Below are 104,426 nucleotides of genomic sequence, written 5' to 3'. Positions count from 1 at the left end.
ATTTGTAAAGGTTCAAGACTGCTGATGGTCTGACTTGTCCTCTGCTTTTAAGGACAAAGAGAAGCATAAAGAAAAGAGGTCAGAGGAGAAAGCTGAAAGATAAAGTGTTGGTGATGTGTATACTGCACAAATGTGTCACCCACGGTGTAAGACAGCAGCCAGAGTGAAAAAAAAAACAGGTGTCATATAGTTTGATTGTTTCTTTCTGCAACATTATCTGGATCATATGATCATCATAGAAGAGATTTGACTTTCTGTGTCCATTCGGAATTCCTTCCAGTCTGCATTGTGAAGTACTCCATAAGACATGATCCATATCTACCAACCTGTACTACAGGTCTTTGGGTTAGATGTTACATCGACTTCATCCCTCAGGTTTCCCAGGTGAGTAATAGCTCTCCCCCAGGACCTAATCAGTACATCCACAATGTTCCTGCTGATGTTTAACACAACACTGGGGAGCCAATCAACAACAACGTTCAATTACCCTGACATGCAGCGAGACAAAGGCACGAGGGACGTTACAGTTAGGTGGCATGTGCGGTAGGCTGCCAGTGCCACTCCTGTTTGCGTTGTATCACCTTTGAAATATTGCGTGTGTTGATATTGGGTGATATGTGGTTATTAAAAGAACTGATGCAGAGGAGGTGAGGTACTGTATTTTAAGGACAGTCGGTGCTCTCTCAGATGCTTCAGAGTGACTTGACAGACATCTTTGACATTTCACTAGTGGCACTGATACCAATACAACCAACAACAGCCTAATTTAATCCAGTGTATCAGCCCGAATAATGTGAAGTCTAAAACTATGGTCTTTACACTAAATGACAGCCCACTGCTGGGTGGATGTTCCCAAACCCAGCTTCCTCACACCTCTGGCATTTTTGGCAGCTTCATCTCCTTTTTTCATCAACAAATTCTGGACACTGGTTTTAGACTTGCTTTTACCTTAAAATGCTGTTTAAACCTGAAGCCATGTCACTAAAAAAATGCACTGTCAATGAAAAAAAAAAAACACCTGTGAAAAGGCCCAACAGGACACCTGTCCTCACCTGGTCTCCGTGTCCTAACTCGGAACCCAGCTGCACCAGGTGTTCTCGCTGGATGAAACCGTCTGAGTCCTCGTCACAAATGTCAAACACCTCCTTCAGTTTCCTCACGAACGTCAACAGATGCTCATGTTCAGGAATCAACTCTTCATCCATCTCCTTGTTGCTTTCTTCTTTTTCTTTATTGGGGGGTGTTTTACCCCGACGTGACCCACGACGGTTCCATGTTGTCGCGCTCCGAGCTGCGTAACGTGAGTGATGACGTTGATGGACAGATGAAAAAAAAAAAACACCTGGAGGAAAACGTCAACTCGTGCATCGGTGTAGCTCTCGTTAGCTCTCATCTCCTGCTGCACAGTTTGTCATCACTAGTTCGGCTCCTGTGGACTGTTTGGGGAATTGTCATAGCAACCGGTGATGCACACCAGTGATGTTCAGGGTGGATGAAACTCTGCACTGTCCTACTTACTGCACCATGCAATGCAAACACAACAAGCTCTTTTTTATAATAATGAGTAGAAATAGTCAGCAAACACATTTTAGGATGTTATGATCACGACAGTCCTCACTCACAGGTGCAGGAGGAGTTGGAGACATTGGGAAGACGGAGACGGAGAACACCTAGACCCCATAATGTCACCTACTTTTTTACCTACAGAGAGACTGAAAGAAACAAAAAACTACAAATGAGGCTGCCATGTTGTTTGTAGTCATTTGTGGTTAAATGTTTGTGGTCATCTTATGTCTCTTTTGGTGTTATTTTGCCATTTTATGGTCATCATGTGTCTGATTTTGTGTCTGTCTGGTTATTTTCTGTCCCTTTGCGCACACTGTGTGACTTTCAAACAACAAAATATTAATCGTGTCTTCATGCTAAGGCTCTGATCCAGAGGCCCCCCAACCTCTTGAGTCCAAGGGTTTGTGCCGACTCGTTCAGTAATCCCTCCATGGCCACACTCGTTAACACCAAACATGAAGTGATAGTTTTTTTCTCACAGCTTTTCATTTTGAGTGCATTAAATGAAAAGACCAATTACAGAGGGTTAACATGTTCCTATCTCCTATTATCAGTGCCATCCTTTTTTCATGCTGCATCTATGACAGTAGTTCACTTTCTGGGCCCATGACACTTTTAATTTTAGCAGAGACAGTTTTACACCCAGAAATTCAAGTGAAAACTGTTAATTAGCAGGTGAAAAAAATAAACCAGGACCGTCTGGATCATGTGCATGGAGCTTACGTAAAAACCCTGATGTGTGAGAAGATGCTGTGCTGCTGTTGTACTGTGGGTGTGAAGTGTTAATCTTTTGTCTCTTTTGATGACTTCACACAAACAGTTTTCTCCAAACAGAAAAAGTAGCAAATGCTTTTTGAAAGGCGGTACAAACTCTAAAATGTAGATGCTGTGATAGCAAATAACTGGGAAATGACTCCTGAAAAAAACAAACTGATTGGCAAGAAAAATCTGCTGTCAACAAAATTTCTATTATTAGACTCACGATTGGTCTTTAACTGACTGCGCTGTCAATGAAAAAAACAGCCGTAGTATCTTCCCTTTGATGAATTGACTGATAAATAAATCTGACTCGTCACTATGTTGGGTTCTAGGGAGAAGGATTTAAATCTGTATCATCTATAGGACCATTTACCAAATTGGCATAAATTCAATTTATGACGTGCATTTTCATTTTCCTTTCAGATTGAGTTATGGTTCCTCTCATACAGACTAAACTCTATTTCACAACGATCCATGACTGAAAACTGCTGACACAGTTTATGTCAGGTTCTGTCTAACAGTAACCCAGTTCTTCGTCACTGTGATCACTTTTCCCTCCATCATCTGCAACTTTCCCACACTTTTAACTCTGATACCTTTGGCATAAAACAAAAAAAGGCTTTTGTTTAAACTCTAAACGCCTTTTTTAAAAGAACACATTGCATCTGTACGACTCTGTACGATGTCTGTGCGTGGACTGGCGACACACAAGCCTGCTGTTTGGTGTTTATTATTCAAACCGTGCAGCTCGCCAACCGGCTCCACAAAAGGAAATGTGTTTACAGGTTGACTTCCCCTCTCATTCTGTCTTTAGGAGGATGTCAGATGTATTAAGAAAACGAGAGAGAGAGAGAGAGAGAGAGAGAGAGAGAGAGAGAGAGGAGAGAGGAGAGAGAGAGAGAAGAGAGAGAGAGAGAGAGAGAGAGAGAGAGAGAGAGAGAGAGAGAGGGGGGGAGAGAGAGGAGAGAGAGGGAGAGAGAGAGAGAGAGCAGTAGTCTGTGTGTCAGTATTTTCACCTCCTCATTGAGTTTTACTCCTTCTTGTGTCAAAGATGCAGGTTGTCAGTGGAGGACGATCACTGTGGATTTACACTCTGTTATTTACTTCTCTACAACTCTGGAGTAAGTATCACAGTGTTTCTAAAAACAATCAAACCTCTGTACTTTGTCTAACAACTTAAATATATATGAATTATTTTCATATTTTAATATTTACACATTAATTCCTTGTTTTGGTGCTATTTAAAAGAACATGTGACATCGCCATTGACAATTCTGTTCATTGTACTTCAGGTACTTTAACAACAGGATACACCACGTACATGTTTAATGTTCTGTTCTAATTAAGTCACCAACTGCAATACTAAGTTTGGTACTAAGTGGCGTCACCACATGTAGTAATCACAGCAGTGTTTTTACACACCTGCTTCCCAACTGCACTGTTGCTCAAAGACATTTGTGAAACTGAGTTGATCCCTGCTGTAAGTTATACTTTTCTCTCTCCTCCTATCTAGGAGGCCTTTCTGCTTCCGAATCCTGTACAACTCTTCCTAAGCCTATGTTGCACATCTATTTGAAGTCAAAGGATTCAGTGGTCCTGGTCTGCCGGACCCCAGAGGGCCATCGTGGGGTAGTGTTCAGGTTGTACAGGCTCAGAGAGGAGGTAATTAATTTGAGAATGTGTGGATGTTTTCTGGCGTGTGTTGGACAAAAGTACCTCTGGGCTCCGGTGATTTACGATTTCCTGTATGTGTTTTCATTCACTAAGGTGGACTCAAAGGAACTGCAGTCCAGCGTGGACGAGGTTCAGTTCACCGTCAGTGTAAATAACGGAGATTCGGGTGAAGATGAACTGTTCTGCTGCCTGTACAAGGACCGGCAAGGATGTTACAGCGCGTTCAGTCCCTACTTAACGTTGAAGCACCAAAGAGGTGTGTGTGTGTGTGTGTGTGTGTTTGTCCATACACTGCATGTTTTAATAAAAATCTTGGCAGATGTTGAAAAGACAAAAACAAATCCTGATCATTATAAATAGCAAAAAGATGTTTGAAGAGGCTTCAGCTTTCCATTTAATGTAAAAAGCCAGAAAAGACGTGATACTGCACGTGCGGTATAGAATAATAAACACTCCCATCCGCTTCTGTCTAACCCCCAAAACACACTGCTGCTTGCAGGTGTCTCTGTGGTCTCTTATTGTCTTCTGCTCTGTGGGTGTGTGCAGTTATAAGGACATCCTGCACTTCATATGGAAACCACACACCCATACACTTAAAACACAGTGTGTGCTGGCTTGCAGTGGTGACGGTTACAGAGGCAGGTTTAGCTAGTGGTAAACCAAAGTTGACAGCATTAACATGAAATCTGTGCTGAAGTATCACCTGTAAAACTGAGGATAGTCATTTTCTTCTTCTCTCCTTATTTGTATCCGTCCAGATGCTGCCCCTTCTCCCTCCACACCCTCTTTGCCTCCTCCACTTTTGTCCGTGGAGCCCTCTTCAGGTGTCGTAAAACGCGGGGACATGCTGTCCTTTAGCTGCTCCGTCCCTGACCTTCCGTCTCAGTCACAGTCCAAGTCTGGCTCCAACAACCTACCTACCTACCTTCTGCTGAAGGCTGCCGAGCGAACAGGAACGACATCTGTTATCCAGCAGCCTCGGGCCAGCCAGGTATCAAGCCCCGAACCCCGGCCGGGGGTCTTCACTGTGGGGCCAGTGAGCGGAGGAGAGCAGGGCGAGTACACCTGCCTCTACCAGGTCACCAACAGAAGGAGACTGGTTAATTCAACTGTTAGCAACGTGGTTCAAGTCACCATCACAGGTGAGGTTGTCCCAGGTAACTGTTTTAATATCTGGAGGCTTCTCTTGATACACTGGTTTTCTCTAAATCTTTACTGACTGTATTTTTTATTTAAAACTTACTTTGTGCTTTAAAAGAATTCAGTGATATCAACCTCAGTCTGAATTTACATAGAAAAACAAGGTTAAGGAAAAAAACAAAACATTTCTTTGGGGTCTCATGTTAATTATGGACCGCCTTATGGCTCAAACATCTATTTTATGTTTTCTGTGACCATATTTTCTATGTAAATCTATCTTCACGTGGATATTTTTATAACTTAAACTTAGAAAATATCCCAGATAATTGGATTAATCACCGTGCACTGTGAATCTATCCTCTATCTCTCTCCAGACATGCTGCCACTGCCCATGCTTGTTCTCCAGCAGCAGACAGATGTGTGGCATTTGGTCTGCACAGGGTCTCCTGCCTACCCTGGTGCTGTGTTTTCCCTCTATCTGGTGGATGATGACCTTCCTGTTGCTACTCAACATAGCAACGCGTTCAACCATCAGGCCACTTTCGCAGTACCTGTCCAGGACACTCCAGTGGTTTTGTACCAATGCCAGTACAGTGTCCTCCTGGGAAGTAGCTGGCACCACTCTGAGCGCAGCCGCCACTTGGCTGTAAACAGAGGTACGTGTTCACACCTGCACTGTGTGTTTTTAGTACAGCTAAAGTGTCATTTCATGCAGAAAAGTGACTGTTTCTTTTTCATCTTTCAGGTATTTTCCCTCCTTCAAAATCAGGTATATGGTTTGCTCTATTGTGAATTCTTAGTGCCAGGAAGTTAAAGACAAAAGGCTGACTCAGAATTACTGGTTTAGTTAAAATACATCACAGCTGCCTGTGGAGTTTACGAAGTTAGAGCCACCAAGAATCATATTTTTCCTTCCAGTGTCCTGAATAAAAATACCATCACATCTCACCTTCCCTTTTTTCATCTCTTTCATCATAATGTGTGCATGATGTTTGCAGATATGCCAGGTCTGTACTGGCCTCTTGTGCTGGGCTCGTGCTCCGCTGTGGTTTTGTTCCTGTGTTCTGTGGCACTCGTGGTTGTGGTGGTTCATAGAAAAGGTACGAAGCTGACACGTTCACGCTGCCATGATTGTCTACCTTTGTGAAACTTACTAACCCCGTTTTCTACTCTTTTCTTCTTCTTCTTTACAGTTAAAGCAGTAGCTGAGAAAAAGAAGAAAAGGTATCGTGTTTTTGGTGCTCGTTATAGTCGCCATGTAGAATTTTTTTTCTGTTAATATTATCGTAAGGATGATTTTTATAGGCTGCACTGACGCTGCTGTGATAAATGAGAACCCCCCCTTAAAGGCAGTAAATACAAATATGATATTGTGAAGTCCCAAAATATCACTAAAACATACAACATTTATCTGTCAACAAGATCATATATCATATGTGTAGATTGGCCTGTACAGTATTTCTTTAGAAATCCCACTCCTTTCATATAATAATTCAAATTATCATTATAAGCTTTCCACGATCATTTCAGTTTGTTTTATATGCAACTTGACACATGAAATGACTGCACTGATTCTGTGGTATTTAATTATGCTGTATTTCAGGCAGGAAGCACAGTTCTGGTCTCAAGTCCACGCTAAGGATCATGTCGTCGGTGGGTTTTTCACACTTCCTCCTCTGGAGGAGGAAGTGTGCTCTTTTTTCAGTTTCCTCCCAGCAGAGTATTTTAACAGCTCTGCAACATATTGCATGGATATTCCAGATAAAGCGAAAGAGACAAACTCTCATGGTTATCTGTTGATTTTGCAGACCTTACACTCCACCGTTCAAGCTTCCTCTCTCAGGTAAATATGAATCACAACCAGGCTCACTGGATGATTCAATGAAGCTTGAAGTAGCTTCCCTCTCCTAACGTTTTGTATTACAGCATTTTGAGGTATCCATCTTCTCTGCTTTCTTTCGGTATTTCTGGTATTTCTGTGGTCTCTATGTTTTTCCTGCAGACTAACTAAGAGGGACAACTGTAAACTTTCCCGATCCCCTTTCTGTAAACAAACACACACCCAAACACATGTATCGCATACTAAACCCGTCAGCAAACACCCCATATCCCAAACACATTGTCAACTCAAACCCACACATATTCCTCATTAGTGCTGCTGTGCAGGGTTCGGGTCGTCCTCTCATTAGTTGTAATCACTTTCATTAATGAGCTCCATAAAGGGGTCTCATTAGACTCTGTGCGCTGTCACAGAACAGCCGTCACCACCAGCTGACGCAAAAGACTAACCAGCCTTCACGAAACTTTTTAGATTAGCCCTGAAAATTATATTTTACAACAACAGCATCCTGGGACTGATTGGCTGGAGGAAATATTGACTCAGATACTGTTTGTTTTGTACCAACTTGGAAATCCCAACATTGTGAAGAAGCAGAAGTGATAATATGAGGTTAATATGAGACATGTAGCCACAGGGGAACAACAGCAGGATGTTGGAGACTTTTCTTAAAGCTTATCTAAATAATAATTAATAGGTTGCTAATTACTCAAAATACTAAAAGTAGATTTTCACTTTTATAAGAAAATAACGTTTTGGGATGATGTAATGGTGATGATGAAAGTGATTCTAGGCCAAGAGTATGTGTTGGCCTATATTTAGTGATGGTTCTGTACATGAAGTATGTCATCTGTGTGTGTTTGCTTGTGTACAGGAACGGGCCACTGGGGACAATGAGACGAGCTTCAGATCTCCAGTATGGAGCTCCCTCTCCACGTTCACAACTACGACACAGCATTAAAAATGTCTCTCTCTCTCTCCCTCTCTCTCTCTCTTTCTCTCTCTCCTACACAGGACAGGAAGGGCTATTTCTGAATTTCCTGTGTCATGTACAGCAGTGTGCTTGTAAAAAGATATGTTTGTTTAAGAATGTTACATGAAATTCAGTACAGATGTTGTTATTATTTTTATCTTTACATACAGAAAATGTGCTTCGGAAATAACAAAACTTCACAGACCTTCATCTGTGACGTGTCCCCAAATCTCAAACGTCAAAGAATTCGACGTGTCCACCGAGTGGACTAAATGGAAATCAAATTGTTTTGCAGCATGTGCCAGAAAATGCAAAATATAAAATAAAGTCTATTATGTATTTATACTGTAAAGTTGAAAAATACCAATAATGATAATGTTTGTGTGTTTATAGTAATTATTTATATGTAGAGTAGCAAAATCTGAGTTAAAATAAAAGGTTCACAAGGAAAAACAAGGTTAGTCAAATAAATATACTGCGATAATAGTAAAAGTAGTGAAGTACTTCACTATTGGTCTGCTGTAGTTTTACTAAGCAGTCTGCAGAGGGCATCGTTTATATAGACTTTGGAATTTCTGATCATTTGGAAAACACAACTGCAGCACCGACTAACACACTGTGAGTTCACACACACACACACACAATCAGACGGATCGCATTAACAATGACAGATATCCCTGTGTTCACAGTGTGACTGTGACATGCATGAAACCAAACAACCCTGACGTATCCACAACAATTCAACATCCACAGAACAAATATAGTTATACTCCATAAATACTGAACAATCCTTTTTTCGTGATGGTACAAGTATCAACTATAAGAACATTATGTTATGTTTGAGCACCCACATCTATATTAATCCTTTTGTACGGTGTAACTAAGGGTGTTGTAACTTCAGTCTTTTGTGAAAGTAACAATGTATGAAACTCAGGAGGGAGAGACACCTCCCACGTATTTATGTGGTTTTTATGGTGGACAATAACTCAGAGAACGTCTGTCATTGCACTTACACAGGAAACAGCAGGAAGCCAAATCTGTACATCCGCACAGAGTTTGATCATATTTTACTTCCATAGCAGCACAGAGCTTTATATCAGGGGCACACATGCACACAGGCACTGGATTTTTTTCTGTCACAGACAACACAGATGATATGTGAGGATATGATGTGTTTAGGTGTTGCTGTTTGGTTTGTCTAGCTCATATTTGTGTCTGAGTCACAGTTTGTTCGTCCTGTGTGGTCACATGCGAGCGCACGCAGAGAAAGAGCAGATATTCAGATCCAGATAATGGCATTAGGCAAATCTGTTTGAATAAGAGGCAGCATAACGATAAGAGGCATGAGCAATGTGAGCTCTGTGCTGATGAATTTAAGTGGCACCTTAATTTGCACCCACAGCACACTGGCGTGTACCAGCCTCACCCCGTGTGTTTTTGCGCGTGTGCGTATGTGACACACTAAATTATGAGTCAGGCAGATATCAAATGACAGTCACAATCTTGAAACTCATAATTGCCCTTTTAATGCCACCACATGCTGCGTCTCCAATGAATTCGCTAACGGCGCAAAAGGCAGAATCTCAAGATGAAGGTGTGTGCTGAAATCTGAGACCGTGTGTGGGGTGAGCAAGTTTGGGTTCATCATTTAATTTAGTGAGTAAAGTGAGGATTTAGGGCGTGTAGCAGAGCTTCACATGTGATTATCTTCACTAGATGAAAGAAAGAAAAATGCTGTTTCTTTGTCCATTTTTCTGATCACTTCAGATACATGAGTTCAAAGGCCTTTTGATTGTTCATCCCTGTCTGTCAGCGTCTTCATCACTACCCTAAATCAATAAATAAACCAGACAGCCCTGTAAAATAATTCATATTACAAGGGCAAGTATGTAAATAATTCAATTGGACAGTTTTGAGTATGAAATTGCTCAGGAGAAGACACAAAGCATGATAAAATGAGCACAAACTTAAGAAGCCAAGTGTTATTCAGTTTAATTTATATTGTGAAAATGAGTAAATATGAAACTACAACTGTTCTAACTGTGTCAACATGAAACATGGTTAAGTAATGAAACTCTTGAAGCAGCTCCAACTGTTGTCAGTGACCGTTGTAGAGCAGCAAAGACCAGATTACTGTTTGCTGTCGCACACGTACATCTGTAATGAATGCTCCATTTAAAGGCGACAAATCTGTTTTTAGTCCTTTTGTGCAGTATATTAATTTTAAGAAAAAAAAAAGCAGCTTATTGTTTTTTTTTTTTTTTGTCTGAACTGATTCGGTTTTAAGGACTGGTAACATTTCAATGAATCATAAAAGCAAGATGAGACGTGCACATTCAAAATACTTTTTTTTTTCATGAATATTTGCAAATCTCATGTAAACAGCTTCTGAAAAGACCTGTTGGAGGACAGATGGGTATCTGGGCTGTTCCTGTGGGAAACATGGATTTAGAGAAATCTAAACAACTATTGGTGAATAAAATCACACACACAGTAAATTTTCATTCCAGCACCTTAAAGATACTGGCAGTGATTTCTAGACAGGTGATTTTCTCCACACCCATTTTAACGCTATTTCTTTTAGAATAAAAAACAATAATTAAACAAATCGAGAAAATCTTCTATCGCAGAATGACAGCGTCTTCTCCTCCTGAACTTTTACAATAAAACACAGACTGCATGGATTTGACTGCCGTGAGTTAATGTTGATACTCTGTGACTCAGCTCTGCCATTTTACATCCCCTTCTCTGGAACATCAAAGCAACAGAACACACACACCCACAGCAAGTGAAAGGCACATGCGTATGTGAGGAAACCAAAAGAATAATCTCTGGATCTCTTTTGTTGTCTGCTGACAATACATGCAGACACCAAATGACACACACTGACTGGTGACTGGAGGCCTTTGGACTTCAAATGGTGGCTGCATAAGCAACGACTGTATAGAGAAAAGAGTTTGGTTTGAACATACAGTACGAGTGTGTTTTCTCCACAGTAACAGGGCAAGTATTACATACTTTTAAAGTACTAAAATACTGCCAAGTATGACAAATCCTGCCTTGATGTGGCTAGTACGTATGGAGCTAATATTAACTACTTTATATAATGCTGTTTAATTTATGTCAAAGTATGGTATTTTGTAAAATGTCCTCCTCTTCTCATACAATAAGCAACACACGCTCCTTTGAGAGCACAAAGAACATTTCTTGCATTCACATATTAAAATCTAAAAACTGCACTAACGCACACACCAGACACTCATCCCCTCCACTTCCTCTCATATTTTTGTTCTCTCGACAAACAGAGCGGCGGTTAATCCCCTAAACGCCGACTGTCTCTCACGTGGTGCCGCTTCGATGACTTTCGTGCCAGCAGGACTCGAGAAGATGGTGATAATGAAATATCATGGAAATGAGGCTGGAGCTGTGCAGGTGATAGACAGGTGTGCAGGTTTGTTGCAGGGTCACCACCACATCTGAAAAGCAGCCAGATTAGACACCACAGTGAGAGGTAACTTGGAAAGCACAGTTTCCCGGGCCAGCTTGTTTAGATTGCCGTATTCATGGTGAGCACAAAAAATAATCTCTGATCTTCACCTGTGACATTTTCCTCCTGTAGGTAGAAAAACAGAAACAACTTTGTTTTACCGTCTGTATCCTCAGTGCTGAGCTGTGGGAGCTCGCATCACTTGCTGTATTTCATTTCCATGTGTTTAATTTTCATGTTGACAGACCATGTCAGTACAATATCAAGACTTTGGATTATGTGCAACTTGGCAATACGAGCGACGTTGCCTAGGGAGGAATTAAACTTATTAATAATTTTGATCACTTAAGGTGCTGCAGCTCAACCATAATAATATACTGGCAATGTCACTGGGCTGCGTCCAGTCAGAATGAGGCGATGAATTATTCACAGGAGACTGGGAGGTCACTAAAGCGTGATCTTACCTAGACACACACACACAAATGTCCACAGGGGCATTTATGCTGCTTACATTCAAGCATCAAGCAGCTTCCAAAGCTTCTAAGGACCCAAATGAACACAGGACATAAAGCAGACAATTCAGAAGACACATTACTTGTTAAAGCATCACCCGCCCTATAGTATTAAATATCACAGTTAGTAAGCAAACATAATATACTGTTTTAAAACTAATGTGTATTTGGTCATGAGCAGCTATATTAAACATGACTATTTTCCTTATGCTTTATGGTTATTGTTCTGTCACCTTTGTCAAATGTGTAGTTTCAGTTTGTGGCAAAGTGAAGGGAGGTGAGCATTAGATTTTAAAAAGCTCTACAAATATCTGAGGACAATAGTTTAATAACAATAGTTTACTTGTGAAATTTAATTGTGTTAAAAGTAACTGGGGAGCCTGGGCCTTCAGCCTATTTACAACAACTTTAATGTTTTGTGTAACTCTTTTTTAATTGTTGTGTTAGTAGAATAACACTGAATGCGTAAAAGGAAACAAATTCAATTCATTAATTTGAAAGTACAATAGTTGCTGTGCCATTTGAGAAACGTTACAATTCTAACAAGAGAGCAGCTCCTCGGATCAGCTTTGCTCTTTTTTATGAAGGTGCTTTATTGCACTGTAATCCAGCTTTCAGTAGCTCCACCATGTGATCAAATACAATAACCCCGTCTTTGTGAAACTGCATAATCAGGGCTGTAGTTAATGATGATGTTGCTACACTCGCCATTACTTTAGGATTAGTTGTATTCTGTCTCTTACTGCATGTAAACACACTGGGGAAAAGAGCTAGTTAATGCCATCAGGTATTACCCCACCAGTAAATATAAAAATAAATAAACTAACCACTAAAATGGACACAGGCTAAATGAACAACTCTCTGCTACGTACAAGTCAATAAACACTAGACACACTGAGCTATGCAAAGATAGGATTTATTGCATGGCTATTGTATTGGATTGCATTATATTGTACAGGTGTAATAAACTAGTAACTCTGCGTAAGACATTATTAAGAGCATAGAACAGGTGATGACACACTTTTTAAAGCTTTGTTTTCAGTATCAGATGCTGTACTACTGTCTAACTTAGCATTATAAAATTACTAATTACTAAATTCCTTATTTTCTCCAAAGCAGTATTATTATTATTTTGCCTTTTTACATCTGTTAGTATCAGAGTTACAGCACAAGAAGCAGGCCAAGAGCTTATCCATTAATAGGTGGCCCTCCTCCTCCTGCTTCTTTCCTCCTCGCTGAAGGACTGTTCAGGGTTTTCAGTTCACCGCCAATCCTTTTCCTTGCTCCCAATTCTCCTGACCCCCTTTCTAGCCTCAATCCCTGACCTCTATCTAACATCATCATTCTCCTGCCTTTCTTCTTCTTCATCTCTGCTCTTTTCCCAAAGTCTGTTCCCACTTTTCATACACTGCTCGCAGTGTTTCAGAACATATAGGCGTCTGCAACCCGCACTCCCTCCGCTCAGTTTGATCTGTCATTGCCTCATCAGTAGTCCTGCTTGTTGTGTCCATTGACAAGGCCTGACTCCCAGCGGTGTACAAGAGGGGTCTTCTTCCTGGGTGTTCGAGGACTCTGGAGGACCTGCATGTACATGTAGTAAAAGACAGCAGGAGTAAGATGGGATTGCAAGTTAAATAAGGCAGGAGAAAGAAAGTCTTATGTGAAAGTGGGAGAAGAAAATTAAAGAGTAGAAACATCAGATGGGACACAGCCAGCAGAAACATAAAAAGAGATGGATGAATGGATCTCCTCTGGAATACATCTCTTAGGATGAGCATCATAAGCTCTATAAGTTAGAGGGAGGATAATGTGACATTGATCCAAGGCCATGCTCAGTATGACAAAGTCAACAACTGAGACCTCCATTTATTCCTGAACTGTAATCAGGAACCAGGTCTGTGCAGAAGGCAGATAACCAACCAGCTGAGAGACACAGACGGGGGGAGAGAGGGAAGAAAGAGAGCATCATTCCTGATGCTAATGGCAAACCATGTAGCTAAAAGTGACATCAATGCCAAACTGAATTAAACAGCTACAGCCAAAGAGCAGCACTCTAGTCTAATCAGAAACCCACAAGGCAGGTAAGGGAAATCAGCGGGATTGTCAACTGACTGCAAACACACACACACGCACACTCCTCCCCACATGCAAACCCGGCCTACAGACGCCATCGCTCCCTCTCCCTCTCTCTCTCTCTCAGTCTCAGAGCTGTTTGCCTTCTTCCCTTATCTATGAAGATAAGCTCCTTACTGTGTGTTCAGGATATTATCAGATCTTTGTGGCCCATATTTGGTGCAAAATAGATGCTGACATCCTCCCATGAGCCTTTCTTCATGGGACTCTTTACAATCCGGTGCGGTTTTAAACATCTGCTCATATTCAAGCTGCTGAGAGGCTGATTGAACCACCAGAGTTGCACTGCAACTCATTTACTGTATTTAAACACAGTTAAAGAAGTCCAATGATGGTGGAACCTGATTTCTGATATTCAAGGGAGACTCACAAAGGTGATTTGCCTACATTTTCATGTGATGTACCAATTGTGCCTCATAGGTAGGGCTGATGTGTTTAATCATAGAGCAGAAAATACTTATCAGATGTCACTGTGGAGCCTGGTGTTTTTTTAATGAGGCACATTTTTCATTATGTCATAGCAAATAATTATATAATAGAAACTGTAATGTATGAGCTTCTTTGCAAAGAAAAGAAGAGCTTAACTAAGTCACCTCTGGCCGTGTAGTATCTTCCTCTTCAGCCTGGGCGGGAGGCCACATGCCAAGCTTGCCGACTGACTGGCGTGCTGCAAAGGAGAGAAAGAATTTAAAAAAAGGCAGGATAAGCAAGATAATGTCAGCAGTAAGGCAAAGGTGTTCATGTTATTGTGCTCAGCGTTGCAAAGCTGTCTTCAATCAAATGTAGTATTAATATGGTGAAGCAGCAGAGAGAGATGGATGGATTAGGATGCATCAAACGTCAACATGGTTAAAATGGAAACAAAAAGCAGGAACCAGAAACGAAGGATTGTAAAAAGGTTATAACTCATCTAGTTTTATCATCTAGTTTTATCTCCTCTATAAAACTATTAGCTATCGTTCCTTTTCCCAGCACTGACCCACGGTCGTTCACGTCCGATATTGGCACACCCAGGTTAGTGTGTCACACAGTTCAGACAGGTTCATTCATATGCAGTCACAAAGAAAGCCGACTGGCAACCGTTCCTGGCAACAAAACACAAATACTCAAACATACGATGGGTTCTTGGCATTTTGTGTTTGATGTACTCTGACAGCCCTGTCATATAAGCACAAGGACTTCATGTTCCAAATGTGTACAATTAATAGACCTAAAGTTGGCCATTGGTTATGAGTAACCTTTAACTCTTTAGCCACTAACCTCATTTTAACCTTGCAGTTACTTTTACTTTCACTCTTCTAGATCAACCAGTTTGACTTTGATCTGACTTCTTATCTTCTTGATAATTAGTTTTCTCACACTTTCAGTTAAAGAATACGACAGTGTTCAGATTTTACAATTAAAACCTTAAATGTGTGAATCTATCTATCTATCTATCTATCTATCTATCTATCTATCTATCTATCTATCTATCTATAGCAGCAGTCTGCAGAGGCAACACTACATGTTGTACTTGCGGTTGTTGTCAAAAGTCTTTATATTAAGTGTGTATCACCATAAGAACTAAAAAAAAAAACAACCTGTATGCACTTTATGAATTCTGGATTTAGACTTCCTAAATTTGGACTCTTTAATTTGCACCTTTCTTGCTGACACAAGATGTATGACCCAGGAGTTTTCCTCACCTCAGCTGCTGCAATTAATGTGACAGACTTGATTCTACACTTGTTGTGGAGGTACGAAATTGTATTTTCTCTTCAGTTTATGGTCTCTTGTGCAAAATTATTGCTTGTAACAGCTAACACCGGCTTTAAGGTTTTCCACCGACAATGAGAAAAATGAAATGATTTGCTTGCTGGGCTGTTTCAGGGGGTTTTCATCATCTCAGCTGCAGCTATAAAAACGACACACACACCCCCCACACACACACAAGCATCCACTCATACAAACACATTGTCTGTGGCGCAAACAGAATGTGTTGTGCGCCACATGAACACACTTTTAACCCTAAGTCAATACTCAGCGCTGCCCTCACCTGCTGGGGGCCCTGTTCCCCCCCTGGATGAAGAGCCAGAAGAGTCAGGAACAGACAGGCCATTCAATGAAGAAGGAGACAATGTGGCAGTGTTTCCTTCCATGTTGGTTGACCTTCCTCCTCCTCCTTCATCTTTTGCGCCCTCCGTGCCCCCATATAGACTGATCCTCTGTTTGCGAAGTTCCTTCTCCCTCTCTTGAGCCTCCCGGATATCCTGCTCCACGTTGACTAAATTTGTAGTGGGGCGCAGCTTGAAGAAGGGGTTCTCTTTGGGTGCCACTTCTTCCTCCTCGTCCTTCTCCTCCTTTTCCTGCTTTCTCCCTGTTATCTTATTGTTTCTTCCTGTCCGGGATGATGAGAGGTGAGGATTTCCTGAATCGACAGCAGTAACATCCTCTGCCTCTTGATGAGCGTGGCAGAGCTTCAGTGCCGGGACACTCAGGTTATTCTCTAGGATGATAACCTGGCCACCCCTTGCCTCAGAGAAACCTGGTCCTCGGGGTGTCAAATTAGTCGAACCTCCTTCTTTGATTAAGTTGTGGCTTTGAGTGGGACTTAAGAGGTCTATGCTCTGTCTCCCCTCCCCACAGGAGCCTTCTATGGTGGATACCTGTGAGGTGTCCTCCTTATATTCTAACGCTGAAATGTCCCCAGCTGAGGACCAGGATGTGACTTTACTCCTGGCTGAGACAGGCACGGTTGAATCGTTTGGTTTCTGAAAGACCTCAAAAATCTGTTTTCTGTCTTTTAGCTGACGAACTGTACCTTTATCATAGAAACCTGGAACCTTCCCAAGCTTGACCAGATCCTGTTCCCTCTGTGTCTCCCTGTGGATGTCATGCTGCATTTTCTTACCAGCAAGCTGCCTGTCTTTCCCATGATACTTGTCAGACTTTGCAGTGACTGACTGGCAAAGAACAGTTTTCCTTAAAGGGATATCTACATACTCCGGGGACGTGGGTGGATTAGGAAGCCCTCTGGACCGTCTCAGACTGTGTTCACGCTCTATAGCGCGTCTGATCTCCCTCTCAATCGGAGTCTCTCTGGGTGCAGATGTGGGAGTGCCTGTGGAGATGGTGGTGTTGCCCTCCAAAGTGCTGCATGGGGAGAAGTCTGCAGATACTCCACTGTCACTCTGGCTATCATCACACGAGTCACTCTCCATCCTGCTGTGTCTGCTGTGAGTAGAGGACACACCACCGGTATATTTTTCTGCCGTTAACTCTCCTCTGTTTTGTTGCTGCTCAGCTTTGTTCCTTTCAACTACACTCTTTTTCTGACCTTCACCTGTTTGCTCGCTTTGTCCTTTCTGCCTTTCCTCCGCCCTGTTGTGCCTTTCTCTCGCAGCAACAACACAACCACAGGCTTGAGAAGCCGCCCCGCCTTGATTGGACACCTCTATGGAAACGGCTGACAAAGGTGGAGAGCTCTGGCCATGCACCTGTTGTGCAGCTTCCTGGTTTCCTCCCATGGGGGCAAGTTTACTTTGGCTTTGAGTTAACAGCTCCTCCTGCTGTTCGGTTGAGGGAACTGCAGGCAGGGCTGATGTGTCTTGCTCACTTTGAACTAAAACACTGGGAAAATATGAGGTTTGGAAAAATTTGCTTCTGACATCTGCCTCTTCTTCCTCACTTTCATCTGCGAAAGGGGGCGAGCCCTCATCACCTGAGCTGTTGCTGTGAGCAGCAGGATGATGAGCAACCCCTGGTGTATTATTTTCAGGTTCACTGATGCTAAAGCCATCTGGTAAGAAATTCAGCTGTGTGTCATTCTCCTCTGCTGTCATTTTATCCTCCACCACCTCCTCAGATGGTGAATAAGGTGACTTAAAGTCTTCAGCTGGGTCTGAGATGATCTCAGCATCACTTAGCTCCAGGCTGGAGAAGCCTTCTTTCTCAAAGCAATCTAAGAAGGGAGGAGGAGGTGGGAAAACATCCTCACATTGAACAAATGACTCTTGTTCTAATTCTGTCACATTTTCTTGTGCCTCACTTGGGATGCACACACTAATTTTTGTTGATTCCTCATTCTCCAGTTTGCTTCCATCAGATATTTCATTTTGTGCAAATGTTTGGTTGTCCTGCACAGTTTCATCCGGAGCTTCAGGTTCCGCGACGTCTATGTCCTCTTCAGGTTCTGCCCTGGGAGCCTTTTTGTCTTGCAGAAAGGAGTTGTGGCTTATGGCTGCACCCACTTCACCCTGGGTCCAGGACTCATTGTTCAGTGAGTTGACAGGACCTCGTTCCTGCCAGGCCTCGGGCTTTGTTGCCATGGTGACAAGTCTGCTGATGTAAAACAGTCAGGATGTTCGGCCTCCAGCCAGGCAGTCTGAGTGAAAGGAGAGGAACGCAGAGGGCAGAGGGGAACAACAGGGTGATTAACAGAGTTCAGCAATAATCATGGCCATCCATTTCACATCCCATAATTTCTATAAACATGAAATGACTTGCTACAGCAGCACCAAGGGAATGAATCATCATCTGTATTTACTGTGAAGTAGTTTGGAAATGTTAAGTGCTATGCTGACATGTTTTTATTTCTGAAAACATTCAACCTGTATGGCTGCAGTTAGTAGAAAACAACTTATAATTTAAAATAAATCCCAAAAGACAGATTAGATACAAACATGTTTTCTCATCTGATCTACACAACTGGCGCTCTCAGTCGTGTAAAGATGGGTAACACATAAAAAAAATGCAGCACAAAAGGTCACTACAGTACTACTGATGAGCATAAACATGAATACTATTCAGCAGCAGCTGCCTCCGTATTCCTCAGATCTCAACTCCATCACACACCTCGGAGGAATCAGCACAACAATATTTTTTAGAAGAATGGTGTTAATAACTCGGGTAGAGTTGAGAGACTTGGAGAATCTAAGCCAAGGAAAACCAAAGCTGTTCAGCAGACTCGTGGTGGCCAAATTCCTCATCATGACACTGTTTTTTTTCCTCTTATAATTAGTCACCCATTTTTGTGGTTATGCAAAGAGTTGTGAATGAAAGTTGGTGCAGTATTAGAGCAGCAGAAGGAGGCTGGTTAGTGTGTACTGCCTTCAGTCTTTTTAATGGCACACTGAGTGCTCCTGCTACAGTACGACAGAGAGTCTGTTAACAATGATGTACTTGACTTCGGCTGTAAGATAGTAGCTACTCTACCCCACTGTGCAACATATAAAGTTTTCTGCTGAACACACTTTCCTTTAATCAGCTTACAAACTGGGGAATAACTCCACACACACACATACACATTACACCATACACACAATCTGGATTGTCCAAAGGGTATACTGAAGTCCAGTTTCTCCAATATCAGTTTTTCCTTAACACATAAGTTTCTATTTCTGTCTTAATCTGTATCAATATTATTCCCCTGGACACCTCTCATACAGTGCACACACACACACACACACACACACACACACACACACACACACACACACACACACACACACACACACACACGCACACACACACATCGTCTTCTGTTCAGCCTGCATCCTCACTAACTCCCCTCCACTCTGATTGTTGCCAAGCCCTTCTGACTAGGCTGGACTCCAACACTGTGACTGATCATTAAGGGGGGGATGTAGATCACAGCACTGGGGATGACAAGTCTGTGATAAACTGGGACACATGCACAGATCGGACAGATAGAGAAATAGACAGTTACAACACATCTCGGCCTTCATGTGGAGATAACAAGGACTGACAATGTGACATGGCAGGAAGAATGGGGAGCGCTGTGATTATAACAATGGCAGAGGATGTAGATACTACAGTAGAACAATGTGGGTAAATTAGCATGGGAAGAGTTTGGAACAGTGAACCACGAGAGCTATGGCAGACCCCGTTTACAATCAACAATGGCGAGTTTAGGGACCCACTCACCAGCTGCATGACGACACTGCATTTGAACTGTTACTGGTAAAATGTGTGCTCCACATTTGATGATAAAAACATAATCAGCCTATTTCAGCTCGGAAGCTTATATCCTGTCCCAGGCACAGAAAACAGGAGGAGAGGTTCAGATGTCCTCTGGATAAACTACCACCAGGCTCATTCACAGAACTCATAAAGGTAGCATAATATGTAACTTACTGACTGAGAGGCCACGTCATGAAGTGCCTTTTGTGAAATGGAGCATGAAGAGGAGTGAGAAGGTTATTGCTGTAATAGTTTAAGCTATGGTAAGAAACCCAAATGCAAATTTCTGCTCTAACAGTTGTATTCGGCCACATGTGCTGATTCTGCAGAAACTCCTTCTGAAAACAAATGAGCATGAATCAATTATGATCCTGCAGCCGTACAGTAGAGAGACAAACTCACATTTATATTGTAGAATGGTAATGTAATCTGAACACTTTGTGTGTAAACTCGGACATTCCCCAATGAGGCATTTCCCTCACGAGCAGTGCTTAAACAAACTAATGGCATCATTTATCTAATATGACATGCTGTTTAGCTTTATTTTCTAAGGTGGACAGGGGAAATTGGCCGAATTCAACCAGACATTCTCCATCTCTCTCTCACTTGGTTAGGTAAGGTTGCAGGAGACTGTGGATTTAAACTGCATTACGTAACAGGCTTATGTTTTGCTCATTATCTACAAAGGGGCTCACATTATCAAAAGAACAGCAATATTAAAATCATCATTAAAAATACATCTCCGACAGGCCTTACAAATAAACTTGCCCTCCTTTTTGGGGTCAGCTGTGTCCTGAGGTAGTTTGGGATCTGAGGGCATTTGACAAAAATGCTAATGAATTTAAATAAATGCAGCTAACTTCATATCCAATTAAAATGAATTCTGTTGCTATCTAACGGTTGCTGACATAGTTCTTTGCACATTTTACAGTCATTACTTTGATATGCTTTAATCACTGTGGCAAAAAGTAATAGAAGTAAAAGCTGGTCTCAAGAGACCTGGCTGTTTGAAATCATTTGTGCAACATTGCTTTCCATCCTTCTGATATTTCACTTGAACGTTTTATGTACGTGAACAAGAAGTTAAACAAGGCAGAGTCACTAACAGACTACTTGAAACAGATGGCTGCACGTACCTGTTAACAAAAAGCTTTGAAGATGCCCTCTGAATGACAGACACACATTTCTGAGAAACCGTCTTTCTCGTTTCAGGTCACTGATGTTTAATCAACACAAAAAGAGCCTCTATGCTTCGAGCTCTGGTCCCTCGCTGCCCGGACCTCCTCCCTGGTGCACACTAACACCCTCAGTACACCGTTTGTGCACGCCCACATTTGCATGCCATGCTTACACTAAATCATTAATACATACAGAAGAATGAGCATGTGTGCATGCACAAACACGTGTGCTTAAGGCTTACCCCATTGTTGGGGATTTGATAGCACTAATCCAATTAGTGAGCAACACATGTTAATTGTTACACCGTGCAAGTGAACGAACTAGTGTACCAGAGGATAAGGACGAGATGTGATTATTACAGCTGAACATGGGTTTAACATGTTCCATTACATTTACAGTAGGTATAGCTACAAATGTGTGATCAATGAACGCGTTCAGTTCTAGTCCAAGACGCAATCTGCTTGGTAGAACGCAATGGAATAAATAAATGTACTTTGAAGTTCAATTTGGTCACATAATCCCAAAATCACAATTCACAAATTTCTTTCCCCATGAGCACAGAAGCTGAGTGGCTCACACACACAGCAAACACGTCTTATTAATATTATACTAATATTTTAAAAACTCTTGCATTAATCTTACATCTGTACATTTTACAAACTTGTAATTTACATAAATCGTTACAGATACTTAAATAAAACAATATTTTGTTAACACTTATACGTAATCCATGAAATGTTTTTAGTTCAAATTTAAGATGCAGTTTGCAAAAGTTAGCATGGTCACATTAATCCTTGTTAAAAAGCGTTGCTGAATGACTCACACACATCAAACACAACAGAGTGACACACACCGCCAACATGTGTCATGTGGAAGAATCGTATTGCCAAGTTTGAACTGTGATGTGGTAATGAAAATTATGCTGCCAGACGTTTGTCCGGGTTTATAGATAACCTCCACTTTCATAACACTGAAAACACCACAGGTCAGAGTTCTTATTTCTTATTTGTGAAATAAAAACCTGGTGACTCTTTATTTGCTGACATATTTCTACATTTTATTTAAATTCATTAAATTCACATACTTTTTAGAAAAAGTGTTCAAGTGTTTTTATTTTTTTTATGTACACTTGCCATGTTCTGTTGGCAGAGTCTAAAGGCTGAGTTAAAGAATACTTTCCATGTCACCTAAAGCACTGTCTTTGAAGAAAACAATTATTAAGAAACAGCACAATTTAGCATTTGCACAAAGTAATAAAAATATATTGACCACGTATGAGGAGCTCGTGGTCCTGGACAAAACTCATTGGTAGGATCCATCATTACAGGTGGCAAGATATTCAGACACTCTCTTAGCACAGCAAGTAGTTTTATTAAGACTGTGCTCTTATAATAGAGCAAGCTCCAGAGCTGTTGTACAAGCGATTCAAACCATGACAGTTGCAAAAGTCAGTGCTGCTAAGACTTAAGGGAAAACTAGGCTCAACAGAGCTGTGACTCTTGGTCAGCCTGGGTACAGTGCTGAAAAGAAACCAGTGGTCGTTCTTATTTCCCTCTATTAATGATGGATAACGTGGTTTTAGCACTACACTGTCTTTTTTTAAAGTATTATTAAACTGTCTTTCCAGGCTAAACCAGATTGATATATTTTGGTAGATTTGTGACTTGTACCAATGGAGTGTACCTCTTCTGAGGAGCAACAGCGTAAAAATTATCATAGGCAGTTGATGGGGGATGGTAATAAGGTTGAGTGGATAAAGCGATGACACAAAAAAAATGTTAATTAAAATATATTTAAGAAAAAAGTATGCCTTGTAAAGGTCTTCAGTATGATTTATTAATGCTAAAAATACAAAGTATTACGATGAACAAGTTTGATTCAACACAAGCCTCTCTTGGCTGATTGCGAGATACATTAGTGAAGACTTGGACAAATCATTATCTCAGTGTTTTTCAGTCATTGTCTCTGATTTCTCATCGGTTTGTGTTGCTGGATTACTGGTAGTCTCCTCTGGACAAAGCTCCTTGGTAGGATCCAACACGACAGGCGGAGGCATGTTCAGACACTCCACCTGAGCTCTGAACTCCTCCATCTCTTTCTCCTCCAGCTGCCTCCTCCTGCTGAACAGGTAGAAATGGAGCCGCTTCCCTGATTCCACATCAAAGCTCATCAGTATGCAGTCGTGACAGGACGTGTGGATGAAGGTTGTGGTGATGTTGCCGTTATAAAAGGTGAATCTGTTGCCCTCCAAGGAGACGTTGTAGGACGAGTAGTAGCACTTGTTTTCTAAATGCTTGCTGCGACTGAAGACGATGACGGATTCAGCAGTTATATTGGAGAAGTTTGCAGAGGCGCTGTCTCTACGTTTGAATTGCTCTATTAATGGTGGGTAGCTCAGGCTGCCTGCAACCATAGCCCATCTTCCCTCTAAACGATGAGGATCCAGTTGATCCAAAGGCCGGACCAGGTTTTCACAAGCCAGAGGAGCTGAATGGCTCACAGACGTCAAGCAGAGCAGAACAATGGAGCACGCTGCCAACACGGCTCTGTATACTGAAATCATGACCTGCTGTTGATTTCTGGCTGTTGACAGAGGAACGATCAGACCTTATTTAGCCTGAAGTATCTAAATAACATGGTTGGTTGTTCTGGTTTTATAGTCGTTTCAGAAACCTGCAGTTTCACAACATTGAAAATAATCAAACTTTTCATCTGTGGTTTCTGTGATTGTGAAATTACTGAATGTTTAGTCGACGGTGACTTTTGATTGTTTACACTGGAGGTTTACTTTTTGACTCTGTCTTACTTGTTGATATGTTGTTGGTTCACTCTGTGATCAAATCAAATAGAACAGGTGTAAGGGTGTTAAAGCCAATTATGTATTAACTTCAAAATGAACACACCAGGCTGGTGGTTTTATATGATCTAAATAGTCTCTGTTTCTGCTATGAAGGCAATAAGCGTTGCACAACTATCCCTGTGCACTTTGTTATGGATGGAGTCAAATGAAAGTCAAAATAAGGTCAAATGTACTGGAAAAAATACTTTCAAGAAGTAGAATCTTAAAAACGAATTTATTTCTTATGTATTTCTTTAAAAGTGAAACAGAGTTGCTCAGCAGAAATGGAGTCCTTCCCATCTCTATCTCTCTGTCTGGCTAGCCTGTACAAGTCCTTCTCTACATCCTTTGTGTCTAACTTGTCATACAGCTCATCGTAAGCTTTCTGTTTGGCCTTTGCCACCTCCCTCTTCATTCTACGCTCCACTTCCTTTTAGTCAACCTCTTCCACTGGACACATTCCTGTACTTCCTCATTCCACCACCAAGTGTCTTTCCTCCTTCCAGATGACACACCTAGCACCTTCCTACCTGTTTCCCTGATAACCTCTGCTGTAGTTTTCCCAGACATCTGGGAGCTCTTCCTGACCACCTAGAACCTGTCTCAACCTCTGCCTGAATTCCTCACAAGTTTCTTCATTCTTTAGATTCCAATTTATCTGTTATTATTATTATTATTATTATTATTATTATTATTATTATTATTATTATTATTATTATTATTATTATTGTTATTATTATTATTGCAGTACACTCACATAAATAAAGGTTTACTCAATAGCAGCTAAGAAAGTTTTGTTGTAGAGTCAGGAACATGAAGCGTATTAATATGCTGAAGAATTAAAATAAAGCTCAGCTGATGGAAACTGTAAGTAGGTGGACCTGTCACTGTTTTAATGCACTTTCACTACACTAACATCTTACCTGGTCTAGTAACATACAGTTTCCAATAGCAACAGGCATGTCATCCAGTACAGGATCTCTATTATGATGTGAGGTCACAGGTCATGTTAAGGATGGAAACAGCCAGTGTTCCTCCAAAGGCTATGAGAGCTTAGTGTAGCCAAAACATTCATGGTCAAATTAGTACAAACACATCAGATCTCAACAGGGAAAAAACACATTATACACACGTCTATACTAATGTGGGTCAGGATAATGTGTCAGGAATGAAAGGATGCCATGTTGTTTAATGGAAACAAAAATCACCAACCTACAGAGAGCTAAATTCAAAAACACTCTGATAATCAAAGTGAAACCATGATGTGACAGATTAGTCCAGTTTGATAGAATTTCATTTTAACTCCGATTGATACTCAGTAGTTTGTTTGGCCCCCACGTGCTTGTATGCCTATTTCATTTTGTAGAATTATAGCAGTGCTCATCCTGTTCCTGCTCCTACCTGTGACTGTGCTGGGAGACACATCAAACCTTCTGGCAATGCTACATATTGATGTGCCATCCTGGAGGACACGGACTGCCTGTTCAACCTCTGTAGGGTCCAGGCATCGCCTCATGCTACCAGTAGTGACACCGACCCAAGCCAAATGCAAAACCAGTGAAGAAACTGTCTGAAAAGATGTTTGGAAAAAAATACTAGTGGCCTCCATCTGTAAAACCATCCTGCTTTAGAAGTCGTCTCATTGTTGCTCGTCTAGTGTTTTTACACCAAACTGTATTTGCTGTATTTATGTTCGACAAGCAGTTTTTGTTTCTGTGGTTTATTATGTTTTTTTGTTGCCAGCTTTATTTGGACAGTCAGTGCAGGGATGCGCGGGACCTCTGGAGTCCAGCGGGATGCTGAACTGTGGACATTGAAGTTTTTTTGAAGTGAACATTTTCTACTTGCTAAAAAGCAGTTTCTAAAATGTGCTGCCATAGTTGCTGGATATTATATCATTTAAGGTGATGTCAAAATAAAAAAAGTGTCTGATTTAAACTGCAGCTTTCTGGTTGGCATATTCCTTCACCTGCGGTAAGCGTTGCACAATTTGAAGCTGTTTCTTGCCAAAAAGCACCTTGGAAGTTACAGTAAAGCCAAAATATTTAAGTGCATATGATCTTTAGCATAAGAAAGATTCTAACTGAACTGAAATGAACTCAACAGATTAACAAATTTGATGTCAAAGTGACAATTAAACAAGCCAGAAAATAATCTCTGCATCTCTATTATTTTGTGTCACTTAAATATAAGATACATCTTATCTGCCGAATAAATATCATAAGTGAGTGAAAATCTGATTTATTATCATAGGTCTTTGAAGTACTTTTCAAAACAACTTTATTTCCAGACACAGATTAGCTGAAGAGTAAGAGATACAGTACATAGGCTCTCCTGCATTACACTTACAGTAGGGACGTGTCTTTCATGTTTTATGGTGGCATGTTGCTATTGTACGTGAACATTTAGAGAAGACAAAAGAAAGTCTGCACTGATGTTGACGTTATATCAACACAATAATTGTCATTTCAGTGTCTCTCAGTTTCTCTGTTCCTCTGTTTTCTCTTCAGGTTGAACTGCTGGATCATCAGCCGTCTCCTCTGGACAAAGCTCCTTGGTAGGATCCAGCACCACAGGCGGAGGCATGTTCAGACACTCCACCTGAGCTCTGAACTCCTCCATCTCTTTCTCCTCCAGCTGCCTCCTCCTGCTGAACAGGTAGAAATGGAGCCGCTTCCCTGATTCCACATCAAAGCTCATCAGTATGCAGTCGTGACAGGACGTGTGGATGAAGGTTGTGGTGATGTTGCCGTTATAAAAGGTGAATCTGTTGCCCTCCAAGGAGACGTTGTAGGACGAGTAGTAGCACTTGTTTTCTAAATGCTTGCTGCGACTGAAGACGATGACGGATTCAGCAGTTATATTGGAGAAGTTTACAGAGGCGCTGACTCTACGTCTTAATCGCTCTATGAATGGTGGGTAGCTCAGGCTGCCTGCAATCATAGCCCATCTTCCCTCTAAACGATGAGGATCCAGTTGATCCAAAGGCCGGACCAGGTTTTCACAAGCCAGAGGAGCTGAATGGCTCACAGACGTCAAGCAGAGCAGAACAATGGAGCACGCTGCCAACACAGCTCTGTATACTGAAATCATGACCTGCTGTTGATTTCTGGCTGTTGACAGAGGAACGATCAGACCTTATTTAGCCTGAAGTATCTAAATAACATGGTTGGTTGTTCTGGTTTTATAGTCGTTTCAGAAACCTGCAGTTTCACAACATTGAAAATAATCAAACTTTTCATCTGTGGTTTCTGTGATTGTGAAATTACTGAATGTTTAGTCGACGGTGACTTTTGATTGTTTACACTGGAGGTTTACTTTTTGACTCTGTCTTGCTTGTTGATATGTTGTTGGTTCACTCTGCTGATCAAATAGAACAAAACCTCTGTCTTAGCGGTTTTACTCAGCCCGTGTTGAAATTTGAACAAACAAATAGATTTTAACAGTAATCTACTTTGAAATAGAGCCACCACCCCTGAAATAGAGAGGCTGAGCCAGTCTGCAGGAACCAGGCCACCTCATGGGTGTGACTGGACCCATGAGGCCTGGTTGGTCTCAGGCTGAATGTGTGGCATGGGGCTGCTTCCTTTTGTGCCAGCCACAAGGACAGATGTAAGATATGACTGTGTCCCACAGGGTATCATTTGGCAGGAAACGTAGGAGTGTGGGGTACTGGGATCATTACTATGAGCCATTCATCTCTTGTATTACCAGAGTGAGATCTGCGCCTGCATTCTTGCCAGGATGTTTAACACTTTTTCAGTGGGCTCTGTCAGGGTTTTACCTTGCCAACAATTCAGATTCTGACTTTAATGGAGGGAAATCTCTAGGCACAGCCAAGATTGGACAAGTCTCTATTTTTTTACTGATGACTTGCCTCTGCTGTTTTGTTCAGACTCTGGCCCCCAGTGCACGCTCCAGTGATTTGTGGCAGAGTGTGAAATGATGGGTCTCAGTGTCTCATGGTCTGGTAAAAGCATCCCCTCTGATTTCAGGAGAAAACTTGAAATGAGACCAATAGGACAGAATACACTGTAGAGATTATATTTCCCATCTGTCCTGAAAAAGCCTTAGGATCCTTCAGGCAGAACTGGACTGGAAAAAAAAAGGGAAGAAATGAATGAATGTGGGGTTTTATCCAGTAAATGTGTGGATTTTTCTACACTGATTATTTGTCTGACAACAAAAGAATTGCAGCGAAATAACGACAAACGTTGTTGTAATGCTCAACGCATTTACATGACCACTAGCTACATTAACATTAATAATTATGCAACTTGTAACTTTAATTTATTAATTCCACATGTTTCTCAAATGCTCACGTGTTGCATGAGAGGGTTGGGACCGATGACCTACAGGTTTAAAGGCGTTAAAGTCAATTATGTATTAACTTCAGAATGAACACACCAGGCTGGTGGTTTTATATGACCTAAATAGTCTCTGTTTCTGCTATGAAGGCAATAAGCGTTGCTCAACTACCCCCGTGCACTTTGTTATGGATGGAGTCAAATGAAAGTCAAGCACAAGAAGTAGAATCTTAAAGACTAATTTATTTCTCATGGATTTCTTTAAAAGTGAAACACAGTTGTGATAGTTCCAGTATCCTACATAGTATCTACTGCTTTACATTTGCATCACAGTAATGTTCTGAGTATGAGATTTAAGACATTGAAATCAAAAGAAATACAACATCTCCACCAAACCACACACCTGACATACAGTATAATCAAGTGGTCATTTCAGTGTCGCTCAGTTTTTCTGTCCCTCTGTTTCCTCTTCAGGCTGAGCTCCTGGATCATCAGCCGTCTCCTCTGGACAAAGCTCCTTGGTAGGATCCAACACGACAGGTGGAGGCATGTTCAGACACTCCACCTGAGCTCTGAACTCCTCCATCTCCTTCTCTTCCAGCTGCCTCCTCCTGCTCAACAGATAAAAGTGCCTCCTCTTCCCTGACTCGACATTGCAGCTCACTAGTATGCAGTCGGGACAGGATGTGTAGAAGAAGGTTGTGTGGACGCTGTTGTTGTCATGGGTGAAGCTGTTTCCTTCCAGGGTGATGTTGTGGGATGAGTGGTAGCACTTGTTGTCTACACGCGCGCTGCGACTGAAGACGATGACCGAGTCACTGGTGTTGCTGGAGAAGGTCAGAGAGGCGCTGTCTCTACGTCTCAATCGCTCTATGAATGGTGGGTAGCTCAGGCTGCCTGCAACCATAGCCCATCTTCCCTCTAAACGATGAGGATCCAGTTGATCCAAAGGCCGGACCAGGTTTTCACAAGCCAGAGGAGCTGAATGGCTCACAGACGTCAAGCAGAGCAGAGCAATGGAGCACGCTGCCAACACGGCTCTGTATACTGAAATCATGACCTGCTGCTTTCTGATAATAACTTCTGCCTCTTGTTGGAGTGATTATATTAAATGTCAGTTGAACTGAACTATCTCAATAATGTGGTTGGTTTTCTGGTTTTATAGTTCTTATCTTCATGGTTGTGTTTCCCAACACTTAAAATAACACAGAGTAGAGTCAATCTTTCATCTGTGGTTTCTGTGATTGTGAAATGAATTAATGTTGTCAGTACACAGTGTTGTACTGTGACTTTTGAACTTTTATTGTAGATTTGCTGTGTTAATCAAATGCAACATATGATTTGTGGTGGTTTTACTTTTTCAAACATTTATTGCAATTATTATTATTATTATTATTATTATTATTATTATTATTATTATTATTATTATTTATTTATTTATTTTTTTTGTAGAGTCAGGAACATGATGGAAACTGTAAGTAGGTGGACCTGTCACTGTTTTAATGCACTTTCACTACACTAACATCTTACCTGGTCTAGTAACATACAGTTTCCAATAGCAACAGGCATGTCATCCAGTTCAGGATCTCTATTATGATGTGAGGTCACAGGTCATGTTAAGGATGGAAACAGCCAGTGTTCCTCCAAAGGCTATGAGAGCTTAGTGTAGCCAAAACATTCATGGTCAAACTAGTACAATTTGACCAATTTGACATTGCCTACAACTAAATAATACATGAACGATGCTGCTCATTTTCATTTTTTTCAGTTGAGCCTGACAACCTGAAGCACTCAGCTGCAATTGTTATGCAAACAGTTTCTATCACAGAGGCAGAATTTTGTGTTTCGACTATTTGAAAACACATCAGTTCTTAACAGGGAAAAAACACTTTATACACACATCTATGCTAATGTGGGTCAGGATAATGTGTCAGGAATGGAAGGATGCCATGTTTTTTGATGGAAATAAAACCTACCAACCTACAGAGAGCTAAATTCAAAGACACTCCGATAATCAAAGTGAATACATGATGCGGCAGATTAGACCAGTTTGATAGAATTTCATTTTAACTCAGATTGATACTCAGTAGTTTGTTTGGCCCCCACGTGCTTGTATGTATGCCTATTCCATTTTGTAGAATTATAGCGGTGCTCATTCTGCTCCTGCTCCTGCCTGTGACTGTGCTACCAATAGTGACACCGAGCCAAGCCAAATGCAAAACCAGTGAAGAAACTGTCAGAAAAGATGCTTGGAAAAAAATGTTAGTGGCCTCCACCTGTAAAAACATCCTGCTTTGGAAGTGGTCTTATTGTTGCCCATCTATTACCATTGTTTGGTGTGTAATTAATTAATTAATTCAATTGTCTTGTCATTTATTTTATAAATTCTTGTGTATTTAATATTGATGCTGTCCACTCTATACTGCCTTTTTATACTCCTTTTCTATACTGTCCTATTTAATGTCACCTTGCTGCTGTAGAGAAAATAATTTCCTCATCGTGGGATGAATAAAGTCTATCTTCTCTCAACTTAGTTTTTTTTTCGCCAAAGCAGCTGAAACTGATCAACAACCCCCTCTGCTACTTAACTGACTAGATTAATATCCCAGAAGTTGAGCTGATGCTTCACCTTTATTTCATATGTTTCTTTTATGTTTTTTTGAACAGTGTATTTTCTGTATTTATGTTCGACAAGCAGTTTTTGTTTCTGTGGTTCATTATGTTTTTTGTTGCCAGCTTTATTTGGACAGTCAGTGCAGAGATGCGTGGGACCTCTGGAGTCCAGCGGGATGCTGAACTGTGGACATTGAAGTTTTTTTGAAGTGAACATTTTCTACTTGCTAAAAAGCAGTTTCTTAAATGTGTTGCCATAGTTGCTGGATATTATATTATGTCAAGTTGACTGCAGCTTTCTGGTTTGCATTTTCCTTCACCTGCAGCATTTTGTGTCACTTAAATATTACATCTTACCCGCAGAAATACAGAAATCATAATTCATTGAATGAAAATCAGATTTATTATCATAGGTGCTTGAAGTACTTTTCAAAACAACTTTATTTCCAGACACAGATTAGCTGAAGAGTAAGAGATACAGTACATAGGTTCTCCTGCATTACACTTACAGTAGGGTTGTGCGTGAACATTTAGAGAAGAAAAAAAAGAAAGTTTACATTGATGCTGATGTTATATCAACACAGTAACTGTCATTTCAGTGTCTCTCAGTTTCTCTGTTCCTCTATTTTCTCTTCAGGTTGAGCTGCTGGACCATCAGCCGTCTCCTCTGGACAAAGCTCCTTGGTAGGATCCAGCACAGCAGGTGGAGGCATGTTCAGACACTCCACCTGAGCTCTGAACTCCTCCATCTCCTTCTCCTCCAGCTGCCTCCTCCTGCTGAACAGGTAGAAGTGCTGTTGCTTCTTTGAGACCAATTTGATGTGCATGACGATGCAGTCGCGACAGGATGTGTGGGCGAAGTTTGAGGAGACGTTGCTTTTATCTGTCCCATCGTAGGTGAAGCTGCTGCCCTCCAGGGAGATGTTGTAGGAATGATATTGGCACTTGTTGTCTAAACGGATGCTGCGAGAGTAGGAAATGGAGGTGTCACTCGTGTTGCTGAGGAAGTTTACAGTGGCACTGTCTCTTTGTTTGAATCGCTCCAGGTTTGGCAGGTAGCTCAGGCCGCCTGCAACCATAGCCCATCTTCCCTCCAGCTGACGAAGATCCAGCTGGTCCACGGGTCGGACCAAGTCCTCACAGGCTAGAGGAGCTGAATGGCTTGCAGAAACCATGAAGAGGAGAGCGGTGGCACAAACAGCAAAAAACATACTGAGCTGTGTGAATGAAGACACTGCACTGTGTTAAAAGTGTCCTGAATATGGCCAGTGAAGAGGTCGGTCGATAGCTTTATAGCAGTTTTAGGAAGTTCCAGTTTCATAAGAGAGTGGAGTCCCCCTTTGCACCTGTGGACTCTGTGATTGTGAAACTGAGTAATGTTTTGAGTTTTGGACTATTGGACTGTTTACAGTGGGGTCTTGTTTGCTGAAACCTTCTCACACGTGTGTGTGTTGCTAACTTTGTCTTTATTTCATTGACGCTCTATTTGTGATGCAGATTCTACCAGTGGGTCATCTATTAATTAAAGGTACAAACAAAGATGTCCTTGTGGTGTGGTATGAATACTAATTTGATCATGATAGGAGAACAGAAAGAAAAAAACTGTTCATCATATTGCAACTAATCCCCTTCATCTAATTCATTCATCAAAACAACATGGATATTAAAGTCTAGAGTGGAAAGTTTCGGTTATATATTTCTATATTATTGGCTTGGTGTCTCACTCTGGAGACAGAAGAGTTTAGAGATGTCAAAGAGTCACTAAAATATGAACCCAGTGTTATTTTCTGTGTGTTGGTTTCAGACAAAGCAGGAGTTAAACCAGTCTCTTTTCCACGTTGTAGAGGATTCCTTTCATCTGTAAACCTAATGCAGAATACTGTGAGATAAACACGCGTCTATTGTTGTACTGATGCCAGTGAAATCCCAGCAACTTTTGCCACTCTAGATTATAAAAATAATACACAGATGATTCAGTACTGCTCCAATTTCAACTTTATTTTGGTACTTTTTTATTGTTATTTTGATGACTAGCCACAGCGGGGAAAACTGAATCTAAACATTTTCAACTTTTTCTCCAGTCATTATTCATCTGCACAAGAGCCACCACCTGACACTGTATAAAACAACCTTTTTATTCAAACTATAAATAGACAAACCATGTACCACAGGCAAAATCTCAGTCTTCTCATCAGTCGTAGCTGCTGCTAATGTCTGGTCTAGACAAACCCCTTGTGGGTCCATCACAAAACATTTTAGCATGCCCAGACACCAGAGTGAAGAAACCCCTCCACTTCCATTTGCTGAATAGGTTTAACTTGACAGACGTATGATTTGGTGGTCATTGATCTGTAGAAACCAATACTTTCTGCACTGCTGCTTGACTTTCAGTGATTTTCAGGCTGCCTCGTGCAGCTCATTGTCCAGTTGATCCCAAGTGTTGACAGCCCAGAAGATCTACAGTAAGTGGGTAACTGACATGTGAAGTTTTACACTTGAACCAGAAAGGTTCAATTTGAGAGAGGGATCATAAAATAACTAATCTGAATATATATATAAATCCTGATTATTTTCTTAGATTAAGAAGCAATGAAAAGCTTTAAATGCTTTTGATTCAAACCTTAGAGCTGTTCGGTGAAATCAATTTAAACTCGATTGTACTCTAGTATAATAATTAAAGACATTTCTTCCTAGTCTCACTGAGAGCAGCCTCAGTCTTTGTGAAATAAGTAAATCTGGGATCTAAACTTTAGCTTTTGCCAACAGCAAGTAAAGTAGCATTAACAACATGCACATAGGCGTTTTAACAAAGTATTCAGTTACTGACAAGTGAAACCTAAAATAATGAATGTTAACACAAATCTGTCATTTGAAAATGCCGTAGAACCTGCTACATCTGTCAAGTGTTCTCATTGTTCATTAGAATATACTATTACAGTATGAAATGTTTTTGTCTTCCCACGTTTTCACTAATGTTGAGCTTTGATCAAGAGAAGTATCAGAGAGCAGAACCTGCTCTTAATAATAAAAAAAGCTACTGAACTCACGTTTTTTAATAAGATCACCTGCACACCAGGGAACTGACTTTTTGAGAGATAGCTGATGTTGAAAGACACAGACATAAAAGACTGCTGTCTTTTATAGAGGCACTGCCTCCAAATGAGATGGTTCTCTGAAATGCTGTTTTTGTTGGACAGGTCTCTGAGTTCAGTAGGGCTTATTTTCTGAGTTACAGGACTCAGTGCTCCATCCCTTTCCTTATGGGGCTCAGGCTTTGGTCTGCCCCTGAAGAGGATCCTGCAGTTAACTGTGATACTGTCACCTGAGCCGGCAGAGGAAACGCCGGGATATCAGGCAGCTTTGTAAAGCTCCACACATTTTAGAAATGGATGATTTTTGAGACATGTTGCAGGATAAATCAGGTACATCCTCTCGTAGGCTCCGCTCAGTCTCTGTGATCCTGCTCTTCCTGCAGAATGGCTTATAGATCCGTGTTAGTTTCCTTCTTCCCTTCAGGGAAAAATGTACCATAATTAAAACTGAAAGTGTTTAAACCCACACAACACTGCAGTAATATGTACACATCATCCTTTAGCCACAACCTTTTTCAAGTAGCTCGTGCTGGTAACCAATAAGGCTTAGACGCAGATGCTAAACATTTAAAATTATTTTTAAGTAAGTTGGGGGAAAAGTCAGTCCCACTACTGTGCAGAATATTATGAAACAAATTATCAAGTGTGCTTCTGCTACATGAAACTGTTGTGTTGTGGTTTTGGGACAAATCCGCTGTTTTTTGAACAGAAAGACGAATGGATGAACATCTAGTATGTCAAGCAATGTATCACAAATGTCAGTTTAATCATTAAACCTTGTAGCAATCATTTCAAAGGTGACATCTCAGACACTGAATGCCACACACTTAGTATACAGTATGTACATGCATAAGTGGGGCCAGGAACTCTAGACACCCCTTTCAAAATTGCATTTGATAAAAATACAAAATTCATACTTTTGGGTATTTTAAAATAATTTCTCTCTCATGCTAAAAATATAACCACTTTGTGTTATTAGTGTGCATCTATATATTCAAAATCTGTACTACAGAGTGAATACAATTCTTATGTCTTAGAATAAAATATGTCTAAAAGACCAAAATCAATAAAATAATTCAGCTCTAAAGTCATTACATCAGACCGGTATATTTTATCATTGCCCAAATGTTTAGACTCTTCCAGTTACATCCTCTCATATTTAAAATAAGAATGACACAAAAGATGCAACAATTTAAAATAATACATTTTCTGTTTTTTACTAGCTGCATTTGAAATGTGGGTGATCAGGTGTAGGCTGACTGGCTTGTCAGCTAGCCAAGAAAATTAAATCCATCTCCTTATGTTTTGGTCCACGTTGTGTGATGAGAATTCAAAATCGTATTCCTGTGTAGTGAGCTTCTCAAGGCACTTAAAATGGTAACAAGTCCCATCCAGACCTCCCTTCCCTTTGTGTCGAAGAGAGCTTACTGTATATCTTTTTGGAGAATCAAAGCTCACGAGTGGGATGAGGACGTTTCAAGATGAATATAAAGAATGCCAGCAGGGAATAGTGAAGGGAAGTGATTTAAAAAAAGCATGGGTGCAAAAAAAAAAAAAAAAAAAACTGATGTGAGTGAAGGAGTGAGTTATGACTTGTACAGCAGAAAGACAGAGTGAACAATGCTGGCAGAGTGACAGGAGAGAGAGCAAATTAATATACAGAGAGGGCTATTACATGATGGAGCAGCACTGGCAGGTTTTGCGACTGGGCGTCTTAGTCTCCTCTTCCTGCGTTGTCCCGGGTGGATTGTGGGTCTCTGTGCTGGCTGGGCTGTTACTAGCTGCTGGTGCAGCTTGAGTGTTGTGGGCTTTTGATTGTGACAGAAGGGGTTCCTGCTCTCCCACACCCGCTTCTGTCCTCTGGTTCTCTTGGGCATCAGTTAAGGGCACCTCCTGGAACTGGTCAGGCATTGTGGCAGGGTCTTGGACTTTAATTGCTGCCTCTGCTCCCTCTGGTGACACTGCAGCTTCCACCTCCCCCTCAGCCTCAGGGGAGAGACTGGAGGGTTGTGGCTCAGAGTAGACTGGCACTGAGGCCACTGTAGCATCCTGTGAGGAACTGGCTGTGGTCTGCAGTTGTAGAGAGGCTGAATCTTCCGATTGTTCGTCCTGTCCAGCAGCTTTTGTATCTCCATTTTCAATTACGTTTAGGTCACCCTTCATGTCTCCATCTCCAGTTAGCGGTTGTGCCTCTGTAGTGGGTTCAGTTGCCTCACTCTTCTCTGGCTGTGTGAACATTTCCAGAGTTTCTTCTGCTTTCAGTTCCCCCTCAACAGCCACCTCTTCCTGTTCGTTTTCCGCTTTTAGAAGAGGGTTTTCTTCTGACTGTGTGGTCTCTGGCTGGCCTTCCTGTGGTGTAAGATTCTCAGATACATCATCCCCTTCATCAGTGATGATCACACGTTCTGCTCTCATCACCAATGTCCCTTCTTCTTCTTCCTGATTAATGTTGACATTTAGAACCTGACCTGGTTCTGCCTCAGAAGCACTCAAGCTTAACCCTGGTTCCAACATCATGCTAATGACACCCGGAGGAGTGCAGATTGGTCCGTTGGTGGTGGACTGAGTACTTGGCTTTGAAGCATTGTCATTAGTGTTTACTCCTAAGTCTCCACTACCATTGGTAATGACATCAGCAGTTTCATTTAATGGTGGGTTTTGAATTGTCTTCACTTGATCTTCACTTGTTTCTAAAGAAAAAAAAAAAACAACTCTCAGTAAGGGAAGAAATGTCTGTGCTAATGCATTAATTTGGAGAATTTGAACTGTTTACACATTTAAAAAAGGCTGATTAAAATTGTAATCCATATGCCACACTCTCATTAACAGTGATTATAAGGTGGTGGTATTGTGGTAGTGTAGATGCATCTTGATTGCAGTTTGCTTTGCCAATACATCAGTGCTCAATGTAGCTAATGTGTGTATTATAGTTTATGTATGGAATAATCTTACTGCAGATCATGGAAAAGTGATTCATCAGAAGCTACTAAAGGATAATACTGTATTAACCACAGGTCATAAACTATATACTAACAAGGTACTACAGCACTATTACCTACCAACCTAGGTTGGACAACAAAGCTTTATACTCTGGGTGATTTGAATACAAATAGATGGTTCAGTTTCTACATCAGCAACTTGAGTAACATCTTCACTGAGATGTCCATGTTCATGCTGCCCGATAAAAATGCAAAGAATGCACCTGAGTGCCTATTAGCATAATATATACAGTATATACAAAGGCCTATTCAACGTATGTAAATATTCAGTACAGCATGTATGAAGTTCTGTGAAGTATAGCTATGTCAGAACTGCTCCTTCCTTTATAATGTAAATTAAGATTAATATACACAGTGCATATAGACAAGTACATCTATAGATCCCATGGTCTTGTTGATTCAGTGTAATAGTTTTTAGATAGGAGTTAACAAGAAGAAGACTGTAGAGAAATTTCAGATCCAAAGATGAAATCACGAGACTACAGATGTGATTTAACATGTGCACAATTTGTTTGTGGATGACTGGAGCACTCACTGAGGTCTATCTCAGTATGACATGATTCAGCTCTATACCCACCTGATCCTGCTGCACTGTTTTCTCCATTCTGCACAACATCATCCTGGGCTGTTTCTGAGGCAGAAATAATATTAATTTATAGTGACATTTACAGCATTTTTAAGAAAAAAAAAAAATACACAAATTGGTACACAATGTAGTACACACCATCAAGTATACTACAATCAACAATCAACATGTGCACATCTTAGAATAATTTAGGTTATAATAATATTGATGCACCAGTACGACATCTAAAGACAATGAAACTGGAAAGCATCTAACAAGCTACTTAAAACCACTGCAAGAGCAAGGATAAAAATGTGAAGGAGCTTAAACATTAAACAACTGTAATTAAACTAAACTGATGTAATTAAGTAACCATATCATTGGAAGTGTGCTGTAGTTGCTGACTGACAGGTGGTGGAAGCCAGAACCGAAGTGGTCTGGCGTGGTTTTACTGTGTGAATATTGAACGTCTTCTACACGGTATGGTAAAAGGCACTTTTCTAAAATGTCCACTGTAATTTTAAAATTTTTGTACGAAAAGGTTTGTCTGATCTCCCTTACCTTCTCCAGCCTCTCCGGCCTCTGCCAATTTCACTACCTTCTGTTAGATAAGAGGGACAGGGGAGGAATTAATTTACTGTGACTCAAACTGTGGAACTGTTTGTGCTGTGCTGTCTGAACATCTGGTTTGTTTCAAAAAGGATATTAAAGACAACAAATGAAATGCAAATAATGGAACATCACACAAACTTTAGGAATAGAGATATAATGTTATTACTATGACATATTTTCCCTCATGGTTTCAGCAGGTTTCTATTCTATGTGGACTTTGAATAACTCAGACAAGCACAGACTGAAGTTAGTTGGTTAATGTGTCCACCATGGATGGATGATGAATATGACTGAGAAAGGGTCAAGACTTCTGCCTGGTCACAAGGGGGAGTGGTTGAGCTGAAAACCCCTATCTGACCTATGAAAAGTTGACCCCTTTTAACACAGCTGTGCCAAATCTACTTAACTAAATATGCAATAATAAAAAAAAATGGACAGTGATCAAGTGTGCAGTATGTGAATGTCTGTACTGTTGTTAAAATAAAATGCCCACTTTCAAAAAACCTCGACACACATGCATTTTCACACAAACAAGAAGTAATAAAAAAAAAAAAAACTCTATCTGCATATTTAATTTGCCAGATATTCGCTGTCACTCACTCTCGGTCGAGCCTGTCTAAAGTGCTGTATTTTCACATAGAGGACAAGGTCAAACTTTCAAAGTCTCCACCATCACAGCCAGCATGACTAATCAACAGTAATAGCTATTAAACATGGATTCATCTGTTTGTCTCTAGTTCATTTTAGCTGAAAAAACAAAAACAAAAATATAATATAATGAATATAAGATAGCTATGAAAAACCTTACTAAAAAGAGCCCGGAGGACACAAAAGAACGGGAGGGACTCCTTTGTTCTACAGTAAAGACTTTCAGCGAGGTGAAGTAAACATACTTGTACTTTGGCTGAGGTGAAACAATAATTTCAGAGTGGATCAAGTGCTGATATGTTTATGTAACTGGGCTGCTTACATTCATAAAGTTCCTGCTTTTGAACAAGAGGTGCTACATCAAAGGTACATTAAGAGAGGAAATGCATTATTCATGGCAAAAAGCCACAGACAGAAGTTGTGGGAATTTTTCTGCCTAATGGAAGATGATGGAACTAGCTTGTTTAACACATATTCCAGACCCCTTTTTGTCTACAGAGTAAGTGGGTGTATTTGTGTGTGAGAGTGTATATGTGTATAAAAGTTCCTCACAGTTTGGGCAGCCTCCATCTGGTCCTTTAACTTCTCTTTTTCCTCTGCCAACTGGTGACTCTCTGCCTGCAACCTGAGGCAAACATAGTGTAAATGCACACAACACAAAACAAACTAATATAATCTACACTAAGAACGCCCTGCAAAGCAAGTGCTTTAAAATTTAAAATGTAATGCTTAAATGTTATTATAGTACTATTTTATGAACCCAATCTAAGTAACTCTACTGTATGCACATTTTTTCCCAGAAACGCTATGTTCAAATTTCCCCAGAGGCCATGTACAGTTAGTGTGAGGAGTGTTGTTGGAAAACGAAGCAGAGCTGTGGACCCTGGCAATAATAAGATTGGGATCTTGGACTGTAGTCTTCAGGGAGTTGACAACACTGTCCATTCTGATAAAGAAACGTCTAATCCAGTGTGCAGTGTGTATTGCCCTCTCACTCTCTGTCTCTAAATGTAATACTGGCAGAATAAAAACTAACTTTTCCAAAACATACATGATGTACAACAGCAGCAGAAATTAGAAGAAAACTAAAATATGAAAAGAATGCTGCAACTACACTGCCCTTCTAAAAAAAACAAACAAACAAACAAAAAAAATTCACACACTAATATTATTTGGATCGCCTTTAGCTTTGATTACAGCACTCATTTGCCGTGGCGTCGGTTTGATACGCTCCTGCAATGTCACAACATTTATTCCCGTCCAAAATTTGCTTTAATTTTTCGCCAAGATCTTGCCTCTCTTCTTACCCTGATGCACCCATCACTCTGGAACAGGGTAAAACTGGACTCATCAGACCACTTGACTTTTCTCCATTGGACAGTTCTTACGCCAATTTTAGCAGTTTCAGCAATCTCATTAGATGTTTTCTTTGCTTGATGCATGAATAATTTGACCCTTCTGAAACAGATCTTTTCCACTTCGGCAAAATGTGTCTTCCAACATGGTGGTTTAAGTAATGAGAAGCTACTCACTGCGATCAGTTAGGGTTAAATAACATGTTGCCAGATGAAACATAATTATCCATGCAGTAATTATCCAATGGGAGGCTCTTACCCATTTGCTAAGATAAATCAAGGTGGTGGCAAGTTTTCTTTTTGCAAGGACAGTGTATCAATTATCCATGAAGTTTCAACTATACAAATGCAACAAAGGTGTGACAGGTATCTCATGCTCTGTCTGCTTTGCTGTCTCAGCCACTACAGTATCTGTTTCCTAGTTTTCTAGCTCTAACGTTTTCACACAATCTGGCTATACAGTACTTGTCCATGTGCTGGTCAGTCTCCTGGGCCTCCGAGTCCCACAGAGGGGAACGACGGCTCTGAGCATCCAAGGAGGTGGGAGACAAGGGGGCTCCCTCCATCAACCACTGGTCTCTTAGAGACTTCCTCTGCAATAACAAAGAACAGGGAGTCAACTATGATTAGTATTATTTTGGGGCAATATGGTGTTTTAACTATGAAAACTGTGATTAATATACTCTACACATTTGCAAATTTGTGACATGCACATATGACAGCAACAAAGGGTGATATCTTGAGGGCCACCATATCACCAAGACCTGGTATAGGTGGCACTATTTTCTTGAAAGCTTAAAAAAACAAAACAAAACAAAACAAACTGATAAAAACAGATGAAAAACAAGAAAACACATATCGGCCTTCCGTGTTAGCTATAGCTCAAGATCTAGTTTCTAACTGAATTTTAATTCTACAGTTACAATTTAAAAAACAATAGCGAGTCAGGCTAAAGGTACTGTGACACCAAAATAACATCCAAACTGTCAAAATAGTTAAATAGTCCTATAATGAAACCTGCTACAACAAATTATTTCCAATCACTATTAATCTAGAAGAAGTGGAAAAACATATAAGAGAAATAAAATATAAACTATCAACAGCAGCCCAACAATAAATTAACTGTAACCTAATGTTAGCTAGAATGCTAAATTAGCAGATGTTGCTAATGTTTAGCTAGCAGGCATAGCTAGCCTGGTCAGCACTTAGCATTGTTTCTGATCAGAAAACATGTAAAATTACACACACCTGAAACAATGGTCACAGAGCAGCTATGTAGAATACCTACAGATATGAACCAACAACAGTTTTCTTAAAGTGGATAAAGGACGTGTCTCCGTAGCGTCACAGATGAAGAGATGAAGCTAATAATAGGAGACAGACAACTCCAACTGACCTGTTGCTAGCGGTGGTTGCTACTAGCAACAAAATGTTCAACTGAATAAAAGCTGATTTGATTTGGTGTCTAGCACATTATATTTATACTTTATACTATATTTAAACGTATTTGAGTGTCAAATGGAAAGTATGCACTTTAATGTGCTCCCAAAAAAATGCCCACAATAATGTAGATTCAATTTTAAATGGACACAAAGTGAAAAGAATAAAAATGTCATCCAGCTTTCGGGAGACTCCTTGTGTAACGTTGGGTTCATGTTCTGTCGTTTAATCTGTTTTTACAAGCAGACGCGTGGGGGAAAAACCATTCATGTCAACCTCCCACTTGTAATTACCAGTCTGTATTTCTCCCACTTGGCAGAATGAAATGCAGGAGTAGCAACACAATAGGTTCCCAAATGTCTACAAAACAGCCATCACCAGTCGTTAAAGATAGATCGAATCAATTGATGAAGAAAAAAATGGATTAATATGCTATGTCTCCAATGCCAATTTAACTTAATTAGCTAAAAAGAAACACACACACACACACATATTGCAATGGGGGTCCACAAATACTAAAAACGACACTCATGCAAACTTGTGCATATTTTCTATTTCCTCATCCTCGTCCTTACCTGGTTAAATATCTTACTGCACCATTCTACAAGAAATAGTCATGACCCAGTGAACAACAGCTGCCTGAGGCCACTCACAATTTCCACCTATCACAAGACCAAACCAGGCGCTGGTAAACAACACAGCATCCCTCTAAGCATAATGCTCACTTTAGTAACACCTCATTTTCACTGCTTTCCAACACACAGACCTTTATTAATATTCCAGATCCCCAATGGGCATATAGCACAAATCCTTTTAGAGCTCTGTATGTGTTTGTATATGCAGTAATGAGACATACATCCCACACAAGAGCATACACTTTGGCACATTTCAATTGCAAAACTGACAGCTTCTTAAGCTTAAACTGCACAAGACACTCAGGATTTCATATTGTTCTAAAAAATATGCTGATCCATTCTCTGACCTGCTCTAATTAGTGGTTACCCTATGGATGTGAACATGCACAGGTTATATAATAAATAATATAGTTAGTTTAGGTCTGGGCTGCACAGATAAATACATATATACAGTACACACTATATTGCAATGAAACTGTTACTGTTTCAGGCACATTTTAACTCAACTTTGTCAGTTAAATTCTTAATATTATAAAAAAAATATATCAAAGCTTTCAAGTGTACATACAAAAACAAACTGTGTTACATACTACAGCAATATTAGACAAAGAATCCTGATGATGAAAGTGACATGAAAACATTATGATGACAGTGGTTACAGTGCTATGTGACAGGCTTATCAAACCAAGCCTGCGATTATTTACTCAGTCGTATTTTTATTGCTATTTGCTGCAGAACTGCTCCACAGATTAATACATTTCAAAAAAGGTTTTCAGCTATTCAATACTAACACTACAAAGTCAATCAAAATGAATGGAAACTCTTCAAATGGTTGCAAAATATACATATTTAATACTTGATTGTCATGTTGTAACCAGGAGACTGTTAAGTAGGAGATGCATTTTTTACACCAACATATAACAAAGTCGATATGTCAGGCGTAATAGCACTGGCTGCAGGGTGACATTTGTGGTGCAACCAGTTGACCTTGGTTCAAATGCTTGTTTAAACAAGCATCTGCACTGCTAAAGTCCCCTTGAGTCAGACAGTTATCACTTGCCAGCTCTCCTGACAAGCAGAAATAAACAGTTTAAAGCTTCAGAGTTACTGCTGAGGTCAAAGCATCTGACAACCCATAACCCCCTCCAGTCTATGAACCCATGTTTCCAACATGTAAGTCAGTAGCTACCTACTTAACTAAAAGTATCACAAAACCATCTCTGTGTTTTCTCCTGCAGCGCAGAACAAGCTCTGCTCTGTTCTCCTTTCTGTGCCTTCAGCTAGCTGGACCCAGCCCTCTCTAAACGCCTTTACAGGTCAGGAGCTGTTTTCTGTTTGCAGCCTGCTGCACCCTCCTATCAGATCCTTAAATCTACCCTGCAGTTAGAGTCAATGTCAAAGCTAATGAATGTACTAAAAGCTTTGATGATATCACCTCCTGTGAGAACGCAAGTACTGGAATTATCATTTAAAATTAATACATGAAGCGTGTTGCATCTTGAATTTCTCATAGGTATGAACGCACATACACATGCACATAGTACATGCAAAGATTCCTCTTGCATGACCACAACGGTACACACATGCATACCTCTGTGCTCACAAACATATGTTGCAAAAATTTCACACAATTTGAGGAATGTGCCCCGGGGCTGCGTAACACAGTGGAGTAGGAAGTGGAAACACCAGTCTGGAAATGATGTGAAAACAATAGAGCGGCTCTGTGACAGTGTAAACACTCACATAAACACTGAGCAAAGGAAGGCTTGCTTCTAACCTTGTGAGAGTCTGGCAAAACCACGAGGCATTGAAGGTTTTACAGTTCATCTGTGCGTGTTTGTGTGTGTTAAATGGAAATATATTTGGCGGCAATGTGCTTGCTTACATGGCGGGATGGGACTGCAGAGGGTTTTAGCAGAGTAAAATTAAGGTTGAATGTATGTATGAATATGCGTGTTAATGAATTAGAGACAGGTTCAGATCATCCTGAGTTTGTGTATCAGACCTTGAGCTGCTGCATTCTGAGCCTCTCGTCCTCCATCTCCCTCTTGGCTCTGTCCTGCTCTTCCTGCAGCCGACGCCTCTCCTGAAAGAAGAAAAGTAGGAGGTAGGAGAGGAATTGCAAAAAAAAAAAAAGGAAAGAATAAAAGGATGAATGCAGAAACTGACAGTTTGATAAACTGGGACTGAAAGCAAGAGGGGTACAATTATTCAAAATAAAGAGAGATTAATTGATAAATTCAAGACTCAGGAGTATATGAAAAAGTTGATGTGCAGTAAATTAATAAAAGAAGGGGAGAAGTGGCAGTCAATAAAACATCAGTGGGAAAGAGTAAAACACTGATACCTGGCCAGCCATCTGTCACAAGGACACTGCCACCACAGAAATCAGGTAAACTCTATATCCCATAATGCTCAGAATAGCTGTCCTCATGGCGTCCTGGTGTCGTTTTCACAGGACCAGAATCACCCTGGCTCACCACACTGCACACTCGATAAATTATTTAGGAGTTATGGACAGCTCAGAGAGCACAGCTTCGCTGTTACCCTCTCTAGATGAATCAGAGTTGTAGGCAAATGTTGACTAGTCACCTGGTACCTCACTCACCAGCCTATAACTAATAACATCTGACCAGAACTATTCGAGATCAAGCAACCTGCCTACACAGTGTCAATAATCAGCTGTCACGGTGCTACCTCTGCAGCATTTTTCCTGGCTAAAAACCTGTGTGTGTGTGTGTGTGTGTTTGTGTGTGTGTGCATACACTCACAGCAATGGCCTCTAGTCGCTGTTTGTACTTGTCCGCCTCATCCATCCTGATACCTGTGATGTGCAACAAGACATTAAGACAAGTCAATTGAATCCATACAGTACATTCCCAGACATAAGTAGAAACAGGACGTTTACTGCTTTGAGAAAATGAACTCAGGCCGTTAGTTTAGACGACTCTTTTGCAATTCTCTATTTAGCATTTTCTTCTGTTGTGTTGTCCATTTTATGTTATGTAAGTTCTGTTGTTTTCGTCTTCGCAAGTGCAAAAGCAGTCTGCGATCTAAGAAGAGAATCAAACAGCATATCTGTGTTAGTCCCCAAAACTCCCTGCTACATCAGAGAATACAGAGACAGCTAATGAGTGGTAATTCAAGAACAGAGGTAGGATTTCAGCCTTTGCTATTTATAAAGCATACAAGTATATGCTAGTATAAACCTTCCTCCTCAGCACTCCCACCTACACCAAATATGTTTCCCCCACACTGCCATTAAGCCTTTTGTTTCTGTCATGACATAGCCACAAGTATCGCAGACAAAATAAGCATAGACACTATTTGTTTTCCCCTGCAGCTGACACTAAATGGGACAATATTTGAGTTCCCCAAAACTCAGAAGTATATGAGTATAGACTGGAGTCATACATCGCAATGAGTCAGTAATGACTTCCTGCAACCACGAGCCATAACTCTGTTTTTAAAGAAAAACACTTTAAAGGTTTTGCTTCTAAAGTCAGCTTCTTAGAGAAACAACTCGTTTTTTTGGCCCACAAGTCATTTTGCACAGGGTGAGTTTAGTTTAAAAAAAAAAAACATATTAGACATTTTTAGGTTTTTATACACCAATCAAGTTTCACTTCACTGACAATCCCATGTGGTGTGTAAAGAATTTGATCCAAGACCACAAAAACACATTTAACCACGACCACAAATGAAATCTCACATTGGGTGAGATCACAGTTGCACTGACCCGCTTTCTGTAACGAATGCCACAGTTTGGGAGGTTTTTTTTTTCCCCATCACAATACAATGGCACACTGTTATGTTACAGTTAAAGCTCTGACAGATCAGCCTTCAGCTATATTACTCATTTCTGTAAGGCCTCAGCTCCATCCAGCACTCACACACTCTACAAATAAAGTTCCTCATGTCTTCCCACAATATACAATACAGTAGATCTTTCAGTGCTTTAGTGGGTGTCAGTTATCAGAGTGAGAAACGTCTACCTACAAACACCTGAAAGATTCCTTCGGTGCCCTCTAGGTGTAGGGTGGGTGGTGGGGTCACAGGGGAAACAAGTTCAGATGGATAGATGGATAGATGGATAGATAGATAGATGGAGAATACACCCTTTAAGAGCAACAGAGGTAGCGAGAAAAGAGACAACATCTCATTCTAATTTTGGCAGTGTTTTGAATGACTGGAGGTGCAGTGACAGCTTACAGTATAAGCCTCCGTAGGGAGTGGAGGTTTGTGTCTCATCAGGGCTCCGGGAGAGCGCCTAGAATAGCAGCCAGAGATAAACAAGCAAACACAAACAGAGGCTTTGATGAGGAGGTATTGAGGAGCTCCCCGTAGACACACACTGACTTCGATAATTAGACATGATACAGGAGGGTAGAGACGGGAAGGCTGACAAAGTCAAAAAGTTAAGAGACAGAGAAAGTCAAGATGGCTGGAAGGAAGAGAGGTAGAGGAAGCAAAAACTAGAGGGGAATGAGGTGACAACTAGTGTGAGATATAGATGTCCACAAAAAGGGTGAACCTGTTACACAGAAGAAGGAAAAAAAATATTTTACAGGACAGACAGAAAACAAAAGATTGTTCAAGAAGAGAGAATTTGTAGATTTAATCGGCGCTGCTTCCCGTAAGACCCTGATCATTATCAAGCAAACTTATCTAAGCTAAAGCAATCAAGCATTAACCACAATCTGCTCCCAGCTAAACCAAAGCTTAATGCCGCACTCTCCGTTTGTTTCATTTAAAGGATTACAAGGTAGAAAGCTGTGAACATTTCCAGCGTCACGTGACCTTTTAAATTTACTTCTGCACTTGGGTTCCTTAAACCCTTTTATTCAGATAAAAAAGAAACTTCTAAAAAAAAACAAAAACAGCAAAAGAGAAAGAAAACTCTGACAGACAGATGTGCAACAGAGGTCCTGTTGAGCGCAGCCAACATAAAAAAACAAAATATGGGAAATCCTAATGACAGTAGACACTACAAATCATTCCTACAAGTCAACTCTGTTATTTATCAGGCATTGTCAACATTATAAAACCAATTAGGAGTTTTATTAATGCAAAGGCTTTACTTTAACTATGAATTTTACACCTTAACTGTGAATTTTCACACAACTCCCACAATCCTCTTGTGGTATTTTGAAAGCAACAACCCACAAATGTGCTGTGGGACCCAAGAAACACTGGACTTCATTACTGCGCCCTTGCCTGTGTTAATTCTGTCTTGTTATAACCAATACATCTCAGAACCAATCAGCAGTAGTAAAACACCAATGCGGCACATGGTGATGAACATGGCTCAGCTGCTCCAGTATTTAATTACCGGCACCGGTTCACCTGTCACACCTGCTACTTGCCAGATGACTAAAATGACTGAAGCCTTAGTTCCATTTCATCATTTCTGTTTATAAGGAACTCATTTGTGTCCAGCACAAACACTTGCCAGTTGAGCAAGTCGTAGGCTGCCTGACCTCCATGGCACGATCTCCCACACACACAGATTGTCTTCCAGTTTATATCTCCCAGTCTCTCTCCCTCCCCATTCCCAACTCACACTTAGTCACACAATGGGTGAAGGCGCTACTGTAGGAGCAGAAAGAGGAAGAAGGGAGAGAAGAGAATTGGATTTAGCAGCAAAACAGGCATTTTTCCACATGAAACATGTTGACTTGTCATTGTAAGAAAATGCATGCCTTACTAAAAAAATAGGAAGCTATAAGAGGACACTTAACCTGCTAAATGAAATTCAGCAGCATTGATTTTTTTTTATCATTACACTAGTGCATAACCTGCTGTGAAAAACACCTACATAGTTAATAATGATTGGGAACAATGTTGGTAATCATTGTTTGTTTGGTTCTTTTTCAGGTAAAAATGCCTGTTTCGTCTTCTAAATGTAATAATATACTCCGTTTTCACCTCACATTGACAGCCTTTGGATCTTCCACAAGTAGTAAGACATCGCTTTGACTTCCTAGAAATTGTAAGATTAGCTGATTTTGCAACTAATATGTAATAATATAACTAGAAAGTCCATGGCAGCTTTTCCAATGTGACATCGTTAAATGCTACACTTCTAAAATCTCATGAAAGCAAAGCAGCAGTTTCTCCCAATTAAGAAGTTGAACTAGTGAATCAAGTCAATTATCACAATGGCAGAAGATTAATTTCTTGTCAATTGAATGCCTCTGCTCTAAACTGGTTAATTTGAAGGCTTAACAGAATAATAATAATAGAAGGTTCATAGAAGGTTTATTAAACTGTCTAATAAGTTCTAATAAGTAAGTCTTACTCTAAACTGTCTGCATGGTTTCTTTGCACACATTCCTGCTGCCCCAGTGTATATTTGTCTTCAGTGCATGTGTACATGTTTATATAACAATGTATATTTGCCTAGTGGGGTGCCATGAAGTCTATATGCCGAGTGCTGATGTAGTGACATTAGCTCTGTGGGAACAGATGGAAGAACAGTAGGGTGTCTGGAATGAAAAACTATTAGAATCATTTAGTATCACAGCTCGCTGCTCGTGACTTTCAAAGGCAGTGCGTAACAGAGAGTATGTCGAAAAGGAAATGGGAAGCTTCAGCACTGTTGCTAATCCTACTATTCAAGAAGTTGCTGCTTTTAATTAAAAAGACCAGAAGACAGCTATTTTGGTGTTCAGTGTAGAGCACTGACAGTCCACACCTCCAATGCCTCCTATGGCCTCGTAACTGGCTCAAAGAATATAATGTCAGTGGTGGTATTTAGCAGCTCCTATATACCAAGCTGTCTATTCAAACCACATGTTTCAGAAATGTGGTCACTACATCTCTCACTATGGAATCAGGAATCAGGATCCTACACACCAAACATAGAGTATAAGTCGGCACATTTTTCTAGACTAGATGGTTGTTGACTTTGGCCTCACAGGGATGGACGCTGACTGTCATTCAGCATGAAAGCTGTCAACTTTCAGTCATGAGATTAGACACACTTCAGTCCAGATGCTGCTAGAATGGGATAAGTCAATGACAAAGCATCTCCTTTGGAGAATTTACTTTGCCAGGTTAGATGTTATACTGTAGTCAAGGGTCAAGGACAGAAGACAAATTGTTACTATGATTCTATGGCTAAAGAGTAAGTTGGTCTGGTCAGCACGTTGGTGTAGTGGTTAGCACCCCACAGCGGAAGACATGCATGTCCAAAGACATTAGAATTAATTGATGACTCTAAAATTCCTATACTGTAGGTATGAATGTGGCCGTTAATGGTTGTCTGTCTCTATACAGTTGTAAGAAAGAGCAATTGATGTATTTTCTGTTTTTTGCATAAACTGGTCTCAAAATGTTAACAAACAGTATTTTAAGAGTTTAATCAAACACAAAACAAAAAACACAATATCTTTGTCTTCAAAAAGAACAAAGATACTGTGGCCACCAGCCTTTCAGTCCAATTCAGTCTATTTATATAACAACAGTCATCTAAAGGCACTGCAAGTGTGTATCTTTGTGTTCTTTTTGAACACAAAGATACACCAGACCTTTTACCACCATCAGTTGTAAGAATATAAGATGAAGCGATTCTATGAGGAAGAAGGGTCCAAATTTGCCCCTGAACATTGTGCAGGTCTAATCCACAGCTATAGCGCTTGCCTGAGGTTATTGCCGCCTAAGGTGGTTCAACCAGTTATTAAAACACTTACGTCACTTACTTTTTCCCCTATCGCTCTGCATGTTTAATGGGTGTGTTCAATAAATACATGAAAGCTTATGAGAGGTTCTGTTTTATAAACTCTAAAAGGTTTGTTTATATGTGTGTCAAATTAGATCACATTTCATGACCAAGTTGTGCCAGGAAATTGAAAACTGTTCAACTGTACGTCAGACCTGTGATAGACTGGTGACCTGTTCGAGGTGCAACCTGTCTGTTGCACAGCTGGAACTGACATTAAAAGACCAGAGTCTGTACTTACCCAGCATCTCAGAGTAGGATCATTTAGGAGTATAACTCCTAAGTGGCCAAAAATTCAGTACATGTAATGCATTTTTTATTCTAGTTTTAGGAATAGACGTAAGAGCAATTTATCAACATTCATGACTTAGGAAATCACTCCCATCTCCACCAAAATGTGGAGAAGCTGTGGACGTGTCCTAACTGGTTAGGAGTGGCTAGGTGATGGCGTTCAGGCAGCAGCTGCAGTGCTGTTACATCACTGACCACTGTGCTTTGCTGCACTTTGTGCTCCATTTCTTGGGGAGAGGGGAGACTGAGGAGAGCGATAGTGCTACACGCCATCTTAATGGATTAATCCAACCGGCCTTTCTTTTAAATATTTCCTCTTTTCTTGTACAGTAGTAGTTGGGTGTGCACATAGGACTACACCACATAGCATTCCTCACAGGAGTGCTGATGAGGTGCTGGGGGACTACATTATTAAGTTATTGTATTCTAGCCAGCATACTGGCTATCAGCCTTTCCATTCAATTCAATTCAGTTTATTTATATAGCGCCAAAGCGTAACAAGAATCATCTCAAGGCACTGTAGGGTTTAAGACCTTACAGAATAGAAAAATACAACTATTAAACAGAAAAGCCAACAATCCCCATTGAACAGGGACTAGGCGCCAGTGGAGAGTAAAATTTTATTTTATTTTTTTACCATTAGAGTTTGATGAGGAAATAAAGGGCAATGATACAGTTAATGTCTAATTAGTTCTATCTGAAACATCTCTATAGTGTATGCAAATGCATCATTTACACTGGTAATGTCAACTTTACTTTACAATATTTTTGAAAGAAATATTAAATATTCGTTTAATAAGTGATATCCGGTTGAAGACAAGAAGAGAAGCAGAAGAACGAGTGCATAATGTAAGCACACAAAACTATAACCATTCATTGTTTTATTCATTTCTAATGCCTGTATCAGTGGTTCTTTGCTGGAATCATATTTTATATTAAATCTCCATGTCCCATTAACCTTTTTCTATTCAGCACTGATGGATTTTCAACTCCTTTCACTCCCTGGAAATAGTAGAGCACTAGAGCGCAGCAGATGAACTGCAGAAGTGAAAAGTATAGAATTGGAGCAGAAAGGGGAAGTGAAGCAAAAAGTTTTTTTTTTTTTTTAAATGCACGGCTATTTACATAGACTGGGACTAAAGAATTTTTCAAGTTTCTATCTGGACAGATTCACATTTCCAGGCATGTGAAATGAAGAGAGACAGGGAGAGGGCATTTCAAGGCCACTGTAAGTCGAAAATATCCTTCTGCTCCGGTGTTTGGGAACAGGAAAGGCACAAACATCACTGTCCTCCAGACGATTAGAGGCAGAACACGCAATCGCAAAAACCCTGATCTCTGAACTCGTGCATCCTCTGCTGCTGTCACCAGCCACTGCTCAGGAACAGCCTGACTTGAACAGAGAGCCAACTAATTGCAAAACAAATTCCTAGATAGGACTTCAATCGGAGACGGGGCAATCAAAGAGGCAATCGAGCTCTAGCTTGAGGGATGGACAGAGTGAATTGTTGTAAAGTGCTTTTTCATCAGCTATTGATTTTCAGTTGCTTTACAGACTCTGCAGCAGAAATTGTATTACTGGAGATGGATATCCTGCTTATCTAGATAGAAATAAATCTGACGCACAGTGGGAGGGTGTGTGTGTGCTTGCGTGTGTGTAGGTGGTATGGGTGGAATCTGTGTTGCTTGGATGGTGCTGCAGCTGCACAGCCAAGTTCCTCTGATTGACAGTCCAGGTCGGGGGAATGAAAACATCGCATTCCACTTGTGTGTGTGCATCCGTAAAGAGAGAATGTGCAATACGTGTGTGCCTCTCCCATCTTAGAGTAGACTTTAGAGCGTGTCGGGGATTATCTAAATCAACAATATACATCACAGATTTGCTCCACTCCACAGGTACAGTAGGAACGTGTGCACTTCAAAGCTTCCAAGACGTCATTGACCTACTAATTTCGCATTCGTCAGCGTATTCATTTTGCAGATACATACAGAGAAGCGTGCTCGCAGAAATTATCACAACAAAGCAAACGCACTTGAGAGCATCACGAGCATCACTGTAAGTGAATATCAAAAGACATCTTCCAACAGTGATTGGACTAAAGCAAGTTCAATTCACTGACAATGTGACTAAATCATGTTGAGAGAGGATGAAACAATAGCACCTCAAAAGAGCAAATGCCTTTGCTCTCGCTGTATCTCTACATTACACAGCCGTAAAAAGGACTGAGGAGGCTCCGCAATGATCTGTCAGGTACCACAAACAGGAAGTAGTGTTTAAGCACAAAGATTGTCTGAACCAAATTAACCAGGTTAGGTGTAAAGTTCCCAAAGGTAAAATATGATTACCTTCGCTAGGTTTGTCTTACTGTGCCTACTGACACAGTCTGTGCTGTTACTGTGCCCAGTTTGTACAGATATCATCTCTTTAGCCAAACACACAGATGGTTGACATATAACTTATTTCTGTCTCTGATTGCATGCTGCTTGATATCACCCTCTCAGTGGTTCTCTGTGTGCGCAAGCGTCTGATCACTAGCCATGTTAAAATTACCATCTGCTGCGCACGTTTAAAATATTAAGTCTGGAAGGATTTGGGGTGAGAAAACCAGCTCCACAGATATTAAGTCGAGCAGCAGATCAAAAGTGACAGCATGGTGAGGCCTTTGTAAAAAAAAAAAAAAAAAAAAAAAGAAAAACTGTCATCCACTCATCAAATCAGCAAAGGGGCTTCAAAGATTAACACAGTCATCTGGAACATACATATGTATGGTGAAGCTAAAGAATAATGCACTATGCAGCTTTAATGAGTCATCTTGGCTGAGATATATTGTATAATTAACATGCCGGATTACGTTCTTAATCTGCCAGTGAAGTCACATTGTTGCATTAGTCTAACTGTGATCTTTTTCTAGTTGTGTAGGTGCCAATCACTTAAATCACACGACCAGTCATCTGGTTCAGCTGCTGAACTGCAATGAACAACACACGATCACTCCTCTCGTGCAAGAAGACACGTGTTATTATGTAAAATAACCCCATTACAACCGGAACTCAGTGTGGGGAGACCGGAGTAACCTGTTTATTGACATTTATTTGATAACATTACAGGTAATTTACCTCAGGAGCTACCGCTCCTTTTGTTAAAGGGTGTGACTTACCAGTTTTAAATTACTAGATATGTATGTTCTCCAATGAAGCATGGAAGCAACAGCATCATTTGCTATGTTTAACACACATGGCATATATATATATATATATATATATATATATATATATATATATATATATATATATATATATATATATATATATATATGTTGCTGCTTAAATAAACAGAAATTGTTAATGATGAACTGATTGTTAATTGTCGTAATGTGGCCAAACATAAATGTCTGTGTATCAAATATAATAAGTAATTTAAGTTTACAACTTTTCAAGTAATACTTTTCTGTATTTAATCAATTTAATTGTCAGAACACAAAAATGTATTTTTAGTAGTTATGTATTTTGTAAAAATGTTATTGCAACATCAGATAGTGTGGTTGCACAGGAACCAAGCAGCTGCTTAAGCAGCAGAGCAAATAAGTGAGCCACTTTTAAAGTCATTTTTATTTTGACATACTTGGTTTATCGCTATGAGGAAGTTGTTGTTGGGCAGATGCAAGATGATGACACTACTATGGGGTTGGGCAGTGTAAACCTTTCTTTGTGCTTATATTTGTATTTGCCTTTGTTTTTCCTTTATATTTCACATAGCTTGTTTTTCTTTCATTTACAGTTCTCTGGTTTTCATGTTGACTCTTTCTTTTTATCAACAAATTCAGTCTTCACAGGTAAAACACGAGGCTAAAACCACAAGCGACTTCTTGTTTGAAATTCGATCTCACAGGACACATCTGGGTATGAAGAAACGCCAACGTCAGCCATCGTTGTTTAATGTATCTAGGTGTAGATAGCAATAAATAGGACCCGAATTACTGATCTTTTGTCTCATATCTGTTTTTGGTTTTTATAAAATATCTTTATAAATATCATGGTAACAGTTTCCGGCCTCAGGGAGAGTTTTCACCATGAAGCACTGGAAAACACTGTAAATGTAATACATGACCTTCATGGAAACACTGGGTATCAACTGCTACACAGTATTAACCTGAATTAATTTGTGGTGTTTTGGCATTCACGAGTACTATCTACGTCTTTATCTCATTATGCTGTGCATAGACAGGTACACAGATAAAAGGAGAACAACCAGTTTTTAAAGCCTGAGGTGGTTTGCACTGAGTTTGTGCCGTTATGCATTGCAGATGAGTGAAGATTACAGGCTAGGTGAAGCTTCTTGGAAATGAGAGACAGTCTGACCAATTCACTAACTTAAGGTCTTGAGGGACTTATTTCAATATGCTGCACTGGAAAAACTGTGCCCATGAGACACATGACATATACTGTGGATTTATGTCTCAAGCAGGGTACATGTATTAGTCATTTTCAGGAAGTTTTAATTTCAACAGAAAAAGACAAACAAAAGAGGAGTATCTGTTCAAACAAAGCCCAGCATGAGCACTTGGACTGGCACGAGATTAAGTCCTCATAACCCGCCTCTGACTAAGAGCAGAGTTAATGAAAGAGGCGAACGCCATAAAATGGAAAACCTTGCAAGCAAGCGGAAAGGTTAAAACAAAATTAAACAAAAAAACAAACAAACTATGAACTGTGGGAAGTGGTGTGAAGAGGGGGATCAGGGTTTGGGACACCTGTTCTGACAAGCTCTGACAAGACACTTAAAGTTGTGACACAACATTCTGCCTGCATCTCAGTGACACACATCAAGTTCACACTGAGGCACCTTAAATATATGTGACAGCCTCCATTTTATCAGCGCCTCCCAGGCAGACCCACGCACAGTGGCTTCACAAGAATCAAAGTGTGACAGTCACTTCAATGACCGTGGCCCACCTACAGTTACAATGTGGTGCCATCTCCCCAAAAAGACCGAAAAGTGGGAGATTTCATGATCAGATTATTAATTATTGCATATCATCAGCTGATACGTTGACAAGAAGGAAGGCTTTGAGAAAACGTGACTAGACTCGGTTCCGCTCATGACAAAAATGTGAAAGTTCATGTGCAGGTTTTCGACCAACAATGGCACTTCAGAGGCAAAGTGCACGAGCAGAATGCCACTGAAATAGAGCAATCTTTTTCAGCTCAAAGTGGCGCTGCCTCCCCAGCTCAATGACGCACACTGTCACTGTGGATCTTCATTGAAGCGGCTGGCTGCAGGTCAGTCGTTCATGCCGCTTTGTGGTTTAATCACTCACTATGCTGTGCATTAGGAACAGGTTCAACTGTGTTAATGGAAAACAGGTTGACAGGTGGCATTTCCCCAGTAAAAACTAATTACAATAAACCAAGAGTGTGAATTGGCTTAAAAACGAATTATTTAGTGAAGTCGCCTTGTTTGGCAACTCATTTGTTCACTGCAATACTTTGAAAAGATTTGGTCTCTTTTTTACTAAAAAATATTGTTGGATCAGTTCCCTGGCTCTTTATGTAAACAGACAAAAATTCTTGTTGATAACGGTTCCCTTTGCACTTCGACCAAACGTGTGTAAGACGTGTTTTGGCTTGTTTCAGCGATTTGTCTGTCTTTGTACACAGGATTAGTGTGTGAATATGCCTGTGTGTGTGTGTGCGTGTATGTGTGTGTGTGTGTGTGTGTGTGTGTGAAACAGGTTTGGAGAGGAATGCAGGACTGGTGTAATCCGGTCTCAGCTCATTTTCACTATTGTCATGAAGTCAAAAGCCTGCAGCCCTGTGCGCCGCTGGGCCTTGTAGCTCAGTCACGATTACACACATCAGTCACATAACACACTGCAGCCTGTAGTAAATCAGAAACAAATCAAACCAGCACAACATTCAAAGATAACAATAAAATGAGATGTGTTATTAACACATCTGTTGGCGCATTATAATCACATCTCAACACTAATGATTCAACCTATTTTTTATTTTCAAATAACTTTGAGGTCTCTCTCAAAGTTACTCACTGCCAGCTGATGAGGCTTTGCAATGTCCAGACACCGAGTTTGTGTAAATCTATTCAAGGGTGTTGAGTCACCTTGTAAATGTCTAGTCAGGCAACATAATGTTTAACTTTCCTTCTCTCTCTCTCTCTCATGTTCACTGTGGACAAACAAACTCAACTCCAGCCTGCCGTTACAGAAATTACAGACATCACACTGATCCTTCAAAACACAGCTGTTCATGATCCTGGAGATTGTAGTTATGAAGCCGGTGGAGGATGAATTACACATCAAAATGACTGGTTAAATGTGATTTTAAGAAATGTAAATTGCAGCAGTGATGACACTGATGAGTAATGATTTACTGTAGGGGCCATGATGGAAATCCCATTGGATGCAAAGTAACCTAAACGCTATCTGAGTCAGCTCCACAATGATTTGACCTCACCTCTGTGAGCTAGATCTCCCTTTAATCCTCCTATCTATAAAGGCAGATCACTTATCGTGCTCAAGCCTTTAAAAAACAAGTCATTTACCTCATTATGCTCTGATTCCTCTGTTCTTCTTCTCTAAGCAGTTCTCCTCGTTTTTATATCCAATCCTCTCCAGTTTTTAATGAAACGATGCTTTTTAAGGATACACTATTATTATGTTGTGTACTTTTATGAATGTTTCTGAGATATTTGGTAAAGGTTCAAATGAACTAGCACTATTTCTCTCACATTCATTTAAAGGCCTTGGATGGCTCTCAGGAACCAGCACTATAGGGTTTCAATAACTATTGAGTGAAGTGCGTTTTACAGCACAGTGGTTGAACCAGGGTCAACAAGCTTCCTCTCTCTACAGCAACATAACGTGTGCTTTAGGTTTTAGTCGACACTCTGAGGTTATAAACACATCGAATAGAGTGAAGATGCACTGCCTTGACTTGGGCATCTACATAACATGAGCTGCCCACACCCAGCCACTGGAGAACTGCCAATGACAAGGGACAGAGGGCATTTTGCAAGTCACAGATACAGAATGAGGCCGAGTGCAAAACTAATTATCTGATGTAGGAACAGCAAAACATCTCCATCATGGCCTGAATGCCTGGTGTACAGCTACGGCGTGTCCACTGGATTTAGTCTACTTAAGGTGAAGTCGAAGTATCAACACGTCATGCACTTATTACTAGAAATCAAACAAAGTCACAGTGCAAATAACATTCAGACTGCACTTAAAAGCAGCAAGTGTGCCACAGACTGCACTATATATAGACAAGTAGGTTACAGCAACAGAAAACGCCACGCACACCGTCTGACAAGGCCACGGTAGGGACCACTGCTCATCCTTATGTACTGCTTTTAATGTGTGATTGACAAATTCATTAATTAGATAGGCCGGAGAGAGTGGCAGCTTGTGCTGATGGAGCTGCAGTGTTGAACAGTGCAGAGGCAAAGACTGGCATATTTAGTGTAACTAAATGCCAGGCAAAAAGCATTCCTGTAAGCAGCACAAGATGTTTCATGCCTCCGATGATAAAAAATATTGTATATGTGGCAACCATGACTCAGGACAAAGACAGGCTTGAGTGGGGGGTGTAGACCTGTGTAATTCAGCATCAGGTGACTTTCTACCAAATGAGATTTGAACTGGCAGTGACAAGACTTTTTTTTTTCCCAATTACTGGACAATAGCATCACATATTGGCATCAGCTTTGGAAGGATTTGTAATATTAAAAACAGCTTACTGGCGTCACTAGACTGGGACAACACTTCCACTTCTGCCACTACCACTCACACACCAAAAAAATGCGAGTCTTAGTTGGACCAATAATTACTGGTTCGTTGTGTTCAATCAATTTCATGTATTAAAAAAAATATCCCATTTATAATGTGGACTTATTCTCTGCCAGAGCCACATATCAGTAAACAAACATCATTCAGGTAATTATTGCCTGCAGAGGGATTCTTCTGTATCCTCTACAGTTACCTAGACACTACAACTACTGTACTAAACATAGCCAGGTGTGTTTGTTTTTCCTGCGACATGTTGAGGTTGTGTTATTTATGATGTCTTCTATCATTACTACGTTATTTTATCAATTATTTGCAAATTTCATCTACAGAGAACAGTGAACAATGCCCCTCTGTTGCTCAAATTAATCAACTGTTTCAGTTTTAGTATAGATGCTTATCAGAAATGCCAGGAAAGACAATGGTGCTGAGTTAACGTTTGACATGTGTTTGTATAGGATATCATGATTTTGAAAAGTTTTCCTAACGTACACACACTTACATACATCAACGAACAGAAAAGAGGTTCCTTAATGGACACGGTGATATCCGACTAGACCAAACCCGTGAGAAAGGTGCAGTAAGAAGTGCACATCTTAGCCTGACAGAGACGACTCACATCTTTCCTCAGACCATTACCTTCACGACGACAACACATTAAGCAACTGTCTAATCCCTGTCTGCTTGATTAGTACTGTACACCGCTGCTGGGGTCAAATGAAGGGCACGTGTGTTGTGCGCAAAAAGGCATAAGGTAAAACTCAAGATGGTAAATATTTTTTTCCGTCATCCTCCCTCTCACTAACCCCATTCACCAACTGCCAGCGAAGATACAGAATGATGTAAAACACCATCTGAAGACCATCGTCTGTGTCTAAACAAGACACAAAGCCAACATAAAAAAATAATATAAGATAAACAAAAGTCTGTGTCCCAGTTCCAGCATCTGAGCTATGACAGGACTAACACGGCAACATAAAGCAGGTGAGCTCACCGGGCTGTATTTATCATCTATTTGTATTTGAATGTTGAAAATGAACTTATCAGACTTCACATTAATCACCTGATTAAAGGAGCACTCTACCTATTTTACACATGAATATTTTGTTTACTCGTCAATGATAAACGATAAAGCAGTCGTATAAACGTCCTCGGCGTTCTCGAGAGCCTCTCTAAACTCATCAGGACTACCTTCACTTGGACTTAAGGATAACAGATCTTTCACAGAAAGATTTCCAGTCTGAGAAACTCAACAGCGAGGCTCTAATGAAAGGGCTACCTAGCTGCAATGTGCTGGGTGAAGTGGAGGACGTAGAATTGTAGATTTCAGCTCTCTCAGCCTCTGGTGTACTTCTTTTGTCACGTCCCCAGGTTGTGCAATCATTAGCAGAATACACCTTTAAAATAGAAACCATAGCTGAGTTTCCTCCGCAATTTGTGCTAAGGTTGTTCCCCTGGGAACAAACCATTATTTATCACTCCTATTGTTTCTCCCTTGAATGACGATATCTCGCTACCAGAAAAAGATTTGAAAAAAAAAAAAAAAAAAACTGTCTGTGTGGCCATTGTCTTAGGGATGTGTTGTTTCCAGGTGAACCATCTTTGTGTACGCTTTGCCGTCTCAATCTAATCTTCTGTGTAGTCACAATAATAACAGCCTGAAGCACTGCATGTTTGTGCAAATAGTAAGTCAGAGCAGTGGCAACATGGCATTAAGAGCGAGAACACAGGGCAGAACTCTGAAACTTTGACATTGTAAGGTAATGTGCATTAATCAGGCAATGCTCCACAGAGTGTACTGTAAATAGGAACAGGCCAAACCCATGTCAACAGCTTAGCTGAAATCTGTAAACGTACCAACGGTCACAGATGAGCCGGTTTGTGATTACAGTGAGAGAGAGATGGGAGAGTCTGATGGACAGATATGCTGAGAGATATGCCGGGTGTGATGTGGCAGTAGAAACGTGAGGACGCTGGCCGCAGCAGGAATTTCCCTTCTGCTGACAATTCCTCCATCAGGCGGTTTCCCAAGCAAAGAAGTGGCACATTTTATCATTTCCAGCTACTCCTTCTTTGGCCGCCTCCTCTTTATCTGCCGGTTTTTTAATCTCCCTGCGCCTTGTCAGAGTCTGACTGTCTCCTGCTCTTTTCAACACGATTTGAGAAGATAAAGCTCTCGCTGATTGGTGGTGGTGCTGACGACCACACGGTTTCTCCTGCCCTTTTATCTGTCTTTAGCAGCTATCTCGCCCACTCTACCCTCCTCTCTCTTCCTCTTTGTACGTTTGAGTAGATTTCTGCAGATTCGTATCTAAACCAAACTGCTTCGCTGGAGACTGGCACATCGACCTGGGCTCTCTCTCTGCTGCATTTCATATGCAACAAAGATAAAACTTTTCAGCTGAATGGCAACAAACAGGCTCACAGATAAGGCGGAGAAATGACTTTTTGTTACCTAGAATCTGTCCTTCGTTCTCCGTGCACAAGCACTTTTGTTACACATGAAATATCTTATTTGATTGTTTCACCAAAGAGGTATGGGGGCCGCACTACACTCAAGATAGCAATGTTATGATGTCACGGTTACTTCAATACAACCGCCAAAAGACTGAAGTGTTTGTCTGATGGTGTCAGCAACTAATTTCACAACTTCTCATTTCTGTAGGAGACGGATACTTATTGTATCAACATAAAACAACAGTGCTGATCAATAAATCAAATGACATCTGTGGCTGCCGTGACACTTATACTTCCTCTTTGAAACCTCAGACATAAGCATGTTTGTTAACAAGCCTTCTAAGAAACTAACTCCTGCCTGAAAGTTGCCTCAAGGCCTCAGTTCTTCAGCCTGACAGAGAAAAAGAGCCACATCAGGAGCTCCTGCTGCGATCTGTGCTTGTAAATCAGTAGGCCATGCCCCAGCCAGTGTTTGTGTGATGGGTTGCAAATGCGAAAGTAACTTAAATCAACCTATAGCACACATCTGACGTAGCTGTGGTTAAAAGTGATGATGCAGCTGTGCGCTTTGTCCTAAAGTAGGTGAGTCAGAATAAAAACAAACGTGCGGTTAATCTGAAATGGAGATCAGCTCTGCACTGTGGGTGTGTTGGCTGGTGAGACGCAGCTGCAACATCAGCTACAAGTGTCAAAGGATAGCCTTGCTGTCTTCACCACTGCATCACCAAATTGTTGTAAATGACTTGCAGGCATGATGCTTACTGTCATCACACTGCTGTACAACCTTTGCAGAAAACTGATGCAGCTGTATAGTTTGCACCAGGCAACACACACATCATGGTAAATCTGTTAAGATAAAATCTACCATAACTATTGTGAAGGGGCCTGAGTGGTGGCAACTGTTTACATCAAAGTGCAAAATCCATCCCTACTCAGGACTTTAAAGAGCCAAAGAGAGGCTCATAAGCAGCCAAGTGGCGTCTCACAGCGTTTGTAGTCTTTGTTTTTCAATGGTTAACAGAGGTCAGACAAGTCAACAGCTGCTGCTGCTGCTGCTGTCCAACTCTGGCTGGGCTCACTTCCACCACTTGGCCCAGTTTCAAAAGGTGTTAACCGATCACGTCCACTAAACTAAACTTAGTTCAAATACACAAAAGCTCGAAATGCGCTTACCTGCTCAAATATGGAGAACTGATATTAATGTCCAATGTGCCAGGGGAGGAAAACGAAACCGAGTAGAAACGTGAGGACGGTGGCCACACGACAAAACAGCAATAATAATAATAATAATAAAAAAAAGAAAACAGTCCAGTCCAGCTGAATGAATTAACGTTATGTGGCAGTGAGGGGAGTCAAACCCGACGCAGACTTCCTCCTGTGGCTGCGCACCTGAGTGGCCCTGCGCGCTCAGCTGGCTCCGAAACAACCCCAAACTCTTCACGTCGACACCGGACGCTGTTCGTGTATCCAAACTTTTTTTTTTCGAAAAAGGCTCGCAAAGTGGGTTTTTCCGATGAAAAGTCGGCGAAAGAACGAGGCGAGACGGTCCCGGAAAAGCCGCTCTCACCGCGTCCCTTCGTGTCTCGACGCGTCAGGGGAGGAATGGAGTGGCTCTGTCCGGTGGTTACCTGACTCCAGTCATTACCGTGAGGCCGGCCCTCCAGACAGCAGCAGCAGCAGCAGCAGCAGCAGCAGCAGCCTCATGTTTCCTGTTGCTTTTGCATGACTGCAGAACAGAGAAACTGCTTTTTTTCTACAAGGGGACAGGTTGAACCATGACAGGCCATCTGGTGTCTGAAACCATAGCTGTAGGGGAAATAAAGGTACCTAGTGAAAACTCTATTCAAAAAATATTCAAAAAGCATGAAGTAGACTTTTAGTAATGCTGTTTTTTTGCATCTACCTTTTAATTAAATTAAACCATCACTCTCCCTGCCGTCATATGTGCAAAGCTTATTTGCCATCCAATTATTTTTAATAGAGGATATTGAACTTAATGTAGTTTGTAAGCGCAAATACTTTTTTTCCACTATAAAACCTGCTCACGGTGCTGCTGCTACTGCAAACATCACAGTTTTCATCACTACCGTTCAGGCTACTGGGTGCAAAATTATTAGAAAGTGGGCAAACAAGGTTTTATTTGAGTTTGTGCACTTTGTCAAACACAGACAGAGACCTTAAAATACACATCACATCACAACACATTCGTCTGGACATATTGGGAAGTCGGGTTGTGTTCGGACAGTTGCTGTCAGGACAGTTTGTTTGCAGTCTTCACTCAGACTTTATTGGGAAAACGATGGTCTGTACATTGACTAGGATTTGGGTTAGAAAGGTTATAAAAAAGGATGAAATCTGAAATGTCATATAGTACCCATGTTTACCCTGGAGCAGGAATGATAGAACATTTTGTTCAGAAGTGAGTGCAAGGGCAGGCCAAAGACACCATCCAACCACCAGGTACATGAAATAAAATCAGGCCAAGCTATGTATATGTCAATTTCATATAACTTACTCAAACTTCAATAAGACTACAATTACAATATAATTTATTTTCACTTTTCCTATCACTGAATTGCTTTTTACATTTGCTGAAATCCAGGGTATGAACCACTGATGTAGAGGGGTTAAAACATCTTTAGAGATGGTCAGTAACTCAGCCACATCAATTACAGCTTAGCTGACCTGTGCTGTACTGGATTGTCTTTTTAATCCCATTTTGCTAAAAATCAGATTAATCCTTTATGGCTAAAAGTCCTTAGCAATTTGAAGCTACAGTGTCCTTGGCTGTGATCCCTAGTTTATGAAATGAGCACATCCACGGACTCGACCTACTTCTTACTCCCCAAGACAATTGAGAGTCTTCACATGATCAGCCATACTGAGAGCACAAAGGCTCACTTTACCTTAACAACATGGCAGAGTGTGTATGTGATGGGAGGTTTAGTATTTGTTAGCATAAGCACTCTTTCTTAACAATATTAAGTACAGTACCTGCACTTCATGCATATGATAAACCCTGCTCTTTGTCTCCTTCTGTAGCATATTGTAGAAATCGCTCCACTTGTTGTCTTTGTTCAACACTCATTTAAAGAGGGGAAGACCAACATGAGTGTTTTGTTGTGTGTTTGTGTTTTTTTTTTTTTTTTTTTCGCGGGATAGAGTTATTTCTTCAGGCTCAGTTAGATCGTATATATTTAGTAAGAACTCTGGAAGCAAAAATGTCAGGAAACCATTAACCAGACAGAAACCAGCCTGTTTAACTCCATCAACTGCCCTGCTACTGCAAATGAGCGGGAAAATACTTCATGTGAGTGCTTACTTGAACCTGCAATAATAATTTGACCTGTTGGTGGCAGCAAAAATATGAGGTGAACAGGGATGGCCATGAAATAGCATTACTAAGTTCACATTCACAAGACACACACATACTCTTCTTTAGTTTTTTGCTGCCATTTGGTGCTGAGCTGGTGATGTACAGAGATTTAGTTTTTCTCCAAAAACAACTTTAAACAACTTTTAACAAGATTTAAACCATAACACCATGTGGGTTTGTCTGCCTTGAACATACAAGTAATTGTAATAATTATCCATAAAATGCCAGCATTAATTGCTCGTCAGTGGCAGGAGATGAACTGTGGCCTCCTGTGTGAAAGAGCACCATATGGAAATTAGCCAGTCCAGCCTCCACATGATTAGATCCCACCTCGCTAAATACAGCAAGCAGAGCCTAGTGCAGCAGCATTGAATGCAGATTATGAGATGCTAAATTGTCCAGTAAACAAAAACACAAACTTATATAACTGTAAAGAAAGCTGTTATATAAATAGCGTGATGAAGAAAAGTAAAGAAAGGCTAAGGCACGTGTGTGTGTGTGTGTGGGGGCCATGGTTTTACTTGTGTGTGCTTGTTTGTAGGCTACACACACTCACCTCTGTATACTTGTTCTATTTACGGAGTCCTACAGTGTCTTGCATTCATCCTTGACTTTGACAATTCCTCTCATTCCTCTAGAGGATGATGCTACCTGAGGTATTTTATCACATGCTTCGTTCTGTAAAACCAGACAGGCATAGAGACAGACAGGCATCCTCTGCTATGGAAGAGGCGCTACACAAAACTTTCCACCTGCAGAGTATGAGTTAAAGTGATGGGGCAGATAAAATATATGTGCTTTGGGAGGCTGTAAAAGACAGATATTAATATAGTGACTGAAATATACCGCAGGTGATTCTGTGTACTTGAAGCAGCAAGGTGCTCATTTTAAATGAAAACCATATCTCAAATATCCACCTCTGGTCTGCTTTAGCCACTTAAAGCTACACATTGCTGTAATCATACGAAAGAAGATGGCTTTTGTAGGCTCTGAATGTATATTGAGGTGGCAAAAATAAAGGTAAAAATGGGAATTAGTAGAGCATTTCGGTTAAGCTTTTGATCAGAATACCAGTGAGTTTGTGCTGTTTTTGAATCCTATTTGTCATCAACCTGAATTTCTAGTTGTTTCAGACACCATCAGTTACAGGATAGTTACATTAGGTATCTTTTAAGTGCTTGTGAGAGTAGAATTCAGTAGTTTGTGAGCAAGGCCATTTTAAGTGCCACTTGTTTCATCTGTGTACATTGTAAGTGTGCTTTGGGTGTACATGTGTGTTTATTTCTATTTCTGCGCATTTCCTCATTAGTTCACTCTATGCATGCTGCAAGTTACTATGGAAACTATGACATGTGTGACACCACGTGATTTTATCCATCATTCTCAGAAAAAAAATAAATAAAAAGACGAGTTGTCCATAGTCTCTCTCCAGCTGTGAGTGGTTTACAGACGTGGAGGAAATTATTGACACCCTTCCCTTAAAGAAAGAAAAACCCACAAAGGTCACTTAAACAACCCTGTCAGGATACACATCCTGTGGACGTGGAAATGATGAAAATCTGTTTCAGAAGGGTCAAATTATTGACATGCATCAAGCAAAGAAAACTTCTAAGGAGATTGATGAAACTACTAAAACTGAATTAAGAACTGTCCAGATGAAGAAGGTCATGTGGTCTGAAGAGGCCAGATTTCCTCTGTTTCAGAGTGATGGAGCATCAGGTTAAGAAGAGAGGTGGGTGAAGTGATGCACCCATCATGCCTAGTGCCTACTGTACAAGCCTGTGGGGGCAGTGCTATGATCTGGGGTTGCTGTAGTTGGCCAGTTCTGGGTTCAGAAAGGCAAAGAACTATGGGCTGAAGTCCATACGTGCTCATGTCCACATGCTTAGTTTGTGTCATACATGGATGGTGTACTGCATGCACGCTGCTCATTTGTGACATGCACAATCGCTGCAACAAATCAGGGCTGGCTACGTATGAGCACCAAGTGCAGCTGCATAGTCAACAGCAAGTATACCTCTAGCCTCTAGGGAATTTCCCTACTGTCCAGCAGTCTATTGGTGCTTGTGCAGCACATCTAAACATGTACTAAAACATATGAGCATATACATTTATACAAAACACACACTGCCTTTGTTCTACCCCTAAGGAAGGCAGAGAATTTGTTAAAGGGCAAACGTACACCAATGGATACACGCACATGAAAAACAGTCAAAAACTGCAGGTGAGCTTACACCTGGGGTCCTCTGACCCACATAGGGCCATTTGTTGGATGTGTCCCACTTTTCGACGATACAACATTAGCCCACTTGTTTCTGCTCACCTGAGCTCATATTGTCATGTATGTTAGGTACAGACACACTCTGCCCATACAGAGACGAAACACTGACACTAAACCTTCTATTACCTCTTCTCCTCTACCTACTTTCTCTCATTTTTTGACTTTCCATTTTCCAAAATTACACACACACACACACACACACACACACACACACACACACACACACACACACACACACACACACACACACACACACACACAGAAACACACACCTGTGTGTTCTAATTGAGCCCATGGCATCTCCCTGTGTCAAAGTGGTTTCCTGGGGTACTAAAGTGCACAGTGTCTACCATTTTAGCCACCGTGTTGGCTCAGCCTCTGACACACATACAGTCCCTCCTTCTCTCTCTCTCTCTCTTACTCTCTCATACCCACGCTGGCTCTTTCCTGCTCTCAGTCTCCACTCCCGCTGTTTCATTCTCTTAGTCCCTCTTCCCACTCTCTCTGATTTTTCCTCCTCCTCTTTGCCTCTCCTTTTCTTTCTTTCACACACAGATGCACAATCTTTCTCCGCTCTCTTCCTCTCTTGGTATCCAGCAGCAACTGTGATGAGCAGCCTCCCTCACCAAGCTTGTGGATCTCTTCACTTGACTAATTAGCCTTGAAGTGCTGTTGAAGATCATCATATTTAGCTTAGAGACCCAGCGGTAGAGTGCAGACAGATATAGACTAGGCTGGCTAGAGGCAGGGTGCCTGGCAGTGGGCAAGCTCTCTATCTCTCTCTATTCACACTCAGTGCCGAGGGCTTCTCAGTGACGGAGCAGCGGAAGTGAGGGGTGGTTTTCGCTTTGAAAGAGACAAGAAGGAAAAAAGAGAAAGAAGCGAAGCTGAAACCACAACGAAACCACAGAATGGGAGTCCGCTGCAGGAGCAAATCCTCCTAGAGACGGAGACCCAGAGGCAGCAGTGGTAACTCTGCAGCAGCACTGCTTGCAACACACAGAGATTTAAGGTGAGAGTTTTTCAAACCTGTTACCGCCTTGCTTTTTTGTTCTGGTTCTATTTCGAAATGATTTGCTCCTTAATATGTGTGTGTGCAAGAGAGAGAATGGTGCATCTCTGTGACCCACATTGTTGAACCTGAAGTGCATCACAGCAGGAAATCTGTGCAGGATGTTCTTGCTGTCTCCTTCTGTCTTACTCTCCCTCTCTCTCTTCCTCTTTTTCCATCTTTTTGACGCACACACGCGCGCATACACAGGCATCAGTTGTGTGGCACCACTTGTTGGAGTTGCATCCCAGTTAACACATAATGAATATCGGAATAATGGTCACTTATGTGTGTATGTGTGTGTGTGTGAGAGAATGATCCTGTGCATACAGGTGTTTGAATATCGGTCTCTGTAAATGTGTATGTGTATGTGTGTGTCAGTGAGATAGCGAGTGGGTCTTTTGTTTGCTGGGGTGACAGTGTGAGGCTTAGGGATGCACATCATAGAGAACGACATGGACAGCGACACATGAGACGATCAGTCACACCAGCCTAATGCCTGATTGCTTCTCACTGCTTTGGAAGATGGGTGCATAAAAGAAGACCCAAAATACTGTAAATACAGAAGACAATTTCCTGTGTGCTGTCTCCTTACAGGCCTCGCAACAACTTGTGCAACCCGTACTCTTTTTAATTAGTATCGATGAATACTAATTCACCCATCAAAGCATTTAAAGCTGGTGCTGATGCTCGCTTACAGCAGGAGGTTATATTTTTATTGCAATAGTGGGATAATAGTGAGATAGTGTTTCTCATGAGGCAGACGGGTGGAAGTGGGGAAAAAAAGGGGGGAGAAAACAAGTAAATGAATCACAGCATGAATAATTAATGCACTTGAAGACATCATGCAGTCTGCTCTGCTCCGTGTGTGGACACGTCACTCAGTTTCAGATTGCACAGTACATAGACAGAAGTACAGTATGCGTGGCGAGATTTCTGAAGGACACTTTTGGACATTTTGACCATTCGTGTCCATGAACAATTCTCATGTGAAGCTATAATTAGAGAGCTATAAAGATTAATCTGTGACAGCCAAGAGGATTTACATTTCCCTGACAACTGAAGCTAAAGATTATGAACACTGGGAGCACCCGGGGAGATTCTGCAGAAATGATGATTTCTGACCTTTAAATCTTGCATGTTTATTCTAAAACTAATATTCTGTAGTGCAAGGTTTTCTTATAAATTGTACAAAAGATTTTTAAAGGATGTCTGTACATATTTTTTAATTTCAGCTGGTTGTATGCATGAGCTAAAATTGTCTGTTGCACTTACAGATGAGAGCAGATCTAACTGAATTCAGATTTCTGGGTCTAGTACATCTTTAATGATTTTAGTTACTAATTGATATGATATAGAGCGCTTTAAAATATATTCTAGCAATATTTAATAGGAAGGTTTTCCTGACCTCCTGACATGCAAATACAGTGTACATTTTATAAACATATAAAAGGTCTTAGTCATGACTCATATTTCATCATCAAAATGTTGGTTCCTGTTTTATACGTAGCATTTTTCTCATGCTGTTGATAAGTATATAAATAGCATGGATCCATTCCAACTTTGTAAAGTGTCCCCCCTCACCCGTAATGACCATCGATTGGGGAAAGGGCTGACAAGGCAGCTGAGATCTCAAGTCAGCAAGATAATTGTTGTCAAGGAGATGAGTGTGTAAGCTTGATATCTGGGAGGAAAACAAATTGGTGCTTGAATGAATAAAGTTTGAGTGAATATTGCCGAGGGCTTTATGCTTTATGATTGATAAAATCAGGATTTATAGGTTCACAGTTCTTGGCTTAAATGCATTTGCTGTTTGTTTTACAGGGAATCTGTATTTAAATGTCTTTTGCAGCATCCATCACCTCAAATGAGCAGAAGCTGACATTATTTTGTGTGAGTGCAGTCATTTGCATGTGAGAAACCCCTTGATCATCGCATAAGCTGGTCTTCCTGAGCTTACTGTGCTCACCACTTCTTCCTGTTTCCTCCTTTTCTCACTTTGGGGACGGGAACTATTTCTCTTTAACTTCTACCTGTTATCCCCCCAACTGCTGTTATTTCCCATCACTGAGACTGCTGGCTTCCACCCCACCCTCTGTACTTCTGAAGAGTCTCCAAACGTCTGCATCATGACTTTGTGTCTCTCTTATCTCTTTCTGTCAGGCTTTTGTTTTTGATCATCGCTCCTCTGTTTCCACTCTACTTCTCCTCCTTTCAACCTCATTTCCCCCCCAAAGTCTTTTGATAGCCTGCAACTACTGATGTGTGTGTATGTGCGTGTCTACCTGTGAGTGTGCATTCTTGATGTACTACATCATGCACAACGTATTTTTTGCTTATCTCTGTATACAGTACAGGTGAGTAAGTTTTTGTGTGTGTGTGTATGTAAGTGTACGTGTACCTTTGCATAAAAATAGCTTTTTCTCGATAATAAAAAGATTTCTTCTTTGTGCTCAGACATAATTATTGGATACATTGACAACATCCAACATCAGCAGTGTGGGAAGTTTGACATTTATTAGTGGATGGATGGCACAATATGAACTCCAGCTAATTACAGCTCATATGTTTTTTTTTTTTTTTTATCATGTTCTGATGTTATATATGTGTTTTTGTGAAGTCGGTGCCCATCTTACACATAGTCAGAGGCGCTGCCTGGTAGTGAAACGCCCACCTTTCAGCATGGCCTGTTTGCTTAGTGTTACAGTATGCTTGAGGCGCGATGAGAAGTACAATCTTGGAGTTCTAGTAAATGCACTAATCATCCTAAATGTCGTCATCGCATTCAGTTGACTCATTCAATATAAATGTAATTCACGTGCAAGGCTGTGTTGCCATGCATCACCTGAGAGATCGGAGCAGAACCAATCTAATACATGTTAAACAAAAAGTTCAAATTTTCCAAATCATACTGTAGATCTTCATTGTTTTCCTCTTTGCTGAGACTATACCCTCCCACTATGATTTACTCTGTAAGCCTGAAAACTGAATATAAATAGACCACTATTTACACTCTTGTATCGCCTCGAACTCAGAAGACTGTTCAGTGACTCATTGTAGTCTGAAAGTTGAAACTAATGAAGTGACTAAATCGAGATGCCATTGAGGCCTTTTTCTGGTAAAAAAAAACAAAACGTCTAACAAATTGTTATCCACAGGGAGACTTACCAGCTGACTTGGGATGAGAAAAATTTTATAGCCTCAGTTTAGTTTAGTTGCTGTGTGAGCAACTATTTTTCAGCATCATAAACATTTACAAAACATTACAGATGAATAAAAATGGTTCACAAGTTCATGACCTTTGATCCACATCTCACATGACATCTGACTGTGCTCGTGTGGCAGTACACGAATACAATGTTAATGTCAAAGGGTACTTATTGTACACTAGCTCTACACCAAGCTCACTCAGGACGGTATACTGAAGATTTACAATGCCCTTTGACCCTACAGATGATTGACAGTCGGCTGGCAGCACAGAGGAGGGCAATGAGGACGCTTCCTCTAGACAGAGGCCTGCAGAAGACCAGCACCTACATCGTGCCCTGTTTCCTCTTTGTGGAGGTGAGTGGCCTTAAATCACTGTGGTTGCTTGTTGTGCTCGTCAGTCTTGGCTCACATGTAGAAATTTGATCCTGATCTGACCTGAAGTGGTGTGTTCCTTGTTTTTGAGACAGAAGTCTACAACTGAAGGCAAATGTTGTCCTATTTGTCTCAGACTCTGAACAGAAAAACACCATTGTACTGATACTGTGGACAGATTTGTATTTTTGGTGGTTTTAAATAAACATGGGTTAAAATGAAGAGCAAGCTGTTACTCTGCAGCTGATGGAGGTTTTGGAAACCTCTGGAAAGTTGGAGTCACACAGAGCCAACTGAGACGCGAACGAAAGCACGTTTTATAACCTTTTGTCTCAAATGTTCTCTTCCTCTTTTCTTCCACTTCCCCCACATCTCTTTCTGCCATCATTTCACATGTTTCTCATGGCAGATTCACAACAATGAGTGTCATCTGGGAAATTGCCTGAATTAGCAGGCTCGGTTTTCAATTCACTGACTCCCAAAAGAAATGATTGATTTGATTAAATTGTCACAATTGGGTAATTATCCTCAGTCCATGAATCACTAAGTGATAACATTCAGCAGGAGGTTGAAGGGATGTATCACTGAGGTATTCTCCCAACAAAGATTCTCTCGAGTGACCTTTTTGCTTGTAAGCTCCCCATTTCCTTTCCACTCTACTCTACTACTCTTCCCACGACTCTTCTTCTCTCCCTGTAATCCCTGAATGACCTGACGTAGCGCTCATGGCTTCAGCTGCGTTTCCTAATTAATTGGCCTAATTAAGAACGGAAACCCAATTAGCCCATGCCACCGCTAACACGCTCCAAGCCTGCAGGTCCTCTGAGCCGCACCAACGCCGGCTGAACGAGCTGAAGTAGTCGGGGATTTGTTTAGCATTAAAATGAAGCCGTTGAGTTCAGCCTGAAATTGTGTTGTTGCATTTTTATGTGGGTTATAAAATGTTTTCAAAGTTTAAGGTTGGTCGAAATCGTTGAGACAAGCAGCGGTATGGAAAGCTGGCTGGATAAGTTAGAGGTCTTGCAATAGATTGGCAAACAACAGAGCTGTGGGTTGATAGATGTGAACGTTTTTCTCTCACAGTGGCAGAGAAAAACTTAAGTAAACACAGATCTGAACAAAACTTTGTCTGACTCAGGTTTCGCAACAAGTTTTCTATATAAACTCTCCTGCCGTACGTGCACCTGCAGCGGCACCCAACCTCTAAATCTCCAGTAGGGTTTTCTTCAGCCTCACTGGTCTTCTCTTTCCTTGTACTCATTCCCAGCACCCTCTTGAGATCTTTTGCTTTTTCATCTGCTCTTTGTGCCACAACCGACACATGAATCTTCCACACAATAGTATTCTTCAAACCACCTCAGTTACCGCTGCATCTCTTTATAGCACAGAAATTCCACAATCCCTACAGGTTTACACATAGTCTTAAGCTCACTTTAATTTCTTTCATTGTGCTGTGGTATGGGCTCATTCTGTATCCTCTTGGGGACTTGTTATAATGATTTCCAGCTTTCTAATTATTTCATAGTGTGTCTATAATATCTCTAAGCTTATATCTGTCGGTGGTGCTCCTCCCCTCCTTCGGTATTCTCTTTGACGGTCTCTCGAGTGCTGCCCAGTCACGCTTTTGATTCAGTTCCTCCACATCACTCCTCTCCAGCACTTGTTCCTGTTTGTGCGGTGGATTTCTCCGTTATTCCCCTTTATTTTGGAAATCTTCACCACCTCCCACTCAACAGTCTGTCTGCTATTGTAAAGACCTCCATCATCCTCATTTCACATCAGTGCTTATCTTCATGGGCCCCATCACTTTCTCCTTTTTTAATTTCTTTCTTTTCGTTCTGTTCTTTCTCTATTTTGTGCCTTCTCCCACAGACTTAGTCCTCATGCTCACCTCATGCCACAGGGCAGAGAGCGACATGAGCCGTTTCAGACCTGGGGAGGGTGTTTCTTCCTATTTTGTCACCCTTCTCCCCAGGGTCTCTGCCTGTTATTTTTATTTGCTCAAACACAGAGGTGGGAAGAAGTGGTTTGATGTTAATCACTATACATGCACCTGAGTCAGTGTGTGTGCACTGCAGTAGTTTTATAAAGGGCATTTTAATATTCCTCCCTCTGCTGTGTTCATACAGAAGCAGCTTGCTGTAGCATAGCTCTCCCCCGGAGGGCCCTCAATTCTTTGTTGTTACATTAGCATCTCATTACCCATTTCTTTTCAATTGAAATGCCCAGTCTTATTCCTCTTCCACTCCTGTGATCTTGTTGCAGATTCCCTCTCGCTTCCCCTCTTTTTCCTCACGATCTAACCCTCTGTGTCTCACTGACTGCTGCTGTCTCTGTTTCCTCTTCATCTGTATGACAATGGCCTTTTTCCTCTTTTGCAGCCTGTCCCACTGTCAGTTCATTGCTCTCTTTTATCTCGAGACTTGGCCTACCATCTCTAATATTCATGACTCTATCTCCTTCTCTCTGTTCACGCTTCTGCTAGATTAGATTTCATATAAGAACGGGAAATATTTACTTCTATGTCACTTGTAGCAGCAGGAGATGAAACAACAGAACAGAAAGCATTTTAGTCCTCCTGGCTCTCCTCTCGCTCCGTATCTTTCACTCCTCTCTGTTGTTTTCAATCCACGTTGTTGCCGTTGCTGCTGCCGTCACGCTACGAAGCCACACAAGAGACCAGTTGAAGGTCTAACAGAGGCACTGCTTCAAAAGACCATCTTTAAAAAGTCATTTTGATACAACTGATTCCTGACTCTCTGCAGACTCTGCTGGGTGAGAGGAGGGTTGTGTGTTTGTGTAATCTAGGCTAGGCAGGCCTACTGTGAAAATCTGCACTTAAGCTGAGTATAAAGTTCTCACTGCGACTACAAAAGTGCTCTGGGAGTAATTGTTGCTGAGTGTACAACGTCATATAGCGCTGTATCACATGTAACATCAATTTATGAATATAAAAAAAAAAAACTTTAGTAAATTTGTTGTCTAGCACATTGGTAAATCTGTTAAACAGCCTCAGCATGTCACCTTTTTGCCTCACCTTACATAGCTCCTATCCCATATTACCACATAAAATTGTCTCAAATCTCTTCAGTGTGATTTCTGACAAACATCTTTCACGTTGACTGGGGTTGTTATGGGGTATTTTTTGTAGAATTGTGATGAAAATAATGAATTTAATCCATTTGGAACAAGGCACTATTATACTTTATCAGTTTTTGTTTGGACAACCTCAGACCCTTATAGCACAATCAATGATTGGACATTATCTATATGAATTACAACCAAGATTTTACAAAATGTTCCCCATTTAGGACAGCTTCCAGAGCTGAGGATCCAACAGGATCTAAAGTCTAAAAAGTGAGCTTCCTGTCTGTCAAAAAAACTAAAGTAATACAAGTAAACTGTCTAAACTTAGACATTTCCCCATTTTCTAAAGTGCATAATTTGAGTTTCATGATTATTTACTTTCATTCATAATTTATAACACCCACCAAGAGCAATACTTGTTCTCTAAATGTCTTGTTTAATCTCTGCCAGAAGAACCACATCGTCTGCATAAAGACAAGTACCAGCCGTAAAATTATAAAGCCTGACTCCTAAACCTGCCTGCTTGTCCTTAACAAGTAAATCATTTATATTAAGCACAGAAGTGTAGGGAAAAGTACTTTTCCTTGTTTCACACCAGAAAACACAGCAAACTACTCACTTCTGTGGTCATACTATGTATGTAACTGTTAATCAATGTACTGTAGCTACTAATTCATGGCACCCAGTTTTTACTGTGCGAATCCAGGATCTCCAGCTTTGCTGTTCAGCCTTGGCTGCCAGCTCAGGGTGGCTTCACCCTCACTGCTCCTTCCTCATGCCTCGTTGGCTGCATCCTCTCATGGCACAGTGAGTTCTGTAAAGTAAACAGACTGCTGAGCATCAGACCACATAAAATTCCAGGTCTATGGCCTGTGCTATCGCTGATGACACTTTAAGGTGTTGGATTGTTGGTCTGCTTACATCTCTCATTTCCTAGCTTTCCTTGCAGATGCCCTTATTTGTGCCTGCTGCCTGTGATTTCTGCTTACAATTTAAAGTAGAGTATCCATTCTTGCAGTACAATATGTATTTCTACACACTGAAACACCATTAAGCTCATAGTGTTAGGGTTAGGCACTTGGTTACTAGGGAACCACAGATTTTACACATCAAAGTCTGTTTACAGATCTTTGGAAGTGCTACTGCATATTTGAAGCTTTTTGTGGCTCCGGAGGGAGCTGTGTGTAATCTCATGAATTGCCAAGTGATGTCACTTGAGTCAATGTTGGTTTGGTCTGAATAAAGTTGGAAAATTTGGCGTGGAGTAAGACAGTGAGTTTACCAGAGCTCTACAGTCCACTCCTCATCTTTGCTTGATGCAAAGTGGCTCGAGCCTACAATAGAGTATCACTAAGAAAACATTTGGAATAACAGAATTATTATTATTATTAATAATTATTACATGTCTGCTTTTGCAGAGAGATTCTTTTTTTATTGTGAGAACAAGGATGTGAAGTGCTGTGCTAACAATGCAATCTCCCTGGAGTACCCTTTTAACGTCAGGGAAAACCCCTACTGAAATGCCAAATGCCAAAAGTGACAATGCAAAACCTTATATGTTTACTCATATATATAATGCTGGCAGATTCCTATTCTTTAGTAATAGGCAACAATTCCAATAGAAATGGCATCTTTACACTGTAACATCTGTGGCTCTATTGATCCATTATCTAAACTGCAGGAGAGGTGTTGTATGCTCAGTACAGAGTAACAATCTATTTCAGGGCCACTCATTAAGACAGATACAGATTTTTTTAATTCGATTTTATTTATGTAGCACCAAACCACACAAGAAGTCATCTCAAGGCACTTTACAGTGTAAAGTTTAAGACCTTACAAAATCTAAACTCCGGTGACAGTACTAATGACTGCTCCTTGGTGCTGCCCTGCCTGTGACTCCAGAATCTGAAGTATGTGTCAAAGAGCTGTTTTAAGACAGGAGTATTAAAAACACATCAGAAAGCCACCCTGATTCCCCGGGCTTCATCTTCACAAAAAATGTGTAGTATTTTTTTCAAAAGAGCGCACTCAAAGAGACAAACAATGATTTTCTAGTAGGACTCCATTTCTGTGTTGAATGTTGTGGCTGACTATTAACAGCACATGCAGCAATTTACCTCACTGATGATTTGCCAATAACAAAAATAAAGAAAGTCACCAGCTTCATCCTTAAATAACATGTAACTGAAACTGCAATTTTTCATCTTAACCTACCTATAATTAGGTACTGTTGCCTAATTATAACTCTAAAAATATGATCCCAGTCACTTTAGAGACCAATCCATCCCTTTACGACATAATGTAATGTTGCTTCTTTTCATTTCAAGGATGCAGGATCCTAATTGCTACAAACATCTGTCTTGTTGTTGCTGATCATAGACTTTTCAGTGATTAATTTCTTCTTCTGGCAACTGTTGCCTGGCTTTTTGACAGGATATGTTGCTGTGTCTGTGCATAGTTAGGCAATAGGTTGCTCCAGTAATGAAAAGTATCAAAAAAACATCAGGTACTACAACACAGCATCCTCCTCCCTGCATGTGCTTACTTCATCCATGTTCCCTGCTGGGTTTGACACTGCCTCAGTACATATTTTACCTCCAGGCAACACATTTGTTGTTCGTGTTTACTCTTTTCTAAAGATGTTTTGTTCTGAACACCTTTTCTTGTGCCAAAACCAAGACCTCCAAACCAAACTGTACTCATTTTCCTCCATATCTAAGCAACAAACATGCCTACTTCTTCTCTCCTTTTCTAACATCTCATCGAGTTAAATTCTCCTCTTATACTATATTTTGATGTAGAAGCCAAATCGCACTAATCGGCCCTTTAAGCCATTTCCTAATATACAAGTAATGATTTAATTTAACCTCTTTATGGGCAATTTATACATCATCACCAGCTGCTATTGCATAAAAGATACAGCAAAGGTACATGAGAACTTAATTCAGTATTCATCACGTCCCTGAACACATTACCATGTAATATCTTATTTATTCACCCTTTTCATGCTCATTTTTTTAAAAGGAAAATGCTCACATAAATTCTTTTTATGTGTCACCTCCATCTTCAACACACACACACACACACACACACACACACACACACACACACACACACACACACACACACACACACAAACACACACACACACCTCCACAAAGACACAGTAACAGCTCATTCTCACATTATTCTCTCCCTAGTTTTCTCCTCATTATCTCTCCATGAATAGCACCTGCCTGCCTGTCTGCTGTGCTGGGATTTCTCAGCACTCTGGATGGATGTTTGAAACACTTGTTAGTTGGCTGCTCCCCACCTGTTATCACTTTAGGGAGGGAGGGATGGATGAGAGACTCTGTATATCACAGTATACTGTATGTTCATGTCATTTCTAGGCTGCAGCACCGAGGCTAAACAAACTTATCAGAAATAGAAATACAAGATTCTTGTTGGAGTACATCTCCAAAGGGTTGTGTATGTGTGATCTATCCCTTGTTCATTCTTTTTAATGAGCAAAATGCAATTATAGGAATCAGTATGAAGCCCGATTCTCGCTGTTGGCCTTGAGTAAAAGAGATAAATGTCTAAATAGATGAGTCTAATTGCAAAATCAAATTGGACGGAAGGACACATTGCATCAAAGCTGAAGTTGTTAGTGAAATTATTTATTTGCCACTGCTTTTAAAACCATTCAAAAAAGGCAATACTTCTTTCTGAAAACAGGGAATGTGTAGCTGCTAATAGTTTATTTGAAAAACTAATACACATGAAAATGCTTATTTATATGTGTAAGTAGAGAGCTTTGGAATAAAAACCTTTAATTGCACTGTGGGGTTTTATTCAGAGAGCATGTTTGCATGTGTGTGTGTGTGTGTAAGAGCCCGCATCTGCTTTTTATTCTTCTCCTGTTCGTAAGATGCGGGGGCATGTGTGCTGGGGACTGGGGATTTTGCAGAATTATGTGATTGTTCTTTGGTGTGTAGCAGCGAACATTTAAATGTGCTAATCATGGATATGTAGTCCACTGGCACATGAAAGCTCAGCGCGTATCTGTTTGGCACACGCAGAAAGAGAAGTGAGAAGAACGCTCGAAGAGAGCGAGGGGGTGAACGAGATACAGAGAGACTGGATGCAAGCTAGAGAGGAGGGATAGAGTGTTTTGACAGCGACGATGATTGAGGGACATGGGAGGAAATGCACCGAGAAAAGGGGGGAAGACACGCAGTGTGTGGGTTTGAAAATGATTGAGGAAAGACTTTTTTAGTGACAGATCACAGAAGTAAAAAAAGAAAAAACTCATGAATGTAAGATAAACAGGGCTCTGTGATAAAATACACCCAGTAATCAGACAAACAAAAGAGCTGGAAGGAGAGAAGTGGGGAGGAGGGCACTGGTGCCCGAAAGATGAATGCCTGCTTTGATCCTCTTGTTTCCTCTTTATATTTCACCTTTCTCTCCACTTCACCTTTTTTTCATTGTCTCATATATCCTCATTTACTCATTTCACCTCCCCTGCCCTATTGTTTTCTCCTGTCTCTCTCTGCTGCATCTCTCCGTTTTATTTCCCAGTGGCCCCTTCTGCTTTGCCCTGCCACATTGTGCGATGTACTAATGTCTCATTATCTCTTTTATCTGTCTGTTTATCTTCTTCCACTTTTCTTTCTGCTGCTTCTCCCAGTCCTCTCTTTAAGCATCCATCCCTCTGGCTTGTCCGCTGCTTTCTATCAGCTTGCTCATCTGTCTTGCACTCGGTGTGTTGTAATACAGTCTGGCGACACCAGGCGGCACCGAAGCCCACTCATTCACCTGTTATCCCTGTTGATTCAGTTATATGACTCAGTTTGAATCTTTACATGTAATTTATGTAGATGAGTGTGAGGTGTGTGTCTAATTTTGTTCCTTTACAAACAGTGATGTGTGTTGCTGCGACTATGTACGTGCCTAAAATCAGACTGAGGCTTTTTTTTTAATCATCTGCTGAAAATCGAGAGAGATGAAATCTTAGCTGCTGTGAAACATTTACTGGCTTTAATCATGTGACCTGGTGATTATGGGAGCTCATCAGGAAACCAAAAATGAGGAGAGATGTTACAGCACTTTTCTCATAATTGGAGGAGCTTTTTGTGATGAACACTGTGAGGGAAAGAAACCGTCTGAATTTAACCTCAAACTAATGTAAAAAGTGTTATGATGCCTTTATGATGCAAGAAGGTTACTTAATACTTGTACTTAAAGAGCAGTAAAAATTCAGTAAAATACTATGTTGTTCACTCAGTGGCCACTTTATTAGAAGCACATTTACAATCCAGTGCAATCCAATATCATAGCGTTGCAATTATGTTTATACAACACATAACTCTTTATATACGTTATATGTTAGTATTTACTGTATTACATTGACTTGTTTCTACAAGATTATTAGAATATAATGCACCTCCACTAACTATGACCTTACCTTATACAAACCTTACAAACACTGACATTTTATGGCAGAACAGTTGCATTAACCGGTGCAGGTGTACCTAGTAAAGTAGACACAGAGGGTATATACTGTGTGCACCCTGTGGAGATCTGGTATTTCACCAACTCAGTATTCAAACTACACAGTCGACAAGTCTGGAAGAAGAAAAGTGTTGTAAAATGTGCCACCTCCACTGAGTTTCATTTCTTTTTCCCCTTCTCGTTTTTCCTGCATAATACTTTGTTAAGTAAGATAAAAACTGAAATTGACTTGACTTGAGATGGCTGTTCCAACATAAAATATTTAAATTACCCAGCTATTCAGAGACAGCCTAGGAAATTTGAAAACATGACTGTTGGAAAGATATTTTCAGCTTTGCAGCTATTTAGCGTACATTTAATTTAAATATATAATACACATATAAAATATGTAATTTTAAAGTGTACAGAAGTACATGTAGAGTTATATTTGATTGTTATGTACTAGTCTAGTCTGGACAACTGAACCAACTTTAACATGCAGGAATTCATTTGATACCAGTGTCATCTAATCTGTTCTGTAACAAACTAATCAAGTAATCATAATGTAATTGTTTCTTTAATTACTATATGCAGTGACATGCTGCACACACCAATGTTAAAAACCATCCTCTCCAAATGAGCACATGTGCCCAGTAGGGCAATATAATTTGAACTCATTCAAAAACATAACCAACACTCTGAGAGCAAAATGAAGCTGCATGTGTCCTGTTCATCCTGAGTAATGTTGTGCACCCTGGGTGTTTTTTCTCCCAGCAGGGTGCTGTCATCTCAACACCAGCCTCCGTCCACACATTCTCACCCTCTGTAAACATGTTTGACTTTATCGGTTGACTTTGCTGCCATCTGGCCACTCGACACAGGCCAAGGGTAGACGTACAGTACACCACTTACAGTATGTGCACGTTCACAGTTTGGCCCCAGGAGACAGCACTGATGTCTATTCTCACCTTCCCACTTCTCTACACATCGAATTTTTTATTGTCACATTTAATTTTCCCCATTTCTGACTAAAGAGAGTTAAAGACCAGGACAATTTCATCTGCTTCCCTCACATCAATTGTAAAATGAGTCTCTTTGATTTTCATGCATTTACCCTCTTTGAAGTGCAGAGGTACTGCAGACGGAGCATTAAGCCTTAATTACACAGTCTGATAAGTCATTTTAGTTTACTGGGTCAGTCTTAATTTATAAACTCTGGTTTCATCCTGTGGCTGAATTTATGCTGCTGAATTTTTGGAGCTAAATCAAATTGGGTTTCATTGCATGACAGTGTAATCCCTCATTTGTCATTCGTGTCAGTGAAATCATTCCAGACATTAAAAGCAGCGAGCTGGTGACACCACATTCCTGCAATTTATCATACTGCTAAATTTACCTCCTTGAAACCTCAGATGCTTCACAAACTGTGTACACACAGTCAACGTAAGTTCTTAGACTTCAGTTGTCTTCCTGTTTCTGAACCATTTGGCATCCTTTTGAAAACATGACAATGATTGTTTCACGTGTTAATTAGTGTAACTATGGAGACAAAGGCCCTTTACCCTTAATGAAGGAATAGTTTGAACCCAAACTGAACTTCTTTAAATGTTTTTATTAAAGGGATTTCTTTTCCACCGGTGATGTGAGACACAAACATGTTGTCCTGCTGACTGAGGCAATAGATCAAAAAAAAATAAAAAAAAAATGCTCCTAAATATAAACAAACATGGTCATTTATGTAAATACTCTGAACTAATGCACAAATATTCATCAAAGTAAATCTGGAACAGAGAAGCTTCACAGTAAACACCGACATTAGAGAAGAGATTTAAATCTATTTGTACTGGCAGTGAAATTGTTTTTGAAAGCTTTTTCACTGAGTCCCAAACACCATAAGATAGATGTTGACCCTGAGTGAGCAGTACACATGAAGGCGACTCATATGACTGAGTGTCGGCCTGCTTTGACTCTCCACGACCTTCCTGCAGCTAACGTTTGTCACTAGTTTAATACTCTACGTGCACACTGTGCTGTAGAAATAATTTCTTATGCAAATCAACATGCCAAGGTGACTTGTGCAGAATGTGTCTCGGGGCTAATTAGAAACCATCAACTTGAAGTTGCTTTGACCTTTATAAATACTACGACTAACTGGTGGTGGCTGCACAGTATACAAGGAGTTGGTTATTTGTTTATGTGGGAGAGAAGAAAGGCGAAAAGTCATAATCAAAGTCTCAGCCTATATGTGGTAGGAAGCCTGGAATTCACATTTGTATTAATAAGAAGGTTGATGACTCCATTTCCTGGAACTTTTATTTTGTAGTCCTACTCAAAAAATCATGTAATAGCCTTGTCCCGGAGTGATAACTCATGTGTTCTTACATTATTCTGCACACGTGCTCGCTGGATCGTTCAGACTGACAGCACAATCGATACGCACAGCCAATTTCAACGTCGTGTAAAAGCAGATGCAAAATGACATCCGTGATCTCTGAGGGAGGTTTTCTGTAGTTGTCTTTGAATGTTTGTTTAAACTTTGATGGGTGTTCAGAGCCCTCCCTCACTCTCTTCCTCCTACCTTCCCACACCTCCCTCCCTCGCTGCCTCCCCCCTGCCTTCTGTATCTCAAAGAGAAGAGAGGAAAGGATGATGGAAAGAAATGTTCGACACAGCATGCCAGTGTCAGAGTTCCTCCACAGACATGGGAATGCACCCACATGCCTACAGACTTTCTCACTCTGCACACGGAAACACACTCACACGCCCACTCCCTCAAACACACAAAGATCATGTAGATGGAAACAAACATGGGAAAACATGTAGGAACAAACTGCTTGATATTGTTGGACTATATATAAACCGCAGCCTGGGGGTGTTTGTATGCTTTGCCACCAGCAGCTATGTGTGTTTATAATTTTTGTGTTTCTCCCATGGTTTTCCATTAAAGGTCTGTTAGTGTTGTCACTAAATACATTGTCCCCACTCGTTCATGCTCTGGTCACTTAGCACAGAGACATCTCAAGAGTGTGGTGTAGATTATTGCCATGGGAACACAAAGATCATTTATTTTTTTAACATAATTTTAATTATTCTAAAGGAAACATGGAAAAGAAACTTGCAGAACAACAAATGTGATAATGTAGAAGAGTATGTAACATACGAATTTGAATTAGGTCACCCTCCCTCTCCCATGTTCAGTGTCACTCTTCAGTGCATAATAGAAAAGTGTTACGTGTAACAAGTCTCCCCCTCCCCTTCCCTATAGCATTAGTCCAAGTGGGTACAAGTGGGCTTGTTAAAGAGAAAAACCATGACGGACGTTTTCTCAGTGGTTTGTCACTTGTCCAGCAGTCTGACATTGTGAAGCTTTCCCTGTATAGAAGTGCTGTAAAGCACATACAGGATTTTACATCAAACCTCTTAATGTCTCATTCGAAATGTATTTTACCAAATCAAATCAGCGCAAACACCAATAACATGTTGATGACTAAAAGGGTAATCATGACTTTATTCCGCTATGTACAGTAAAAGTGAAAGACCATGTACCTGCTACACATACACAGATCAGGTACATGATTAATACCACTGGTTGTTTTTTGTGTTGTGATGAACCGGGGTCAACGTGGGAAAATGTAATTTTAGCATCAACAGGTGTCAGAACAGACAGAACAGTGTATCACAGCCGCACCACTGCCTCACTGTAGTCTGGTCACGACCCCCGTCCCCTACAACATGAGTACCACCTTTTTTTTTTATTACCAGACAGATTTAATGTTGAGGTTGATTTGTGTATATAGCAACTTCCTGGAGTTCTGTCACCATGGTGCGGTTGCTTGGAAACCAACACAGACTGCAACCAGCCACTGGTTGCCAAGATATATTTACAGTATGTACAGCACGTCGCTTCTACGCTTTGGTTTGTGTTTGGATTCATTGTGGATTAATGGATTCATCATAATCTTTGTCTGAGTCCAGGTCAAGTTCACGTTATTGTCATTCAGACTCATGCATAGTAGATTCTAATTAGTTTGCGCTTACCTCTTATGGAAATCTAAGACAATAGTAAAAAAAATATAGATAGATAGATAGATAGACTTCCTCCATATGGTTAATATCCAGACACGAGCAGATTTTCTCATATAACCTTAAAAAGTTTGAGTCTGTTCCCCCAAATGTCAAAGCAACTCTGAAATGATTCACACAATTTTAGGAACTAGCACCTGACTGTAATCAGCCCTCCACCATGTCACTGTGGCACTTACAATACTTTTCATTTTATGCTTTTGGTGAAAAATAGGTTGTTGTCCTAAAACTCATTTGTTTGTTAATGATGTTTATATGTTGAGTCTGGAATTGTCCACTGTGAGGAGACAAAACAAAGCTGGGTAAAAAGACAAAATAAATAATAATAATAATAAAAATACTACTTTAAAAAACTGTATGAGGGTTCCCATTAGTTCCCGGTGTGCAAGTGGAAAAAGTACGAACCTTTCTGAACTGACAGAATCTTTTATGCACAAAATACAAAAGGCTTTCCCAGTACTGACAGCGGCTTTGTTTATTTCGCTTGATTGGAGTTTTTAGCTGCTGTTTTTCTTTCAGTGGTTTAACTCCACGTGTTCTTGCTTGCTGACTGAGAGCACTCTTGTTGCTGCTGCTTCTTTTACTTTTACAGGTTTTTATTTTCCGGCAGACATGTGGATCTGTCATAGCAGAGGAAGCACAGGTGGAACTAATTACAGATGTGACGGCTCCTTTCCAGCAATTATTGCAGCGATGTGCGCCAATTAACGGTGTCATTAGTTACATGCGTTTGATGAAGTCAAAATGTCTGCAGGGGGAAAAGTCCTTCATGTTTGAGGTCAAATAAATCTCTCATCACTAGAACAATTGTCAATATGGCGATTCGGCGTGGCAACGGTCTGTTAACCTTTAAATATTACACGTAATGTGAGGTTTAAACAGAGCTGCGGAAATGCTGCTTCTTCTCTCCCTAAATGTCCCTAAAGCAACAAACCGGCTCAGCCTCTTCGTGTTTAGCTGCTGATAAATTCGTCCTTCGCATACAATGGGAGTTCATCTAGCAAACATTCAGTCTGCAGATTAGGATGAAACTAATCAGCTGCCTGCTATATTTAAACTCCCATTTCTTTTTTTTTCTTTTTTTTTTTTTGACTCAGTTTTTGTTTCATGCCTTACCCAGAGGGTGAACCAGTGCTGTGCATACCTTCAGTGTTCAGTTAGCGATGTACGCTGTGCAGTTGTAAATTTTTTTTTCCTGTAGAGAACTGGGTGAAGGAGTTAGCGTGCTGTTTACTGGAGTATAAACGAATAATTAGGACTCATGCATCTGTTTCATCTGTGCACATTAGCATGCTTTAAAAAAAAAAACATTTTTCTATGTTCAACACCCCCTTTACACCTCTTTTAATTTTAATATATTTAATTGAATTATTAGACAGTTCTAAAGGACATCATTCATGCTTAATGTTTTATGTTTAGCACATAGCTTGTATTTTAAATTGCACAAATTATGCACAGTCACACAAACATTATTCTTGTCATCCTACCCTTTGCTCTTCCCAGTGATGTTTTCTCTCTCTCTCTCTTTCTCTCTTGCCTCCTCTTGTCTCCTCCACCACTCTTCCCCTTTTCACCCCCTCTGTTTTTCATCCCCCCGTTTCTCTTTCCAAACCCCCTTTTTTCAGTTTCTCTTCTTTTCCTCCATACTGTATTATTTTTCTCTGATCGGTCTCCATTTGTTTCTTTACCCTCCCGCTCTGCATACTGACACCGCTGATCTCTCTCTCTCACTCTGTATCTCTGTCATTGCTCTCTCATTCCCCCTCTCTATCTGTCTTTCTCCTTATTTGTCTCACTCCGTCTCTATCTCTACCTTCCTCCCTCTCCCTCTCATCCTCTTCCCTCACTATCTCTCCACGCGCACTTGATTCATTTTACACATTACAGAAGCATCCATCATTTTGCTCTGTGGAGGAAACATTTCTCCTTTTTTTTTTTTTTTTATCCGTGACAATATTTTCCACTTTTTCTTTCTGGCTGTCTTTTCTTCCTCAACTCCTACACTCTGCTGTGGATCCAATCCTAAAGCTGGAACCAATATGTTTTATTTCCAGCTGGTCATCATGGCAGGGACCGTTCTGTTGGCGTACTACTTTGAATACACGGACACGTTCCCCGTGCATATCCAGGGCTTCTTCTGTTTCGACAAATCCTACTCCAAGCCATATCCAGGACCAGAGGACAACAGCAAGGCACCGCCCGTGCTCGTCTACTCCCTCGTCACCGCCATCCCCACTGTGACTGTGAGTCTCTGTTCAACTTGTAAAAAAACAAAAGGGCTTCTACAGGTGCTCATCAGGCAAACACACACATGCACACACACACACATCACATGGACGATGACAATCACCTACATGCATGCTCGACCCAAAAGATGTGATACACACACACACACACACACACGGATAGTTCCACCTCATCGACACGTGGTGTTTGTGGATTGAAAGAGAAGAGAGGTGTGTAGGTGTGTATCCTCGTGGTCTCTCCGCTCTGTTTGTGTGGATGCGTTCTCTGTCATAACCATGGCAACGGGCACTATATTTGTCCTCCATAGAGCAGAGATAGCTACAGTGTACAGCAAGTCTGTCCTTAAATCAAGCCTGCACAGTAATAAAGCAGAATATATCTGAATGTCTTCTATTAAACGTGCAAAATCAGAGGCACAAATTTATTTATTTCATCAAACCACCTTCATCCGAGACTGCGTATGATGCACATAGATGCATCTTTAATAATGAAACATCTATACAGCGTTGCAATTTGTAGGTCAGGAATACTTGGCAGAATGTGCACTGATGTACCCTTTAGATTTGCCACTCATTGTAGTAATTCATGCATTTTCACTGGCACTAATTTGATCTGAGAGCATATTTTAAGGTAGAGGAATAGTTGTTATTAGACCTGGAAATACTGAATTCCATTACGGCAGCCATAGTTTCTTGTCATTACAGTGAGGTGTTATTAATAATAAAACACAGCTTCACATGCTCATCAAAGCCACAGCGGTCTCCATGACTGACTGTCTTGTCCCCCTGGGCTTATCTCTTTGATGTCCTACAGTTAAGTGGTATTATGACATGGCTACCACTGAGCCACATACAGTATTAGGGTAGCACACACACACACACACACCCACACACAACCACAAGCAGATGCACGTATTCACACACTTAGGAGCAGCCAGTCCTGGGTCATGATACTACCCCAATCCTATCATCTGTCACTCAGTTCTTCATTATTGAAAATACTGAATAACTTTATTGTCAAACATTATTGATAACAGCAGATGCAATATTTGCATATTTAGAGATGACTGATGGTTTTATTCATGTCTGTCAATGCAGGAGAGATTTTGGACATTTTAGACAACAGTTTCTGCTTAAAAGAAGTATATTCTTATTGTTTACCTAAACCACATACAGTACGACAGATGCAGAAGTGAATTGTGTATGTGCTTATTTGTGTGAGCTTAGCTTTCAGCAGAACGGATGTAGACTGTGGGCACCAGAGTATGTGAGCTGTGCAGAGTGGGAGCGGAGTGGCGTGATTTTGCCTGGAGTGTGAAGCGGCTTTTTTGAAAGTCAGAGCATCTGTGTTCTCTTTCGCTCCAAGATACCGCTCCATCCCACGAGCCTCTGTTCAGAGACAAAAAAACAAAACAGATATTCATCTCACTTTTCTTTCAAATTTGACTCAGACCTATAGCCACAAACAGAAATAGGACAAGTTCTGCAACTGACAGAACGGGCGACTTTGTATGTGTGAGTGGATTGTGTGACAGCTCAAACTTCATAAACTCTGCAGGCGTATCATGTCATTTCAGGGCTCTGTGTGTTTTTTGTTGCTTTTTCCTTGTATAACAATTGGTAAACATATAACTAGAATATAGAATATATAGAGGGAATCCCAACTTGGTCCTCAAGGCCAACTGCCGTGCTTATTTTCCAAATATCCCTAAAAATATGTCCAGAATTTTACTTCATAGCAACTTGAAATTTTTGCTTAATTATAATAATATCAAACAAAAATGTCCTTACTCTTCAGTGGGTTGAGTGAACATTTTGTTATAATTCTGTACTTCTCCTAGTCTAACCAGAGATGACCCATCAGCTGCTTTATATTCTCTACTTTAACAAACCTCTTTCCAAAAGTTACGAACGACATTTTATTAGCTGTGTAGTACTTCCCATAACAAGTAAAATCAGTGGCCCCGAGAATTTAAATCTCTTCAATTTGCACTGCCATTAAGTGAATCTGTTAAATCTTAAGCCCACTGAATCAGGAAACTACTGCCTGGTACCCACCTGCCAGTCATGGCACCTGCTGATGTTTTATTTCATACTGTTTAAGTTCACCACTTAAACACAACAATACAGACTGTAAACCACTGAGAGTTTTTGACCCCACGGTAAAATCAGTTATGATGGAAGTATGGTACATAACTAGCACCGTAACAGGCATGACTCTGTATGCCTTATCATATTTGTTGGATCTCTTACAGACAACATGCTGAACATTATGGAATTTATCTCATGTATTATTTAGGAGTGCTGTGGAGAAGTTTTTGCCTTGTTTACATGGGTAACATCATTCTGCCAATGGTTTGCACCATGCAACTGATCTACAAGTGGCAACGACGTGCCAGCAAAGAAAGAGAAGAAGACAGCTAGAGAACATGGATGTAAACAATGCAGTACACATATGAAAATACACTGAGGCAATAAAAATAGATGAGTGCGAGTTTCATTAAACCCATGATACTCAAGGGCCATGATGATGATGTGTGGTCTTATTAAATGCTGAATTATAGCTTAAATCAGAATCAATTCCTCATCTTCAGTCTGAAAAATCTTGACACTAACGATGTAGAAAACGTTTATATTACACTGAACCTGTAAGACAGCCAACACGTGGCACAGTTCACCACAGCTGAGTGCTGATGTGGTAACGACAGGGGAATCAGAGCAGACTGTTGTATGGGTGTGTGTCAGTGTGTGGAGGGAGAGAAAGTGAGAGGAAGTGAGAGGTTGAGCGAAATAGAGGCTCTTGTGTGGTACTTGGCAAAAATGCTGTAAGTTTCAGTGCATCAGAGTAGGTAAGTATGTGGGTGGATGACGGCGCTCCTTCTCCACCACCACCACCACTGAAAATGGATTCTGTGTGAGCAAGTGGGAGTCAGTGTGTGTGTGTGTTTGAGACTAGTGCTATGATCTCAGTACTACAGTCAGAGTGGCTACAGGCAATCGCTACCTAATACTATTCCTATAGAACGCACTCATATATAGTGTATAAGTAACACAATCACTAGACACAATACCAGTAAGAATTCACTGATGACAACTGGAAGACGAGGGGAAATTACTATGTGAACTATTAGCTTATTATTTATCCACATGTACCGTATATGAGGGTGTGTATTTTGTAATGGAGACCATATGTGCTCATTGCACACTACAACCCACCCATCAGTCGCTACAATTAAATTGTGGCCGACCATGAGATCAAACGGTAATTGTAGGCTTAAGATGCATGTGTCACAGTGTGAGCCTTCACAGCACGTAGAGATTCACACTGCGCCCCACAAACACAAGCAAGAGGATAAGGGACCGTGAATGAATGAAGTTTTTTTAAATGGTGAGGTTTACTTCTACACTTTTTTTTTTATGTGGGTCAGCAGCATAATGCTAAATACTTTTGCCCTGGAGAGCTCCGTTTTAATGCTGCTAAATATAAGCCTCTCAAACAGCATGAGAAGGCAAAGTGAGGACGCTGTGAGGAGAGACGGTGAGAGTTCAAAAAAGCAACAAACACAGCACCGTGAGAAGAACACGAGAGACAGGGGTACCAGAGAGGAAACAAGAGGAGAAAACAAAGCCCAAAAGAAGAAGACAGAAGAGCTAAAGGACGAAGCTGGTGGAGAAGAAGAAGGGAGAACAAGAGAGCCTGCAATACCATTCAGTGGCTGCTTGCTGTTTCAAGTTTGTTTGCTGCTTTCTGTTAAACCTTGAGAAGAGCTTTCATGCATAATGCAACTCCGTGTGACAGAAAGATGGAGACTGGGGCAGACCATATCATCCAGTCATGCCACAGTTCATTAAGTGAGAGTGGGTCTGTGAACTGTGCTGTTGTTGCCGTCATATCTTCAGAAAGAGATGCTGGATGCGATCATAGCCACTTTGTGTTTATACATTTTAATAGTTTTTATGTAGTCCAACATCTGTGTTCAGGGACAAAAGTCAAAGTTGAATTAAAGTAGATGCAGATGTAATTAAACATAGGATGCAAATATCAGAGATACTCTTTGCCTTTCAAAGGTTAGATCGCAATGAAATTGCAAACATAAATTATTTGATGCTTAAGAAGAGGCAGAAATATGAGGTCAAGCTAAATGGTCACAAGATGATCTGTGAGAAACTGATTCTCACTTTGTTGGTTTCTCATCACCAGCGATGTTGCCACACACATGGATTGTTTAACTCACATTCACTCACATAAAACTTGTTCTGGGTTTGCTAAAGCATGCTAAAGCATTAGATAGCATAAACGCAATCAAAACGGGGTCTAAGACTCGTTAAGATAATCAATACCTCTAATCTAAATGTACCGGTAGGTATATTTAATTTATTATCAGAGACCCCTAAAAGAAGGAGTTTTGCTGCAGACCTCATTTCTAACCTTAAGGCCACACTTCCTGCTGTGGCAGCAATATCACAAAATCACTTCTTGATTAGACCTCAGAAATAAAAAAGAAATGTCAAATCCCTGTAGCCATCAACACACTCTCTCTGTCATAAACATGATTCGAATGGTGGGAGGCTGTAGGTGAGCCCTGCTCTAGCAGTAATAACTCGGCTCCCATCACGCTCCCTGACTGCTCCGTTGTTATGCTAATGTTTAGCAAATTATGTTGTTCAGAAAATCCAGACTGTTCCTGTTTTCACTTTTTTTTGTCATTTTCTATTCTATATTTATCTTCTATTCTTATTGTAATCATCATTGTCATCTTTGACAAGCAAACCACAAGAAGCCTGCTCACAGTGCGTACACGCACACTCACACACGCATGCACTAAGTGTGTTTATAGATCGTAAACTGGGAAACTCGTGCATCTCATTCTTTTCTTCTGACATTTCTGTTGATTACAGTTGTTATCGACTTTGTACTTTATCTATCTCTCTCTCTCTCACACACACACACACACAAGCACAGATCTTTACACACGCATATCAGTCCAATGCCCATATGTAAATGAGCCAGAAGTTTGCATACTGTTAAGCCTTGGGACAATCCTTCATGAATAATGGAGTCACATATGACAGACAGAAGGGGATTGGGAAGAACTATCTAGCAAAAGGACAGACAATACATCGTGAGGAAATCAAGGTCCCTTGATGATTTCCTCTACAGGAAGGATGTAGAAGAGAGGAAAGAAGCCACAAATTTGGCAAAAGTGATTTTGCCGCTGATGAGACAGGCGCCGAGAAGATAAGATGGCATTATTGAGACTGTATTTCAGCATTGCCTGTATGTACATCTGTGTTCATGATAAATACCATAGGATTGTATTTCAGTGGGATCTACTGTATGTGATGACATGGCTCGGCAAAGTGCGGCAAATGCTAACATGCTTTCCCACACATAAGAATTTATGGCTGCTTTTTGCTGCTTCTTTTATGAACCACAGCACAGATATTTGGAAGTTGAGTCGTGGCAAATGGGCTTCCTTCTTGTGCGAAGGTCGAAGTGATTTGCTTCCCATTCAAGTAGCAGTTGGAGACCACAAATTTATCCTCCAGATTGGCTCCACTCTACCCCTGCCCAGAATAGGCTTGTTAGGTGGACAATGGAGTAGATGTAATATTCACACCTCTAACAACCTCTCCTACCCTCTTTAACATGTGTTGGTAACTGTGGCCTTCCTGGTGGACGTGTGAAGTGGACATGTTTTTGCTAGGGACAGACTAAACAGATCATTCTGACAATCCAAACCAATGGTTTCTCCTAATACCTTTCCCTACTCTTAGTTCTGTGTAGACGTTTACATGTTTTCGTTGAGCTTTACATTGATTTCATATCAAGCACATGTGCACTGGCAGTGTTTTCTCATAAAAAACAGTAATTCAAGTTGAACACTGTGTGGAAATGTTTGCTGTTGTAAGGTCACACAAACAGGACAGAAATAGCCTGGCAGGCAAATGACCATGATGGCTAGGTAGTGAAAATGATGGCTTGTTACTCCGCTAAAATCACAACAGCCAATCTGGCAGGAAACAAGGCAGAAGGAGCTGGTAGCCTGTACTTTCCGAGTTGATTAGTGGAGCATGGTGCAGGTGGAGGTCAGGCGATTGGAGAACAGTATGGAGTAGTAAGGACAGCTCCTAGAAGACGAGGGAAGGGAGAGGTTAGTAAGAGGAAATAAAAGATAATGACACCATATTAGATTGACATGTTTCACTTGTTCTTAGGTCAGTGTGAGAGAAGTTTAATTTCAAATGGGACTTTTGAAAACTTTGACTCTCTTGACTGATCATTATGAGACGATTTAATATTCTTCCTCGCAGAAATACTATATAAAGTATTCGCCTATTTACTCTCACCACACCGCTGTCTATCCATCAACGTCTGGCTCTTCCTATATGTGTTTGTGTGTGTGTGTGTGTGAGAAAGTTGGAGACAGAGAGAAGCAGACACACAGATCAGTGCGTCAGCAGTCGTGCTTACTGTATGAGACAGAGCAGTGGAAAAAAAGGGCAGGGATAATAAGGGATAATCACAGCTTTATCCAGTCCCTGCCAATCACAGTGGGGAGAGGATTGAGAGATGAAGACAGCAGGCCATGTAGCCCCATGTCGATACGCCTGACCAGCTATGCGCTCCAACTGTGGTAGCCTGTGAGACGTCTCTAACCCATAGCTGAGAACCTTAATCCAGCCATACACTCACACTCAAACTCTGGTAGATTAGCTGCAAGGTCTCTTCCCACACTGATCCAGGATCCCTCTGTTTGTTCTTAAGGGGAAGCAGATAGAAATAACACAACTTAGAGAAGAAAAAGACAAAATGTGAGGAGGTGGAGATAGAGGTGAGGGAGTAAGCAGGCAGTAAAGGAGAGACTCGAGGAAAAAGAAGGAACATGCAAAGAAGGAAATGCAAAGCGACAAGAAAATAACAGCAGAAAGCTGCAGCGATGAGGAAAAGAACAGGGTCATACCTCAAATCACAGTTAAAAGCTTACTGAGTCTAAACAGGATTTGAGGTGTGAGCGGGGGAAAGAGAGCAAGAAGAAGGCAAGAAAGGACAATTTCTATTTGTGACAGAAAAGAAAAAATAATGATAGAAATAAACACTGAAAAAAAAGGAGATTTTCTGGTAGCCTAGTTTCTCCTCCTCACAAAGACCTGGGAAATCTGCCTGGCCATGAACGAAACACGGAATAAAAGCAGGATGAGACAGAGAGAACGAGATGGAGAGAGTGTGGGTGATGATGAAGCTGAAGCAGCTACATTGTCATGGTTACCATCACTGGTGTGCAGGAAGGCTGTGTGTGTGTGTGTGTGTGTGTGTGTGTGTGTGTGTGTGTGTGTGTGTGTGTGTGTGTGTGTGTGTGTGTGTGTGTGTGTGTGTGTGTGTTTAAAGTAGAGCACTGGGCTTGCACCATCAACAGATATCATGTGATATTTACAGAAGCTTTACGTAGTCTCGATGTAATCCTCGGGAGGGGTTTTTGTGTTTCTTTTCACAATAGCTGCTGAAGAGCTGCTATCGTTCGATGTTACATCATTTTCCGAAGGAGGATAAGCGTAAAGGAAATCCACGGAAACGCACCTCATAGATACGTAAACACCAAGATATGACACTGAAAGAGATATGATTCACTGCATAGATTTTCATGGTGTAAACGTGTAGCTAAATGTTTTCTCACAGCAACGTTAACGTTGAATAGAAAATTACAAACTGATACCTCGGCAGAAGTTTACACCCCCAAACTCAAATTGCTTTTTATATATTTTTAATGTCACACAGGCAATTAATGCTTGATCACTTGTTACTGTTCTGATTGCCTTTGGCATTAGTCATAGTACACAGTGGGAACAGTGCCTATGAAAATTATTCACCATCCTTGGAAGTTTTAAGCTTTTATTTTTTTTTTAGAGCATTTGAATTCAAATGTTCCATTTAATTAGTCTTTTTTGACAAAATCTACAAAAAATACTGATGAAAACAGATCTCTCCATAGTATAATCTAAATTAATTAAAAATATAAAGCAGAAAAGAAGTGATTGCCTAAGTATTCACTTCCTTTTAAGTAACTCGCCTAAATCGTCACAGGAACCAGTGAGTTTTGGAAATAACAGTTAGTTAAATACAGATCACCTGAGTGCAATCAATGTGTTTGTATTGTAGTTGGAACACACATGTATCTGGTTTGTCCACTTACTGGTGAATCAGTTTCCTGGCCATAAACTACACCATAAAAACAAAACAGCTGAGAGCAGACTGGAACCACAGCGCTCCTCCTAAGGCTGGCAGTCAAAACTGAAAAAGCAGAGAAGAGGGGCAGCCTGGGGGCTGTCCAAGAACCAGTAGATAACTCTGAAAAGCTAATGAGCTTTAGAAGAAAAAGCAGAACCTGCTTCAGAGTTCATGAGACCTGAGAATAGGGAAAAGTTCAGTTTCCAGCATGACAATGATCCAAAGCATGAAGTGAGACAAGGCCAGAGTGTCTTCAGGACAAGTCTGTAATTATCTGACTATCTTCAGTGACCTAACCAAAGCCCAGACCTACTGTGAACCCCATAGAACATCTGAGAGAGACCTGAAGATGGCAGTTTAGACACTTCTTATCCAATCTGATGGAGCCTGATAGGATCTGTCAGGAAAAATGGGATAAACTAACTCCCTAAGTGCGAGAAGCTTGTGGAGATGTATACAATAAGAAGCCATCAGTACTGAATTAAGGAATATGTTAGTGAATGGGAGATCTCAGTTTTTGATTTGAGCTTGTGAACATGTGAACACATCTGTGTATACATCTGATTTGTACATTGTTCCAGTGGATTTTCCAGTAGAGTATAAAACTTTATGACTTTGGAAATGACACTTTTAAGCACTGGGCCCGCAGGCACATACCTCTGCATTTACAAGTTAGAAAACCCTTTTCCGCTGGTGACTTTCATGGTCTATTGTCACTGGATGTGTTTTTATGTCCCTCATCAAAAAGTAACATCTGCTTTAAATGAATTGTAATGACTTAATAATAATCATGTGTCCTTATGTCAGCCAGGATCTGGGAGCTCTGACATTTCACCAAGTGTTAGTTCACTCAGCTTCCACTCCAGGAAACGCTTTTCAAAATAAGGGAACACCTTCCAGGCATGCACGAGATAAGAACAGGAAGCATATTCCATACAGGTAATATGGTGTCATTGTTAAGATGACATGAGATGAAGTGTTGACGAACAATTTGAATTAAGGGCATTAGTTCAGCAGGAAATTGTCAGTACCAGGTGCAGAAAATGAGCTTCCAGTCCATTCAGCACTCATTCTGATTGTTACTTTGATATCAAATTAACCACAGAGCAGGACTAAAACCACTTGTTGAATATTTGCACATTTTGCACTAGCATTCAGTAATATATTTTTGCTTTGGGGTATTCTGTGCATGAATATTGATTAATATAAAGATACAGTTACAATCTGCAGGAGAGAGCCAATGTTACTTCAAAGCACAGCGCTATCAGTACATTTTATCTTTCTTTCTTTTACGGCTGTTTTATTGTGATTAAAGATGGTGCTTTGTGAAGCAGCAGGAAGTAACTCTTCTGTTACGGTATATCAGTATCAAAATGGATTAGTACTGACACTGGATACTTTTGCATGCATATCTGGCATATAGCAACTCAGTGGGAGCTCATCATCGTTAAATGCTGACATGAACACATTAGATTGGGAGTGGCTGAAACAGGCGATTGAGTGAATGATGGACAAGAGGTGGCTGGGGGAGGACCCTGTGTTATAATCTAGGACTACAGATGAAAATTAGCATTTAAGTGTATTTGCTACAATCAATGCATTACTTTTTTGCAAACGTGTGTGAAGAAGGGACAGTGTGTATGTAAAACAATGTAAGTGATGCATCGAGTACGTTTCCTGGAGAGATAGGGGGCTGACTTACTATACAGGAAAGAAAATTAATAATAAGCCTTAACTAAGCTCCCAGTTCACTTGAGGTATAAATTATTCAACAATTATGTCTTATTCCTTAAGAGGAATGAATCCAGCTGGTGCCAGATTATGTTGGCATTTGTAGACATCAGGATGCAACTGTCCTGGTCGGGTTTTTCCCAGGTTTACTTGTTGAACTTAAAAATTGTTTCAGGTCTTGAGTGTCACAAAGACAAATAGATCTCCTACTGGATTCAGACATAATCATTTAATCCATTTCTTAATTTCTGCTTTTATCATGACATCATATATGTTTTGGTCGTTGTGTATCTATGTCCTGCAGCAGAAGCGTCTTTGTTTATTGCACAACCCGCTTCCGTATAGAGGCGTCCTCCTACTCTTGCATTGTATTCACCTTCCTCACTAGTTCAAGTGTTAAGATAAAAAAAATAGGCCATCCTGCCAAGACAGCTGCTGAGACAAAACTGGCAAGTTTAGACTTGAGCATTTGATAGTTTTTAATTATGTTTCTAGCAGCAGCCTCTTCTCTTTAATCTATAATCTCAGTTTCACTGTCATTGATTGCCAGCAACACCATTTACAAGTCGCTTTCTGCCCTTTGGCTGCTACCTGAGTATCATCAGTGGCTGCTGTCTGCTCCTCTTTTTCTCTCTCAAACTCACTTCACACAAGTGAATCCTAGAAATACATTAGGACAATAAAGTCCATTCAGAGCACTATTAACGCCGAGCCAAGATGAGAGCACACATCAGTCTTATGTCAGAATTGATCTACGTCGTTTCCTTTTTACTTGCAGAGATACTGATGATTTGGGACTTTTCACGGTCTTGCATTCTGGGTATATAATGGCCTCCATACATGTAGGCTCCTGCCACAACTCACATGCTCACACTTAAATCAAATTCAAACAACTGAGGGAACATTTCCTGCAGCCCAAGGCTCTGCAAAAGCAACTCTGAAAAAAAAGGGGTGTGGCCACTGTGTGTTTGAAGGTAAGCGGTTTGAGCAGCCCACTGAAATAGACATAAACTGTCTACAAGTTAGGTGTAGTTGTCACAGTATCAACATTATGTCTTAACAGCATGGCAAACCTTTTTCTCTGTTCTAGTCATTGAAGGAGAGTGTGAATGAGTACCTGTCCATGAATTGATAAACAATAATAGTGACTGAGATTGTCTGTATTTATGCAGGATCAGGCTGTGCCAGTCAGCCTATAACATGTACTATTGCATTGTTGTAGATTTGGAAGCTGTAGATGGGCTTTCGCTACTCCAGTCTTGTCATTGCATTATTGTGTGAGCTGTTGTTTAGCATTTTAGCATCGATGCCAACACGTAATTGCAGAGCCTAACAATTCAGCATAATGAACACCGCTGCTGGCATGTACGATTATATTGCTTTTACATACATTCAAATCCGAAGCCCATTGAAACGTATAGTGAATTTTTAGGATCTGTGACAGCGATTCAGTTGTGTCTTTGGTGGCAGAATGAAGTCATTCATCATGGCCAGTGGGTGATGTGATTTTTAAGCAGCTTAGAGGTAAAAATGTGCTGCATATAATGCAGCTGTCTAATCCTTGGTGCCCACCAGCTCTGCCCAAGTGCCCGCAGCAAGGTACCAAACCTCCACCTGCTCCTGGCATAATGATTTATGGATGACCATTCACACAAACGTTCCGTTGCAGAAATAAATAAAGCATAGTGGAATAATTGTGTGTTCAGTGAGAATAACATTGAAGCAGAGTCTAATCGTAACTTGGCATTGTCCAAAGAGATGAATCCAACACATTATCTTCATATTCTGTTTTGCACGTTCTCACCTCGAACCTGTCCAGGAATACTATTGTGATATAATCTATCAAGGACATCTTGACAGTTGTTTAAACAGGTTGTTTAAGGCAAAACTGGTTGTATCCACCTCAATCAAATATAACATGTTCACACACTTCACATAGCTTTGTTTATGAATCACCAATACACCAAGTACTGCAGGATGTGTACTACTGCTACTATTACTTATACAATCAGTTTGACTTAGCACAGTTACATTTGGAGTATATTATTAATAAATGGGAGCTGTTAGTTACTCAGGTGTGGTTTGAAATGGCAAGTAAAAATAACTATTTAAGGTGTTTATTTATCTAAAACTAGTAGAATTCTTTTCTATTTATTTTCCTTTTTATTCTACTTTATGTTTCAGTCATCAAAATGCATAGTTTTGGGTGATTTATGACTGATTTGTATCAATAAAATTGATCAGTGTGCAACAGTTGTTGATTTTTTTGTGGTTTATGATTCAGTGTACCTGTAGTAATTGATACTGACAATTTTTTTTTTATTTATTGACAGTTTACTTTACTAAAACAACCAGTCATCATATTTTGAAATTACCTCTTAAGAGACCCCAAACTTAGAAAATATATTTAAGCATTTAATGCAAACAGCACAACGTGTATTTGATTTATATTAGGGTATATAACATAAAGTCATTATTTTAAGGAGCTTCTGTCAAGTAATGAAAAGAGCAATGAGTCTATGAGACTTTGAGGTCAATAAACTTCCACTGATGAGCATTAATGGGAGGTAATAATGTCTGGATTTACTAAAGCAGCCAACGAGTGAGGGAAAATTAAAACAAGCTGGGCAAGGATAGATGGAGTCTTTGCAGGACTAAGGGAGGAACATTCATAAATAATTTTGCTATGCACCATGTTTAACTGACAGAATAATGAGTGAAGATGATCGATCCCTAACCACACACTCTTAGCTTTCTGTTTCAGCTTCCTATCTTAGCTTGTGGTTTCTCTCTCTCTCCCTTTCTGTGACTCAGATTCTGATCGGGGAAGTGACCAGTTTCTTTGTGAAGACAGAGGGAGCTCAGGAGAAGACCATAGTGACCGCTGACTGCTGTTATTTCAACCCACTTCTCCGTAGGATTGTACGATTTCTGGGTCAGTCCATGTCCTAAAGATCAGAGGTTCTTCACATTTGACTAATAGAACCTCTGTAATGCGAGACCAAGGCTCATTAAGACTTACACTGGTGGTCCTGTGTCATAAAGTATGTGGCGTGAGCAGGAAGAGCTGTTGTCCTTAGTTTTGGTCTCCTGTGGACTCATTTCCTTTGCCCTTCTCTTCATGTCCTATTCTGTTGATGTTCTGTGATCTTTTTAGTGATCTCTGTAGCCTGTATTTATCAAAGTTATGAATCTTTTAAAGTGATGGATGGAAGTTTTGAAGCATAAAAGCAAAGGCTACGTTTGGCTGGCCTTTCACTCCCACACAGATAGCAGTCAGCGTAAACATTTCATTCCCATTTAAGTGCTTGTTTGTGACTCTTCACATTCTCACTCAGTGAGAGTTACTGGATTTACATCACGCACATGCTCCCTCTCTTTCACTTTATCTCTTCTTCACGCAGGTGTCTACTCCTTCGGCCTCTTCACCACCACTATCTTTGCCAATGCTGGTCAAGTGGTGACAGGAAACCAGACACCTCATTTCCTCTCTGCCTGCAAGCCAAACTACACAGCTCTGGGCTGTCAGTCTCCACTGCAGTACATCGCAGAGCACCGAGCCTGCACAGGAAATCCTTACGTTGTGGCGTCCGCCCGCAAATCCTTCCCTTCCAAAGATGCAGCACTCAGCTTTTATTCAGCCATCTACACAGTGGTAGGAAACTTTTTTAGGAAGATGAGTGAAGAGAAAAGAGGATAATGTAATTAACTAATATGACGTATGTGGTGTTCATTGTACAATAATGTCTGCCTCTGAAAAACTGAAAGGCTACTGCTGCTATAGAAGTCGTTTTTATTGCAGTGCCACATTCAGTTTTATTTGTATAGTACCAAATCACAAATCTGGAACAGAAGTCATTTCAAGGCACTTTACAGTGTTTCAGGTTTAAGACCTTACAAAATATAATTGTATACAGAATTATATAGAAAACCCAACAACCCCATTTGAGCAGGCAACAGTAAGCACTAATAGTAGCAGTGCTTTGTGGTGTTTTGTGCCTCACCAGCTCTAAAATAACTGCAGCGTGCGTCCTCTTGTGGATTATTCAAGCTGTTCAACCTATTAAGCTCTTAAAGCTGTAGCACAGTTTGAATCATCGCCGCTGGCTCACCAAAGACCTGTGGATACAGCACTCGGTTAGCACTACCAAACACTTTAAAGACTGCATTTGTTATTTCGGTCATGTTTGTGTCTCCAGATGTATGTGACCCTGGTGTTCAGGACCAAAGGGACCCGTCTGACCAAGCCCACCATTTGCCTGGTCCTCCTGTCTTTAGCTGTGCTAGTGGGAGTGGTGAGAGTGACCGAACACAGGAACCACTGGAATGATGTCCTGGCTGGGTTTGTTACTGGAGGGGCCATCGCTGCTTTCTTGGTGAGAAAAGAAGAGACGGATAAAGTTTTAGTGATTAGAAAAGATACGCGGGAGGAGAAATAATGGTTCGGCGGTGGCAAATGGTAGAGACGAAGGAGGGTACAGACGTGAGAAAATGATTTGTATGAAGAAGGGAGAAAAACGAGAGAGAGAGGAGCAGTGTTGGAGTAATGTGGGAGTAGGATAAACGGTGGGAGGATGGACAAATGATTAAGGGAAGTAGAAGAGAATGAGCCTTACTTATATGGTAGAGGACACTCACACTTACAGTATTGATGAATTGACCTGAGGGTGCAATGAAAAGGTGCCATTTGGACTTGGACCTGTTTGACTAAATCAATTTTGAAGAAAAACTTCTAGGAACAATGTTAACATAAAAGATCAAAGTGCTGCCTGTGGTTCATCCCTAACTCTATAGCTTCCTCCCGGAGCTTGTAATAATTCATTTTTTTCTTTCTTTCATCTTTTTTTTTTTTTGGTCTCTCGCTCTCTCGTACTCTAAGTGTTCTGGTCAGTATCTTCTTTGTTGTCCATGTGCGCTCTATCTCGTGTGCAGTGGAGTTAATTTCTCCCTTCTCTTGTTTCTGCTCCCCATCAGGTGTCATGTGTGATCAACAATTTCCAGCCGACCCACGCAGCATTGCCGACTCCTCCGCCTCCACAGCGTTCTGAGCCCTCCGTCGGGGTCCCACTCCTCAGCTTGCCCCGTGTAGAGAGTCCACTCGAAAAGTTAAGTGGCCTCCAGGTAAGGGGTGGGGGACAGAACATGAACAAAATAATCCAACCAATCAATTGAATGCAATAAATGTGTATTTGTTTATTTGAATTGAGAGGTTTTGGCAACGCTAATAGCTCTATTTAAATGTATTTGGTGCCTTATTACTTTTTTTTGTCTTCACTGATAACCTTAGTTGTCTCATAATGTTTTTCTGTCTGATGTCTCCTTTGTGCACCATTTCTTTTGTCTGAACGTCTCATTTTGCATTTTTGTCTCTTACTATCTCAGTCCCAGTCGAGTTTTTCTGCTCTCAGGTTTCAACCCTCCAAATGTTTGCAAATATTTTAAAATCTTCCATTCCCTACCCCTTTCTATGTTTCCTAAACCTCTTTCTGTCCCTACTATTAGGCTCCAGGGCTACCATATTCTGAGATCACATGACCATCAGCCAATCCTGTCCCCCACCCCTCCCGATGTGCTCCTCCCCTCGCGGCGTTGCCTCACCAGCGCAGTCTAGACCTGCCCTCTGAATGCCCCCTACCCTGCCCCGCCCACCCCAAAGGACGACATCCACTCCGACGAGTCAAATCCACCCAGGTGTGAAGGTCCACTGATCATGGGAGACAGGACAGAGACATGTGCATGTGGCGAGTCTGGCTGAAACCTGTCATCCACTAAGGACCAGCAGGAGACCTGTGCTACCTGTCCTGTTCTGTCCTGTTTGTCCTCCAAGAAGGCCTCACTTTTCTTTTGGGTGTGAAAGACCCAATAAAAGACTCGCCAAAGCCAGAGATGTTGAAGCAATACTGTGTTCTATTTCCTGTTTCCTTTTTAACACAAGTACCCAACAATGACTTTAAAGACTTCTGGTTGGTGATAAGTTGATCTAACAGGTGATCGTAAAACTGAGGGTTTGGGGATGGAAGAGAATCGCAATCACAAGTGGATCATCCTCAGGACACTCAGGACAATAAAATAGGAAAATAAAACACACAGGACAACATTAGAAAAAGACTTTTATGTAATCAAAATGCAGGTCAAGTATTACGGCACAGATTTTTTTTCTGTCCTTCAAAGCAAAGTGCTCTCAAAGGGAAAAGCACCTATGTAAATTATAACACAGATGAATCAATGCTCAGTAAACTGTGTTGTAAATTATTTGTTTTGGGGATATGGGTATAACCTCTTGCTGTATTGTGTGAAGTGATAGAAGAGAGATTTTTACACTCTAGAGCTGTGCTAGTGACACCACATTTGTTTTGGGACATCATTTAATTCATTCTTGAACTGAACTGAACAGGATTTCCACCAACTATGAAAACACCTTTTTGTCTAATTAATGTTCAGGTGTGTGTGTGTGTGAGTGTGTGTGTGTTACAACTAACTGTACTGAAGGTTCTATGTCCGTGCTGTAAAATATTGTTTTTGTCATTTGATTTGCAGCATATTTCCACGTGGAGTTCTCCGTCAGTGTCGAGTCCCATAAAATGCAGGACACCAATCTGATGTATTTTACATTCATGTCACATGCCCCTTGAGTTTCCAACATTAATGAGTGGTAATAACATCAATTTACTACTGCTTATGCATCTGTCATGTCCAGTTTTTCCCATCATTTCCTCACTCTTTCAATCTAATGGCACAGAGCAGTGTATAACACAGAGGCTAAGAGCTCTGAGTTTTGTATAGTTTTGTATAGTATATAGGTTTCTTTACACAGTATATACAACATTATTATTATGTTTAAACTATGTGAACAAAGTGAAGCTGTCTAGTGGGACCGTGAGTAGTAGCCTGATGGAAAGCAGGAATGTAGCCGGTGGAGAAGCGTGTGTAATATCTAACAGCACGGAGAGGCTGTGCTTGGCTCACGACTCGCTTTGGTTCTGCTCAGTTCAAAAAGACACTGCAGGCAGGTTATACTAGTCAGAGAGTATGAAATGAGTTATATAAAGAAGACATTGTTATGGTTTTAATAAGCGTGCGTGTGTGCGTGCGTGCGCGTGCTTTTTGGGATCTGTGTGTATGTTTATAATGAGCACATCGTATGGCAGCATAACTGTTAATTTGTTTCTTCAACTGTCAGAGGTACCTGCTATAATTACACACTCGTGCTTGTGTGTAACTGCAGGCCTTCAAAGGACCCCTGCCGAGGCGTCCTAATGCCTCTTATAGCAGAAGGTGCTCATTATAGCTCTCAAATTACCTATAGTAAAAATTTTCAGTCTGATTTTTTTGTAAACAACTGAAGAGGTAGAGAACACCATAACTGTCTCAATAATGTTATTTTCATGTTAAAATGTCTGTTTTGTATTTATTTACCTAAATAAATCGCAATTACCACATACTGGTTTCTTCTGATATCTTCTATTCTGATACCCATTCTCTTTTTCAGTGATGGTTTGGCAGGTTGTGTCCAATCAGTCGGTAATATCCCAAAAGCTACAATCCAGCATTCAACAGTGATGCTGAAAAGATTTTCAACATGTAGAAATTAGCTAGTATCCCACACACAGCTTTACAGTTTGCAATTGCTTACTTACTTATTAGTAATTTAAAATGTTTTGAATACTTGTTTTCATAGCACACAAAACTGGTTTTGCTGTTTGTTTCCAATAACTTGATGTTTTCTTTAACTCAGAGGACCTGCAACGTTGGTTGAGAAAGTGCTGCCCCTTAGTGGCCAGCTTGGCAAAGGCCAAGAATGAAATAAAATGTAATAATATGTAGATATTTCTCTTTATTATTGTTTATTATCCAGAAAGCATGCGTGGAGCAAGTTGAAAAAACTTCTCCCATTTTTACTATTGCGACTTTCAACACGATAAGATACTGTGGATTTATTCTTTGAAATACTACAAATGTGTTACCACCATGTTGGAAAAGTGCAGTACACAGCTGTGATCATGGGATGGCAATGTTTACCGTGTTTAACGGAGAATGGCGAGAACAAACAGGATCCTTCAGAATTCAGCAGGATTAATGTTTGTGAAATCAAATGGCACATTAGGAATGTAAAAATATGCTAAAATTGAAAGAGCATTTTAAAATGTTTCCCACTTGAGACCTCTGCTGGCCCACATTAGGCATTAGTCATCAAGCTAATAAATGTAATGTAATGGCACAATTACTTTGAAATGTAGACACAGGCAATTTCTCTCTCCTTCTCTCTCATGCTCATTCGTTCTCTGTCAATTGCCCCGGTCTCTCCCCCAACCCCCTCTTTGTGCTCTTTTGAGCTTGTGTTTGTCAGTCTTGTTAACACGCGCGTGCGCTCACACACACACACACACACACAAACAAGAGAACTCTCTGCACTCTCTCTCGACAACATTATCTTTTCCGGAAATTGCTTCTCAAGCTCAGCCGGAGCCCCATTAGAAAAGAAGAGCTCTACGCTGTAACCTTTTTAAAAAGCCATTAGTGATGCACCTGCTTCTCTCCTTCTCTCTCTCTCCCTCTGTTCCTGTTTGTGTGTCCTATTTGTCTCTCTTGTTAACACTGACATACACACACACACACACACACACACATTTTCTCCATCCTGATTGCCAGCTTCCCCGTTCCCAGTCCTACAAACTGACTACTGAG

The 104,426-nt window shown here is 40.7% G+C and overlaps 5 protein-coding genes across 9 annotated transcripts; 2 read left to right on the top strand and 3 right to left on the bottom strand.

Moving 5' to 3' along the window:
* The first annotated feature begins 3,321 nt into the window (after positions 1–3,321).
* On the top strand, positions 3,322–8,390 carry LOC113161313. The gene is made up of 11 exons (XM_026358822.1): positions 3,322–3,446; positions 3,839–3,987; positions 4,093–4,255; positions 4,758–5,141; positions 5,514–5,795; positions 5,885–5,908; positions 6,138–6,239; positions 6,333–6,363; positions 6,743–6,792; positions 6,948–6,982; positions 7,851–8,390. Exons 1-11 carry the CDS (start codon positions 3,377–3,379, stop codon positions 7,935–7,937), a joined length of 1,377 nt encoding a protein of 458 aa, XP_026214607.1. The 5' UTR covers positions 3,322–3,376; the 3' UTR covers positions 7,938–8,390.
* Positions 8,391–12,848: 4,458 nt separating this feature from the next.
* si:ch211-207j7.2 lies at positions 12,849–21,312 on the bottom strand. Its single transcript, XM_026360548.1, has 4 exons — positions 21,179–21,312; positions 16,117–18,444; positions 14,675–14,748; positions 12,849–13,529 (listed from the first exon to the last, which is right to left on the bottom strand). The coding sequence occupies exons 2-4, from the start codon at positions 18,386–18,388 to the stop codon at positions 13,434–13,436; spliced, it is 2,442 nt and encodes an 813-aa protein (XP_026216333.1). The 5' UTR covers positions 18,389–18,444; positions 21,179–21,312; the 3' UTR covers positions 12,849–13,433.
* A 7,278-nt stretch (positions 21,313–28,590) lies between these two features.
* Positions 28,591–32,284, bottom strand: LOC113162604. 2 transcript variants are annotated; one of them, XM_026360834.1, is made up of 2 exons: positions 32,050–32,284; positions 28,591–29,264 (listed from the first exon to the last, which is right to left on the bottom strand). In XM_026360834.1, exons 1-2 carry the CDS (start codon positions 32,189–32,191, stop codon positions 28,810–28,812), a joined length of 597 nt encoding a protein of 198 aa, XP_026216619.1. In that variant the 5' UTR covers positions 32,192–32,284; the 3' UTR covers positions 28,591–28,809. The 2 variants fall into 2 exon arrangements, with proteins under 2 accessions (XP_026216619.1, XP_026216618.1); XM_026360833.1 differs by lacking the exon at positions 32,050–32,284 and having other exon boundaries at positions 28,591–29,520.
* A 2,530-nt stretch (positions 32,285–34,814) lies between these two features.
* Positions 34,815–62,231, bottom strand: palm3 (paralemmin 3). Of its 3 annotated transcripts, XM_026359837.1 has the most exons (8): positions 61,773–62,231; positions 45,098–45,150; positions 44,332–44,412; positions 40,717–40,844; positions 39,449–39,521; positions 38,198–38,237; positions 37,649–37,702; positions 34,815–36,762 (listed from the first exon to the last, which is right to left on the bottom strand). In XM_026359837.1, exons 2-8 carry the CDS (start codon positions 45,140–45,142, stop codon positions 35,744–35,746), a joined length of 1,440 nt encoding a protein of 479 aa, XP_026215622.1. In that variant the 5' UTR covers positions 45,143–45,150; positions 61,773–62,231; the 3' UTR covers positions 34,815–35,743. The 3 variants fall into 3 exon arrangements, with proteins under 3 accessions (XP_026215622.1, XP_026215623.1, XP_026215624.1); XM_026359838.1 differs by lacking the exons at positions 44,332–44,412; positions 45,098–45,150; positions 61,773–62,231 and adding an exon at positions 41,500–44,318; XM_026359839.1 differs by lacking the exons at positions 44,332–44,412; positions 45,098–45,150; positions 61,773–62,231 and adding an exon at positions 41,540–44,318.
* Positions 62,232–66,741: 4,510 nt separating this feature from the next.
* Positions 66,742–103,180, top strand: LOC113161344 (phospholipid phosphatase-related protein type 5-like). Of its 2 annotated transcripts, none has more exons than XM_026358868.1 (8): positions 66,742–67,268; positions 70,761–70,871; positions 85,592–85,780; positions 98,556–98,676; positions 99,146–99,396; positions 99,941–100,117; positions 100,716–100,846; positions 101,244–103,180. In XM_026358868.1, exons 2-8 carry the CDS (start codon positions 70,761–70,763, stop codon positions 101,350–101,352), a joined length of 1,089 nt encoding a protein of 362 aa, XP_026214653.1. In that variant the 5' UTR covers positions 66,742–67,268; the 3' UTR covers positions 101,353–103,180. The 2 variants fall into 2 exon arrangements, with proteins under 2 accessions (XP_026214653.1, XP_026214654.1); XM_026358869.1 differs by having other exon boundaries at positions 100,716–100,862; positions 101,244–101,371.
* Positions 103,181–104,426: the final 1,246 nt, after the last annotated feature.

This window comes from Anabas testudineus, chromosome 1 (assembly GCF_900324465.2).
Source record: "Anabas testudineus chromosome 1, fAnaTes1.2, whole genome shotgun sequence".
In the NCBI taxonomy this organism is placed as follows: Eukaryota; Metazoa; Chordata; class Actinopteri; order Anabantiformes; family Anabantidae; genus Anabas; species Anabas testudineus.
The sequence above is the reverse complement of the archived record's forward strand: the minus strand, read 5'-3'. Positions and strand labels throughout refer to the sequence as shown.

Excerpts from the sequence above, each read along its gene's own strand:
- LOC113161313 (XM_026358822.1), top strand. The coding sequence starts at position 3,377 with ATGCAGGTTGTCAGTGGAGGACGATCACTGTGGATTTACACTCTGTTA. Across the intron at positions 5,796-5,884 it reads CCACTTGGCTGTAAACAGAG|GTATTTTCCCTCCTTCAAAA; the intron begins GTACGTGTTCAC and ends TTCATCTTTCAG. Across the intron at positions 6,364-6,742 it reads GCTGAGAAAAAGAAGAAAAG|GCAGGAAGCACAGTTCTGGT; the intron begins GTATCGTGTTTT and ends GCTGTATTTCAG.
- si:ch211-207j7.2 (XM_026360548.1), bottom strand. The coding sequence starts at position 18,388 with ATGGCAACAAAGCCCGAGGCCTGGCAGGAACGAGGTCCTGTCAACTCA. Across the intron at positions 14,749-16,116 it reads GGGAACAGGGCCCCCAGCAG|CACGCCAGTCAGTCGGCAAG; the intron begins GTGAGGGCAGCG and ends TCTCCTTTGCAG. Across the intron at positions 13,530-14,674 it reads AAGATACTACACGGCCAGAG|GTCCTCCAGAGTCCTCGAAC; the intron begins GTGACTTAGTTA and ends ATGTACATGCAG.
- LOC113162604 (XM_026360833.1), bottom strand. The coding sequence starts at position 29,424 with ATGATTTCAGTATACAGAGCCGTGTTGGCAGCGTGCTCCATTGCTCTG.
- palm3 (XM_026359837.1), bottom strand. The coding sequence starts at position 45,142 with ATGGATGAGGCGGACAAGTACAAACAGCGACTAGAGGCCATTGCT. Across the intron at positions 38,238-39,448 it reads AGATGGAGGCTGCCCAAACT|AAGGTAGTGAAATTGGCAGA; the intron begins GTGAGGAACTTT and ends CTTATCTAACAG. Across the intron at positions 36,763-37,648 it reads AAACAGTGCAGCAGGATCAG|AAACAAGTGAAGATCAAGTG; the intron begins GTGGGTATAGAG and ends TTTTTTCTTTAG.
- LOC113161344 (XM_026358868.1), top strand. The coding sequence starts at position 70,761 with ATGATTGACAGTCGGCTGGCAGCACAGAGGAGGGCAATGAGGACGCTT. Across the intron at positions 99,397-99,940 it reads ATTCAGCCATCTACACAGTG|ATGTATGTGACCCTGGTGTT; the intron begins GTAGGAAACTTT and ends TTGTGTCTCCAG. Across the intron at positions 100,847-101,243 it reads GTAGAGAGTCCACTCGAAAA|GCTCCAGGGCTACCATATTC; the intron begins GTTAAGTGGCCT and ends CCCTACTATTAG.